The sequence below is a fragment of the Cryptomeria japonica genome, chromosome 2, assembly GCF_030272615.1.
Source record: "Cryptomeria japonica chromosome 2, Sugi_1.0, whole genome shotgun sequence".
Classification (NCBI taxonomy): domain Eukaryota; kingdom Viridiplantae; phylum Streptophyta; class Pinopsida; order Cupressales; family Cupressaceae; genus Cryptomeria; species Cryptomeria japonica.
In genome coordinates, this window is record NC_081406.1 from 372,779,150 (window position 1) to 372,923,328 (window position 144,179).

At 37.2% G+C, this 144,179-nt stretch overlaps 1 protein-coding gene across 1 annotated transcript; it reads right to left on the reverse strand.

Annotated features, from left to right (window-relative positions):
- Positions 1 to 6,044: 6,044 nt before the first annotated feature.
- LOC131050531 (uncharacterized) lies at positions 6,045 to 102,617 on the reverse strand. Its single transcript, XM_059214817.1, has 8 exons — positions 102,517 to 102,617; positions 68,207 to 68,669; positions 7,759 to 7,947; positions 7,360 to 7,433; positions 7,109 to 7,185; positions 6,894 to 6,965; positions 6,558 to 6,719; positions 6,045 to 6,056 (listed from the first exon to the last, which is right to left on the reverse strand). The coding sequence occupies exons 2-8, from the start codon at positions 68,563 to 68,565 to the stop codon at positions 6,045 to 6,047; spliced, it is 945 nt and encodes a 314-aa protein (XP_059070800.1). The 5' UTR covers positions 68,566 to 68,669; positions 102,517 to 102,617.
- Between the last annotated feature and the right edge of the window lie 41,562 nt (positions 102,618 to 144,179).

Genomic DNA, 144,179 nt, shown 5'->3' on the forward strand with positions numbered 1-144,179 from the left:
ACGTCTAGCCGTCCCCGGGATGGCTGGGACGTCCCCCAGCCGTCCCCAGCCGTCCCCGGGACGTACGGACGTCCCCCACAGCTAGGGCAGCCGTCCCCCCGTTTCGGGGACGTCCCCTAAAAAATCTGGCAATTTGGGGACGGCGGGGGGACGTCCCCTAGCCGTCCCCAAGTCCCCGAAACGTCCCCGGGACTGGGACGGGGGTTTTCAAGTAGGGGACGCGTCCCCGGGTTTCCCAGGTAAATATCTCTTCTTGTGTAGACTTGTGGAACCGAAGGGTATTCTACACACAATCATTTGGGAACGAAAACTCCCGAGGGTTAGCATAACTGAGGAGGTGAGAGATCTTTTGTAAGATTCCCAACTGGATTTCTAAGATAAATTTCTGACTTTTGGTTTTGTGGATTAACTTTGACAAACGAATTCAACAAGGAACCCAATTTTTTTTGGATTTTTGCAATATATGATTTAATTTATTGTTTTTGTGAATGTGATATATGCAAGACTGAAATTTATCCTAATAATAGAGATGAATAAACTTTGACCATTCACGCTAACAATGAACAAGTTCTGATCTAAATTCACAATCTCTGATTTTTTTATTTCCCCAAACCAAAGTCTACGTACCCGTACTATGCTTGTACAGCTCTGGAGAATATTCTAAATCTGTATGGACTGCTGCTATATTGCTGATGATGCCCAGATCTTCCTGATTTTAATGTTGTTTGCTGGAAATACACTATTATGTCCAAACTACGCGTCCTGATTTAATATTTGAATTCTGATCTACTGGCAATGGCTTCTCCAAACCCTACATCCAACTTGGAATATGCTATAAGGGTTGATGGCAGGCTGCATTTGAAGTATTTTCCCTTCTAAAAATCTTCAACACTGGAACAGAACTTGAAATATTGAATATCGCCGCCCTCTATAACCTGTAACAAATGATGGCTGGCTGGGGCTACTCCAGGCAGCAAGCATAGGGGTTTCGTCCTGTGTCTAAGGTAAACTTCCAGAGAACTCAGAAACAATAAGAGAAAATAATGATAGTCAATAGTCTCCAATAAAGCATCGATCCTCCTTTTATAATTGATTGCCAGCCTTAGATACATTGCATCTAGACACTTCCATACTTAGGCAATAATTAATATAAAGTTTACTATAATTATTAAATATCACCCCATGAAGACATCGCCTAGTCATTAAATGTTAAGTCTTAAATAGCCCCCTTTTAATGACTTACTGAACAATCATAATTATTCCCTTTTAATTATTTATTAACTCTAGCTAAGGGAATTAAGAAGCTAGAGTTTGACTGCCATTTGCCTGTCAAAATGATGGGGACATTACATCTTCCGAGGGGTTGCTGTTGAGAGAGGGAAACATATCAGTCTTCCTTGGTGTGCCTATTGAGTTTGCTATACGCCATGGTGGATGAGTTCGTTGAATTTTCAGATTGGCAGATTTAGTGTCCATTGCATATTGATTTTTGATTAAGAAAGGATAGTCGATCTCATTCGAGGAGCATTAGGGGTGAATTGTGAGCTTGTTGATCATATCTCAGGTCTGAAGTAAAATCGAGCTGCTAACCCCAAACCCACGATTTTATTCATTCCTCTTCATTGAAGCATCAAATTCCATTTTTTGAGGTCAGCGATATTTTTGGAGGGATTAGGCGATTCAACTTGAGGCAATTTGGAAGTGTTTTTGTGGAGAAATCAGTGGCATTTCAGTCTGAGGCAAAATCGTACCAATCAGCCCCCATATTTCAATTTTGTTCATATCTCCAATTCGGCATCAAAACTCATCAATAAGGATAGCGCTGTACTTAAGGAGGAAGGGCAATCATTTTGGGAGAAGTTTGAAGTACTTGCAGCTGACTGACATGAATATATCAGAGCACATTAACAGCAGCAGGGGCGATTCGTGAAGGAGAATGAATTGGCTCATTGGAGGCACCATAGATCATGATATTGCTTGCTTCTTCAAGGCGCTAAACTCCAGGTTCTTTTGGCTTTATTAGTTCATTGTAATCTCAGTCTGAAAGTATAAGTTAGTGGATGTCATTTGTCTTCAGAAAGTCTGAAAGGGTCCTTGATAGCAGTCTATGTATTTGATCATTTTGCTGCCAATGTAATGTCTCATTTGATCATCATATGAATAAAGAAGGAAGGAGTATTGATTGCATCTTCATTCGTGATTTTTCTGAGGGTGTATGACAACTGTTTGTTAAAATGTCAGCCTGCTGTTAGTTCATGATTTTTGGGCCTAATCCTATATAATACATCATGAGATAGTTGTATATGCATCCCTAGTTAACTATCAGTCAAGAAGAGTCATTAGAAGTTGTTTATTCAAGAGTTATACATGTGTGATGATTTTCAAATCAAACTGAAAACTCTGTCAGCATAACACACAAATCTCAGAACAGCATAACACGCAGTTTGGACAGTTAAATATTCCTTGTTCTCAGTCATTTCAGTACAGGGGATATTTCACATTGCTTCAAAGTCATTCATCAACACTAGTTTGAATTAACATTTGTTACGACAGTGTATATTTATTCTGAGTTAAAAATTGCCTGAAAATAGCTGTGAAACCTCAAATAATTCATTGGAAATGAGCCAAAAAAACCTCAAATCGCTATTTAAGATGAAAACAATTGCCAAGTAGAGAAAAAATCGGGTAACCCCATCCTTGTCATGTTTCAAGGACATGATGCCTCAAAATCATCCTGATGCTCTCCCCAAGATGGCAGAGTCATCTCTGGATGTCCCTTGCCCTCCTAAGGATGCCTAGGAGTCTCCTAACATCTTTCCCATTCAAAACCCCCTCTCCCAAAAAAAAATAGAAACTAGGGTAAAGTTAGGCACAATAGACCTAAATAATTTATTTTGACGAATAGAAAGGAGACAATATAGTTTAGGGAAACACATATTGATATACTTGCCTCTCTATGCATGCAATTAATGTAATTGACTCTTCCTTCAACCTAAGATATGCGGTATTCCATAATATTCATTATGGATACCTCAAGTACTTTGAAATGATTTAATATCCTATTCTTGACTAATAAATGAACGCCTAATTAAGAAGATTCAAAGATTAGAGGATGTGGCATAGTAATTTAATGAAGTTTGGAATTTATAAATAGGGCAAACCATGTTGCAAGGTACAATTACTGGTATTTCCACTCAGTGCTGATAGGATAGCTTAAATGGCCATTTCACATTCCCAGTTTATGGTCCAACCAACACCAACAAATATTAAAGCATGCGCTTCATCAAGAAATTTCAAAAGTGACCACAATGTCTTCCCGTATCCTTTCATTCATATTACTATTCTCACTCAGTCCCCCATTGAATATAATACACTTCTAGAATATTATTAATTGAAGTATATATTTTAATGGACAAAAATCGAAACTCATATCCAAATTCAAGTTTGCAAATCTTATATCCTCAATTGATTTCAATTTATTAAAAATTTGTAATACATATAGCAAGAGAGAAAATATTATTTACATGATGCAAGACACAAAAGGTTAAGGTTTGCCTGCATAACTTGTGCACATCCTTAACGTAAGTCATCAGTTTGCTAGCCTAAAGCCCTAGGTCCCTATCCAATTCATGCAAAATACGGGTTTGCAGTTCAGTTTCTTGTGGGTGTGAGCAGGGAATGTGTTTGCAGCCTGGATTTATCTAGGTGTGTCCGTGAACATACCCTGTGTAAATCCAGGCTGTACAACATGAAATCAGACAGAAGTTTTGATTTCTTTTATTGGCAGTCTATAATGTGATGATTGTACTGGAAAACCAGACATCCTTGTCATTCTATAGTGTGTCCAAGCTTGTGCTGCTACTTTTGCTTGGCTACTTGCTGAACCAGCTGAATGAGGCCATCAGATCCAGAGCAGAGGCCATAATCATCATCAATGAGCATATTCCCCAACCCTTAGTGAGCACCTATAATCAGCTCACCAGGCACCCTGCTGTTCAAGGTTGCATTTGAAGACCATTTGAAGCAAATAACTTGTTATAGGTTTTTGAAAAGTTTTTTATTAGAATTTATATAATTGAATAAGTCTATGAAGCTTTTTAAGAGTTTTCACTATAGCTTAATTTGTTATAGTGGTTTCAAACGTGTCATTGGAATGGTATCTTAATTTATATTTAATTTTGCTTGCATAATAGGTCTTTACGAAGAGTAATATGATGATTGCTAGTCTTATTGTTTTTAATTTTTATATCTATCATGACATACAAGTCTTACAAATTAATGTTGAAGTAGTATTTTTATGGTTGTTTTGTTAATTTATATTATACACATGTTGAGTGGTTGTCCAAACTTTGTTTCTGCTTTTAGCCTTTTAGGCTAGAATATCTATTGTTGTCAAAATAGGTCTTTCTATGAAGAGTAATACAATGATTGCTGGTCTTCTTATTTTTTAGTTTTATATTGAACAGTGATTATCTATCATGACATCCAATTTTGACAAATTAATGCCGAAGTAGTATTTTTATATTTGTTTTGTTAATTTAGATTATATGCATGTCAGAGTTCCGTGACTCGCGGTGAGTCACGCAAGTCAGTGGGCCGGGTGACCCCTGCCGGGTCACAGTGACCCTGACCCGGGCTTGGACGGGTCAGGGGGTGTGACTCGCCTGACCCGCCGAGTCAGCGAGTCACTCCCTGACTCGCCGAGGCCGAGGGTCGTGACCCGGCCGGTGTCACTTAAAAAAGTGCAGTCAAAAAAACATAACATTTTTTAATGATTTTTTTTTGCCATTTCCCTTTCTTATAACCCTAAAAGGGATTGGCATTCACTTTTATGATTGGAAGAGAGGAAAAAAGAGAGGAAGAGAGAAAAATAGGAAGCCATAGTTTTGCAACCAGCTAAGAGGAAGAGGTGAAAAGCTTGCACAAATCACACTGGGGCAGCACTACAGTTGCTCTCTGAGTCCACCGATCCAGTCTTCACTGATGAGGACCTTGAGTGGGTTGACCAGGCAGACAAAGAGGCTGAGGCTGTGGCTATGGCAGAGGAGGAGGATAGAGCACGATTATGCACAACACCTATGGCTACTCAGTCATCCAGGACCTACCTTAGATGCCTTTCTAGGAGGCAAATAGATGAGGCTGAGCCAAAGCCTGAGCCATAGATTTGTTTTTGTTTACACTTTACAGTTACATATATGTTTGGGAACATTTGAAGTCATGGATTTTATATACATTGGACAACATTTATAACTCTATATATCTATGTTTTCTAATTCCTTCAACTACAATTTACATTTCTATGCATGTGATGGATGTATGTTTATGTATGTGATCAAATTAGCTTCTATTTGATGATGTTATAGTGTCTTTAAGCTTAATTCAATAAAGGGTGTATGAAACAAGTTTTAAATCGTTAAAAATCTCTAAATTTCAAGGGTTTTCTTATTTTGCCGAGTCATTGCCGAGTCCGAGCCGAGTCACGAGCCGAGTCAGCCTTGCCAAGTCAAAGCCGAGTCCGAGTCTGGGAACTTTGATGCATGTTAAGTGGTTATCTGAACTTTATTTCTGTTTTAAGCCTTTTAGGCTAAAATATGTATTAATGTCAAAGTACTATTTTTATGGTTGTTTTGTTGATTTAGATTCTATGCATGTTAAGTGGTTATCTGAACTTTATTCCTGTTAGGCTAAAATATGTATATGTTCATGATTTTTAAATGTTCTTTGGAAAGACAACCCAAAAAAAAATTGTGGTATGCACAAACCTAAACCCAAACCAGTAACTTAGTCCTTAACTAAAGATGCAATTAACATCATACATACCCCATTACAGTTATGAAAAAAAAATGTTTAGACCTGTTGTATTAAGGTTATTCCTCAACAATGGTTAAGGGTGTCTGCAGCCTTAAAACAAGCAACATCCAATACATTGTCATTTTGACCGTAAAAAATGCAAAATTTTGAACAGTAATTATAGACATATCAATTGGAAAAAATAAGGATCCTGGGAATGCGATACATTGTGCATTCTCCCTTTCTTTTCTCTGTCACATATCATGCTGTAACATGAATAAGATAAAAGTAACATCTTCACAGCATGATGTCATTCAGAAGGGAAATTTTGATAGTGTTAACTGTTAAATAAGTCATTAATGATTTCATGCTATCAATACTGAAATTGCCAACCTTTTGACAACTGCTAAGACTTTTTCTCTAATAAAGGACTAGCAAAATGACAAGACTGCCAAATTTATGAGAAACTCAACAAAAAACAAGAAACACTAACCAAATCATTTTCATAGAAAAAAAGTGCATCCCCATCAAAATGTTGATGTTTTTATTACATTCTTCAGCAACAGCATATTGTAAAAATCAGTTCTCTTCTATTTTCAGTTGGTCATACCCAATAAAGCTCTAGCTACAAAAAAAATGTGCCATGTCTTTACAAGTGCTAAGGATATATGTCTAAATGGGCATTTCATATTGAGCTACTGAAAATATCCTGAACTGCAATTTTATTGAATTTTTTTATTGCTACAACCATCAGATTAACCTCTTACATGCCAGATCATCCTTGGCTGTTCATATTGGGAATATAAACTTAACAATAATATATTTCTGCTCAATTTTAAAATCAAGTAGCCAAGACATACCTCTAAAGCCATGAATGCATCTTCCATGGCACGCCGCCGTGCACGCAAATCAGCTCGCCGTAAATCAGCCTGAGAAGCGGACCTAGGTATAAGTTTATAACAATACATGATAGAGCATGATGTGAACTATAGTTTCATATTTTTACAAAATTTATCATACAGGATTTTAAAAAGTCACTGTAGAAAGAGTTAATGATTAATCATTTCACACTATGTACTCTGATGATTGGTCAAGTAGATTACTTCTAGAGCCCCATCATTCCAGTGTTTAGCAGCTGCAGTCTTCAATTTAATTTGAGCTTGATCTGTCAGACCCTTTATATGTGACAATCAACCTCATGAGTATAATTCCTATCCTCTTGATTAGAAAAGAAAGCCACAGAAAAAACAATAATATATATGTTTCTCCATTAGAATCATATATTCAGCTACATTATCGGGGGGAAAAGATGCTTAACCTCTGCTATTCGCTGAAGGTATGCAGCCTTTTGCTTTACATTGCTGTCAATCTTTCCTGTATCTTCTCTTGCTCGTGCTGGATGAAATCAATTTTGTTAGAATTACAAGAATAAATCATCAAATTTGATAAAAATATGTTTAATACTGTGCATGGGATGAGCAATCAATCAGCCATCACCTGCATGCTCCAGAATCTGCAATTACATAGTAGTTTCCAAATATGAAATTAAAATTGCAATTTAATAATCACCATCAAGTTTGAGAAATTCCAAACCAAGAATAGCTACATCCTGGCGTGCACGGTCATTCAACCTTGTGATCCCTCTGTGACAAGATACAAAATGGAACATAAAAACTAGACAAGAGAAACTCAACAAACATTTGTAAAGATGTTCCTCCAGAAAGAAACTCTAATATTCAATGTACATTTTCTCTAATGCTAAACACTGGTAGCAGTATTTCCACATCCCATTTGATATTTGCAGTAATCTCCAAGCGCCAGATTTTATACCCAAGAAAAAACATGGTGACTTACCAATTTGACTTGATACCATGCACTAGATTCCAGTATGTCATACAATCAATTAATTATTATGATTGTGCCTTCACCAGAAATCATGCATGAATCAACAATGAACTAATAAATTACCGTGAGAGTAAGACAATGTCATTTCGTGCCCGTTCATTCATAAATTTGGCATCATTACAAGCATATTTGGCAGCTTTAGCTAAACCTCGACAAGAACCACAAGCTGGGTGTAAGAATAAAGAAGGGCAGCAACGTGAACAGACAGGATCTAAATTATTTTCATCTTCCTTGCCCGAACACAAAGCATCCCTGGAAAACTATCCAACACATTAGAAAATATCTTTGAAATGAGTGTACACATACAAAATACATCTTGAAATAGCTATGAAATAATACCCTAGGAGCCTCTAGTAATATACGTCTTCAAATAGTTTGTGAACAAGTAAGACATATAGCAGACAAAAAATAGCATGCCATGAATAGGATCTTGATCAGCATTTCAGATACAGTTGCCTCCCATAATTCCACTTGTGTCGGGGGGGTATCATTAAACATATTTTATTCAAAAAATAAAAGATAGTTCTATAAATTTTATGTTAGATTGCCTCTAGTTGATGTGTGTTTTCCTTTCATTTAGTACAGGCAAGTGGTAAAAAGATTGCGCAATAACCACGGACAAATTAATATTGATATTAATGTCCAACTATAATGAAAATTTATAGAATATTACTTTCAGTACATATTTTGCACCATATTGTAACCTTGTCTAGTCAGGTTCCTTGATGCTAAGCTTGGATTTGTTAACCTCCTCAGACACTATTATTACTTCCTAGTCCTTGGATATATTATAGTAGTACCCCTCATGTACAACATTTCTATGCCTTGGTATTCACAATTAGAGGGCCTACTTATGGCACGATACATTCATGGAGACCTACCTTAGTATATAAACATGAGAACATTTTAAAATTGTCACTCAAAATTAAGGCACTCATGTGGTATTAATACATAGGATATTGCCCTATCATTCATTGTCTATTTATGTGCTACTATGAAATTTAATGTGAGGCCATCTTAATATTGCCACTCAAGATTAAGGCACTCATATCATATTAAGATATGGGATATTGCCCTATCATTCATTGTCTAGTTATGTGCTAATATAAAATTTGGAAAACTTTTCATACAATCAATATTGTCCTAGGTTAAATAATGCTTATTGATGTGCATGCTTACCATGGAATACCAATAGAAGAGATTATTCGTTGAATCTAATCCCAATAGTTTTGGGAAGGATTAAATAGATCTTACTGAAAAAAAGAAGCATTTCTAGCCAGTACCAAGTTGATGGATTTGACCTCCAAGGCTCTGAGAGGTGTAGGTGCAGATAGTGAAGCCAAAATGTGTAACAGAATCATCCTTTTAGGGTTCAAAGACAATTAACAAAATCAAGAGCTACAGGAATAATTTTTCAGATTTGTTCCAGCTAAGGTAGATCAAGTCAAAAGATGTTTGTAATTCAAATGGGGCTCTTAACTTCATAGTTTGCAAGTAAATGAAGATTAGATTTTTTAAAAACAAAACAATGATAAATGTTTACTGGGGAAATTTTGTAAAACTGATTGTATATATGGAGAAGTCCATAAAAAATCTCAGAGGATTTCATTATACACTTTTTCAAATTTGTTATTATGTCCCTCAAAACCCTTGTGATAAATTCCTTGATTTCCTTTCTAAATGAAATATTCCTCTTTTAGCACTGACACAGATTGGGTGGAACACACTCACAAGGAAACAACTTGCAAGGGCCAAAATGGGGCAACATAAAGGAGCAGGTTTTAACATAGGGCCAACAATATGAGTGATGGCAATAAAAGCAGGGCCAGTGAGCAGCAACACAGCTAACTCACTAAAGGAACCTGCCCTATATAAAAAGGTTGGCAAAACCCTTTGAGGTGTAGCACAGGCTAGGCAAGCTGAATCTCCTGCAAGTGCCATGGAGCTCAAGCCTAGAGGACTAGAATTTGATTTCCCTTAAACCCCCCTTATCACTTGGACCACTGGGACTGCACATGCAGCCAACACATGGCATCTACAATTTGCTGAAAATTTATCAAAACTGGGCCTGGCACGTAGCACCTTGTTATTGATTGGAAACAATTTAATACATGAGACCGTTAAGCAGCCAGAGTCCAGACATCAAAGTTCAACATACCTGACAATAGATCAAAAGACAACGCTTAGTGCACTTATTTCAAAATATTTTTTTTTATTTTTTATGATTTTTGCAAATTATTATCATTTAATTTTCTTTGAAGATTTTGAAGAGAAGTCTTCCAAAGAGCATAATTTTTGCACAGGAACTCTACTTTTTGGCCCATTGGAAGTTACATCTTTTGCAGCCAATTCATGCTCCAACTTGATACAATTCTGCAACTGTAAAAGTAACATGTGGAGATGCACAAAAAAAATCCATTCGGTTTTTGGTGTTACCTATGCTTTCCCCCTAGCTTTTGCTCCCCAATCTCTAACCATCTTCCTTCCAAATGCAGCAAGAGGTAGATAGGACTCCTTGAAGGCCAAAACTTCATTTTGTTTCCTTTTTCTCCTAGACAATCCTGCAATAACTTCAAACAGCCCAATTTTTCACTCACCACCGGTAAATTCAACAAATATTCTCCTCCTCCAATTTCTTCTCTATCGTCTTTTTTCTCTTTTTTTTTAGTTTAGGGAAGAAGGAACTCAAAGACTGGCAACCAGTGGCATTCAAAAAGTTCTTTCAAACTTCTATTTGGACAAGCTCTTTCAATGAAAGACAAAAAAAAAATGTATGGACCCAATAGGCCATTAACAGAACCAAAGTATGAGTCCTTGTACCAATGCTCAAGAGAATAATATGTAGCAAAATCTACAAGTCCATATCAGTACTTCAATAATTTCACAACCATTCAAAAACTAAGAAGACAACCATGTAGGGAATTCAAAAAGGAAAAGAGGGGAAAAAGCATAGGGTTATCTAGGTGGCAACCTTTGATTTTCTTTCTATCTCCAGCAATTACCATGCAGAATTACAAAGTGATAAATAGTAGAGAAAGAAAGCTTTTACTGTCTGTTGTGCGAATCGCACACCCATCCCCGTCTTGGACAGGGACCCCCCAATTTGTGTCTTTCTGTCCTTGCGGAAGAGGAAGGGGATATGAAGGGTCAAGTGCCGCTAAAACCAAATTCGGCCTCTAGGGCCATATTGCGAACTTAAAACTCCCAAATTCTCGCAAAGTCGCCTAAATGTGAAGAAAGAGTTAAGGCCTGCAATGACGTTGAAATGCCGATTTTTGCCAAGGGATACAAAGGAGATAAAGTTGGCAAAAGTGCCCAAAGGGCCGAATTTGGACCTTTAAGTGAAAATCTGAAAAGTAAAAAGTTACCAAAAATGCCCCAAATGGCCAAATTCGGACCTTTTAGCCAAAGTGTTAAAAACTAAAAGTTGGCAAAAGTGCCCAAAGGGCCGAATTTGGACCTTTAAGTGAAAATCTGAACAGTGAAAAGTTGGCAAAAATGCCCCAAATGGCCAAATTCGGACCTTTTAGCCAAAATGTTAAAAAGTGAAAGTTGGCAAAAGTGCCCAAAGGGCCGAATTTGGACCTTTAAGTGAAAATCTGAAAAGTGAAAAGTTGGCAAAAATGCTGCAAATGGCCAAATTCGGACCTTTTAGCCAAAATGTTAAAAAGTGAAAGTTCGCAAAAGTGCCCAAAGGGCCGAATTTGGACCTTTAAGTGAAAATCTGAAAAGCCAAAAGTTGGCAAAAATGCTGCAAATGGCCAAATTCGGACCTTTTAGCCAAAATGTTAAAAAGTGAAAGTTGGCAAAAGTGCCCAAAGGGCCGAATTTGGACCTTTAACTGAAAATCTGAAAAAGTGAAAAGTTGCCAAAAATGCCCCAAATGGCCAAATTCGGATCTTTTAGCCAAAATATTAAAAAGTGAAAGTTGGCAAAAGTGCCCAAAGGGCCGAATTTGGACCTTTAAGTGAAAATGTCAAAGTTTTTAAAACTTTTTGAACGACCCTCTTGCCTGAAATTGCCAGGAACAACTAAATTCGCGGAAGGAGTTAAAGCGTTAAAACTTGGGAAATTTTCAAATGACCCTCCAAGCATTAAATTTTAATATTTGTTAAATTAAATTAACTAATTTTTCAAATTGATTTATTGAAATGAAATTGATCGTTCGCAGGTCGCAGGACGTCATTAGAGAACCAGGAGAAAGACCTGGAAGGCAAATCGAAGAAGGATTGCAATCAAGGCCAGGCGCTGCGGGAAAAGAAAAAAGATGTGGGAATGAGCTGCAGGAGCACGAGAGAAACCAAACATTGGGAACCGTGCCACTGAACAAAGATGAAGCCCACAATCGAGACCAAAGACCAAAGAACACTCTGAATGCTGCAAGTTTATGCCTTCTCGAGAAAAGGCACAGAGCTAGATTTAATTCCAGGAATTCAATTTCTAAAAAGCTGAAATTGTTTTATTGTAAAACTGCTTGTAGGTCCCACTCAGATATTTTGAAAGAAAGGGAAAACAAGTCAGTTGTGGACAGTTATGTCCAACTATCGGATAGACTCAAATTGAAGCCAAATAGTGGCAGGTAGTTGAAATTATGGTTGAATGGATGAGTGAGAATTTAATGGGCATGGGTTAAGGCTGCTAGTTTCTGGAAGGCAGATCAGGACCCTTGGATGCAGTCCATCCAGGCCTCTGATTCAAAATTGTAAAAGCTATAAAAGGCAGAGGCCTTTCTTTTGTAAAGGTTAGATAGTTAGAGATTTTTATTAAATAGTTAGACTCTGGTGAGAGAGTTAGATTTTAGAGTTAGAATAGGTTAGATTTTAAGCAGTAGCATAGAGATGCTGCAGAAATTGTTGTAATAGGCAGTTGAAATCAATATATAAACATTGATTTGGTGTTTATTGTCTTGTTTTCATCCTGTTTGCATGGTTTCTTTCAGCATTTTAGATAGATCTTTCTATTTTGGGCGTGCAGGTATTTGATAGATTCAGGCTCATACCACTGAGGATATACTGATTGTGTATCCTTTTGTGTGGTTAACCTGAGCCTTCGATTGTGCTTAGTTCAATTGCAGGTGTCTGTCTGAGCTGCGCCAGAGTTGGGTGCTTAGCCGTGCGTCTCTAGTCTGAAAATCTTCCAAGTCCCTTTGAAGATTGCACCGTTCCTGCAAGGTTGTGAGCTATTCTGGCCAAGCAGGAATTGGTTATGTTGAATCCGTCTACCCGCATACCCATGTTGTTAGTTTCAGATCTCCTAACCCTTTCCTTTTGCTCTTTATTATGTAATTCGAGAATCGCAGCAAACCAGCTTGTTGCAAATCGTAAGTCCCCTTGTGCTCCCAGCAAATCATATCGACCACTGAGTAATCCCGCAATCAAGACCTGACAATCAAAACCTTGAGGTCGTCCCCTTTGATCAAACAAAAAAACAGCATTAGGGATTTCCTTATCTCAAGAGAGGATAGGATACTCAGCGAGTTTATTCTATTCTGCGTTGGCTGGATGAAGTCGCAAGTTCAGCGATTTTAGACACGTCAACAGAATTGGCGCTAGAAGGAGGGCCGGTATGATGAAATGTGTAGACAGCTAGTTCAAGATCATATCAATCCATATTTTTGAGGAGTAACCTTATAGTTTTTTTAACCTCCTCCGCATCAACAGAATTGGCGCTAGAGGGAGGGCCGGTATGATGAAATGTGTAGACAGCTAATTCAAGATCATATCAATCCATATTTGTGAGGAGTAAACTTATAGATTTTTTAACCTTCTCCGCGAACAACAAAATTGGCACTAGGGGGGGCCTTTGTCAGGATCCAGGCAGCAAGTTGAGTTTATTGAGACCTTTTAAATGCTATACTTGGGATATGTAAGATCCCTGTTAACCCAGAAAAGCCAAAAATCAAAAAACCAGAAAATACCAAAAATATTTCTGAGTCAGTATGTTGAGTCAGTCGCTTCATGAAGGTTGTTCGCAGTCCGAAATTTTTCAGATCCAGCAGAGGTTGAGTTTGCAGCTATATCCCAAGTGGTTGTTCGAATTTGCATCTGCAACTCACTGCAGAATTCACGACACCACAACACACAATGAACTGAATTGCTTGACATTTTTGTCAAGGGTTGAGATCGCATTACAGGGGCAGATATTCTTTTGGGATGTCCCCAAACCAGAGGCGATCATACAGCCAGATATCCCCAGTCCTTCGTCCAGCATCGAAGAGTTTACACGATTTAAGAATTTGATTGAGAACCAATTTGGTCTCGAAGAGGAATTACGCTTGGAGAGCGTGTTGTCACCTTGGTGGTGCAGAATTCACCGCACCCCACATTCAGAGTTCACTTGCTCGCTATGCATAGAAGCAGTCAGTCAAGTCAAAGCCCAATTTGGACTGCCGAAAGAACCAGGGGAGAGCATCACCAGCAAAGTGTGGAGCGCCTACCTTGCTGCAGACGAGTATAGACGAACGCAAAATCAATGCAGCGCCGCACTCCCTGATGATGAAAAGATGGAGTTGCTAATTGCTAAGCAAGATGAACCGGTCAATCAGACCAAGGCAGCAGATGAATTTATTATCCCTGCAACTGATGAGGACAGTGTTCAGGAGGACGATCAAGGGAGCTTTGTGGATCAGCCACAGGTTGAAGAGCAGTTTGCAGCAGCCCCACAAATGGACGATGGAGTCCAAGAGTCTGTTGAGGATGTTTTTGAGAGCCAATCAATCAAAGAGTCTCTGCTGTTTGAGGAAATACTGATACAAGTGCATAAGGCCGCATTGTCCATACAGCCCAAGGATTCACTGACAAATGATGCGCCTTTCTTTCCTGAGTTCGAGTTCGGTTTCAAGACTAATTTTCAGCCTACGCAACCTAATGTGGAATGTGATGCTGATTTGCATACACCAGACACTGTCGAGATGTTGCACCACCAATGGCGACCTCCTGATACAACTGTTGAAGCCTTCCCACTGCACAACCCACCGTACAAAACTCTGCATGACTCAGAAACCTGCCAGGTTGTTTCTTTCCCTCCTGCTGTTAATTCTGAAAATTTTCCGTTTAATTTTTTAATATTCTAGAAAAACAACTTGTAAATGGATTAACCACGGACCTAATGAACTCCCTCAATTAATAATTTTGCCCGACGTCCTGGTTAAACCTGAGAGTGGTCAACTGAAAATTTTCTTTTCAGAATACAAAGACAAACCAGTCAAACTGAGAACTATTCCCACTGCCCTGTTACTGCTGCATATACTGAAAAATCACCCTGGGTCGGGAACGCAGGCACAGAGTCCACCTTTTGTACAATCGGTCTCTTCTTGTACATAGTTAGTTTAGGTTTTTGTTCGTTTTTTGTTCTTTTAGCTTAGATTTCTTGTTTTCTGCTTTAGTTTAGTTTGCTTTCCGTAGTGTAGGTGTCCTTTCGGAAGGGGTTGTCTCCCTGTCAGTTTTTGAAGGGGTTTGTTTGCTTTTCCCAGCTCTGGTGTACGAAGTCAGAAATTTTTTTCCGGCTCATTTCTTGGATGTCGACTTTGATAGAGCACCTAATTGACGGTTGCCCCTATAGTCAGTCCATTTTGGTTTAAGGCTTAGTCAGTCTAAAAATTAAGTTGCTTACTGCGTCTTGTCGCCAATGTTCTGATCACTGCACTTTCAAACGCTTAAAAACGCTTGTTTTATCAAAGGAAGGTCACTGCAAGTGAAAAAAATTCCGAAGCTCTGCTTCCGCGACCACTGTAACGCTCAATCCCACGTAGGCTTCACTGCTTACCAGCCAAGGTGGAAAAGTGAAAATAAAAGAGAAAAATCAAAACAAAAGAAATTGAAAAGCAAAGAAATATCAAGTTGCTTGGCATTGGGAATGCAGACGCCTCTGCTGATTTTCAACAAGAAAATTTATCGGAAACAGAGCAATCTCTGTGAGCTTACAGGCGATAACTCTACCGGGGCTATAGACGCTTGCTGGCAGCGGGGCTCTATCCAGGTTGCTTTTGGAGTTAGAGTCAGTCTACGTAACTTGCATTAACTAAACAATGATATCTCAACCTTCTTTAGGCTTGAATGAACTTCACTGCACACACTCGATTTCTCAAGGCTAGTGACTTGATTCAGTTTGCGACCTCATTTTTACTTTGAATCTGTCTTCTGTCATTTGGGTTGTTTTGTGGGGTATATACCAAAGATTCTCAGTTTCAATTCGAATAGTCATCCTTGAAATGTTCAGGAACATTTCCCAGCCGAGTCGCCATTTGTTGTGCGAATCGCACACCCATCCCCGTCTTGGACAGGGACCCCCTAGTTTGTGCCTTTATGTCCTTGCGGAAGAGGAAGGGGATATAAAGGGTCAAGTGCCGCTAAAACCAAATTCGGCCTCTAAGGCCATATTGCGAACTTAAAACTCCCCAATTCTCGCAAAGTCGCCTAAATGTGAAGAAAGAGTTAAGCCCTGCAATGACATTGAAATGTCGATTTTCGCCAAGGGATACAAAGGAGATAAAGTTGGCAAAAGTGCCCAAAGGGCCGAATTTGGACCTTTAAGTGAAAATCTAAAAAAGTGAAAAGTTGGCAAAAATGCCCCAAATGGCCAAATTCAAACCTTTTAGCCAAAATGTTAAAAAGTGAGAGTTGGCAAAAGTGCCCAAAGGGCCGAATTTGGACCTTTAAGTGAAAATGTCAAAGTTTTTAAAACTTTTTGAACGCCCCTCTTGCCTGAAATTGCCAGGAACAACTAAATTCGTGGAAGGAGTAAAAGCGTTAAAACTTGGGAAATTTTCAAATGACCCTCCAGGCGTTAAATCTTAATATTTGTTAAATTAAATTAATTAATTTTTCAAATTGATTTATTGAAATGAAATTGATCGTTCGCAAGTCGCAAGACGTCATTAGAGAACCAGGAGAAAGACCTGGAAGGCAAATCGAAGAAGGATCACAATCAAGGCCAGGCGCTGAAGACGGGAAAAGAAAAAAGATGTGGGAACGCACTGCAAGAGCGCGACAGCAACCAAACATTGGGAACCGTGCCGCTGAACAAAGATGAAGTCCACAACCAGGACAAAGACCAAAGAACACTCTGAATGCTGCAAGTTTATGCCTTCTCGAGAAAAAGCACACAGCTGGATTTAATTCCAGGAATTCAATTTCTAAAAAGCTGAAATTGTTTTATTGTAAAATTTCTTGTAGGTCCCACTCAGATATTTTGAAAGAAAGGGGAAACAAGTCAGTTGTGGACAGTTATGTCCAACTACCGGATAGACTCAAATTGAAGCCAAATAGTGGCAGGTAGTTGAAATTATGGTTGAATGGATGAGTGAGAATTTAATGGGCATGGGTTAAGGCTGCTAGTTTCTGGAAGGCAGATCAGGACCCTTGGATGCAGTCCATCCTGGCCTCTGATTCAAAATTGTAAAAGCTATAAAAGGCAGAGGCCTTTCTTTTGTAAAGGGTTAGATAGTTAGAGATTTTTGTTAAATAGTTAGACTCTGGTGAGAGAGTTAGATTTTAGAGTTAGAATAGGTTAGATTTTAAGCAGTAGCATAGAGATGCTGCAGAAATTGTTGTAATAGGCAGTTGAAATCAATATATAAACATTGATTTGGTGTTTATTGTCTTGTTTTCATCCTGTTTGCATGGTTTCTTTCAGCATTTTAGATAGATCTTTCTATTTTGGGCGTGCAGGTATTTGATAGATTCAGGCTCATACCACTGAGGATATACTGATTGTGTATCCTTTTGTGTGGTTAACCTGAGCCTTCGATTGTGCTTAGTTCAATTGCAGGTGTCTGTCTGAGCTGCGCCAGAGTTGGGTGCTTAGCCGTGCGTCTCTAGTCTGAAAATCTTCCAAGTCCCTTTGAAGATTGCATCGTTCCTGCAAGGTTGTGAGCTATTCTGGCCAAGCAGGAATTGGTTATGTTGAATCCGTCTACCCGCATACCCGTGTTGTTAGTTTCAGATCTCCTAACCCTTTCCTTTTGCTCTTTATTACGTAATTTGAGAATCACAGCAGACCAGTTTGTTGCAAATCGTAAGTCCCCTTGTGCTCGCAGCAAATCACATCAACCACTGAGTAATCCCGCAGTCAAGACCTGACAATCAAAACCTTGAGGTCGTCCCCTTTGATCAAACAAAAAAACAGCATTAGGGATTTCCTTATCTCAAGAGAGGATAGGATACTCAGCGAGTTTATTCTATTCTGCGTTGGCCGGATGAAGTCACAAGTTCAGCGATTTTAGACACGTCAACACTGTCCTGTAATGAATTTAATAACCCAAGCTACGTATCCCATGTTGAATATCCGAGCAACTGAGAAGGGGGGGTGAATTAATTGACAATAAAATACTCTTTTAAACTTTATTCACAAATCCAGAACAACTAGCAGAATTAATAAAACATATGCACATAACAAATCAGACACAAGAAACACCAAAATTTACATGGAAAACCCAAGAAGGGAAAAAACCACGGAGAATGTTAATTCTCAATATATAAACACCGGTTAAGGTGATTTTTACAAAGGATGGCTTACTGTCGGGATGCTCACTACAGGAGGGCTCACTCCCCAAAAAGGCTCATTGCCCAGAAAGGTTCACTGCTGAAGAGAGAAAGATACAAGAGAATCCACCACTGAAAGTCTGAAATACAATCTACGTAGTCGGAACTGCTTCTGGTATCAATCCGCAACACAACTCAACACAACAACTGGATTCTTTCAATCTCACATATCTTCAACACAAAAAGCCACACACAAACTCATCCAAATCAAACTCTTTTATACACTGTCTCCGGAAAAACATAATCCTCAATGTTGGCCAAGACAGAGATCTAAAATAGGTCTCTACTAAACATTCTAGTGGTAGGAAGGAATGAGAAGTAGACCTCATTACAACATTCCTCATCGACCATATCAACACGCTGCGAACATCGCCAAAACCGGACTCAAAATATTATCCACAGGCTATACAACTGTCGTTACACATCTTCAACGTCCAAACCAAAAACCTCGACTTCCAGACTAATCCAAACCCAAGAATAACACTAAGCAACACATCTTCCTAAAAGCCAAAACATCCGAAAAATCCAAGAAACCTTGTAACACTCAATACCATCTCATACATACGTTGTTGCTCAACATACTACAACTAAACCTAATCCAAACCACAGGATTCGACATCAATGACAACATATAACATAATGCTAACAATCTTTCCCTTTGTCGTTGATGGTAACATACATCAACAACAATCATATCAAGACAACAAACATAAACATTATACTCTCTTTCCCCCTTTGACAACAATGAATAAAGCGGGCAAAACTCCCCCTAAGAAACTCACTCCTGCTCCCCCTGAGAGGAAGCACTCATGCATCAGTCCAAAAAAGAACATGCAAGTTGTTCACTGGACCAATGCACATCAAAATGCACATTAGTTCAAACTAGAAAGGGGTAATACCCCTAACTTTTGTTGAAGATGCTCAAAAGTATTCTTTGCACAATGCCTTAGTAAAGATATTTGCAATCTGCTCGTTTGTAGGTACATACTCAAGTCTGACTTCATTGTCCAACACTTTTTCCCTCAAGAAATGGTACCTGATAGATATATGCTTTGTTCTGGAATGTTGTACCGGATTCTTTCAAATATTTATTGCACAGTATTATCACACATGATTGAGATAGGATCATCAAACTTTACACCAATGTCCTTCAAAGTCTGCTTCATTCATAAGATCTGTGTGCAACATGAGGATGTTGCAATGTATTCTGCTTTTGTTGTAGATAGAGACACAAAGTCTTGCTTCTTACTCGACCAAGCAACCAACCAAAAGCCAAGGAAGAATGCTCCTTCACTTGTACTTTTTTTGTCATCAACACTTTCGGCCCAATCTGCATTTGTATAAGCTATCAAGGTAAAATCTGAGCTCCTGGGATACCACAAACCAAACCCTTCTATGCCTTTAAGAAATTTGAAAATCCTCTTCACTACCACAACATGTGATTCTTTTGGCTCTTGCTGAAATTTGGCTACCAAACATACTACATACATGATATCTGGTCTAGTAGCACTCAAATATAATAGTCCTCCAATCATTGATATGTACTAACTTGTATCTGCCTTAGGAGATTTGTCATCCTTGGTTAACTTACATCCAGTGGTCATAGGTGTACACACCGGTTTGGAATTCTCCAACCCAAACTTTTTTACAACTCTTTGATGTACTTATACTGAGAAATGAAAATTCCTTTATCATTCTGATTAACTTGCAAACCAAGAAAGAAATTCAACTCACCAATCATGGACATCTCAAATTCTTTCTACATCTCACTAGCAAATCTTCTCCACATATCTTCATTTCCTCCAAATATTATGTCATCAACATAGACCACAACAATTAAGATTTTACCTGAATCAGTCTTGAAATACAAATTGTTGTCAGCGGAACCTTTCTGAAATCCTTGAACAATTAGATGCTTGTCTAATCTTCCGTACTAGGCTCTAGGGGCTTGTTTCAGTCCATACAAAGCCTTTTTCAATCTACAAACAATGTTTGGATCATCTCTCAACCTGAAACCTTCTGATTGTTCAATGTAAACTTCTTCTTTCAATTCTCCATTTAAGAATGTTGATTTTACATTGATCTAATAGACCTTGAAGTCCTTGATTGCTGCAAATGCCAAGAACATCCTGATTGTCTCCATCCAAGCAACTGGGGCATAAGTTTCATCAAAGGCAATGCCTTCAATCTGAGTATATCCTTTGCAAACCAACCTTGTCTTGTTTATTACAACCTTTTCGTCTTCATCCAATTTGTTCTAGAATACCCATTTAGTTTTGATCACATTCTTGTCTTCCAATCTATTGACTAATTCCCATGTCTGATTTTTCTCAATCTGATTCAATTCCTCTTTCATTGCTTTCATCCAATTCTCATCATTACAAGCTTCTTCTACTGTCTTTGGCTCAGTTTTAGATAGTAAACATAAAAAGACTTGTTCTTGAGCTACTTTATTTCTTGTGATGATACCTTTTCTCTTATCTCCAATAATCTGATCTTCTAAATGATTCCTCTAAACATACCTTGGAGTCTTGGATGTAGATGCCGAAGCATTCTGATCATACTTTTCTTCGTTTTTGTTTTCTTCCTTTTTTTTTCTCCGGACTCGTCAAATTCATATCCTGCTACTATTTTTGAGTCTTTTGTAGTGTTTTCATCAATTCTCATATTTGCACTTTCAACTATCTTGTTCAGTCTCTTGTTGTAACACCGGTATGCCTTGCTCTTTGTTGAATAACCCAAGAATATGCCTTCATCTGCTTTGCTTTCAAACTTTCCAAGATTATCCTCATCTCTCTGGATATAAAATTTGCTTCCAAATACTTTGACAAATTTCACTATCAGAGTTATACAATACCAAAGTTCATAAGATGTCTTCCCAAATTTCCACCAATATAAAATCTTGTTAACAATGTTGGTGTTGGAAATAAGCCACACCCGAACCGACAATGGACTGGTCCAAGAGGGGCCAGTAGCTTAGTGGTAGAGAACTCCAACATCGTATGGAAGGTCCTAGGTTCGAGTCCTAGCTAGTCCATGTTTCAACATGGTATCAGAGCCAGGTCCAAGCTAGGAGCCCCAAGCACACGAGAGGTGTGGCTTAAGGGGGGGTGTTGGTGTTGGAAATAAGCCACACCCGGACTGACGATGGACTGGTCCAAGAGGGGTCGGTAGCTCAGTGGTAGAGCACTCTAGCAGCATATGGAAGGTCCTAGGTTCGAGTACTAGCTGGTCCATGTTTCAACAAACAATGTATATCGTTGTATGAATTGCTTCTCTTCAGTAGACTTCTAGTAGTTCCACTCCTTTTATCATAGTTCTAGCTACTTCTTGTATAGTTCAATTCATCCTTTCCAGTACATTGTACTGTGGAGTCCGAGGGACAGATAATTATCTTCTAATGCCATGCTTCTCACAGAAGTCATTAAACTCATCAGAAATAAATTCTCCACCTCTATCAAATCTTAAACACTTGATTTTCCTATCAACCTCATCCTCAACTTTTGCCTTGAATATCTTGAACTTCTCTGATGCCTCAGACTTCTCTCTTAAAAATGCAACCCAAGTCATCCTAGAATAATCATCAATCAGTAACATGAAATACCTCTCACCTTGCAAACTCTTTGGTCGGATCGGACCACATAGATCTGTATGAACCAAATCCAGTAATCTGGTGGGCAAGTATTCTTTTCCTCTCAATGTGCTCCTTGTTTCTTTCCTATTTGACATTCTTTCAAAATGTTGTTTTCCGGTTTAGTCAATCTCGGTAGATCTCTCACAGCACTCCTTGAACTGATATGTACCAGGTTGTCAAAGTTGATATGACACATCCATCGGTGCCATAGCTAGCTGTCATCAAGTTGGGATATTAAACAATGTCTTGTAGCTCCTTCCAACTGATACATGTTTCCGTTTGTCATCCTTCCTGCTACAATAACCATTTCGGACTCCTTCTGGATCTCACATCCATTGTCCTGAAAAACAACATTATATCCATTTTCCCACATTTGTCCAACACTCAAAAGATTATGATGCAAACCTTTCACATAGTAAACATTGTCAATCTTATGTTTTCCATCAAAAGTAATTGAACCAATTCCAACAATCTATGTTGTCTAATCATCTCCAAACCTAACAGAACCTCCATCATATTTTTCAAGCTTTATAAACTTACTTTTCTCACCAGCCATATGATTTGAACATCCACTATCAATCAACCATTCATTCTTATCTCTTCTAGCATGAAACGCCTTAGTAACAATCTTAGAAATATCAAACTTACGAACATCCTTTTCTATCAGAAATAAACAATCACCTTCCTCATAGTCTGATTCATCATCTAAAATGCCAGCATCATCCTTGACATAATAGACTTTCTTATTGAATTGTCCTTTGTTTTCCCTCAACTTTCGTCTAGCTCCCTTTTCCAAACATCTAGTAGCTATATGACCAATCTTTCCACATCTAGAACATTTAAAGGGTAACATACCTTTGTATTTGTCGATGCCTTTCTTTGGTTTTTTCACAAACTTTGCTTCCAACTCATCCGGACTCTCATCATCATTCGGACCATCTTATGATGCTTTCTGCTAACTACATTTTTGGAAAGCTAGCTGCATCCAATCTTGTTCTTACCTCCCTCCAAGCACTGGCAAACTATTGTACTACGCTGGAAATGAACTTCTTCATGCATAAGGAATGCCACGAATTACCTTATTGTCTTCCACGACTGCCTCAACATTTCCTAGACTCCAACTAGTGTATGCTGCTAGTTCAAACTGAATCGCACCAAAGAATTAAGCGCTGGAAAGTATTCATTTACCAACAAAACGATCGAACACACCCAGCTGTATATTTCGATTGTTTGTCGCTGCCATTGTACCAATCCAATCTTCACCAAAAAAACAAATTTCCCAAATTTGGTCTTCCACAAAAGTAGGAAATGTTGTCAATGAGGGTGTACCTCCGCAAAAGCCAAGATTGATTTTTCAGATTTTGTCCAGAATCGCAATTTACAAGAAACACCCAACATTAAATAACCTTATTTAAGACCTTGTTTGGGCTCCAAACCCAATGCACCAAGAATGTGAGATAAATAACTTCCTTTTAAAAATATCACTTCTCACTTAAGTGAATAAAATGTACCTTCTAAAAAATAAAGTGACTTTACAAATAACTGTACTTTAATTTAATAGTTGCTTTATTAATTTAAACTCCTTTTTTCCTCTAAAAATGCCTCTTTCAATAATATAATAATATTTTGACATTTAAGGTCACTGTTTTATGTGCCCAAGATTTAAAACCTTTCGCCCTGGTTCCAACAAGCTATAACACTAAGGTTGGAATTAAATATTTTAATTAAATTTAAGCAACCTTAGTAAAATAACTAAAATAACTCATTAATGCACCAAATTTGCGAAACCTTGTCAGAAAACATTGGAATCAAGTTCCGATCGCACCAGAGTGATCCTGATGACGAATAATAGCAAACGAGGCCGATCGGGTGACTTACTAAAAAATTAAAAATAGACAGCTTCTCCAAGATTCTTGGAGACAATTCAAGAGGCCAGAAATCACTTTGGAAAGTGGCGTATAACTCCAATAAACCAACTGAGCTCATCAGACACATCAGATTACTCATCTAACAAGTTAACATGAACCCCGAGTGTCAGCTACTAAAGCTTGCTAGAGAACTTGAAAATTTGGGGACATTACAGCCCACCCTGCCCAAAGATTGCTTGTCCTCAAGCAATGCCAATACAACCCTACAATCTTCAAACTGATCCAACTCAAACTAAGAATAATCCCAAGGTCCCAAATCAATCTAAGAAATCTGCAGCACCATTTACTAGAAGCATTGTCTTGCAAAGTGCCCCAATCAGAGACCTCCAGAAAACTTCCAACAAGAAGAGCAAAAACATACTGTGTAAACTCATTCATCTCCTCAAAAAACTGCTCTCCCAAAGAATCAAACTGCAAAACCATAGGAATAGGCTCCAGAATGTCCACAAAGGCTCTTACACTCCTGTCAACTACAGAGCTTCTAATCAAAGCGGATTTAGGTTTCCAAATCGAACTCAAAATGGGACCACTATGCTGGCATTGTGTTCCTTTGATCAAAACTGACAAACCTTCATCCTCAAACTGCACCATCTCTCTTGGTTTCCCATCAACGAATTATCATCAAAACCAATACTTGAAAATCCTGAGTAAATTGAGATCTATCCCATGCAATATATCCTACCAAGGTTCCTCAGGGAGATCCATATCTGAAACCCCATTGCCTAACTCGATCCTGGGCAACAGGAAATGAAATTTGCTCCACCTCAAAGGATGACCCTCCACATCTCTCAACAGAATGTCCCAGAAGTGATGTCAATCAAAACCCGACTGGAAACAAGTAATCATAGAGTCAACCTCGAAATCATACATCATGACAATGACATTTCGATCATAGACTATGATTCCCTCACCGTCACCTAATCTCCAAGTGTCCCAGAAAGAAACTCGAGAGCACCAACCAACTTAGCTCAATGCAATCAACCAATCTCCATCTAGGGGCATGCATACTGACATCATGTGACGACTGTAATGTCTAATGCTCCCACAAGTAGAGATGGAAGGTAACAAAGCTATACCCAAGAAATCCTTCCCAACTGTCTACACAGATGACTGTAAGTGCTCAAAAAAGTAAGCAAGCAAGACTGAAACTACAAACTCCAACATCAAATTGACCAAAAGTCAAATCCTAGCCAAAAGTTCCCTCCAATCCACCTGCAACAACTGTAACGGTCTCCTATATATACTGAAATAGGGCATCACAACAGCATTACTACTACATTCTGAGTCACCGCCACAAAGAAAACATCCACAACGCTGACGCTACATTACATTATCACCCTCTACAGTCCAATCAAACCAAATCTCAAACACCGGATTCTATAGGCAACTAGCTGGTGAAAACAAGGTGTGAGATTTGCCAAACTTGGTCTCATCACTTGTCATCAAAAACATATCATACCAGGATGTCCCCCATAGCTCCATACTCAAATCACCTTTCCATGCCATCAGTGACATAGTCAAATTCTGAACATGTGAGCTAAAGGTAAACTGGTGAACACACCTTGTTGTCCTCATTTTTTAATTTTCAAATATGTGACAATCCTGACAAACTTTTTGCCTGAATTGAGTCATTTTTGTCTCCAATTCATGTTTTATGAGGTGCAAAATTCACATTTGTTAGTGTCAAATCATAGGGGGTGTCTTTGCCATCATTGTCCAAGTTTTGATGAGTTTTGGTCTTCCTTTTCCTAGCTTGTTGTGCAATTTCGGGTTTCAGATGCAATCACTGCAGGTTGAAGATTTTACTCTATGGCACGCTTCCCAAGGCAAAATTTTGCTTTGCTCTTGGACTGGATTAATACAGTCCATCCTCTGTAATGTCCCTTTCTCCATAGTGATTAGTTCAGTGGTCCATTGGCCTATTGCGGAGACCCGTAGGCTATTTGGAAAGGAGAATTAGGGTTTCCAACTTTTGTGGAGTTCTACTCGAGCTTCTTAGGGTTTACCAGGATGGAATTCTTCAATTTTGTCTATGGTTTCCTTCTGGATTTTTCATTAGCTCTAGGGTGGCATAACATGCATTTGATTATTTGGTGAAGTGAGAACTTACTATTTTTAATTAGGGTTTGGTTGTTTGGATGATGTTGTCTACTGAGCTTTCCAAGCTCTTTCTCTGGGTGTGAAGATCATGTTTTTCGGAGGAGTATTCCATGACTTACGATTTTTAGTAAGTGGCAATATTGAGCAATTCTATTTTTAGCAGTTTGAACAGGGTCCTGTTCCTGTAGCAGTTCAATTGTCTTCATTGCTCAGCTTCATCCTGGATTTTGTTGATAATCAGTATTGGAGTCATAAGTGATCTAATTAAATTTATTTCCTTATCCTGAGGTTTAATATTTAATTATTTTATTACTGATTAATGATATATTGGGCGACTTAGGAAAAGACATACTTATATCTAATATCAATGTTATATTTTCCTAAGTTAGGCGTTGAAATTTGAAGAATGCATTAAGTTATTGTTGAAGACTTAGGCAAGTTCGAACTTGCTTAATTATTGGTTAAAATGCAACTTGGGCGCCCACATTGGGAAATGAAATGAAATATCATTTGGACGCCATGTGATAGTGAAATGAAATGCAAATTGGTGAGGTGAATTTGGGAGCATTTACATTTGAATTTCAGAGGGAAAAAACTATAAATACAGGTGCTTGGCCTCCGATTTTGATATCTTGAAAATTGCATTGTTATGCATTGTTATGCTACCGGTTTGGCAATAGAAATCTGAGCTTCGAAGTGAGCCTTCCTAGCTAACTGTAGGTTCGTACTTGCAAGACAGCACCTAGCTGTTTTCCGTGTTCTCTAAGTGTTCTTGGTGAGTTTGTTGAAGTGTGGGATTGCTGGATTTGCTGTGGTTAATTTCAGTGTGTTTCCAGGCTGTTGGGAAGGTCATGGCTGAAGCATACTTTCATTCATAAGTCTTTGATTGATTGCCTGCTGCTTCTAGGTATTGGCTCTTTGATTTTCTATGTCCCAGGTGAAGGAATTTGTAAGTTTCCAGCACTAATCTCCGAGTATTCAATTTAATAATGCAAATCGAAATTCCCAGCTATGGCGTTTTTCTTTGTGTGGGCATTTGGGAGTAAGTTGAGTTAAGTGGGTTGTTTGGTGGTCATTTTATTGGTTGTTCTTGGTTAGTATTGATATATTTGCAGTTTGGGTTTGGTTTGGAGTGATTTGGGCGAGTTGTGAGAATGTTTTATGCATTTTAGTGTGTCTTGGTGTTGCTGGTTATGCGTTTCCAGCTTGCTGTCAAAAATTACAGATTTCCAGAAGTTAGTGTTTGGGTGTGCATTTAGGAGTGTGAGTAGATTAGTTTATTTGGGAGTGATTTGGAGAGATTTGGGTGAGTTTGGAGAGAGATATGAGTGTGCCATAGCTTTTTGAAGTTGTTGGTCTGCGTGTCATTGCTCCTAGAAATTCATAATTTCATGTTGAAGGGCTTTTGGGGAGTTAGCACTTGCTTGGGAATATTTATCAGCTTGGACAGAATTACTCCTCTATTCAATCTCTCTAATTCCTATATTGTAAGGTTATGTAGTAGTACTACTAACCATTTCTGATGTGTTGCTTGCCCACTGCATAAGTGGAAGAGGCTGGCTTAGCCGCCTTCTTGCTTTGTAATTCATTTTATGTACTCAATCCTCCCACTAGATAAGTGGTCGAGTGATAGCTTAATGTAATGTCCTCCCGCTGAAATATGCGGTAGAGTGTTTCAGTTTCAGTTTCTTGTTATTTCCCTTGGCTGGTTTACCACCAAAAGATTAGTTTCTATCCTGTTGGATAAGCAGAAGGGGCTGGCTTGCCGCCCGTGCATTGTAATTTCAGTTTGATTTATGGTGCTAACGATCCCCAGAACACCGTATTCTCTCACCCTCCCAGATTGGGCTCTCGGTGAACAAAAAGTGGAAGGGTTCCCTTTCAGCAGTTTGCATTATTTCTCTAACCTTAACGGGTTATGGTGTTTGCTTTTAACTCTTATAATTTATTGCTAAAAAAACAAAAAATCATTAAGAGGAATATTAAATCGTCGATTCACATTTCAAGTTTCATTGCGTTTCGAGTTCGTTTGTTGTGTCTTTCCTTCAATTTCGGGATTTTTCTTCCTGACTGCAGATGGGAAATTTTCCTTTGATTGCAAGTTTTATTTTTCTCTTGTTTTATTAGTGTTGTAGGGAAATTTTAAAACAATTACAAGTGCACTTTATTTAAAACTTGTCACTTGTAACTTACCTTTTATTTCCCCCTCGCTTTTTATGTCTTTTAAGTTTTAAGTCATTGTAGGAACTTTTTGGAAAAATTGCAAGTGAATTTAATATTATAAGTTTAAAAAGAACTTGTAATTTTTTTTAAAAGTTCCTACTTAAGTGATTTTAAGTTATGGTAGGGATTCTTTTTCTCTATTACAAGTTTTAATGCTCTTTTTACTTGAAATAGGGTTTTTATTTCCCTAATACATGTTTTATGTCCTTTAAGTCATTTTTAACTTGTAAAGGGGATTTTATTTCCCTATTGCAAGTCTTTTTGTTGTTTCTTTTTGCTCTTCTTCCTCTAAAACCCGAATTTGCCTTTGAAGTGAAAAATGATGCAATTAAAACTTGTATTAGGGTTTTTAAAACCCAATTATACGTCTTTGCAAAGCATTTAAACTTGTTAACTTTTGCTCAAGAACCCGATTTGCATATTTGCTCCATCTAATCCGTTTTTGCTGGTGTTTGTTTTTCCCAAAATCCGTCTAAGATGCTTGTGAAATCATGGTAAATTAATGAATCTTGCCACATTTTTCTCCAAAATCGGGTAGGGTAAACACGTTTTGCATTTTGTAAGGCGTTTTTTAAGGCATCAATAGAAGACGTCAACGTTGGTTGTTACCACGTTTTGGGGCATGGAAATCTCTCTCTTGCCATGTTTGCAACACATTCCCTATTGCTGTTGGCATATGTGCAGAATATGTTGACATGATGATATTGTGTTGTCATTGATGTCAATATGCTTAAAGAATGAACCGGTAATATGCTCAAGAGAGAACCGGTAATATGTTGAAAGAGAACCGGTAATATGCTGAAGAGTGAACCGGTAATATGATGAAGAGTGAACAGGTTTATTGAAGTTAAGCAACTGGCAAAGTGAACCGGTATAATGATGAGAACCAATATATGTGCTAAAGGTGAAGCGGTTTAATATGGTATGACTACCGGTTGGTAGTCTCAGCTTCAAGGTTTCCAGTTGAAGTGTTTCGAGCCTGTGTGATTCAACCGATGCCATTGTGTGTTGAGTTAGCATTGTAATGGAGATCAGATCGTGTTGCCACGTCAGTCTCGTGCACATGAAGGATCTTGCATGAAGGAGATTGATCCTATCCACCTCAGGAATGTGCGAAGTCTCTGCAAACGGTGGAGAACGTGTGATGGGTTATCGCCTCCAAAAAGCGGTGAAGAACGAACGATGGAGAATGTCTTGAGATCTGTTCAAGACCGATGTATTCAAATGCAAAGTGTTCAATGGTCAGGATTGAACCGACTGAATTGCTCAAACTAAATGTTTAGGGTTTAGGGTTTATGTTACCGACCTATCTGTTTCCTATAAGGTCGATGTTGTGTTTCATGTTGAAGTTGTTGGCAAATGTTGTGTGTGTATCTAAGTGCAAAGATACGTGATTCTTGCCAGACCAGATAAGAGGGTTGATACCTGCAGAGTGTGTATGCAGAAGAAAGGAACTAAAGCGGGTCTGCATTGGCATTGAGTGCTATTACCAGATTACCTGTTGATATCTAATCACTTCAACAGTTGGAAAATCCCTTAACAGGGTAGCTTTAACCAGCTTGCTGTAAATCCTTTAACAGGGTGACTCAAAGCCATTGAGTTCATAAAATCCTCTAACAAGGTAACCCTTAACAGGGTTTAACCCTTAACCGGGTATTCTAGCCATCCCTTAACCGGGTGATCCCTAACAGGATCGGTTCCTAACAGAACCTGTTGTAACAGTCTTTAACCGAACTAGGCTTCTAACAAAGCGGACTTCTAAAGAGTTCAAAACCAGCTTGTGGGTATTCATCCCCACCGTGGTTTTTCCCAGTTGGGTTTCCACGTGAAAAATATGTGTCATATGTGATGTCTTTTTCATGTGATGCTATGTTGTTTTCTGTCAAGCGGTGAATCATGATGATCTAGCAAGTTATTATATTTTTGATGATAGATTACCTGTTTATGCACAAGGATAATGTGGAAATGAGGGTGTAGGTTGTGTGCTAAGATAAGTGTTTCTAGTTTATATCTTTCACAGTCTCATTGTGCTTAACCAGTAGTATTTTGGTTTATGACTGGTGTTAGTGATTGCCAGTCAAGTTCACTGTTTGTAGTCAAACCGGATCAGTAAAAAATTTTGTACCTGTACTGATTCACCCCCCCCCCCTCTCAGTACTAGTTTGGTACTCACTGCTCATCATTGTGTTATCAATTGCTAAGTGTTTGAAGTCAAACGTTTTCCTTCCTCCAAGCTGTTTTTTGTGGGAGAGTTTGAAGATAAAAACATTTTGATTCGCTGATTGCGATCATAACGTGGTGGCTTCCTGTTGTGACCATTTCACACATCGCCCCATTAGAATGGGGACCCCCTCTTTTCGCTTCGTTTTTGGCTTTCTCTCTGCTTGTTCTTCTCTCTGTTTTTTAGGGTTTTGAGTGAGTGAATTGTCTGTCTGGACTAGGGCTAAACCTTAGGGGTTCTTTTGGATGTCATTCAAGCTGAGTCCAGTCAAATTTTGGAGAATTGTGAAGTGTCCTCTCGAAGAATTGAGATGATTGAAATAAGGTAAGTCTTTCAGGAGGAGTCAGATAGATCTTAGGTTAGGTCTAATAAAGGTTTTTGGGGTAAAATCCAATTTTGACTAAGTGTTAGCATTTTGATGGAGAAATTGTGTGTTCTTGCCTGGGTAAGTTTTGATCCATTTTTTGAAGTGAGATGATGCCTGAAACAGAGAAATCGCTCCTGACCCTCAGAGAGGGCCCAAGGCGAATTTTATCCTGAGTGCAATTTCTTGTTTTTGATGGACTTGCTAACTGGTTCCTGGCCTTGAAAATGACCTGACTTTGCCTTGTGAAGTGATTTGAGACTTAAATTTGAAGCAGTTTGGCCATGAAGGGGTAAAATCGCTCCTGACCCTTGCTGAGGGTCCAAGGCGAAAATATTGTTTAAGTCATATTTGTCACTGACTTTTCTATTTTGTTTTGTGCAGGGTCTCCCGGAAGGATGATTGAACGTCACTAAAGGCGATTGAAGTTTTGAAGACAGGAAAAGTGATGTATTTTGGAGATTGAGGGAAAAATCGCTCCTGACCCTCAAAGAGGGCCCAGGGCGAGATTTTGATTTTCTTCATTTTGAAATAGAAAGAGACCAAGTTTTGAGCATGAAGGGGAAATGAATGACTTTCTCCACCCGCCTAAAGAAATTTTGACTTGAAATAATGAAGGACCTTGTTGAAAACAGGAAAATCACTCCTAACCCTCAGAGAGGGCCCAGAGCGAAAAATCTTATAGAGGTCATTTCTAGCCTTATTTGGTCGATTTGAGATGTCAAAGGCATGGTGGTGGATGAAGTGAGCATGATAAACTATCCAGACTTGATTGAAGATGATGAATTGAAGGAGTTTTGCCCAGGAAAGGTAAAATCGCTCCTGACCCTTGCTAAGGGTCCAGCGATTTTCTTTGTGTACACATTTTTGGACCTTTCTTGGACATGAATTATTATTCATAGCAAAGAACAAGATGACATCTTCCTTGGCAAAGTGATTTTGAGATGAAAACTGAAGCATTTTGGTCCAGGTAGCAAAAATCGCTCCTGACCCTCAGAGAGGGTCCAGAGAGAGATTTTCAAATATGCATTATTCTTACAAGATCAAAGTATGTTTTATGATTGGAAGGGATGAAGGAAAGCATGTTCTATCCGTTGAATATAATTTGGATGATCAACAAAAGAGGAAATCAAACCAAAATCAAAAAATCGCTCCTGACCCTCAGAGAGGGCCCAGGGCGAAAAACCTAATATGGGAACTTTTCATCCAAGTTTGAGGTAAGCCAAGGTTAGGCATGGGTTTGAAACGATGTCTGAAAGGCCTTGAAGTGAAAAGAGATTGTTGAGAATCAATATTTTGAAGGCAATTACAAAAATCGCTACTGACCCTCAGAGAGGGCCCATAGCGATTTTCCAGGATTCTCTCCTTTGTTTGAGGAATTGAGACAAAATCTTGTGTGGATGGGAAGAAGATGTGATTTTTTATACCTTAGAGGCGATTTGGAATCCAAAAGATGAAGGAATTTGCCTAGAATGAAAAAATCGCTCCTGACCCTCAGAGAGGCCCCAGAGCGAAAATGTTGGAAATCCTCATTTTTTCTTGCAACAACGATGCAAATTTGGATGGAGTGGATAAAGGAAGGATGTTGCTTAATGACGAATGAAGTTTCAATGAAAAATGATAGAGAATCAAGCCCAAAATCAAAAAGTCGCTCCTGACCCTCAGAGAGGGCCCAGGGCGAAAAACCTCAAAATCACACCTTTTTTTTTTAAATTTGATAAAGCTAAGTTTGCAAGTCGGTGAGAAGGCCTAATTGAAATGTCTTGAAGAGTTTTTGACGTTGAAAAATGCTAATTTTGAGCAAAAATGAAAAAAATCGCACCCGACCCTTGTTGAGGGTCCAAGGCAAGATTGCCTTTAAGGACACTTTTTCCTCCAAAATTGTTGATGAATTAACTCTACAGTGCAAGAAAATGGATTTTGGGAGTGACATTGAAGGGTCAACAATCAAGTTGAGGTGGATTTTAGCTAGAAAATGAAAAATCGCTCCTGACCCTTGCTGAGGGTCCAGAGCGAAATTTACACTTCCACCTATTTTTCCTCACGCAGAGTGTCAAATTTGAAATGCAACACATTATCTGGATATCAATTTACCCTCCAAAAGATTTTCAAGTCAAGATGCGAAGTATTCAAGGCTAAAATTGAAAAATCGCTCCTGACCCTCAGAGAGGGTCCAAGGCGAAATCATCATGGAGTTTAATCAAGCCTTGTTTTAAAAATTAATATTCTCCAAATTGCACTTGATCGCCAACATTGCTAATTTTGAGGCATTTGAAAAATTAAGATTAAATTAGCATTAAATTAAAAGCATTTTTGGCATTTAATAAATTAATTTTAAGCCTTAAAAAAATCGAAATTCTATTTTGGAGGCATTTAAAATTAATTTTTATTAAATTAAAATTAAATATAAAGCGCTCAAGGCCTTATTTTGATTTATTTTGCCAAGTCGGCCCCCTTTTTTGGAATTTTATTTATTTTTTAACCTCTTTTTTGCCAAGTCGACCTAGAGGGAGCAAAAGGGTGAGCGCTCTATATATTGGAGGAGTTTTTTCACATTTCAAATCATTCAATCATTGCCTTAAGTGCAAATTTGGGGAGCTAATTGGAGGTGCGAAATCTGGTGTACTTGGAGCGAATTTCTTTCAAGTGTTGAAGACTAGAAGGAGGTGGAGTCTTTATCTTTTCCAAAGCTAGAGGAGGCGCAATTCATTCAAGAGAAGGCTTTGATCTACATTTTGCCTAGCGAAATTCATCTATTTTTGCATCATTTCTTAGAGTTTAATACTCAAGAGGAGGTATGGCGAAATCATCTTGACACCCTTGTTGAAGATTTAATTTTTGAACATTTGTTTTGGAAAAATCCAAGTATCGCATGGTTAATTAGGAAATGATAACTCAAGATTTATCATGAAGTTTCCTAATTAAAATCTTAAATCTTCCTTTTAAGTATATATTTCCATACTTCAAGATATATTACTAATTGTGAAATGTTGTGTAGGTGTCAAGATGGCGACTCCAAAGGCAGGAGCATCTACTAGTCGTCCGGCTCTCATCAAAGAAGATCAGAAGAATGACGAATTGGAGACCAGGATCGTGTCCAAATGGAGTAATATCGGAGATACCAACTTGGGAAACTTCAATGTGAAGAAGTTTCGAGAAGTCCCCTACATTGGCAAGCCATCACCCGTTGCGAAGAGGATAATTGAAAGTGGCATCATCAAGGCGGCAGGTTTCCCTCCGGCAGTCCAGTGTCATGAGCTGATGATCGAATGTGCCCGCCATTATGACTCACAATCAAGATCGATCGTATCCAAGGAAGGGAACACCTTAGCTTACCTTTCAGAGGAGGCTATAAGTGAGGCTCTCCATCTTCCAGAGCATAAAGATATGATTTACAAAAGTTTAGAAGGAGCCAAGTCAATGTATGAAGATGATCCTGACACCTGTTTGAACCTCATCAACAAGAATTGGTTGCTCAAAAGTCGTCCTCGCCTGAATAAGATTCCCAACACACCGCATAGGATCGACTTCCAGGAGGAGTACAGAGATTTGATAACTTTGCTCAATCGAGTTACAGGGGCTCCTCAGGCCTTCTACTTCGAAAAGTGGATGTTCTTCTTTATTCAAGTGATAGTCCAAGGAAAAGGAACACTTCATTGGGCAAGAATTATTAGCAATAGCCTGGACGTGCAGTTGAGAAGACTAAGGCCTACCAAGTCGTTCCACATGAGCTCATATGTCATATATGCCTTGATCAGGAGTTTCGAGTATGCAGGGCTACCTCACAGAGGAGTGATCGGAAGAGGACCCGGAGAAGTGAGAGTTTGTGACTCTTACGTTCATCTGCATCATCCACCTGGAAGTGACTACAAGTTAGCCAATGATACCTTCACGATGAACATCACTAGGATATTGCAAGGTGGGATTCACAATCGACTATCTCTGGATGCACAAGAGCTTGCGAAGAGGTATGGTGCATGGTTCATCCAGTTTCAAAAGTTTACATACATCAGAGTTCATGGGTGTCCTTCACCTCCCTACATGTTGCCGAGATATCCGACAGACAGAATAGTGTTACTTGAGGTAACCAGACAATTGGCAGCTTGTGCAAAGGTATCCAGACACAAGCATGGAAATGGAGTTCCCGTACCTATCATATTGGGGAATTCAGTTGAGGTCTGTCCTAATACTCAAGCTTCGGAGGATGTAGAGAAGGAATTAGCCCTGTATTCATTCACCTTCTTTGCCCCACGGGATAATTTTGATCCTTATGGTTATATGGAGGAGACAGTTGCTAGGAAGTACGGACATGAGTTTCAGGTGGAAGACTTTTGGATGAATCTCTCAAGTGATTTAGAAGTTAAAAGGAAGATGCATTCCAGATTGCCTTTAGATTTCATCAGAAAATGCAAGGTTTACAGAGTAGCCGATCAGGCCCAGGACAATGGCAGATACCTCCAGTCATCCTATGACAAGGAAGATAAAGGAGTGAAGATAGATTGGAACGAGCCTGAGATTTTGGACTTGAGAGCTTTGATGGCTCCATTTTTATCATGTACTCGCAGATGGGTGGATGTACAACATCAAAAGTTAAGAGAGCAGAACGTACCAATGACTTTTACTTTGGAAGAAAGACCAGAAGAAGGAGGAGCAAGCGTGAGTGAAGACACTTCTCATCCTAGAGGCGCAAAGAGGAAAGAAAGACCTGAGAAAAGAGAATCCTCCAAGAAGAAGCAAGAGGCCAATCGAGATCGCCCATCAGGCACATCTTCTCGACATGGAAAGAAGGCAAGTCAAGCTGAAGGTCAAGAGAAGATGGTACCTGAGATTGATGAATCTATGGAGTCCATGGTACAGAATGATAAGCCAGAGAAGGGACAAACACCTCAACATTCATCAAGTCAACCTCTACAAATTGATGAGCTGCAGGAAGATCAGGGAAATGATGATGAAGCGACATCTCCTCTCCGAGAAGATGAACCACTACTTAAAGAAATACAGGTTAGAGAGACAAGATCCGCCATCCCAGATTGGCTGAAGGAGAGACTGACAAGGGTGATCGTGATTGAGGAGGAAGAAAATGTGATTGATTTGGAGAGCCTTATAGGAAATTCTCAAGAAGTAACGGAAAAGAAGAAGGCCACCAAGATGTCCAAGGTGATCAGAGATGAGGCAGGATCCAAGAAATTGCAAATAGCTACACCAGTAGTGGATAAGTATGAAGATGAAATTCTTGTAGATGAGTATGATGTGGAAACATTTGAGCTTGGTCCACTCACTACTGAACAGGCAATGGATGAGGCAACCGATTCATTTGAGGCACTTAAAGACAAACTCAAGGAAGAAGTGGAAAAGAATAAGAGGCTTGAGAGAGAGGTCGGTGCTTGGAGAGGCTACTTTAGTCATCTCAATCAGCCCTTGAGACGTCAGGATCCAGCAGTATCTCCTGTGCAAGCACTTCTTTTTGAATCAGTTGGAGAAGCAGAAAGGGTCAAAAGCTTGGTTCAGCTTATGAGTTCTTGGATTGATAAATCCCACACGGTAGCCGTCGAGTTTGCAACAAGGATGATGAAGACAATCCATCGAGCTATCCAGGTCCTTGAGATTATTCATAATTTATTGATAACTGTAGCTGCTTTTGCTCATACTAGAGATGTTATCATTCCTGTCCTGCAAGTAATAAGGCAAACACCAAGACGGATACTGGCACAAGAAAAGATAATGGATGGAGGAACTCATAACCTACTACAGTGGTCAGCTCTGCTCCAGATAAAAGAGGTCCTTTTTGAAGACATCAGCTCCAAATGCGGTCAAGTTGAAGGTGTCATCCATCCAATTCAGGATAAAGTGTTTGAAGTGTTATGTACCATCCTCGGCCGACGAATCGAGATTGAGACAGATGTGGACATCCAAGAGTTGGAGGATAGAGTCAAGATCATCTTTTGCAAAGAGGAAAATGTCATCACAGATGAGCAACGAGACTTGATGTTCACTACCATGCTCCTGAATGAGAAGATCAAAGAACTCGAACCTGGATGGGAAACCGCTCTTCTCACTGCCTTCATTCAGGTCATTCACTTGGAGGAACGAATAAAGAATCTTCCTGAGATTCCTATTGCTAAGATTGAAGGAATTGTGTCCAGATTCGTTGGATATGCTAAGAAAGAGCATAGGAAAGGGAACAAGGTTCTAGAAGAAAGGTTGTTATAGGATGATGTGGCATCTTAATTATCATTGGTCTATGTTTCCTCGACTTTTGTGCCAATTAAATATTTGGCTATGCATTTAATAATGTTCATCTAAAAAGGGAACTTTTTGTAATAAACCCTAATTAGGGTTTAGGTGTCAAAATCTCAGCCATTGATCTTCTTTCGATCTAGGCCGTTCATTGTAATTGAGGATGCTATATATACCCTCACTCATTTTCATTTTGTAATTAGAAGATTAGAAATTAGATGATCAGATATTAGAGAGAGAGATTAGAAGAGCTTAGAGAGAAAGTTATTGTGTAGCAAGATTGAGTAATGAAGAAGGAATTTTGAGCAATTGTTGTCCATTTGGCTTTGAGATCAATAAAATATTGAAGTTATGGTGTTTTATTGCAATACTTGTGGCTATCTTCATGGTTGTTTATCTTCTTGAATCATTCTCAGTCGAAGTAGTATTTAAGTTTGAAGGACTAAGTGTTGTGTTTGATCTTTGGTGAGATTCATATCCAAACCACTAGCTTCTTACTAATTGTAAGGACGCCTTGTGTGGTCAACTGGAGATATTGAGATTGCTTAAACATTCGATCATTGTTGAAATATTGATATGTATCTTTATGATAGTATCTGTAATCCTTAATGATTTGAAAATCACTAATCACCTTAGAAGCTCGCATCAATTCCAGTAGAGTTGTAATTCCTTGGCAATACTGAAATTGGTAGAATCTTACCAAGTCTAGCCTACATTGAGTCATTCTTAGAATTAGAGTAGAATTCATCTCTTGAAAACCCTATCTTTTGATCTTTTTTGAGAATTTGTTAGTATTAGGAAGAATCCTGTTCCTGCAGTCGAGTGAGAGCAACACGGACCAGCTTTCGAAGTGCGTAAGACCCCTTGAAGAAACAACATTCACAATGACCACTAGTGCTTATCCACACGTAGAGATCCTATAGCGAAGAACCTTGAAGTCACCCTGATTGATCCTTTTCGCGATATCTTCAGCATTCAGAGGCTTTACTCAAGAGAGGATAAGGTACCCTTGGGTATTTTATTCTGTGTTTGATGGTGTACAAAATACACGTCAACACTTCCGTAGCGCTATTTATAGAGCATTTCAGTTCTTTCCAAGCAAGAATTTGAGTTTCTAAGTGATCTTCCCAAATGGATAAGTTCTTTGAATGCAATTTGTAAATTTGCATGATTTTCACCTCTTTTAGATTTTTCCCATTCATTTGATTTCAGGTTTTACAAATCTGATTGCAAATAAGAATTTTTCCCATTTTCCAAGTTTGCCATTACCGGTTGGTATCATTCTTTCCATTTTCCCCTCATGTCAAAACCCCATTTCATCCATTCATTTTTCCCACTTAAAGTCAACTTGCAGTCGGAATTTTAAAACCCAATTGCAGTTGTGTCTTCACTTGCAGTCAGCCTTCTAGAACCCGAAATTGGTCCAAAATGCACTCTAAAACACTTGAAAATGAGTCTTAAAGGTCCAATTACAAGTGCAAACTTGTGTTTACCCATTACAAATATGAAGTTGCATGTTTGTTCTCCAAAATTGCAAGTTAATGTTCATGGTTTTCCCACACATGTAATGCAGCTTCCAGAACCCGAAATTCACTTGTGAGCCCATTTTTGCATCAGTTTATCTCTTCCCTTGTCAATTCGGTTTGCACACACCATCTACCAAATCAATGGATTAAGGCATGGACCTTATTTTGCAAGCAGATTTCAAGATTGGAGGATGATACAAAGAAGAGATACAACAACAATTCATGGTTGAGAGCATAGAATGCTTTCAAGACAGAGATGGTCATGACATGAAAAGAGGAAGGCAGCCCTTTCCCTCCTGAAAAGTCAGTACTACCCCAAGCAAGAAGATAAGGTTCAAGTTCGTTGGCCAAGGACACAAAGATCATTAAGGATGCAAATTCTCGTTCCAGTTCAAGATGTCTTTACCAATCCAGAATACTTCAAATTCTAGCATCCTGAAGCAACATGAAGATCATTACAAACAAAGGATGATGTAGTTAGAGTCATGTCTTTGGACACATAGAATAGTTTTATGCATTTGTGATTTTGTTTTGACAAATTACATGTAAAAAATAACTTTGTAATTGCAAATTAACTCATCACTTGCACTTTTGTAATTACATGTAAAGCAACTACAAGTTGAGTTCAATTAGGACTGTAGTTGGAATAAGTCATGGTGGTTGAAAGAATTTCTCAAGTTAGATAGGATCCTCCCACCTTTTTATCAAGGCTCATCTCCTACAAATACTTGAGGCGATCAATTGTAATTTTTATCTTTTGGCAATGCAACAAAATTCTGCCAGTTTGTATGTGCACTCTAAGACTTTGAGCTTAGATGTAAATCAAATTGCTTTCAATAAAAGAGGCAAGTTGTGTTGAGCCTTTGTGCCAATTCAAGTTGTTATGTGACGACATTTTCTGGAGTTGATTGTGATTTTTGTTCTATTGTTCAAGAGAGAATTAAATTCAATCTTGCAGACTTTGAGCTGCTAATTGTATTTAGAGTTATATGTTTGGTTTTCAGATTTGGTCTTGCAGACTTTGAGCTACTTATCATATTTAAAGCTAGTGTGGAAAGCTCAAGAGGGAAGATAGCTTGTAGACTTTGTGTTGCTTCTATTTTTGAGACTTGTGCATGTAAGGTGAAGTGCATCATGTAGTTAGACTTTGAGCTACTACATATTGTGCTTGGTTACTAGAAAATCATCTAAAAAGGTTGATAGGAGAATAGATTGTTGAAGACTTTGAATTTCTTTCTGTTTTCCCATCCCGGGGAAGTGACGGAGGTCTTTGTGCCTTCATGGAAACTTTGCCTCCCTTTATGTTCCAAAAATCCTACAAAAAAGTCTCATTTCTATATTTGTTGTTATTTATTTTCAATTCCTATTACTTTTCTGTGAAGAGAAAAGAGTATAGTTTTTCTTGAGAGAAGAAGAAAGACTATTGTCCCACCCATATTATAGATTAGTTTAGTTTGTAGATAGGGAGAGCCTTCCCTAAATTAGGAGAGCATCATAGTCACACACTATGGCTGAAACCACAATTTTGCATATCCCCCAGGTGTACAAAATTTTCAACCAACACACCTCAATATGCAGTCGAGATGAAACACTCCTGTCTGCCCCAATGAAATGTCAGAGTGACCCTGTGTAATTCCCTTCATGTTGGCAACAACAAAAAACAGCTCACAAATGAATGCAGAAAGATCTACTCCATCAACAATATCAACATGAGAACCATCCAAACCTCCAAAGATGCCTGAGTCTGTGACCAAGTCCGTAATGTCTGAGTCATCAACAGACCATTCCACCCATAGTGGCCTCCTGCAAACATGGACGACACCCAACCTAGATGCATAAAAACACATTCCAACTCTTGTCAAACTGCTGGTATAGATCAGAACAGCACCATGTAACCAGTAAACCAAATCCATGATAGAGTACGAAGTGTCTCTACTGCCCAAGGAGGGTAAGAACTCATCATTCCACCATTCACCAACTCCAAAGTGACAATCCCAACCTCTCCTACCCATATCCATAGTCGTTGCCCTCAAAGTGTAACGTGATAGAATTATGATCAGCAATGTAGGAAAACCATCAATCAATGAAATAGGAGGTAAAGCCCCTGAGGTAGTGCTGGAAAACTGTAACCAACATGCTCCTCTCCAAACTATAAACTGAAATCAACTGGAAAGGTGCAAAAGTCATGTTGTGTCATTTCTTTCTTACAGATTTCCTCAATCCCCTCAATCATTTGTTTGACCTCCACGGTTCTTGCATCATACTCCTAGAACACCGAAGGACCAGCAATAGATTTCTCGAGGCTTTCTATAAGGGAGAATGGGCCATGCTCAACTGTAGACAAAGTTCATCAGTTTCTTCCTCTTTCCTTCTCAAAGCATCTGAATAGATCTCAACTAAATTGAGACGGTGATCTTGATCTAAAAGAAGCTGCAAATAATTTGTCTCTATTGTTCCCATACCCTCTCTGATCTTCTGCAAACTACCAAGAGAAAACTGTGTTTCAGTTCCCTTTTTTCTTCTTTCTAATTGAATCATCCATAAGTAATTTTCAACCAACTTGTGCATCTCATCATGATGGGATAAGGCTTCCACAATCCCATCCTCATTCACCTTCAGCTGATTCCACAAAATTTGTGGCTATGAGAAGCATCTGATTGTGACTGTAACTCTTCTTCTACAAAGTCCTATATGCACACACTATGCTCTGGTATTAGATCAGCACTAATTCCACCTGAAGAACAACCTCAATGCCTTGATTGTCTCTGTACAAGTGGGTTTAGTTTGCTCCATGGTCTCATCTTCCAACTTAGCTGTTTGACTGGTAGATGGCATGTACTCATCTTGTAGTTCTACTAGAGCAATAATATGAACATTAGTGGCCTCCTCAAAGGAATTTCCCTCTTCCCTTGTTTTTTCAATAAAAATCTACACATCACCAATAAAGAGTTTTCAAAACCCCACACCTAAAGTGTTTGACTCAAACTCCATTAATTCCTCCTCAACTGAATGGCAGTCATTATCCTTTTTACTTTCCTCAAGCAAGGTAATAGGTGTAATCATAGCTGAAACGTTCCCAACAACATCTGGTTTATCTCTCTCCTGAAGAGGAGGTGATACCTGTAAACCCCACATGGTCAATTCTTCTGGAGTCAGCTATTCCCTGAACTTCTCAATCTACAGCTCAATCAAACTTCTTGAGAGGTCATAGGCTGTAGCTGAAACATGCAACTCAATTCTCCAAATGTCTAGCAAATCAGACCTCAACTGCTCACAAACAGTTCTTTCTCGTCCAGGATCATAGACAAGATGTCGAACATATCTATCTTCACCTTGTCAGGATGTCATTTCCTAATTTCAGCAATGAAACAATTAAATATTTGCAGAATAAACTTATCACATTGGAGATCCAACATAATGACAAATGATCTGGACTTTGGCTTAATTTCTAAAATTTTAGCCCTCTTACCAAAAGTAGGGGCTTTGACATCATGTAACCCCTGAAGACTTTTAACAATCAGCTGTAGAACCTTCTTCAGTATGTCATCATTATAGGGTGCTATCGGAGCTGTTATTCTTGTAATCTCACTGAGACAAAAGGCAACTACAAGTCTCACATCTTCACAAGGATGAGTCAATAACCTGTGCTGGAGCAAAGCAAGCATTGATGGCTTCAAAGCCCAATTTAAAATCCTCCAATCTGATTGATCCACCCGAGACAAATATGAGTCTAATTCCTCTAACTTAGAGAGAACACCATCAAGGAATTTCATGGACTCCAATTGTAATCCAATCACATAGAGCCCATTTCCTATTTCCTTTTCTTTCTGCAAATCCCTTAGTTGTTCGCCATTAAATGTGTCATTGAATTCTTTTGAAAAAAAATCATTTTTATTATCTGCCATTGTCTTCATTTTGTTTTGTCCAAACTGAATGTCCAATCAGAAATGAATAGCGGAAAACAAACCAACTCTACCTTACAGGCTGGCAGAATCTTTAGGTCCGATACCACTGTAATAGGCTGCCCAGTTGTTATAATTTTCCTTATCAAGCTTGCTAATGGTATTCTGTCAAACAGTTGGTAAACATAACATTAAGTTTTGAGTTTTTTTTTTTCTTGATTGTGACTGTGGTTTAGTCGAACCCTGGTGCATTTTGTAGTTTTTAAAGCTTTTTTTTCAAACATAAACAGCATTCATGATATGTAAACCATTAACCATTATTTCAAAATTACACAGACACCATACTGAAACTTTCTTCATGGACTGTCTGAAATCTTTTCCAGCGAACCATACTTAAACACTTCAAGCATACATGGATACTACAAGTATTACATCAAATACTTCTTTCGATTCTAGAACAAGATTGGAGATATCAACGATATCAACCTATAGAAGTCACGTTTCTACTCACTTAACATTACATTGCCAATATCTAAACACATTCATGAATTAACAGTGACCAGCGAATGATGAAGAACCTGATTTTTTGATGTCGTTGCAAACACAGAATGGTCACCACGCCCCAGCAGCAATTTCTCCTGGACAACCGTTACACTTTCCTAGGCTTCCCAAGAAACCCGATTGGTCTCTACAACTGGCCACGCTCAGACTGGAAGTCACGCAACAGGAGCTGTAGTACGTTATGACTGCACTCAGCAAATACGTCTTTCACATCTGCAACTGGGTGTTACATTGGCTGAGCATTTTCGGAAAGCTAACTACATCCAATCCCGTTCTTTCCGACCTCCAAGCACTGACAGACTGTTGTACTGTGTTGGAAATAAACTTCTACATGCACAGGGAATGCCACGAATTACCTTATTGTCTTCCAGGGCTGGCTAAATATTTGCTACAGTCCAACTAGTGTATGCTGCTAGTTCAAACTGAATCCCACCAATGAATTAAGCGCTGGAACATATTCATTTACCAACAAAACTATCAAACTCACCCAGCTGTATATTTCCACTGTTTGTCGCTGCCCTTGTACCAATCCAATCTTCACCAAAAGAACATATTTCCCAAATTTGGTCTTCCACAAACGTAGGAAATGTTGCCAATGAGGGTGTACGTCCCCAAAAGCCAAGATTGATTTTCCAGATTTTCTCCAGAAACTCAGTTTACAAGAAACACCATTCCCAAGATGTCTTTTCCAGCATTAAATGCCCTTATTTAAGACCTCGGTTGGGCTCCAATCCCAATGCACCAAGAATGTGGGATAAATAACTTCCTTTTAAAAATATCACTTCTCACTTAAGTGAATAAAATGTACCTTTTAAAAAATAAAGTGACTTTATAAATAAATGTACTTTAATTTAATAATGTCACTTTATTAATTTAAACTCCCTTTTTCCTCTGAAAATGCCTCTTTCAATAATATAATAACATTTTGACACTTAAGGTCAATGTTTTATGTGCCCAAGATTTAAAACCTTTCGCCCCGGTTCCAACGTGCTATAACACTAACGTTGGAATTAGATATTTTAATTAAATTTAAACATCAGAATCAAGTTCCGATCGCACCGGAGTGATCCTGGTGACGAATAATAGCAAACAAGGCTGATTGAGCGACTTACTAAAAATAGACGGCTTCTCCAAGATTCTTGCAAACCAATCCAGAGGCCAGAAATCACTTCAGAAAGCGGCATTTAACTCCAATAAACCAACTGAGCTCATCGAACACATCAAATTACTCATTTGACAAGCTGACGTGAACCCAGAGTGTCAACTACTAAAGCTTGCTAGAGAACCTGAAAAATTGGGGACATTACAGGATGCTCACAGCTGAAGAGACAAAGATACAAGAGAATCCACCACTGAAATACAGTCTACATAGCCAAAACTGCTTCCGGTATCAATCCGCAACACAACTCAACACAACAACTGGATTCTTTCAATCTCTGATATCTTCAACACAAAAAGCCACACACAAACTCATCCAGATCAAACTCTTTTATACATTGTCTCCGAAAAAACATAATCCTCAATGTTGAACAAGATAGAGATCTAAAATAGGTCTCTAGTAAACATTCTGGTGGTGGGAAGGAATGAGAAGTAGACATCATTACAACGTTCCTCATCAACCATATCAACACACTACGAACATTGCCAAATCTGGACTCAAAATATTATCCACACGCTATACAATTGTTATTACACATCTTCAACATTCGAACCAAAAATCTCAACTTCCGAAATAATCCAGACCCAAGTATAGCATTGAGCAACACATCTTCCGAAAAGCCAAAACATTCGAAAAAATTTGGGAAACGTTCAAACGCTCAATACCATCTCATACATGCGTTGCTGCTCAACATACCACATCCGGACCTAATCCAGACCATAAGATTTGACATCAATTGTCCAACATATAACATAATGCTAACATCCCCATCCAACTCATAATTGAAATGAGTGTCACCGTTGAGTGACAACTAATGATTGTTGTTGGCATCATTATTTAACTGCACCTTTTGTTTTAAGTTTACTTGGGTGATTAGTTTTATTTACTTAGGTAGATGTAATATCCCAGTTTTTTTTTTTTGTTTTTTTTTAGGCCAATAATAATCATCCACAAACAGATAACCCGTTAAGGTTAGAAAGCATAAACTGAAAAACTTGCTGGAAGTGCAACCCTTCCACTTTTTGATCACCAAGTGCCCAATGTGGGAAGGTGAGCGCATACGATGTTGAGGGAATCGTTAGCTTCAAATAACTGGAAACAAAACAATGCTTGAGCGGCAAGCCAGCCCCTTCCGCTTATCCAGCAGGAATGCAAGAAACTTGGCGGTGAACCAGCCAAGAGAAACATACAAAGGCACAAATCACTCAACTACGATATTCCAGCGGGAGGACTGAAATTATAAAACAATCTCAACTCAACCGCTTATGCAACAAGAGGACCATTACACTCTGACATCACTCGACCACTTATGCAGTGGGAGGACTGAATTACAATTTACTTGAAAATAGGCGGCAAGCCAGCCTCTTCCACTTTTCAGCGGGGTGAGAGTTACAAGACAGAATTGGTTAGTAGTACTACTACTTAACCTTACAATAATCAAGATAATGTGAGAAGAGAATACTGCTGAATACCCAAATAAGAACATGAAATTTCTGCTAACATCAAAATCTGCAGGCTGGAATTGCAAAACCAATAGCCTATGGATTCACTAAAACGCTCATAACTCTCTCATTACTCACCCAATTCACCCAAAATCTGTTCTAAACAATTGCTATACCTACTACAATGAAAACAAACCCAAGGAAAGCCATCGAAACACCCATATTTATTTTTGCACACTCTACAATGAAAACAAACCCAAGGAAAGCCATCGAAACACCCATATTTATTTTTGCACACTTCCCAATGCATTCACAAAGCCCGACGCCTAACCTGGGAAGTTCGATTTTCAATATAAAAATCCACACTCAAAATAAGATGCTAAAAACTTACAATATGCATCGCCAATGGTAGGAAGGAAGGATGAGCCGGTACCCAGAATGATGGAATCGCCTGGCCAAGTGGTGTGAGCAAAATACACTTTCAGCAATCCCGCGACCAGCAACCAGAAAACACTCCAATCTCAAATAAAACATTCCACAATCTACAACTCACTCACCAACAGCACTCGGAATACATGGACACAGCTAGGTACTATCTTGCAAGTACGAAACTGAGACTTAGCTAGGAAGCCACACTTCGAAGCTCAAATTTTCAATCGCCAATTCGGCAGCATAACGATGCAAATTCATTTGATACCAAATGAGAGGCCAAGCACCTGTATTTATAGATTTTTCCCTCTGAAATTCAAATGCAAATGGTGCCCAAAAACATTGAAATTCAATTTCATTTCATGTCATAGCCTCCCCTAGACATGGCATTAATTTTCCCAAATTCCCTAGGCAAAGTTCGAACTTTTTCCTAGGTGACAACTTTGCAATATAAAATAATAAAAACATGAAATATTTCATCTTTCTAAACGCCACCTTTTTTAATGCCATTCACTTAGGAAAATAACAATATTGCTGACAGATAGATATTTTTCCTAAGTTGCCCCACAACACAATTAATCAGTAATAAAAATAATTAAATATCAAACCTTAGGATAAGGAATTAATATTTAATTAAATAACTTATAACTCCAATACTGATTAATACCAAAATCAAGGATGAAGTTGTGCGATAAAGATTACTAAACTGTGCTGAGTCAAGACCCTATCCGAGACTGCTAAAAATAGAAATGCTCAACACAGCCACTTACTAAAAATAGTAAGTCGAGAAATATTGCTCTGAAAAACATAATCTTCACACCCAGAGAAAGAGCTTGGAAAGCTCAGTAGAACTGCATCAACCAAACAGCCAAACCCTAACTTACTAAAAATAGTAAGTTCTGACTTCACCAAAGAATCAAATGCATGTTATGCCACCCTGGAGTTCATGGAAAACCCAGAAGGAAACCATAAGCAGAACTGAAGAATTCCCTCCTGACAAACCCTAAAAAGCTCATGTAGAACTCCACAAAGGTTGGAAACCCTAATTCTCTTTCCAAATAGCCTACGGGTCTCCGGAATAGGCCAATGGACCACTGAACTAATCACTGCGGAGAAGGGGACATTACAGTAGATTCAAAAATAATGAGCACTTCACATTAAGTTGAGCTCACTTGACTTTACTATGCTTCATGTTGAGTCCACTACTTGTTCACTTGTGACTAGTTCAACTTCTTTGGTAAAATTGCCTTTCCAACTAGTTCTCCCAAAGTCTACAAATTGTATGTAGTTTCCTTTATTAATCAATCAAATTCATTTTAGTCTTTCCACATTCTCAATACTGGATTGTAGTTGTTATTTGGATTCTACACTATATTTATGTTAGCATTTAACTTTCATAAGCTTCTGCAATCACCTACATCTAGGCTTGTAATAGATTCCCATCGAATCATACAATTGAGTCATATTTCCTAAAAATCATTAATCATAAAACATTCCTTTCATCCTTAAAAGAGATAACTAATGTCAATGCGAGATATTTGACAAAAGGGGAAATAGGGGATCATGGGGAGGTGTAGGAATTAAGGGGGATTTAGCATTGTCGATGACTAATTTGTCAAGGCTATCAAAGAACTTCACTTCCCAAAATTTGTAAGGCACACCAGTCTTTTGCATTAGTTCAATTCAAATGCTAGTTACCGTATCAAATCTTTATTACCAACCCTTTTAAAATGGGAGAAGATGACATATTCCAATTTCTTTGATAGCCATATGGATTCATCCATGATACCTTGGGCTTCCAAGATGAGATGCTTCCAATTGTCTTGGCATTTATCAAGATTTAAGAACACCCTTGACCATCAATCTCTTCCATCCCCTAAACCATTTGAACACCTTTCAACAAAGGCATTGCCTCTGCCACATTGTTAGTTTCAATTCCCACATCAATCAAAATAATGAGTAATGGTTGTATTTGTCATTTCTGAAAACATGTCCTACTTTAAAAGACCTAGGACTACCTTTGGCTAGACCATCAATATTGAACTTAATAATTCTGCCAAGGGGAGCGGGGAACTACTATGATGTAATCACGCATCGCCCCATTGCAAATGGGGACCCCTTGTTTTTGCTTTATAGGGTAGTGTTTTGGCGTCTTAGGTTTTGTCTCCAGTCTCTTGCCTTCGCAAGTGAGTCAAGTTTTTTCAAATTTAAAAGATTCATCAAATCAATAAGAAGAAAGAATGATCAAAAGAAAGTTCTATTGCTACAAATGTGCTCAAACAAGTCTAAGGAGTAAAAACACAATTTTCTCGAGTCAATTCTGACAACTTCCTATTTTTTTGGAAAGTTGTTTTTTTCTACTTTTTGTTTTTTCATTTTTGGCATTTTGGGGCCAATCCAGGAACTTGCTTTTTTGTTTTGCTTTTTCTAAAAATAGAAAGTTGTTTTTTTGCTTTTACCGAGATCACAAGTAGTTACAAAGTTAGAGGATGTGTCAAGCCAAGAAAATTCATCTAGCACGAACCAGATATGGAACCACCTTCAAATCCAGAGGATAATGTCAGGAATGCTAATGAAAGATCACAGGAAAATGGCTAAGTATGGAGTTTCTACCAAGAATGCTCAATTCCAAGCAAAGTCTGCTCCAACTTAGGGAAAATTCGTTGACCTCAAGGCAAGTCTGCCCTAGGCATGGGAAATTCCTTGTTCACATGAAGTTCGTCGTATGCATGGAGGAATTCCTTGTTTCCAAGCCAAGTCCTCCCTATGCATGGAAGAATTCCGTGTTGTGATACCAAGTCTGCCCTCCATGCATCAAGAAAAATTCCCATCCAAGTGCCACGTCCACCCTAGTGAGGAATATCCCCAACCAAGAGCAAAGTCTGCCTAGACATGAAAAAATTCCTTGATCCAGAGAAAAGTCCACCTAGACATTAAGAAAATCCACAAGTTCACATGATGTTCGCCCCTAGCATCAAGGATATCCTTGAACAAGCATGAAGTCCACCCTCTATACATAGGAAAAATTCCTCAAACAAGCATGAAGTCCGCCCAAGGTGGATAAAAGATTGGTCGTGTGTTAATAAATGTGAAAAATTTGAATCAAGATAAAGTTTGCCACAAAGAGAAGGTTCTAGAAGAAAGCACAAGAGATCGCCATTGAGATCATGAAAACAAGAAAGCAAGAGAAGGTTTGACTTGGTGTTCAAAACAAGAATAGATTCGTTTCCAAAAACAAAAAAATAAAACAAAGCAAGAGTTCGACATCTTTATAAATATGAGCATTGGCATTTCATTTACTCACAAGTCAATTCTCAAGGTTGAAAGTTGAAGCTTAGGAAAAAAAAATTTCTAATTTTCAAGGCAAATTTGGAAGTAAATTGCAGGTACAAGACAACTTCTAGGAGAATTTTAGGCCAATTTCTACACTTGGAGACAAAGTTGAAAGCAATTCCTTAAAGAAATTTAAGGAATTTCATCAAAATTCACAAGTTTATTAAGGATTGAAGTCAGATTTTCATTCAAAATTCCCAATTCTTTCAAACTTCAAGACAACTTTCACTCTGAATTTCTAATTTTCCAAATTTGCAAGAGAACTTTCATTTCAGATTCTTCAGATTTTTACTCAAGATCATCTTGCTTTTTACATTTTATGCGGATTTGGAGGCAGAAATCTCACAGACTTAATTTATATTTCCAAAATTGACTTAATTTAAATTTCCAAAATTTCACTAAGTCTGATTTTTAGTTACAATTTCTAAAATTTCATTAGTTAAATCAGAATTATCCTTTGAAATTCCATCAAACTTTGCACTCCAGGCTGGAAACAAACATCCAACCCCCCTATTTTTTTTAACTTAGAAATTTTTCATGTTTTTTAGGTGGTAGATGTCAACTCAAGGAGGAATTTACAGAAAAGTGCAAATGAAGTTCAATAACAAAGGACCACAACTGGAGTCCACGATTGTGACAAAATGGAAGAAGGTTGGAGATACCAACCTTGGCAATGTTGACCTCAATGACTTCAAGAAAAGAATGTACAGGCTCGATGTATGCTTTCCTTTACCCTTAGCACACAAAATAATGCGAAATGGTATTGTCCAAGCAACTGGATTTCCACCAACTATGCAATGCAATGAGTTGATAGTAGAATGTGCCAAACATTACAACATCCAGGAGAGACAAGTTGTGGCACCTAATGGCAAAGTGTTGGCCTACCTTGGAGAAATGGCCATCAAAGAAGCATTTGGCATTCCAGCTTACCATTCCACCATATACAAAACCAAAGAGGAGACCTTAAGAATTTTTTAAGCGAAACCTAACTCTTGTGCTTAAATAATCAACAAGCAGTGGTTGCAAAAGCCAAGGGCTCGTTATACCAAAATGCCTAAGAAACCTTTCTGAACAAATTTCAAAGAAGACTATGGAGACCACATCCTATTGCTAAACAGAGTCACGATAAGCCCTCAAGCCTCCCCATTCGAGCCTTGGATGTTCTACTTCATCCATGAGGTCACTTTCGGTGTCAAGATGATAAATTGGAAGCAAATAATTAGTAATAGCATAGGTGAGCAGCTAAGAACATAGAGCACACATTGTCTTTTTACTTGAGTTCCTACATAATTTACATGCTGCCAAGATGTTACAAATATAAGGGATTGGTTTGCAAAGGCGTTGAGGGAAACAAGGATGGTCAATTCAAAGCATATGATTGTTATCCGCAATTGCATATACAAGAGAAATCCCATTTCAAAAGAATCACCGATGCATTCCTAATATACATCACCAGGATATATCGAGGCACTCATCAATGATTGACATAGGAGGCCAAGGAATTAATAGGCAAGTTTGGATCTTGGTATATTCAATTCCCCAGATTCACATACCTGAGGGTCCAAGGATTTACAGGATGCCCATACAAACTTCCAAGATATCCTACAAATAAGATGATACTGCTAGAAGTCATCAAACAACTCAACACATATGAAAAAATCCAAAGAGGCAAGAAAAAGGTTCGAATTGTTTTTCCCCTTTTCGTTGGAAAGATGTTAGAATCATGTACATTAGCACATGCAACTAATAAGACAAATGTGGAAATGCAATGGTACCCATTCTCCTTCTATTGATCAAGGTACAACTTTGATCCCCATCACCATATTGGGATGGTAAACAAAAAAAGTATAAACACAAAGTTCATCTTGAGGATTACCGGGCTAATGTGGCTAATGAGTATGAAACAAGAAGGAGATTGTGGTCCAGGATATTAGTGGGTATGATCAAAGCAATTGAGCTTTTCCCCATACCTGATCAACTGGAAGATGGTGGAGATTTTACCCAGCCACAATATGAAGAAGAAAAAGATAAACCTCTTCCTGCAACAGATTGGTCTGAACCTGAGTTTTCAGATTTGGATACATTAATGAGCCTAGTCATGAAATACACTAAGTGGTGGGCGGATCAACAAACTCACAAATTGAAGGAGAAGACTACTGCCTTCACCTATAATTTAATAGGAAGCATGGATTCTTGTTCTTCTGATGAGGATGAAATGACTCACGATGCTGAGAAACCAGAAAGTGGAAATTCTAGGAAAAGGAAGGATACAACAAAGAGTTCACTAAGGCCAAGAAGAAAGAGGACTTCAAATGAGGAAATTATACACAAGTAGAGAACAAACAATGCATCTGCCTCTACCAACACTTCTATGGTTGAAAAGTTGGCTCATCCACAGATAGGAACAAAGCTCCAGTTGCAGACAATCTACAAATTGAGATGGGAATTCCTCCTCCAATATGTGAAGAACCAAAATGAAAAACTAATCCAGCAGCAAGTTGTTCTTGATAGCCTTGATAATCTAGTGACAATAATGGATGAGGAATTGGAAAATATTAAAGTTGATATCTTGGAAGGAGATTTTCCGGAAGGAATGATTTCTACTCTCAGGGGAAATGAAGAAGATGAAGGAAATGAAGGAAATGAAGAAGGTGATAGCATTGAACAGCCAACGGTAATAAATTGGTTAATAGAAAGAATGTAAAAGAAAGATAATATAGAAGTCCAACCAGTGGACGATTTAGCAAAGTTCTTAGGCAAATTGAACCGACCCGTGGAAAAGAAGAAGGCCAAGAAATATTCCTTAATCCATTAAGATGGCACAGGATCTCGTGTAGTACAATTGAAGGATTATATCTGACATTTGATAAACCCTATTAGAAGAGAAGAGGCAACAGTCACTCCACCTTTGGCTCTTCCACAAGAATCAGTTGAGAGCTTTGAAGGAATGAAGATAGCAGCCAAAGAAGCCAAGGATTGGATTGCAGAAGTTGCAGACAAAGCCATCAAATTTGTGGAAGAATTGGCACAAATCTATGGTCCGTTCTCTTCATTCATATATGAAATCCAGAGCATAGTTGAGTTCTGGGAAGATTTTCAAATTGTTCAAGAGAAGACAATCACATGTTTAAAGGTGCTGAAAGGAATCCTTAGACCAAACTTAGTCAATAGAAATGTAATTGATGCTAGGACATCATATGACTTCAACACATGGTATCACGTCTTGGTGGCCAGAGGACAAGTCGTGGAGAAGATGAAGATTGATGGTGTCAAAATAGAAGAAACAATCAAAGTTATCCAAGACAAGGTCTTCGTCACAGTCTCCGATGTGCTTGAGCAGGAAATAGTTTGAGACAAGGACTTGGATGTGTAAGTTTTAATCAAATTTACACAGTATAATTGTATCAGATTTATACAAAAGGTATTTTTTACAAATTTAAAGATGGAACATAGCATAACATAGATTTAATATGAATTGTCTTGATACAAGTTCAATTAATATATATATGTATTGTATTTGGACTGCTGTTAGTATCTGACAACTTTAGACTGCTGTATATTTCTTCTAATAATCTGAGTCTGACAATCTCCAGTATGTATAGATATCAATCTTTATGTATTATGTATGAGCCTGACTGAAGGAGACAATCGACTTCTTATATATAAGATTATTCAGGGACGGATTCACTGAACTTCGGTCAGCAAATGATTCGATGATTATATCTTCAATATCAAAGTTCAATTGATCTGGGAACTGTCTGATCTGCACACAATATCACTGTCTTATTAATCTGAGAAGTACGTGTTGATATACATGATATTTTGATAGTCTTCCAGATGTGCAGCCTTAAATTAAAATCATCTACAGCCGCAATGAGATAAATATAATAGTGATGGGAAGACGTGACTTCTCCAAAGGTTGCAATCCCAACCGACTCATAAATAAATCGGGTTTACATAAACCGATTCATTTATGAATCATTTTAATTAAACTCCGCTAGTTATATAAATGAAACTAGATAAATATAGATAGACAATTTAAATAATTACTAATATGAATTAGATAAATAAACAATAGTCATTTGTTAAGTTAATAGCTGATTTAAACAATAAAGTATATAAGAAATTAAGTAATTATAAACTACAAATGTCAAAGGCCGATTAGGCCAATTTGACATTTGTTTTATCTTCATAAGATAATTTAGGAATTAACACTCCCTCTTTATCTATGTAGATAAAAGTAAGGCAACACTTCATATTCATGATTTACCATGGAATCACTCAACATGGTGAAATCAAGATTAGACTCTGATTCATCAAGGACTCACTCAACATGATGTTCATCATGGAATCACTCAATATGATGTAATGCTTAAGTGCTCAATTGCGGAATCTCTCAACACAATGAGTTTAGCCAAGGAATCTCTCAACATGGCTTGTCATGGACTCTCTCAACATGACCTTAACTATGACATGTCATGGACTCTCTCAACATGACTTTTGCAACCAGGGTTGTCATGGACTCACTCAACATGACAAGGAAGAAGGAAAGAAACATGTTCATACCTCGAGGATTTACAGATGAGAGAACTCCCTCTCAGCAATAGCTTCATTCTCCACAACCCCAAGCTTGTCTCGAAAGTACACAAATTTTTCTCTAGAAAGAGGCTTGGTGAGAATGTTGACTATCTGTTCATCAGTTCTAATGTACTTGAGTTGAATAGCATTCCTTTGAACCATGTCTCTTATGTAGTGATACTGGATTTCAACATGTTTTGTCCTGTCATGGAACACAGGATTTATAGAAAGCTTTACACAGCTTTGATTGTCACAGTGGATAGTTGTAGGACTTACAGGTTCACCAAATAATCCAGCTAGAAGCTTTCTTAGCCACACTGCTTCTCGAGCTGCCATACATGCTGCTATATACTCTGCTTCAGTTGTGCTAAGTGCTACAGAGGATTGTTTCCTACTACACCAGGAGACAACAACAGATCCTAAATTGAAGCAACAACTGGAAGTGCTTTTCCGGTCAATTACACTTCCAGCCCAATCTGAGTCGGAGAAACCTTGCAGATTTAGATCCACATTGCGTGAATACTTCAATCCATAACCAATTAAACCTCGCAGATATCTTAATATGTGTTTGGCTGCAACTAGGTGTATACACCTTGGTTCATTCATGAATTGACTGAGTGCACTTACAACATAACACATGTCAGGCCTTGTGTTTACAAGATACATCAAGGATCCAATTAATTGTCTGTACAAAGTAGGGTCTACAAGATCTGAATTAGGTGTTGATTCTCTTAACTTCCTTAGATTGGTCTCCATGGGAGTTGACATAGATTTGCAATCTAGCATGTCGAATCTTTTCAAGATGTCGATAGTGTACTTTCCTTGACTGAGAAGAATTTCATTAGACTTTTTCCATATCTCCAATCCTAGAAAGTAATGCATAGCACCTACATCCTTCATTTCGAATTCTGATGCTAATTCTTTCTTACATTTGATGATCGATGCTCTTCACCGATAAGGAATAAATCATCCACATAGAGAACTAGAATCGGAGCTTCACCATTAACTATTTTAAGATATAGATTTGAATCAGCATCACTTTTACTAAATCCTAAGCTTAATAGATAACGATCAATTCTCTCATACCAGGCTCGGGGAGCTTGTTTAAGACCGTAGAGAGATTTCTTTAGCCTGCATACATGTGTATCATTTTCATAAACTATAAAACCTTCAGGTTGTTCGATATAAACTTCTTCTTCAATCATTCCATTTAAGAATGCAGTTTTTACATCCATTTGATGTAATTTCCATTTCTTAGCTGCAGCAATTGCAATGATGGTTCGAATAGATGTATAACAGGCTACAAGTGCAAATGTTTCCTCATAGTCAATGCCCTCCTTTTGTGAGAATCCTCTGGCTACGAATCTGGCTTTGTATTTTTCAATGCTACCATCTGCTGCATGTTTTATTTTGAATAACCATTTTGAAGAAACAACTAAATTCTCCTTGGGTCTTGGTACAATGTCCCAAACGCCATTTTTCATGATGGATTGGTATTCTTCAATCATTGCATCCTTCCATACTTGTTGTTTTTCTGCTTCTTCAACTGTAGTAGGTTCTGAATCAATAATGTTGCTCATTAATGCCACGTAGTTAGAGAATTTGTGTGGTCTTTTGCTTTCTCTAAAGGTACCTTTGGGAGCAGCAAATTTTTCAACTTCTTCCATTGTTTTTCTTTGACCATAGTGGCCTCTTTCGGTTCACTATAATATCTCTAGGACCATCGGTGGGGTCCAATGGTTCAGTTGGTTCATTGTCTTCTTGTATCTCAATAATCTCCCTCTAAGACTCAGGGTAGGGATCAACTTCCATGTCTTGAGGAGGTTCTCATTTTCATCTTCAACTTCCATATGATATTATCAACTTGGATGACATCGATACATATCCAAATTCAATTGCTGAAGATGTGGATATTATATTCAATGTAATGTCCCCACTTTGAAATAAAATTCAATAATAAATGATAATAATAAAATTAAAATATTTAAAATTAAATTAAAATATAAAGTAAAATAATTAAATATAATTAACTATGATTAATTAAAAATTAATTAAGCTAATGAAAAGTCAAAAGAAATGAAAGGAAAGGTTGTGACTCCCTCAACAATGAGATATAAAAGGGAGAAGAGAACCTCATTTGAGAGGGGGAATAATTTGGAAATGAGAAGTGCAGATCTGATTTAAATGATAAGTGCAGATCTGATTATGAGAGGTTGTGTCCCTTTCAAAGGGCAGAAACAATGAAGAGTTACACTCTTTCAAAGGGTGCTAATGGTGAAAGGGTGTATCTCTTGCCAAAGGATATACATGATGAAGAGGAGTGACCTCTCCCTCACATTGAGAGATATAAAGGAAAGGAATCAAAAGCATCTAGTAAGATCACCATGGATCAAATCAGATCAGAACTGTTATTAAGTTACAGGCAGTAACATCCTTGTTCTTGGTGGTATGCATGGGGATGTGTTTAATAAGTATGCTTAATATATGAAGCCCAATAATGTTCTTATGCAGAATAAATAGTAATATTAATATGGACTGCAATATGTATGACAGTCATACTTAATTTCATATATATATTCATAATACATAAGCAATTAGTATACGTATAGTCTAAAACATGTTATTACTATCAGTATTTAAGAAGTGGGGAAGGAGATGTCCCTAAACCCATAAGGGGACATTACATTCAATGACGAAGATCTTGCTAAATTGGAGAAAGAAGTAGCAACAATGGAAGCACTAGAAAATGACACACTAGAGGATTCAGTAACTCCTAAGGAGGATTTAGATTTGTTTTCTGATTTGAGGCTCAATAAAAGTAAGAGGGGGAAGAAGAATTGCAGATTGTAGCTGTACAATATTTGAAATTTTGATTTTTGAGCCTCCAACATGTATGACATATGTAATTTTTTGATTCATACAAATTGATAATCAAAGTGGACTTATGTAATCTCTAAAGTCATTCCTTATGCTTTCCATGCACTATTAAGTTTATTTTATGTATTTATCTCAGATGTTTGGACTGCCAAGTTTTTGTCAAATCTGAGTTTTTGAACTATGCTTCTAATAATTGCCTAAATTTATATTTGTAATGAAAAGAAAATTCCAAAAAGAGGCTTAATTGCACCCAAAAGGGAAAATGCAACATTCCACAACTGCACAAGCCATCCATTTAGGCATGTCTATACTCTTATGGAACACATGGGTTTTTCGGCTAACCCTTACCACGCTCAAATGGATGCTCACATGATTGCAATGAGGCAAACACTACAGAGATTCAAGACTCAGTTTGCAAAGTGAAAATTAATTTACTAAGATTGAGGTGCAATGGTTAAACCTCCCCATGCAGGAAGAGCATTGATTTTTTTGGGATTCCATTACCTCTAAGGTCAAGCATTTGACTGTTGAAATTAAAGCTTCGATTAATTTCCTCTCTATTGATATTTACTTTCTGGAGAGAAAGGTGAACAATTGACTTTACAACTATTGTGTTCTTTGTTACAAGAACAGAATGATTTAATGATTACTTGGATGAGTCATCTTACAAACCACATTAATGGCTGGACCAATTCCTAGTGGAAATTGAAAGGTTGATGAAGAATTTTCTTGAGTTCTTAAGTCAATGGCTGTTTATGTTCACTGTATTATAGTTGATGTGATGAGTTACAAGTCTTTGTTAAGGTTAGTGATTACACGGTTGGTTGTGCTTCCTTCACTTCTAATTATCATTTAGGGGTTTAAGTTATATAATTGCTACCTAATCACCTAAAAAACATCACTAATTTTCAAGAAATTTGTTGATGTATCTTGGTTTGTCTCTTTAAGTCTCAAGCTAATTGTTTTTATATTTATCTACTTGCCCAGTCCCTGGGAAACATTTAGTAAACTATTCTTATTTCCCTAAAAACAAAAATGTCTTTATATTCTCTTGAGATTGGAAGGGCATTACTTTTTAGGTTTTTGTGTGATTCTTGTATATCTCATTAACTTAGACAATTCTGTAACTTGTGTAACTGAACGATTGTCTCAAATTTATATAACGTTCTTAGATTTATGAAAGACTGAAAAACTATATCGTATATAAGATGATATGACACATGAAATTTTAATCTTTAGCTATGCATTACTAGAATAAGAGTTCGGCATGATATCCTTGATGAGCAGCAAAGAAAATCGAATCTCATTGTTCCCTTGGTATGCCAAAATTAGCATAAACACAATTCATTAGAGACTTGAACTAAGATACATATTAGTTAGATTGTTGAGTATACACTATTGTTTAAAGTTTTTCCAGCCAAACACAGCAATATTACATTGAGAGTAAAAATATTCTTTTTAATGCTGCTAGAAGATTTTCCTATGAAAGGCACATTGGTAGTCAATTTTTTTAACCCTTCCATTAAAACAAGTCTTTCAGTAGGCTTTTATTCTAGAATAGAAAGGTATCTACAACAAAAAGATGTAAAGCAAAAGATGAGAATTATCATTACAAATAGGAAGATGTGATATCCCTACCTCACCACATGATATAAGCCCTTTTAACACAAATAATAATAAAATCAATTATTAAATGAGGTAATAGTGTTAATACACTATTGAGGAAATAATACTAATAAATCATTAGAAAAGAATTAATTAATTATATTTATATTCAATTGATTTAATATAGTTAATATGTTTAAAGTATATTGATATTTAATAATTAATAGTTAATGTAATTTATTAAATAATAAATATACTTACATTGAACTAGGAATCGTTTTTTTTAATAAATTAATAATTAATGTATTTTTTACATTAAAAATAAGTAAATAGAATTAGGAGGGACCCCCCCCCCGGGGGGAAGTGGTGGGACGGGAAGCCGCAGCCCAGGCTGCGACTACCATCACACCCCTTCCTTCGGAAGGGAAGTGGTGTGACGGTAGTCGCAGCTTAGGCTGCGGGCCATCACATCCCTTCCCACGGAAGGGTGCCCGTGGAGGAACACGACCACTCCCCTCCACAGGTATTAAACCCAGACAATCCGCAGGGGTCAGGGGAAGGAAGGAGGTAAAAGGAGAAAAGTGGAAAGAAGGCGGAGGCACTACAGACCAGATTGCAGGCAAACAGGTAAGAAGTCTTAGATGTATGTATAAAAATAAGCAATGATATTTAATATATATATATTAATAAATATAGGAATAGTTTAATATATATATATATTAATAAATATAAATAAAGAACTTGCTGAATGCATATGTAATGAAGGGTTCTTAAATGTTAAGGAATGCGTATAAACACAAATAGTAAATACATATCAGGATAGTAGGAATGTATGTTAAGAAATACATGTGAATATTGGTTAATGATCATTTTTATGAGTATATGTAATGAATACATGTTAATTCAGGACTATGTACATGTGGGTTATGGAATAGGGAAATAGTAATAAGAATGCAAAAAAAATGTATTATAAATGTAATCACATGATGGAGGTTATAGGGAGGAAACTCCCTTAGTCTAAGGGAGGGATTATGATAATCCCTAGGGCAGTATATAACGAACATTGATATGCATATGTATGGCTTGGTTGAGTAAGTTCAACCAAGAAGAGACGGATCTGGCCGGTCCCCTCTGAGGACTTGGATGATGGGATGCATCACCCAAGGCAAGGAATGGACATAGGGTCTTCCTTAGATGGCTTGGGTGTAAGAGGTTACACCCAAGACAGGAATCGAATTCACCTTCGACTTCCTAGAGGGCTTGGAACCAAGATGGGTTCCAAGAAGGCGAGCTTCACGGCTGCCTAAGGACATACTTTCATATGGCATTCGTATCCTTTTTATTAGATAAAAATTATGATTATGTTAATTAAGTATTTTAAAGTTAGATTGCAATTTAGACTAGTTATATATATATATATATGTCTGTTGTATTCTAACAAACTATTTTGCAAGACAGTGATCTCTAACTAGTAGGGAAATTACAGAAGACTACAAGAATGTACCTGTCTTAATTAAGTCCCTACCTTCACATTCATATGGGACCCTAAGCAAAAGAAGCAAAATGCTTGTAATGCCTCACTAGTCTACTACCCACTATAGTATACCCTTTTCGTGAACAGTTCCGAATTTTCATTATAATGTGATGATCTCCTATTGATACTCTTATATTTTTCACTTTAAATCTAAGTTATCAAACCAGAATTGGGGACAGGAATGGGTATGGGTGCATTGGTATAATATGCCAGTCCAGCAAAAAAAATTATGGGGGACTAGATATGTCCATACAAAAAACAAATAAAAATCTATATATCCACAAAAAATTGCATCTGGTAAACAGAACTCCTATAAATATTAAAAGTTTGAAATATAATATACTAATTAATATATTTAAAATATTTAATATCTATACATAAAACTAAAACGTTATAATATATATAAAAATTATAAATATTTGCACATAATTTTAAAGTACTATATATTACATATAGTACTTTAACATTATGTATTAAAAGTTTAAAATATATAAGGTTATTCCATAGAACTAATATTATAGCAAACACGGGTAAAGGAAAGTTGTTATTAAGAGGGCAACATAAAATAAGTTAATATTTTACTGATTCATGTTATAAAAAGGGTTTATGCTAATTGTTCTCCGTTATAAATGTTTTCCAGTTTTCATTTTTCCTTAACTTATACGGCAAGACTCATAAAGACTGAATATAATATGCAGACTTCCCACTCAGACTCTCAGTGCCCTCATGACTCTGAAATAAATCTGCCAATCCCAATAGAGAATAAAATATTCAAATGCAATGAGATCAGGTGAGTTTTCAACCTCAAAATGCCCTCGCTCAGACATGCATGACTGATAACTGACCTTTCCACTTAAATACAAACAATATACACATGAAATATGTGAAATCCACAAAATACATATAAAATAAACGAAATAGGTAAATGTGCACGTAAAATTGATGAGTTTAGTGTTTAGCGTTCCTGCAATAGTCATATAGGGTTTTGTGGTCAAAAAGTTTTTAAAAAAAACACTTTGAATCCTTCGCTGACTTTTGGAATCATTTTGATTCATTTTGGATTCACCAAATCAAGTTTCAACATCGAAATCCCCTGGCTTTGAGCTGCAACATTTCCAGGAAAATCCAACCTCTCCAAACCAAACGCTATGTGAACCCACATCCGATTCCAGTTTGACTCACCCAATAATGCCCAACTTCCAGGCCCTTTCAGTAACATAGCTTTAAATTGAAATCAACTTTACATTGAGTTAAATAAGGCATTGGTAATTAAAGCTAAATGTGAATGTGCATGTGAATACAGTAACATCAACTCAAAAAATTACAAACCCAAACAACAGCTCCACTGAAAAATGTATGAGAACTAGACAAGATAATAATAAAAAAATCAAAATAGAACCAAGTTCTAAACTTGAAATGGCCGATTTGTTTAGAATAAAGGCATATAATTGCAGAGGTAGGGGAAAGCAATTTCAAGTTCGCATAATGGTTGTTTTTTAAATAAAAGCGTGTGACTTCAGAGGAAGGGGAAAGCACTTAGAAAATTTATGCTGCAATCAGTCACAACCTATGATTGATGCAGAGACCATTGAAAGCAAATAAATAGAACCCTATAACTAGAACCTAAGTCACAAGGTTCGAATTCGAATTCGAATTCGACAGCCATGAAATTCGGATGAAATTCGACCTGGAAGAATTCGAAAAAAAAAAATTGGATTAAATTCGTCTTATATAAATTACTATTATTTTTAAATATTTAATATTTTTATTCAATATAAATAAAAATGATAAAACAATAAATAAATCTAAATCTATTTAATAATAATGAGTAAATTAAAATAACATATATATAATATGAAATCTTTAATCTATTTAATATTAATAAGTAAATTAAAATAAAATACATTTAATGTGAAATATTAACTTAAATATATAATATTTTTATTTAAAATAAAAATGCTAATATAATCGATAAATCTAAATCTATTTAATAATAATAAGAAAATTAAAATGACATAAATTTAATATGAAAATTTAATCTATTTAATATTAATAATTAAAATGACATACATTTAATATGAAATCTTAAGAACCAAAATCACAAAAGTAAATTTAATATGCCTTCTTGCGTTGAAAGCATTACCAGTCAAGTCTGCGAGGGACAAAGAGCTTCGATGGCGGCACTGCGTGGGAAACAGCGGTGACGGGGTAGGGGTTCACACTCACAAAGCACGAAAAAATAGCTTCAATGGTAGGCATGAACATATACCTTCAGTCACGCGACAAACAAAAAGAGCAAAAAACCCTCAAAACGGACAGACGTGGCTGAGCGGGGGGAATATTCGGCGACCTTCAAACCTCTGAGAAATCCGTCAAAACCTCGACAGATATACCCTAAAAAATGCTAACATTTCTGCCATACGAATTTTACACGAACGTTTCTGCAGACACCCGTGACCCAGCAGTTGCCGAATTTACGGACAAATTTAAACGATTTTTTTATAAAAGTTTGAAATTCGATTAAATTCGAACGTCACCCATGAAAATCACCATATTTTGTGACTTAGACTAGAACATAGTGCCAGATTAAAAAAGCACATTCTAAAGTACAACTTTTGGCATTTGATTTTTAAGTTTTGAAACAATATTTATAGTGCACATAATGTAAATCAAGAAAACATTCATTTTGACTATTGTTCTATTTATCCCAAAATACTCCACCAAAAGAATAATTGAAATGTCTCACTTTGCTCCTCTATGCGCATCTTCTAAATCTACCAGGACTAATGTGTGATCACGTCTCTATTGGTTTGTGTGAGGGTAATGGTGTTTTCGTCTCATCCACTTCTTCATTCAAGGTGTCTATGCTAAGTAATGGCAATATGTGTGTGGCTATTGTGGATCAAAATGCATCTAGAGTTCGTCGCTTCCCCCTCACGTCGTGAGCAGAGTTCTACCCTGCAATCGCCTAATTGCACTTAAAGTCCCGATCCGGATTTGAGGGTTTCCTCACCTGCCTACATGCAGGTTTCTCCACATAAGCATGTCAAGACATGTTGCAATGCTAGGCCAATTATAGAGAATTCTTTGACATCATTTAGGCAGGAGCCCTCTGCCACGCACTCCAAAAATGTTAGGAAGTTTAAGCAAATGTCACCTCCTGCTTCGAATCCATGCCATCAAGTTGGAAGCCCTAACTCAAAACCTAGTCCAAAGAGAGTGTTGTTGCCTTTTCTCACAAGCAGTCGTCCAAAAGCCATTTAGATTTTCAGGCGGCTCTATGCCAAGGTGTTCACAAGGAGGGCAAACCTACCCATCCACCCAACTTGCCTCATAGTTTTTCTCCAAAAGGGCATTCTTCCCCATGCACATCTAGAAATCTAAACCCCCCTATTTAAGTTCTACTTTCAGATTCAGTTCCAAAGGTAAATGTTGGCAGTTTTATCATCAGTAGAGAAGAATTTCTACAAAATAATGCCCTGATATGTAGATTTATGAGAACTTGGCCAAGTTTGCGTGATCTCCATAACTAGATCAATGATACGTGGAAAGAATATATGATGGATGAAATTAGCATCTACCCCTATGCCAGGGGGTTTTTCATCTTGGAATTTGAGTCTAAGGAAGACAAGGATCTGGTTCTCAATGCAAGACCCTAGTTTTTCTGCAAGGACTTTCTATGCATTAAGTCATGATTCCCATCTTTCGACCCTCAAACTAAGATATTCTCCTTTGGATTTCTCTGGGTACATCTACCTATCTCCCCTTACAATTTTGGGAGATCGAGTGTTTGGAAGCCATTGGCAATAGTCTAGGGAAGTATCAAAGCATATGAGAAGAAACTATCAATTACGAATGTTCCATTTGTACACGTCTTTGCGTTGAAATGGATCTATCAAAAGGCCTTCCTACCGAGACTTCGCTGAAGGTTGGTAATAGGTACTGGAGGCAGCCAATAGACTATGATAAAAATTCCATCCAGGTGCAGGTTTTGTTTATCAACAGATCACCTTACTTCCCGATGCAACAGTAAGCATTCCTATGTACAAGCACAACTTACTTGGTGGAATGGGGCTGAATCCCACCACTATATTATTCTTCCAAATGAGAAGTTTGCCACTGCTATTCCAACTACTCTCTGTTGTCTCAATTTTTGAATTTTCAAAAATAGACAACCCCTACAAATTTTTACTCAATTCGTATTTTTCTTCTCTAAGACATGTTTTACGAGGTTTAAAACTCATATTTGTTAATGTCAAATCATCAGTGGGTGTGCTTTTCATCGTTGTCCTAGTTTTAGTTGGTTTTTGCTTTCATTGTCGTAGCATTTTGTTCAATTTCGGGTTTTGAGTTCCTCATTGCAAGTAGGAACTTTTTGTTGTCATTGTAAGTAGGAACTTTTTAAAATCATTGCAAGTTAACTTTACTTGCAGTAGGGTCTTAGAAACCCAATTACAACTTGCACTAGGGTCCTAGAAACCTGATTACAAGTAAACTTGTTTTTATAAAGTATTTGTGCACTTGCAATCGAGTTCCCAAAACCCGATTACAAGTGAAGTTCGCTTTACAAGGACATGAAATAAAGTTACTTGCAGTAGGGTCTTAGAAACTTGATTGCAAGTATGAAGGTATTTATATTTCTCTTGCAAGTTGTGATTACTTGCAATCAGGTTTTAACCTGATTGCAAGCCCTTGTTTTGCCTTTGCATTTTACTTGCAATCGGGTCTTGATTGCAAGTATGAAGGTATTTATCTTTCTCTTGCAAGTTGTGATTACTTGCCCTTGTTTTGCCTTTGCATTTTACTTGCAATCGAGTCTTGAAACCCCAATTGCAAGCATGGTCTTCCTTCATGATTTTTCTCATTGCCTTTCACTTACAATCGAGATTTCAAGACCCACTTGCAAGCCCATATTGCATAAGCATTTTGAAGTGTATCCACTTGCAGTCGGGTCCTAGAGACCCAATTGCAAGCTTATATTCACCTTGCAATCTTGTTTCATTTCACACTTGCAGATCACCTTCCAAAAACCGATTGCAAGGGGTCTTAATGTATGTAAAGATAGTGAGCAAAAGCCAGTGTTGTCATATGTTGATGACAATAATAATGTAAACTGGTAAGAGTACAATGTCATATGCACAAAGAGGATCGAAATGGCATGAACCATGAAGCAAAGAAAAGTGGTTAAGTCAAGTCCTATCTAAAATCAAGGATGACAGTTCTAGTCTCACCATTGAGAATATTTTCTTTCCTTTACTAAATATAGAGGTCAATGTCGTGATGAGAGAGAACTTGACAAATGGAGTAATGCAAGAGAGGAATGCATTGTTACAAAGCATTGTAGTAGTGTTAGGTGCTAAAAAGAAGTGACTTTCACTATCACAATGGCCAATAAAGAATCTTCATTATCTTCAAGTTCAATGGTTGATCCTCATAAAGTCACTGTCATTACCATTCATGGTCAAATGATGCAAGTTGATGTTCCTGAACAAATACCTTCACTGATCTCAAATACTTCAATTTCTAGCATCTTGTAGCAGCATGAAGACCTCTTAGACAGAGGATGATGTAAATAGAGTCGTGTCTCGGACACTTAGATTAGTTTCAATTATGCATTTGTAATTTCCCTTTGACAAATTACATGTAATGTCAAAAATTGTAATTGCAAGTAGTCACATTACTTGCATTCTTGTAACTTGTAATTACATGTAAACAAATTACAAGTTGAAAGACAACAGGACTGTAATTTGGAATAAGTCATAGTTAGTTATAGTGGTTGTGGAAAAAGTCTTAGTTGGTTGGACTTCTCTCACTTTTTGCTCTCAGCCCCTCTCCTATATATATATATGAGGGTGCTCTATGTAATTTCTCTCTTTTTAGCAAGCAAGAAAACTCTGCAGAAATTTACAGCAATAAAAACTTTGTGTTTTATACTTGTAAATTGAAGTTTCAATTATATGCATTTGTAATTTCCCTTTGACAAATTACATGTAATATGAAAAATTGTAATTGCAAGTAGTCACATTACTTGCATTCTTGTAACTTGTAATTACATGTAAACAAATTACAAGTTGAAAGAAAATAGGACTGTAATTTGGAATAAGTCATAGTTAGTTATAGTGGTTGTGGAAAAGTCTTGGTTGGACTTCTCTCACTTTTTGCTCTCAGCCCCTCTCCTATATATATATATATGAGGGTGCTCTATGTAATTTATCTCTTTTTAGCAAGCAAGAAAACTCTGCAGAAATTTACAGCAATAAAGACTTTGTGTTTTATACTTGTAAATTGAATTCTCAAACAATACAAAGAAGGCATTTGGGTTAGACTTTGTGTTGAGGCCTTGTTCATATATCTATTGTGTTTTATGTCACAATGATATACTTGTTTGTATGTATTTGAGATTCTAGTGAAGTTGTTGAAAAGAGCTTTAATCTGATTTCTTGTAGACTTTGTGCTACAAATATTGAGCTATTGTGTTTTATGTCACAATGATATACTTGTTTGTATGTATTTGAGATTCTAGTGAAGTTGTTGAAAAGAGCTTTAATCTGATTTCTTGTAGACTTTGTGCTACAAATATTGAGGATAAAATTATCGTAGCTAAGTGTTCATAATAGAGAGAGATTATAAGACTTTGTGCTTGTGGTTACTCCTAGTTATAGTAATTTAGAGGTGCACCATATCAACAGACTTTGAGTTGTTGGAAGTTGTACATTGTTATCATATTATTCATTCTAGAAAGTAGATAGGACAATAGACAAATGAAGACTTTGAGCTTTGCTTCTATATTCCCGTCCCGAGGAAGTGATGGAAGACTTTGCGCTTTCATGAAAACTTTGCTTCCTTTCATATAAGCATCTTTGTAGTTCTTGAAATTTCTTAAATTTCTAGATTTGTTACTTTAGTTGCAGTTTCTTTTCTGAAAAGAGAAAAGGATGTTGTTCCACCCAAGTTAGATTAGTGTTTATATGTTATAGTTAGTTTGTAATAGTAGGAAAGGGGGAGCCTTCCCTTAAAATTAGGAGAGTTTTTAACTCATGTTGTGGCTAGGTAAATTTCAGCGCGATGACTGACATACGATCAAAAAATTGTTTTTCCTCAATTGTGCCTGTTGGGTCTCCTACTGCCATTGGTTGAGGTGAAATTTTGAAAAGGGATCAATGCTCTGGCATGGATTCCTCATCTAATTCTGAACACAAATGGACGGAGGTCAAAAGGAAGAAAACTCCATTAAAAGAAATGCATAATATGACCTTAAGATCATCAAAGAAATGAGGAGAATGATGAATATGTAATTTTGATGCACACCCATTTGAATTATTCTTGATCTGTTTTTTGGATTCTTAAAATAAGGGAGTGGACCCCCTGTCCACAATTTGCCAAAAGAAAAATCAAGCAGACATTCAATTTTGACATGTTTTGACATGTGAAATTGGGCAATCACACATCCTTCTGGTGATTTGATTAGAAATTTGGGGACACATTTCTGTTTTGGAAGAATTTCAAATTCTATCTCAAGCATCTGTCCACTCCTTTGCTCAATTGACATTTTATATTTCAGTTTTAATGCTAGGTTTTTTTAATGGCATCAAATTTAGGATTAAAATGCATTTATGAACCCATAAATGCCCATATTTTCACTTGTGAAGCAACTTTTGACTAAATTTATTCATATAATTGAAGTCCTCCATTCTCAGCCAGACAAAGCTAGCCAAGTAAAGAAAGAGAGATGAAAAGGGCAACAATATTAGTTGCCACTCTATCTGTATGTTTAAACACTGTACTTATAAACAAAATTTCAATCATTAAGCTATAGTAAGAAAAGTGGGACAAGAAAGCTAAAAAGTTTTCATAGAGAGACTGTACAATAACGCCTCAGCTTGCATTTCAATGTTGTTGGAAAAATGACAGTTTGAATTCTATTCAATTCCCATTCCTACATAATGACCTTCATAAGTAGATTTTTGAAGAAAAGCAAATCAAGTAATTGTACACTTCCTCTCCACCTATGTGACAAAAAAGGAATAGTGGATAAAATTTGAGTGCAATTATGCTGTGTAAATCAAATCAAACAGACCAACTTAAGGAGCTTCAAGCCCCTCTATGAACATGAATGAAAGGCATAGAACAGTACTTCAAACATACTATACAATATAGGAGTTACATCCACCAGCTCTAAATACACAAAAATAAACCATAAACAGCAGATTTCTACTGCCTCAACCAGCAACAGATTTAGAATGTCTACTCAAGAATCAGCACATAATCTAATCAATAATTAAAATAACCAAATCACACTAAGTTGTTAGGAACTTACCTTCTTGCCTCTGGATAGCCTTCACAAAGTGGCGTTGAAGGATCTGATAGGCCTTCTTTATGATCAGCAGGACACTCTTGAACTTCACTTTTACTAGCTCGCGAGATGGGACACAAAGAGACAAATTTTCCATTCTGGAAACAATTTCGATTATTCATTCCATAAATTTTCCAGTTACCTTTTGAAACTGAGTCTCTTGTATTCACAAGAAACTGTCCTCTGTATTTTAGCCTTGCAGATACCCATGTGTATTGTAATGTGTTTGTACCATTGCAATTCGTGCCATAAGAAATTTCCAAGGGACCATTGAGATTCTTGCATGCAGAAAAGGCCATTTCCAGTATCACCTCAGAAAGCATAAAAGTGGTGACAGCAAGAGCTTATTTGCAAAACGACAGCTAAGGTGTCTCCGCTTCAATATGAACACAAAATAAACCAACTTTTTGTGGCTTATGTAAAATTCCTGAAATAGAGGAAAAGTTAAAAATTATATTTGTATTTATGTTTTCAATGTCAACCATGACTTTGAAGCAAATTACAAACATCAAACAAAAACCAGGTTTGAGGAAAACAAGGAACGCATAAATATAATACATGTTTCAACCTTATGTATGGAACTTCCTGGATGGACAAAAACCTCATAAAATTGATGAAAACATCACCAGATCCATAAACTAGAACAAGCAAAAAAGAAAACAGGAGGAAGCAGATAAGAAAGCAAAACTCACCAATTCCATAAACTAGAAAAAATAAAGAAAACAAGTGTCAGCAAAGAAGGAAGCAAGGAAGACGCTTTACAGTTGCAATCTACAAAACAAAAATCAGAAAACATTAACTAGGTACATGAGAGCTCTCTCAGACTAAAATGCTTTATACTTCCATTCCACAAGGTTTTTAGATTAGGAAAACATTATGCTTTAAACATGCACTCTATAAGGGAAAACATTAAAAAATGAAAAAGTATGAAAAACTGGTTATTAAAACACTTGTTTGTTTAAGATGTTTTACACAGTTGCTTTTTTGTGCTTCTAAAAGTTTTTGGAGCTGCTGCATAAGGCACAATTACTTGGTTAGAGAAATTGTTTTGCTATGCAAGGTATTAGCTTTGTTTTTCTATGCAAGGATTTGTCCTTTGATGTGCAATCCTGTTGTGCGTTGCACACGCCCCCTGTCGCCGACAGGGTCCCCCCCTTTCCAGTTTTGAGTTTTTTGATCGTCGTCCCGAGAATCGAAACAGAGTTTCTCGTGTCTCCTCGAGCGAGTTCGTGATCAGTCCGTAAGCTGATCGACGTTGGAGTAACGAACCAATGAGTCCTCTTGACTGATCTGGCTTTCGGGCGTAAATGCCGAAAGTTTGTTCCAAAATTTCAAAACTTAACGCAATGCAAGCATTTTTTTTCGGACTCCAGGTCCGAACTTGGCGAAAGTCAAGTTGAGCTGTTAAGTTTAAAACGTTGTGCGCTCCCCCCCTTTTGGATGTAAGCGTCCGAAGGTGAAAATTCAAAATTTGAAAGCATAAGGTGGCAATCGCATTCCGGACCCTAGGTCCGAAATTTCCAAAAAGTTAAAGTTTCAAAACATAACACTGCCCAACAACGTTTTCGGACCTTAGGTCCGAACTTTAGTGAAGGTTAAGTTTAAAACACAGTGCAATAGCATACTTCGGACCCCCGTGTCCGAATAACACAAGCTGTTAAGTTTAAAACGTAGCGCAAAATGCATACTTCGGACCCCCGTGTCCGAATAACACAAGCTGTTAAGTTTAAAACGTAGCGCAAAATGCATACTTCGGACCCTAAGCTCCGAAAAGGGCGAAGTTAAAGTTTTAAAAACATATCAAATGCATACTTCGGACCCTAAGCTCCGAAAAGGGCGAAGTTAAAGTTTTAAAAACATATCAAATGCATACTTCGGACCCTAAGCTCCGAAAAGGGCGAAGTTAAAGTTTTAAAAACATATCAAATGCATACTTCGGACCCTAAGCTCCGAAAAGGGCGGAGTTAAAGTTTTAAAAACATATCAAATGCATACTTCGGACCCTAAGCTCCGAAAAGGGCGAAGTTAAAGTTTTAAAAACATATCGAATGCATACTTCGGACCCTAAGCTCCGAAAAGGGCGAAGTTAAAGTTTTTAAAACATATCAAAAACAACGTTTCGGACCCCCGCGTCCGAATGACCAAGGGCGAAGGGTTGTGTTTTAAAAGCAACATCAAAAACAACGTTTCGGACCCCCGTGTCCGAATGACCAAGGGCGAAGGGTTGTGTTTTAAAAGCAACATCAACAACGTTTCGGACCCCCGCGTCCGAATGACCAAGGGCGAAAGGTAAGTTTTTAAAAAACGCATATCAAACACACTTCGGACCCTAAGCTCCGAATGAAAAGGGACAAAGTTAAAGTTTTTTAAAACATATCAAAAACGACGTTTCGGACCCCCGCGTCCGAATGACCAAGGGTGAAGTGTAGGTTTTAAAAACACATCGAAATGCATGCTTCGGACCCCAAGCTCCGAATGAAAAGGGCGAAGTAAGGTTTCAAAAGCAAACACATTACAAAACGCACTTCGAGCCCCTGCGTTCGAGCTTCAACAAGGTCGGGCAAGCAGCGTTTTCGGACCCGAAGCATCCGAAATTCCAAGGTGAAAGTAAAAACGAAGTCCAAAAAGCAAGCAAAACATTAAACGCAGAAGACACAGTGTGTAACGCGGAGGTCAGGACGAGCACACCCGCGAAGGTTAGATTCGAAAACCTCCAATTCAAAATTCGAAAGGAACTCTTAAATCCGAAAATAAGGAGGTAAGACACTGCATCATCCTCCCATCAACCATTTAAAATTCAGGTTGCTAGGCACAGAACCATGTGAAATTGACAAATCCTCTTTCATCTTCCAAACTGCGAAAATTTAAACAGGAAGGATAACCGTTGGGATTCAAATTTTGCAGGATCATCCGCTCGCCCCGCCGCAAGGTCGAGCAATCACCCATCATTCGCTCCGATCAGGTAAGTACGCCTTATCACGTACGGTCATTTAAAATGTGTGGATCAAATAGGCAAATACGCAAAATTTGAAATGCTTAGAGTCTGCATCTCCATCATTCGAGCATCCAAAATTTAGGACTCATTCCCGAAGTTTGGCCGAAAACTGCATCTCTTTTCAAAATTCTCATGTTTTGTCTTTGTTAAAATTAATCAAAAAATTCGAAAGTGAGAACGCTTAGTCATAAATCTTCAGGAATATGATGCTGTTGAAGTTAATCAGATTGTTAGCCCAGAATGATATTTAAACTAATCTCGGTCTATTGAAACACTTTTGTTATTATCTAACCCGCATCGTCATTCTCGTATCACCTTGTAATCAGTGTCTCGCTGTGTAGGATAAATGCCTAAATCAGCGGCAAAATCATCAAGAACACCCGCTGCAGCAGAAACCTCACGAGCATCCAAATCAGACGTCCCACGGAAAGTTGAAAGAATGAAGTATCAGTATCAGAGAGGAGGGTTAAGAGAGTCAAAGGTCCAGAGCATCTGGGACAACATTGGTGACACCGACCTTGGCCATATTGATATTCAGGATTTCAGGGATCGGGTCTTCTCACCCAATGCATATGGCAGGCCTAGGCAAATGCTAGAAAGTGGCATCGCCCAAGCAGCAGGTTTTCCTCCAGCAATCCAGAACTATGAATTAGTAGTGGAAGTTGCTCGGCATTATGAGCCAAAGTCCAGATTAGTGCTTCTGGAAGATATCACTATTGCCGACTTCTCCCCTGAGGCTATCGGTGATGCATTTGATATCCCCTTTCCAAATAATCCCATAGCTACAACAATGGACGAGGCACAGGGGGCGTATGATATGAACCCAGCCCGATGCAGGGCATTGATTAACGAAGAATGGTTCAAAGAGAAAAGGCCTTCAAGCACCAGGATTGTGAAAAAGACCCCCAGAAGTGACTTTCATAATGAACATGGCGATATGGTCACCTTACTTAGCCGAGTCATGGGACTTCCTAAGTCCAACTACTTTGAAGAATGGATGTTCTATTTTACAGAACAGGTCTTTGCCGGAAAGTCTAAGTTTGACTGGGCCCAGATCATAAGTGATAACATCCACGCTCAGCTGATTGAGCTTGAGACAAAGAAGTATTTCACCATGACCTCCTATTTGGTCTATGTGTTCGCAAAGAACCAGCCACTGCCAGGATTAATAATGAAAGGTGAGATCGGGAATGGGCCTGGTCAGGTAAAAGTTTATGATTGCTACCCGCAGCTGCACTACCAGGATATAGCTCAAAGGGAAAAGAGCAGCCCGGCTTACGCGGTTGGACAATACGAACGCGTCAACGACGCCTTCACAATGCGCCTAGTCAGGCTAATGCAGGGAGGGTTACACATAAGGCTCTCAGAGCAAGCTACCATTTTAGTGCAGAGGTATGGGGCCTGGTTTATTCAGTTCCCAAGATTCTCCTACCTCCGAATTGCTGGCTTTGAAGGTGCCCCCCTTCGACTTCCGCGGTATCCAACCGATAAAGTAGTCCTCATGGAGGTGGCGAGACAATCACGCCCTGCCGGCATATTGTTACGAGAGAGCAAGCAAGCTGGATTCGCATTTCCAATGATCATAGGCAACCATGATGTCCAATTGAGAACTCCCACCCTAGCAGAAGAATCCCTTGCAGAGCTAGCCTCCTATGGCCTACAGGAACATTTTCTGAGAAAATGTTTTGATCATGACAATTTGGCAAAGAGAGCTTACGGTAGGCGCTACAGAGCAAAGGAGTCAATTGAAGATTACTGGAAAAATTGCTCCGATGACTACGAAGTCAGGCGACGGGAATATTCTAGATTGAGTGTGCAGCAAATGCGACTCTTTGAGTACCGTCGGGTCCCGGATCAGCTCACAGACTCGGGGAACTGTCTCCAAGTCCGGGAATTCGAAGCAGTAAGGCATCTCTTGCCAGGCGTTGATTGGTCTCAAGACCCAATCACGGATTTCGAAGCAGTCATGGCAGCCCCGGCAAGATACACAGATCAGTGGTTACAACACCAGATCGAGAGGCTAGTCCATGAAGGGGTCCAGTTTACTTACCATCTGATGGGCAATTTCGACTCTCGGTCTTCCGAAGATGAAAGGACATCAGCTGAAAAACCAGAGAAAAGGAAGAAAACTAAGGCTTGCAGAGGGACTCGGACGTCCAAAAGAACAAGAAGGGAGAAGATTCCCATAAGAAGGCCAGAGACCACTTCATCTTCAAAGGACCCCAGTTCATCCGACGACGCCATAGATTTGGATTGCATACCTGCTCCGCCTTCCCAGAGTGACATAGAGGCATTCCAAGCCAATGATCCTCCTGCTCCAGATATGCCGGACACCGAGCAAAAGGGCCCCAATCCGACTAAGCCGGGTGACCAGATAGAGGAAGGAGAAATCCCATCCACCCAGGGGATCGAAGTGCATGAACCTACCCAGCAGAGCCGCCATGAATTACTACTCCTCCATGCAGCCAAGGACGACTCAACTGTCGAAGGGGAACAAAGAGCAGACGAGATCCATGAGCTCGAGGGAACCAAGGAGCCACCATCACAGGAAGATGTCAGACAATTATTCAGTGAGATAGGGGAGAACTCAGATGCAAACAAAGAGCTTCCTCCTTCTTCCACCCCTCCGATGGCGGGACAGCTGTTAATTTGTGATCAGCCAGTTGGAAGCATGGGAGCACAAGGTGCTAACTTAACCCTATCCTCAACCCAGACAGTGCCTCAAGAGTGGCTGATCGCCAGAGCTCAGCGCAGGGCCGCCACCAAGGCGCCCATCGACCTTGAAGACATCTTCTCACGAATGGATCAAACAAAAGCAAAAGGGAAGAAGAAACCGAGAACATACTCTAAGATAACCAAGGATGGGCAAAGGAACCGCACTCTTCATATTGCTACCCCGCCCGTAAACAAGCCAGCAGATCAAATAACCCTGGCAGATTATAGCATTACGACTGTCCCCATCGGACGAGCTACAAAAGAGCAAGAAAAGGAGGAATTTAAGGACTCAGTGCAGAACATACTCAGACAGCTCGAGGAGGTCACGGCTGAAAAGGACATGTATCGGGCCCGTGCTGAACAAGCCGAGGGATACATCGATAAGCTCCTACGGCCACTGCACAACCCCTCTGAATCCCATATCCCCCCAATGGCATTGGCGCAGAGGACCACAACTGAATTTGAAGGAATCCGGGATACCGCAAAGGCCGTTAAGGAATGGGTGCAAGACATCAAGAAAAAGGGAGAACAGATCCTCAAAGAAGTAAAGGAAATGGCTCTCCATCGAGAGCTCACTCTCGTCAGGCTGTTGGAAGTAAAGAGAGAATCCCTTCACATGCATGAAGTAGCGGCCTCTACCCTTCCCCTCCTAAGAGCTCTTTTCTGGACACATACACAAATTCCCACACTGCCTGACATCTTGAATCCCCATAGCATCAGTGTTCTCAAGGAATGGTATTGGACCGTCACCATGAAGAACGACGCCCAGGAAATTATTGACAAAGAAAATGACGCATGTGAGGCAATTCTGGGGAACATGCAAGAACTAGGCAAGACCATCCTCCGATCAATGGTTTCGGGGTGGATAAATGACCTGTCCGACAGTGTAATCCGGCCTGATTGGGAGGAAAGATTGGGAGTAGATAAGGTTTCTTATTCCATTGAAGACTTGAGTTTTGCTGGTCAGTTCCATTCAGACATATTGTGCTTCGAGCGTAATCGCTCCAGCTGGAAGGACGGTTTAAGGCACGTGAACCAGTATCTCGAAGGCATGCAATACAAAATTCGCCACCCTCCCATGCCGCCTTTTAATCCCCTCTTCCAATTATGCATCAAGTTTCAGGAATATGTCCGCGAGGAACGAGCAGCAGGTCGTGATTTATGGCGAGAGTACCTGCATGGCGAAGACCAGTTTCTGCAAAAGGAATGTGAAACCAGGATAGAGAAAGTAGTTTCTCAAAAATGCCTTTTTCCCTCCAAGTCTTAAAAAGTGCACTTTTGTTCCAAAAAGGTGACAGTTGACTTTTGGTCAACATATTGTAAAGTTTTTTGGTGCACCTCCCTTTTTTGGATTATTTCAAAAGTTGTAATTATCCTTTGGTAGTTATTGCTCCTTTTGGGGTAGTTGTAGATATTTATCCCCCTATTTATGAGTGTGGGTCCCTCTTTTTGTAAGGATGAATCTGGGCCACTTGTTTAGATTAGATCTTGGCCATTCATCCATTTTTGGAAACCTATTTAAGGGGATTGGTTTTCCCTCATTTTGAGAGGAAGTTCTTGAATTGTTGCGAAAGCTCTGAAGAAATTTTGCAGGAATTAATACAATGGATTGAAATTACCTTCAAATTTCCTTGTGAGTGCATGGTCTCCTTCTTCATTTAAATTAGAAAGCTTTTAAATTATGTCTGTTCATTTTACACAGCAGTTCTTACCAAGCATCTGATAGAATCTTCACAGTCCATACCATTAGAGGATAGCTGATTGCTTTTTTCCTTTCTGCATGGTTAATCTGGGCTATTTTATGATTCAGTTCGATTATCAAATGTACACATATCATGAATGTAGAAGTTCTAATATTGTATTTGATAATATGAAAATCTGGTTTCTCCTTTGAAGATTGCACTGAGTTTATGCAAACATTGTGTCTGAATGACTGATGATGCTTAATTTGGTTTCCCGGAGGTGTCTGTCTGCTTGGGTAAATCTGTTGTCCTAGTTAACATTTACCATTCTCTTTCTCCCTACCCTTCCTTTCTTTCCTCCCAATTTTATCCCCCTTTTTTAGAAATCTGCAGTCTTGCTAAATCAGCTTCAAATTAACCAACATCACCTGAAAGAAAACCAAAAGAGGTCCCTGGGAATTCGTATATGAAATTACTAATCAAACGTAAGCCCCCTTGTGTTTCCAGCAAAAACACATCAAGCCATTGAGAGATCCCGCAGTCAAGACCTGACAAAAGAAACCTTGAGGTAGTCTCCTTTGATCAAACTTAGAAAACAGCATTAGAGACTTCCTTATCTCAAGAGAGAGTAGGATAATCAGTCGGCTATTCTATTCTGCGTTGGCCGTATGAAGTTTGCAGCAATGCGATTTCAGACACGTCAACAAATCCATATTGTCCTCATTTTTGTTTTCAAAAATGAAGGACAATTACATGAAATTTTTGTCAAAAAATGAAAATTTTACTCTATGGCACGCTTCCCGAGGTGGAATTTCGCCTGATCCTTGGACTGGCTTAATCCTCAATCCATCCTCGAACCACGTTTCAAAGTTCGTCGCATTCTGGGTTTGTTTGCTATGTCTTTCCTTCAATTTTGGGTTTTTTCTCCTTGACTGCAGGTGGGAAATTTTCCTTGAATTGCAAGTTTTAATGATTTTCTTTGTTTTAGTCTTTGTAGGGAAATTTTTGGCTAATTACAAGTGCACTTTATTGAAAAAAAAGAACTTGTAACTTGCTTTTTATTTCCCCCTTGATGCTTTTTGGCTTTTTTTAAGTTATAATAGGGATTTTTTGGATAAGTTACAAGTTAACTTGTATTTCTTTTATAAAACCCCTATTTTAATGTCTTTTGCTTGTAATAGGGATTTTAAACCCCTATTACATATGTGCAAGTTATTAAAACTTGTTAGAGGGATTTTATTTTCCCTTTACAAGTAATTTGTAACTTGCACATCTCTCTCCAGAACCTGATTTTGCCTCGAAATGAAATAAAGTGACATTTAAAACTCTTGCTATTTTGCCCAAAAAACCCGATTTTCTCCATAAAGTGCAAATTAAAAAATTTTGAACTTGTAATTTCATTTCCAAAACCCGATTTTGCCTTGTTGAGGGAAAAGTGACAATTAAAACTTGTTAAATGGGAAATAAAACCCAATTTTCTCTATTGCATGTGAATACATGAATTAAAACTTGTATTTCCTTCCCAAAAACCCGATTTTCTTCTCCTAAGCCAATTTTTCCACAAATTCTTCCCAATTTTTTTGTGGAGAAATTCAAGGAGTAAGGAGGCGATATTGTTGCAAGGCGATTTATGTCAGTTGAAGAACACGTTGCTGTTGTTTTAGTGATGATTTACCCTTCTTTTCTGCAAAAACGGTTTACCACGTGGTTCCTTGAATCCACATTTTGGGGGATTTTAACTCCATGAAGTTGCAATCTCGTAAGGCGTTTTTGCCTTTCATGCCTAGGCGTTGAAGTTGGAAGGAGATTTGACCATTTCTTTGGGCCATTTAATTTGCATATGGTGCCACGTTTTTCTGCCTTAGGCATTTTGGTAAAACGTGGCAAGGGTTTTCGGATTGCGGTTAATCTTTATTTAAGAGCTATTCTTCCTTCTTTCAAAGATTGATCATCTTTTGAAGAGGCATTTTTTAAATTGGAACAAGGTATGATTTATTTTCTTTTCTTGTTTCATTTTCTTGTTTTTTTGTTTTCTTATTTTCCTTTCTAGTTGTAGATTTGTATATATGTTGATTTTGCCCCAAAAATCGGTTTTGTGAGAGAAATTTTCCCCTTAAAAAGCAATTTTTGAATTGCATTGTTCTTCCCCATTTTCCCTCTTTATTTGTATTCGGGATTTTAAATCCCAATTACAAGTTGGATGAAAATCATTGTTCTTCCCTTATGGTTAAAAAAGTTTTAACCATCTTTTGTTCAAATTCCAAGTTGCAAAGATGAAAAATACCCATCCTTCCAAAATCGGGTTTTTTGAACCGGATTGCATGTTCAAATTTCTTCCCATTTTCATTAAAATGTCATTCCCAAAATCTTTCTATTTTTATCCATCCATATCGCCTATATCCATACTTTTTGTTCACATCATTTCCCACAAGTCTAATTCTCATTTTTCACTCATTTCTCCATTTTCCATTTTACAAGTATACTTGCATTCGGGTTTTAAAAATCCGATTGCATGTGCATTCATTCCAAACTTGTATACTTGTAAAATTTTCCCCAAGATCCGAAATTGGTCAAAGTCAAGATTCCTAACATTTCCGATTTATTTCCTCTCTTTCTCTCACAAAATCCTGAAGTGCAAGGGTTGTAGTTCTTCCCATTTGAAGAAGGAAAAATGTTAGTTGCAGCTGATTATGATGTTGCTTTAACACTTTTAAGTCTTCATCTGAGTATACCAGGTTGTCCTTCAATGTCAAATTTGTTGTCATCTCCAATTTCAAAGAAGATGAAGTATAAATATGATAAGTACCAAAATGAGGTTTCACCTTCTCAAGTCTCTTCTCCTTTGGATCGCATAAAAGATACAGAGATTGGGCATGTGGACATGTCAGAATTTGTCAAGAGGGTAGAGGATCCGTAGGATAGCAATATACAGCAGCTATTGGACAGCCATATCCATCACGCGTCTTCTTTTCCAATGGCTGCCCTAAAACCTGAATTTGTTCTCGCTTGCGCCCATCACTTTGATAAGGAGACAAGAACCATTGAAAATGATGATGGTGAAGCAATAATCCGCCTTGACGCAGACACAATTGAGAAAGTCTTCAGAATACCACCGGCACCTATTAATATGGAAATCTCCAAAGATAGTGCAGCTAAGTACTATGTAAAAAGGGAAAAGGATTGCAAACGTCATATTAACAGGTAGATTCATGAGCCACGAGCCGCCTTCTCAAGGTGGGCTAAGTTGTACCGCTGTGACTTCAAATGGGAAATTGGAGACATCATAACTCTCCTCAGCAGGATGATGGGTCTTGAACATTCTAATGTTTTTGAGCCCTGGATGTACCAGTTCGTCATGTTCATAAGGCAGTCCCATCATATATCATGGGGAGAAGTCATCAATGATACCTTGTGCGAGCAACTTGCGGCAGTCCCTTCCACCATGACTTTCTATATGAATTCATACTTAGTGTATTCGGCAGCGTCACTCAGACATTTCCCTGGTTTTTCTACTAAGGGTGACCGCTCGTTTATACCGGCATGGGAATACTATGATCAGCTCCCTTTGAGACCCAGCAGATTGCATTTCAGAAGAGTTCAAGATGCATTCTTCGGTTACTTCATGTGCCAGTTTGACAGAACTCTAAAGAACAGAAGGGTGTTAGATGAGGCATGGGAAAGAGTGAATGAGTATGGGTGCTTGTTTCTTCAATTCCCGACCTTTACCTATATGAGAGTCGGATGCTATAGTGGGCAGCCATACATGCTCCCTAGATACCCGACTGATAAGATCATGCTTATGGAGTTGGGAAGACAAATCATGGCTGTGCATGCCCATCAGTCTGTCAGACATAAGGTCGGAATGGGGATTTCTACAACAAACCCATTGCAAATTGGCCGGTATTCTCTTGTCACATCCGTCAAAGCCAAGGCTATGGAGACTGAGATGCAGGAAATTAAGCTCAAAAGGTTTAAGTCCAGAGCTGATTTTGATTACCGGGGTATGAAGGAAAAGATCAAAAAGTCCTTCGTGCACATGCATCGTATTGAGGATATCTGGGTAGATCTTCGTACAGAAGTGGAAATTCTGAAGATGGATTGCTGCAGGCTTACTGCTAAGCAAGTTGTTGATTTGAACTTGGTGGATATTCCACAAGGGATGATTGATGATCGGCATGTGCTTGATCCTGAATATATTTCATGAAGGGTTGAGTAAGCTCCACTTCCTTTAATCCAATGGTCACACAAGGAGTGCACATCCATTCTTGAGACATTTCAGCCTATCTTGGCTAACACCAACGCTTGGCTGAAAAGTAATGGTGTTAGACTCATCAAAATCGAGGTTGGAAAAGAAGATGATTCTACGGGGCCTCTTGGACGTAAGTCTAAGATTTAGGTTGACAACAAGGAAGGTGCATCATCTTCTGGCACGAGGATCAAATTGCGAGTTCGTCGGGCAGTAGTGCTTCCTCTTAAGGAGGCGACAGTTCGTGGAAAGGAAAAGTCACAGTTTCATGTTCAAGTGATCGATCTTGATAATCCATAAGAAGGGCAGAAATCTGATGATGCTCCTAAGTCTCCAGCTTCGGACTCACCTTATCAAATCCCTTCCTCAGTTTCCATTGAGACGCCCCTTTCTCCTCCTGACATAATGATGGAAGAGTCTCCTCAGAATGTCGTTCCTATTTCAGCATACAAGCCGCCTCCTGATCATCAACAAGAGAGTGTTGGAAGTTCCTGAAGATACTCCTGCATGTATCCAGCTGTCAGAGATTGATACCTCCACTTTTGGTTTTGAAGAATTTATGAGGCACTCTTCATGCCCATTGGTTACTGAGCATACCATGGTCGCCATCCAAACAGATACTCCTCCCAGGATGACCACAGTTGTTCAAATAGAAATTGCTTCTCCTTTGCTCGCAACTGCTACTGAAGGAGAGTTGATGGCTTTACCTCCATGGCTTAGTTCTTTTACTCCAGAGAGAAAGAAGCAAGAAATCTCACCCGATGCCTTTGATTATCAGCAACTTAAACAGTCTAGACCCAAGGTTGCTAAAAAGGCCAAGACAATCTCCAAAGTAACTGTTGATAGCAACAAGATGAAAGTGGCTGAAATTGTTGAGCCTCTAGCAGATAAGCCACTTGAAGAGATGTCAGCTGCTGATTACAAAGTCACAAGGGTAGAATTGGGCAAGCAAATGCATGAAGTGGTTAAACATGATGCCCAGTATTCTGTAGCCTCACTAGTGCAGTGATATGATGAACTTCTAGCTAAGAAAGATAAGCTAGAAGAGAACAACCGGCAACTTGTTGCAGCTATTCGTAAAATCACAAAACCGACTAGTGAAGTGAGTAATCCTACGAGTTCTTCTGAGGCACGAGAATCAATCCAGGGAGTTGAGAGAGCTGCTCAAAAGGTACAAGCACTGAAATCTTGGGTTGACCAGCTTCATAATCTATCTGCACAAGTCTTGAAGGAGGTTTTCCAAATAATGGCCAAGTTGAAAACCATTGAAGAACAATTGAACCAAGTTTCTGATAACTTCAAACGGAACTTGGAAAAGGTAGAAGACATCTTGACTATTTGGTTTAAAATTCCTCAGCAAAAGTTAAGCATTCTCCTAAAACGTCAGGTAATTCCTTCAAGAGTTGTATACTTGGAATATCAGGAACTCTTGGAGAACAAAGCCCTTGTTCTTAAGTCACTTATTGAAGACATTGATGATGCTATGAGGCTGCGAATGGAAGTTTTTTAGGATATGGTCTCGCATTGTCACAAAGCTTCTTGCACCATCATGGGTCATGATGGAGAATTGTTGATAGAAGAAAAGGTTATTTCTGATCTACAGTTGAAGATCCGTCAAGAGTGGAAAAGCTAACCATTTTCAGCAGCATCCATTCAAGCCTTAGTGACTTATCAAGGTTGCTTGCGGGAAATTCAATCTTCCTTTGAGAGAAATAATGCCACAATCCTTCGTTGCAGCGATGTTGTCGTGAAAACCATGATCGTGGCCAAGAACACCCATGAACCGGATCCTAATGAGCTGCAAATGATCATCCAAAAGTTCGAAGGGTTCATGTCTTCACATACTGCAGCTTAAGTGTTTTTCAACACTTAGTTGTATTTTTCCAAATTTGTAATTTTTTTGTTGTAGTTTTTTTTTTGACATGTTACATGTAAAAGCTTTTTTGTAAATTGCAAGATAAGTCATTACTTGCACTTTTGTAATTACATGTAAGGCAACTACAGTTTGAGTTCAGTTAGGACTGTAGTTGGAATAAGTCATAGTTAGTTATTGAATTAGTCTTGGTGGTTGAGAGAATCTCTCAAGTTAATTAGGATCCTCCCACCTTTTTCTCAAGACTCCTCTCCTATAAATACTTGAGGGGTCTATTGTAATCTTTATCTTTTAGAAAGCAAGCAAAAACTCTGCCAAATTTGCAGCAAAGAAGTCTTTGAGCTTTTATGTGTAAATCGAAGAATTGAAAGGAATAGAAGAAAATTGCTCAAGCTTTGAGTCTTTGTGCTACATTCTTGGGTTTGTGTTCCATATTTCCTTTTTTGCAAATGTTTCTTTGAGAGCTTAATCGAATTTGATTTGCAGTCTTTGAGCAACAAGTATTGAAGATTAATTTAGTTAAAGTAGAAGTTCTATTGGAAAAAGTTGTAAGACTTTGTTCTTACACTTGTTCTTAACAGAATTTAAAAATAGATTTTGTGAGAAATAGCTGAGAGTCTTTGAGCTTATACTACTTCCCATTGTTTTATGTAGAAAGGATAAGATATAATTTGTTCTTAATTAAATTAGTATAGAAAAGGGTAGATAGGACTTCACATAATCAAGTCTTTGAGTTTGATATTGTTGTCCCGTCCCGAAGGAAGTGACAGAAGTCTTTGAGCTTTCAGGAAACTTCATTTCCTTTTCCTCATTTCATTTCAAAAGTTGTTACTGCTGTTTTATATCAAATCGCTATCACTTTTCTATGAAGAGAAAAGGATATTGTCTTTCTTGAAAGAAGAAGAAAGATTGCTGTCCCATCCTATTTTATTTTTAAAGTTGTAGTTAGATAGGGGGAGCCTTCCCTTAATTAGGAGAGTTTTACTCACACACTGTGGTTGAAACCACAATTTTGTATACTTACCCAAGTGTACAAAATTTTCAACCAACAATCCAATACATTTCCTGCATAAGTCCGCACTTCTTCTGTGCAAGACAAAACTGCAATATAATTGTTGCATAAGATAAATCTACTGTGGAAAGTGGTTGCTGAGCTGTCCAAACACAACCATTTGGTTGCACTAGGTAACAACTTTGTTTAGAAATATGTCAAACAAGCTGTCTATAACAGCAGCATTCCAAAATGAGTATTCTCCAAAGTAAGATTTAAAGGAGGTTACACTTGTTGCATGATATTCTAAGCAGTTGTGAGGATGTTTGTTTGGTAGCCACCAAGGAAAAGAACCGCCTGAACTGAAGATATACAAGATACAAATCTGTTGTAACATGTTGTTATTAGGATGTTTAGGAGTTGTTTGTCTCTTAGTAAATGTGGAATTACTGTTTTAGCTGTTATAACTAAATGCCACAGCTAGTATCTACATAAAACCCTAGTCATACATAACTAGTAAGCTAGTCACATTTCAAATAAGTATTTCTGCAGTTATTTAGCAATTCATGTGTTCCATAAAAACTTATTTATTTATATTAAATATAAAGGAGTTGTTTGAGAGATGAGTTTGTGTTCTGCACATCAATCTAGTCAGGAAGCGCCTGCTCATGAGGATTGAAAACAGTTAAATTTGCTTTCTCATTTATGCATATGTTGTTTATGAATTCATTTCTTATTTAGTTAATAAGTTATTGAAATTGTTGCAATTTTGTTTTTTATTTCATTTATGATATAATTAATTGTGAGATTGTTGCTATTATCATTATTCTGATTTAATTTATGAATGTATTACAATTTAACTCGAAGCAATTTCCCTCATTGGTTCACAAGTAAATTAGGGTTTCTTTGATTGTATCATTGTCTTCTAGTCTATCTAAGATCCTCAAATTAGACCAAATCTACATTTCATGTAGAAAATTCAATTTGAAGACAGAGTTGCAGCCAAGCATAAACTTTGCACACACCTGATCAAAACAAATATCCCTTGATCAAAATGATATCAAGTGTGCTTGACACTTTTTGGCATCGTTACCAGGGGCAGGTGTCAAAAGACAGCAGTAGCTTTCCCTTAACCTGAGTTAGGGTTCAAGATTATATGGTTTGAATAGAAGGAAAGTTCTTACCCCTCATTTGCGCCTATGTTTTGTGCACCAGGACCCCTAAATCTCACCCTTACACTAAGTTGTGCATGTACACATGAAGAATGTGCTCTAGTGTGTGCAATTATACCCCTCAAAACCAGCCTCATGATCAGAATCATCATTCAAAATAATTGTCTAAGCGTTGCCTTAAGGGGCCCTTCACCTACATTTTGTGCAAGCAAACCCCTAGAATGCGCCCAAGGTTGAACTTGTGCATGCACGCATCTCATTTGCGCCCAAGGTCAAGATTGTGCAAGCACACTATAAGCTCCGCCCACCTACAATTTGTGCATGCACATACATGAAACCCGCCAATGCAAGCCACCATCTAAATCCCACCCAAGCAAGGGCACCATTTCCTTTCAACCATGCAATCCCACCAAGCATGAGCACAATTGCACCTCTACTTTTCAATCCCAACCTTAAAACATGAAAATTTCCTTTCCACATGGGATGTGCACTAAAGGTTTGCAATAAAAATTGTTTAAGTTCAAATCAAAATAAGGCAGAATACTTTCAGTACCTTGCAATTGCGCTCCAAGAGAGTGATAGGTTGACCCCCTCCAAGATGCCACCCCTTAATGAAAAAATATTTAATTTCAATCAATCAAGTTGTCCTTGGGAGGAATTAAAACGATTTAAGTATAATGCAATAGAGCCAACCTCACCCAAAAGTGTAAACAACAAGGTATAAATGAACAATCAAACCTTCCCAATTGCATCATTCACAAATTCGATTCAAACACTAAATCAAGGAGCAAAGATAAAGTACGAATTGCAAACCTGAGACAATTTTATTTGCAGGCCAATCTATAAGGCAAATTTCATCAGCATTCATCAATTTGCAAGGGTTTTGAATGATGGGATTTGTGAAAAGACTGATGGTATTTTCATTCATTTCATATATGTTTGATTAAATATTTGTTTGTTTTGCAGGTCTGATATAAGTAAGGGAAGAATGAAAATCAAAAGCTTGCAGTGGAGGAGGATGCAGCTTGCAAGAATACCAAGAGCTCAATACTTCAAAATATTGCATCTATACCTTGCAATCAGGCCTTAGTTCAAGGAATCGTGACAAGGAGAAAGCAGATGAAGAATGTACAACATGAAGGACTTCACCACTCATAAGAAGGTTCAAGACATTACAACAAGAGCAAGATTCGACATTGCAATGATAAAGGAGATTTTATGACAATCTTGAATTTCTTTCAGAAATACAAGATCCTAAAGTCAAAGTCAAGACAAAGAATTCCCGAACTTGAAGATGGAAAAGTGAAATGCACAAGGATGATCAAGCATTGTGCATCATGAAGGCAATGAGAGATGAAGATGAATAGCAAGGAATGCATCTCTCAAACAGATAGTTTTGAAAGAGTTAAGCAAAGTTAGAGACTTGATCATAAAGATGATGCAATTTGGGAATATGACCCATCGCCATCACATCAAGCAATTGGAAATGTTGAGTATCAAGAGATATTGCTCAAGATGAAAGAACTTCCTTTGTGATGATCTACGAAGTGTAAGTTGATGTGGTGACTAATAACATTCAACCAATCAAATAATTCAAAGTCAAGGCATCCAGGTTCAATGAACCTGACTCATCTTACAAGGGGGACAACTATACATGTGACATGTGGCACTTCATCAAATATTAATCAATGTACCTAACCCCATTTTTCATTGGTCAAAGAGGAGTTAATTGTAACTAACCCTAATTAGGGTTTCATCATGTAATCTCGACCATTGATTCCAAATCAATCCCGGCCACTCATTTGTAAGACTCAACCTCTATATAAGACTCAACCTTCTCATTTGTAAAGGTTAATAGTAAACAGTCAATGTATAGTAAATAGTTAGTAGCCTTAGAAAGTTAGCAGTAGAGTAGGAGGAGAAGAAATTGTTGCCAAGACTTGATGGAATAAAAATACTACTTTCGTTGAAGATATGTTGGATTTTGTGTGTTATTTCAACATGTTGCATGGTTTCTACTTCTCAAAGTATTAAGATTTGTTGATTAGTTGAATGGGATATCTTTTTGTTGATTAATGGTGAACCCTAATGTTCATACCATTTGGAATTTGTTGATTACAAGTTGCAATGTATGGTTAGACAGACCTCAATTAAAGTTTAACTTCAAATGCTCTATGCTCATTGATCATGGTGTTGGTGTGCATAAGAAATATGAAAATCATTCGCTTATCCTTAGGAGATTGCACCATCTTTGTGTAGTTGTTTCCTCATGGCGAAGCAAAGCTTGGTTTGGTTTCATCAAGTTAGCAATCATTTCTTACATTGTTAGGTGTTAGCTTAGATTTCCTACCCCTTTATTCCTCTTATCTTTTATTTTCTGAGTTCAAGTATTCCAAATTCCAGTTTTTTTTGCAAAACGTAAGTCCCTTTGTGATTACCAACTTTATCACATCAATTCACTAAGTCTATCCAAAATATAAAATCGGTTGTTTGCATTGTAAACCTTAGAGTTGCCTTATTTGATCACGTTATTTAGCATATGAGGCTAATTTGTTCGAGAGAGGATAGAATACTTAGTATTTTATTATGTGTTCAAGGTGTCCGAAAAAACACATCAACGCAAGGTATGTCCAATGATGGGCAGTTTTTTAATCCTTTTGGACTAATCAAATGTACCCTCCTTGTAGTACCCCTCCTCATTCAGACTCTTTTTGTATATTTTTGATTGACTTCAGTGGATCATGATTGTATATTGAAAAAGATTTAATGCGATGTTATTTCATGCTTTATCTGGATTTGTGGTGTATGATTTTATGCAGTATCTCAGTGCTTATAATTTATGTTATTTTATGAATCATTATCATGGACTGACACTTTTACCTTATATGTGCGATGCGTTATTTATATGTTGCGTGTTTGCATGTGTATGGGATGTGAGGGGATGATTTTCCTTCACTCACTCCGGTGAGACAGGGAACGTCACGATTCTCCTTTATCGGTGTGCGTGTCGTGTCTGTATATATATATTTGTCTATATGCATGTGTGGTTCTTTGGTGCAGGACATTGCAGGTACAAGTACCGGGTAGGTATGGGGTATCGACTCCACCTGGTTTCACAGGTCTGTGCGTGCCTTATATGTCCGATGGGAGTGGAGGAGATAGTTGTTGGACCCTAACTTGACCAGCAGTTACACTCGTGTCAGTGTTGTCAGTCGGTTGTCTTTCCCGTCTGGCTGGTATGCGAGTCATAGTGCTTTGGTTTGGTCATTTGTGAGTCGTCATTTGATCATTCTTCGTTTTGCGTGTTTTCGTTCATCTGTATGGTTATTTAATTGAATGGATAATGCTATCTTATGTTGGCGTAATTAGTTAATTATTATGCTCTGAGATTATTGATTTAATTAAATTAATGATTTGCTAGATTAAATGGTTAAATGGCTTATTTCATTGTGTAAAGTTGCATTAATATATTTTGTGGAAGGAAATAAATAATTGCCTAGCCATTTAAATGATAAATGATTATGTTGGAAGAAAGTATTTTGGAAAATAGGAAATAAAATAAAAGCTTTTCCTTTTTACCTTTCCATTTTGACTTTGGAATTTTAATTGCTGAAAAAGAATTGTTTTTGGAAATAGGAGTAAATCTGATTGCTTTTTACTTTAAAAATATTTAAATCTGATTGGATGGAAAAACTTTAAACCTAGAAAGTTTAGGTTAAAATATGTTTTTTTTCCATATATGCCTGGAAAAATTCACGGGAAGGGGGGCAAGAATTTCTAGAGAGAAATTTGGTAAAACATTCTGGAAGGAGGAGCTGGAATTCGATTTGGGTTGCAAGGATTGGGATTCTTCCATCATTTTGCTTGCTAGTTTGCTTCAAGGTTGGATAATCTCTTCTTGTTTTAAATTTAAATTTGAATTTTTTCAGTTTGCTTCCTGTGTGTTGAAATTATGCAAATCTCCTTGTAAATTCTTGTGGAATGATTGGAATGGAAGGAAGAGTGTTTATTATTGTTGGTTTTGTGAAATTTATATCATATGTTTGCATTTAGGAAAGAAATGGTTCATTTCTCTAGTTGTTGTGTGCTATTTGTTCATGGAAATCAATTTCTGGAATTACCTCTTCTATTTGGAATAAAAGGAATTAGATTAGGTTTGTTGTGTGCTTCCTAGTTTCTAATTGCCCAAGATTTGGGGTTCTTGTAGGATTTTATTTCACCATTTACCTTATTGGTAAATATCCCTTTGTAACTTTGGATCTTGGCACTGTGTGTGTGCCCATGAAAAGATCCGGAAAAGAATCGTTTTCATGTTAAAACGATTTTGTGGCATATTGTTTTTCCATGCTATGGAAGTATGAAATTAATTTTATTGTGGACCTTACCTTACCCCGTGGCAGGCTAGTCCCACCACGTGGGTCGGTAGTGTCTACTGCCCGCAGGTAGCAGTACTACCGGTCGGTAGGACTACTACCGAAGGTAGCAACACTACCGGTCGGTAGGCCTGCTACCGGTCGGCAACAGTACTACCGGCAGGTAGTGTCTGTTGCCTCAACAGCAGCACTACCGCGGGTTGGCCTCAACCCCCACGTAACCTTGTACCCTTAGCGGTACAAATTCCTTTATGCTATGAATTTAATTTTTATTAAATGAAATATTTTAAAGTGATTTTTAATGCTAAATATAAATAGTAATTTCCTAATGATTTTTATTATGTAGTTTAATAAATTTATCAATGGAAATCAAGGCATGAATTAGTAATGCAAATTGGTTAATTTGGATATATTTTGGAAATGAATTAAATGCCTGTTAGGAGTTCATGGTTTTTATTCGGTTGAGTATTTGACGTGAATTTTATCCTTGATGGAATGTTGATTTGGAAATTGAATAGATGTGAATGGTAAAAGAGTGTTTTATTTAATTTTCAATCAATGATGTTGCAAGTGCTTATGATGCTGATTTTCTCAAAGATTGTTTGAGTGCGGACTTAGTGAAATTAGCTTTCCTTGCAAGAGTTATATTGTGTCATTTCTGGTCTATGGTTTAGTCGTCCTGTGGTGGCGTATTTGGTACCTTTGACCAAGTGATATATGATGGCTTCGTTGTCTTAACCATGTAGTGTCTTTGCCTTATGGTTAACCAAGAGTCAGTATGTCCTTGTTTGACCACTTGTTTTTGGATAGTGGTGTTATGGTTGTCTGCTTCACCATAGGGTCCTCGTGGAGTGACCATGTTTGTTTAGTGTCCTTTGAGAGAGTGGCTTTTGAAAGGGGGTTGCGCCCAAAGAGGTTGGCAGGATGACCCTTCAAAAGTAAGATAAAAAGTGATAATCTAATTAATTGATTAGGTGGGTAGTTCTCAAACATTAATAAAGATATTGTACCTCGCGCATAGGTGAGTGCTTGTACTAAGGCTCATAATGTAGTGAGAAGGCCTGGAATGACAAACCGACCACCTTGTCTTCACGAAAGGTTGGAAGGGTTCACATGAGACTTAGTTGGAACCGAAGGTTCGGGAGAGGTTACCAGGACAGTGAGTCGGGACCTATGGAGGTTGTACCATGGTATCCATCTTAAGCTATGCGATGACACTCTCTCTTTAGGGTCACTTGTGTTTTGTGATGTCAAGTCACTTGTGTGTGTGATGCCTGTTCACTTGTGTTTTGTGATATCGAGTCACTTGTGTATTTGTGATGTTGAGTCACCTGGATTATTGTGGAGTCTCTTTGTGTTGTCATGGAGTCGTATTATTTTGTCGACCATGTCATCTTTTGCTTGCTTGAGGGTCCTCAGCTATCTCCTAGCACGGTGGGGTGATTCCATTTTAGGAATTACATGGTCGGGTGGTAGTGCCACTTCCCATTGGATGTTCTTGTTCGTACCTTCATGCGAGGATTGGCTTCGCAGGTGTTTCTGTGAATCGTGGCTCATGCTTATCTCATGTTTGGAGATTACTGTTATTTGGAGACCTATGTGGTCATTTTATCGTGATCTTTTGTAACCTTGTAATTGGTTAAGTTGTATCTTTATATGTATATTGAGAAGCCATGTATTGGAAGAGCAATGTAATTCTAAGATTGGGATGTTATTTATCAGTTTCCTTTATGTTATGTGTACATGCTTATTGAAGAGAAATTATATTGTATCCTTTCAATCTTTCAATGGTGTAATCTGTTATTGCATATGGCTTCTTGTGATCATTGAGTTAATGATGGATTATTGGATTAACCTTATTGTGGAATTTATCTTTTGGTTTTAATTCTTCGTAGGTAACCCTTAAGGAATTCTGGTGTAAGTCTTCCGCTTGTGTTATCGTGCATGTTGTGTGTTATGCACTTATTATGTTTATACTTTAAAAAAAAAAATTGTTTCACCCTTGTTGTGGGTTTTCCTTCGGGGTTCCTGGCAGGGCATTACGTGTTCAAGGTGTCCTAAAAAACACATCAACGCAAGGTATGTCCAATGATGGGCAGTTTTTTAATCCTTTTGGACTAATCAAATGTACCCTCCTTCACACACATGGCTGCCTCAAGGAAGACACTCACCAATGCCACAGCCATTGGTAAACAATTTTCAGCCACATAATCAGCCTTCATCAAGCCAACAATGGAAAAGTCCTAGTCATCCATGGTAATAGTCTTGCCAAGAACAAGAGCAAGGTTGGCAGCCTCAACACTCCATCCTAATCTTTCCTCAACAAAGCCTTCTGCCTAATCCTCCCAACAATCTAAGTTCACAGTCCCCACAAGCACAACAAATACTTGCTCAAAAGCGCAACAAATACTTGCTCAACTTGTGCCAAACCCTTACAACAACGAATCTTAGCAAGTCAATAATAATGAGGTGTCAAGGTATCCCAGATATTCAATGGATTTGAGTGGGAGACACCTTTGTTTTGATAGGGTGCTTGAAATCACACACCCCTCATACTAACAAAAGCCAGGGAAGAACCCAAACATGTAAACCTTCAACCCATCTAGGGCACCTCACAACTCATTCAAATCCATTATCAAAAGAAAGCTTCCTTTCCCACAGCTCCCTTCCCTAAAAAGTTAAATCATACAACGGAATACCCACTTTGATTGGAGCACGAGGAAAGTGATAATACCCTTGTCTAGCACAATCTAACCATATTTACAGGAGTCTTTCTTTGTGCTCAATTGATGAAGACACGAATTGCTAACTTCATACAAAAGTTACACCATTTGTACATAGATTCTTCTAAATTGATGGGGATTTACATATTGAGTACCCTTTAAGCCAAATTATGCCAACTAAGGGGTCTTTTCTTATGCCTCCGTTAATTCTCCCCTCATCCTTGTTATTATAATGAATTGTTTAAAGTTTCTAGATTGTTTGCACCACAAAGTCAACCCATTAATAACTCTTTGGGGAAAATCTTGAACATCAACACTCAATTGCAAGATGAGCAAAAGAAGTGACTTATTGCCATTTTATAATGGTGTAGTACTCTTTTTGCATGGGATTATCAAGATAAAGGGAATCAAAGCAAATTCAGGACTTAACAGTACCTCAGAAACAAAATATGTCTATAGTTTTTTTTCATCACCTCGGTTGTTAGAGATTTGTCCAAAATTTCAGCAAAATTACAGCCCCATTGTCTGCTCTGAAAGGAAGCCGAGTTTAACTGAACACTTGCATCCCAATCAGCTTTTAAATTTCTGAAAGAAAAATTGATCACTACACTAGTTCTCCACAGACCTGATTGGAATCTGCCATTCCACATGTATAATGATGTTTTTGGCACTGCATAAGATGTAGTATTTGATCAAAAGGATGCTCAAATTGCCTATGTCATTTATTTCATTAGCAAAAATCTTTTAGGTGCTGAACCTAATGACACAATTATTGGAAAGCAATTTCTTATTATAATTTAAGCAATCAATAAGTATTGTCACTACATCACAGCTTACCCTGTCTTTATACATAGTGATCATTCTACCATTAAAAATGTCATGAATAAACCTGTTCCACAAATAAAGACCCATTTTTGGCCATATGATGAGTACATCAATAATTGACTTGCATTTAGAAGTATGCACATGCAAAGATTCAAAGGTAAGGGCTACAAAGCACTATCCTTATTGTTACCCCCACATCTTCTTTATGCAAGTGTTCTCCTTATGTCCCCAACTTGCTGCAATAGTAACAGCCCTTCTTGCCATCCTTCCCCACTTAGCCTTGCCATTATAACCACCTTTTCCTTGGTTGTCATTGCTTCCATCAAATACCCTCTTTTACCCATCATCAATTCCTTTTTAGTCTTCCCTTAGACATCCATTCTTATCACATATCCTTAGAATTTTGCTTCAGTTTCCCCTTAGTCAAAGTAGGTTGCTGCTAACACTCTAATTGAAACAATTCTACTGCTACATCTAGTTGAGCAAGTTCTATATATGGTCTGAATATTTCAACCAAATTTTGAAAAATTGGACTCAGCGCAGACTAGGCAGCCCAAAATAGGACTCGGACTCGGGAATCGGCAGCGACTCGGCAAAAAAGAAAACAGTTGTTTTACCATTAAAAAAAAGAAATTAATTCATTTAGTGAACATGAAAGCCTAACTTGACTATCAATTTGTCATAATTCAAACATTACACATGTCATATGATCTTCAAACACTCAATATTTGAAATTTCATAATTTAAACGCATAGTTTACAACTTTCAAATGTATAACAGCATCATAAATTTATAAATGGTTGCATATAATGGTACGTCAAAATGAGAAAAACAACCAAATACAATCTACATCTTCCTCTTTCCCCTTCTGACGTAAATCAATTTGTCAGGTGTCAAACTAAAAGATGCTATAGTATAAAAATGATGATGAATGTTTCTTCAACATTTGTCTTTTTTGATCTTAAATGCTCCTCTTCTCCTCTCCTTTCCTATTTTGGTGTTCAGCCTTGTTTTGGTCAAGATTGGACTAAAAAAAAGTGAAGGAAAAGTCTCTTTTTTATGTTTTTTTTTACATCCTTAGCGGCACCCAAGTGGACTTGAGAGTCCATGCCCAAAACTCAAGAATCTGAATTTGGGACTCGAAGAGTCTTGTGGGGAGACTCAAACAAGTACTCCCCATAACTCTTCTGGACTCGCCTCGAGAGTCAATGGCAAGTGGACTCGGCTAGGGATAGAACTTAGGAGTCTGGAGATTCCTAGGAGAGTCCTCAAACTATGATTTCAACCTTCTCCAAGCAAGTTAACAGATTTGAGATCTGATAAAAGAAAACCTTCAACAAAAAAATGAAATTTCATTTTAATTTTTATGCAATCTGACCTCCTAAATAAATTGTCCCTTATTGGTGACCAAATCTTATACATATAAATCCTACAAAAGCTTTATAGAAATGCTTGAGACAATCAAACAATCCAATAATTTGACAGGTTTTGTTCCTATTTCTCTGGTTGTTAGTGTTTCTAGAATAAAGGCATTTGTTATAAGAGATGATGTCTATGAAAAACATTCACTACACAAGTCATTCCTTTATCATTCCTATTATATGATCAAAAACTTAGGTAGAAATTGTGGTCACTTATTGACATTGGCTACAAATTTGTTTTAAACAAGAAATAGGACCCCTAAAACCACATTCCAAAAGCTTATTTTTTATTTTTTAAATAGTGTGCTTTTGGTCATGAGAGATCGAGAAGGGAAAAAAGCATAAAGGTCAAATGCAAGTAATCGAAGTGGTGGTTAAGTACTTTGAAAAAATCTCCTCAAAGATCATCTTTGCATAAATTTGACTTGTTTTTGGATTCTCACTCCTGCTTCTATCACTTGAATATGTCTTTCCTTTTTTGGTAAAATTTCTCAATGTTCTTTGATATTGGCTCTTGGGGATTCACCATTGAGGAAATAAATTCCCAACTCCTCCCCTATTAGTCATATGAGATACATCTGTTGCAGAATGGATCATAAACTGTCTATGGCCTGCAACTTTGCTTTTTTTGTTGTAGAATAGGATGGTCTTGGGCTGAGTTATTGGGTTCGTGCTCTAAGCCCATCGTGCCCAAACCCAATTCGTCTAGGTTCAAGTATGTGTTTGGGTATGCACAAGTGCGGCCCAAGTGCACCCCAAGGGACTTAGGTTCATTGTGGGTCCATGAATACAAACCCACAGTGAACATGAGGCCCCTAGGGCGCACCCGTTTGCCGCTAGTAATCACTTAACAAGTGACTTAAAAATTAAAAGATACTTTTTTTACCTTTTTTTTCACTAAAACCCTAATCCACCCCTTATTTCATCATTTCAACCTCACATTTGCTCATTTGCTCATTTCATTCTCTATTTTTTTCAATGTGGTATTTTGAAGGGCGAATGATTATTTTTGAAGGATATCGTTTGTGGAGTGCTTGAGGAAGGAGGAGAGCTTGCACAAAGGAGATTCAATCATCTAAGGTAAGCACTTAACCATATTCTTTGGTATTTTAACAAAAAAATTCAAGTGTTTGAAGAATTTTTTCAAGTTTTTTTTTCTTTTTTCATTTTTTTAGAAAAAGAGAAACAAGTTCTATTTATTACAATGTTTTTTCATACTTACATTAGCTTTTACATTGTGTAAGCTTGCATTTATTTTTATTTTTTTTCTAATTTAAAAATGTGTAATTTCTTATAAGAGCAAAAAAATGGCAACAAGATCAAGTTCAGTGGATGGGGGTTACAAGACTCAAAATCAAAAATTTAAAGTTGATAGACGATCTCCTTTATGGAATTATACCACAATGCTTCAACAACTTCTAGGAGGTGGGGGATATGAATGGAATTGTAATTTTTGTAAAACCAATTATAGATGCTTGTAATGTGTGAAAGGCCAAATAAGCAAGGGTTGACGGCCATACAAATGGTGGGATTCATTTGAGAACAAGAAGAAGTTGATCAAGCTCTAAAAAGAGAAAAACTAAGAGCTAATCCATCCGCAAGCAAAAAAACCAATGACTTTAACCAAAGATCATCAACCACTACCAGTAAAGGCCTCCCATCATCCTTTCTTGGAGATACCCTCTATGCCAGATGAAGTTGAAATTCCCAATCTTTCCCACAAGAGGCCCATTGGACAAGCCATTCAAAATGGAAGCAAGAAATATTGCTGAGCAAAATATTGCATGTTGCATCTATGCCAATTGTCTTCCTTTCAACTTGGGGAGATCACCATATTGGCATGAGATGGTGGTGGCAATCAATAGTGCACCTTCAACTTTCACAAGTATTGGGTATGAAAAGGTGTGCACCACCTTATTGGCAAGAGAGAGGAATTTTGTAGAGATTTCACTCAAACCGATTAGAGATTCTTGGGTTGACTCTAGTGTTTCAATTGTTTCTGATAGATGGAAAGATTGCAAGAACCGTACATTAATAAATGTTATTGCAATGTCCCCCAAAGGGGCAATGTTTTTGAGGGCAGTTGATTGTGAGTGGCAACTTAAAGATACAAAGCTCATTTCCAAAATCCTCATTGATTCCATAGAGATGGTGGGTCATGAAAATGTTGTCTAAGTCATTATGATGCAAAGGTTTGCAGGGCTGCAGGTGCTTTGGTTGAGCAGAGATATGAGCACATTTTTTGGACACCATGCACTGTACACTCCGTTAACTTGGTGATGCAAGCAATTGGCACTCAAATAGAGTGCGTGAAGGAAAGATACCAAGCGGGTGAGGAAATCCAAATGTTTGTGACAATCCACAATATGTCACAAATAATTTTTAGGAGTTTCTCGAAATTGGAATTGCTAAAGGTAAATATAATTTATCTATTAAATTTTATTTATGCCATGTTTGATATGTATATAATATTTTTTTACTGTGTTATTGACATTTTTTTACATGATCCTAGGTTGTTGAGACCCGATTTGCATCACATGCCATAGTGATGAGACAAATTTTGAAGGTGAAACAGGCATTGAGTGCCATGCTTATTAGTAACCAATGGGGTGTTTGGAAGCAATCAAATTCAAAAAGTGCCCAAAAGGTTAAGTCATTGATCCTGGATGACAATTGGTGGGATCATGTGGAATATGTCCTGAATTTCACCAAGTGTAATGTCCCCTAATGGGACCCTCTTATATTCTGGCTTAGAATCACAATTTTAGAGCATAGTAAATACATTAGAGGGACACTATTGTCAACTAAAGCTTGGTTTGGAACCTACACAACTGGTTAGTCAACATTTTCATTATGCTATGATAGATCATGTATTCAACATTCTTTATATATTGCCCAGTTTATATGAAGGATTCAACAACCCTTTCTCTCCCTACACCTGTCCCCATTATGGAGCTCAAGGAGAATCACACAAGGCACCTCAAGCCTATCCCTCTACAATAAGCCCAAGAGCTCCAAGGACCTCATCAACTTGGCCTCTTGGCCCACACTCACGGTTGGCATACCTGCTGGAGTCTAGTGCTCTTGCTTCCTTGTATTCTCCCTCCATAATTCAATAGTGAGATTGAAAGGTATTATAGACTCCATCATATAATTTACTTAATCATCATATGAACAGTTAGTGAAAGAAGGCATTTATTACACTGTCATTCCTATCTTATATTATCCATAGGAAAGTATAAAGATGAACAATAATTATATTTGTACAGTCATAAACCAGATTCATTATGCTATGTATATCACAAGAGACTCATACCAAAATTACAATATATGGTTGAACCGTTGTATGCCTCAGTTTATTATCAATATCAAATTTGGTCTTCTTCCCTCTTTCGATCCTTTGGTCTGAGTGAATGCTTGATGATTCTCTCATTCCTTGCTCCCCTAAGTGATGTAATGGTTGAAAATATATATGTTTACACAACCGATTCATTGTATCTCTTGGAGTATAGAGACATGTTTATTGGTTAAGTCCTAAACGCATCACTTCAATATATTAACCAATTATTGTTGTAAGTTAATGTGATCCTTAATGAATTGGTTTACTTCCTTAATCATGATTGATGTCTTTCTTATATCGATATTGTATGGAGATCAATAATTAATAGTTTGATGGTATTAATGTTATTGGATTTTCCTTAATCACCTTAATCCACATCATGGTAGATTCCATTCCATCGGATTTCTTGATCATATGGTTGGAATAACTTCAATTTGAATTGTATAAGGAGTTGGATGTTCATATGGAAGTTTTATCACAGTCTGATTATTAAACAGTAATAAGAATTTCACAGACTCATATATGTATAGTTATCAGCTTCATCGTACACAGTAGGAAATGTGGATGGATTGGATATGAGATATCATAGATCTGATTAAAGAGGTTCATTCATATGAATAATAAATAATTGGCACCTAAATATATTCAGATATAGGGCATGACCATTAATGAATATTATTATATTGTCATTGTGACATGATTAGTATAGGATGCTGTCTCTTAGACATGCTGTAATGGACACCCTAGAATGCCCAAAAACTAAACCAACTACTGATAGGAATTTAGTCAAACAGTTTGCATCCAACTCCTTATTTCTCCGTTTAATGTTTAAACCTCTTATGGCTTCGGAAATGAAATGTTTGTTTGTTTTTAAGTCTTTGCATAGGTTTAAAATCACATAACATGAACTAGAAGGAAATTACAATAATATGCAGCATGAAGATTGAACTACTGCTGATATGATATTATTTCCAGAATTAATAAAATCAAATACATAGCAGATTTTTCAACTCACTAAATACTCCAACATTTTTGACATAATGTTCCAACAATGACTTCCCATCTTGCTGCTACAATAACATGAATAGTGACGTGCTACAGTAACGTGAATAGTGCCACGCTACAGTAGCATGAATAGTGCCGTGCTACAATAACCTGAATAGTGTTGCGCTACAGTGCTGCTACAGTATTAATTAGTCTTCAATCAGTCCAATATCTTCATAAGATTATCCCTTCAGAATGGCATAAGCATTGGTCAAGAAGTGAAGAAGGTATGAGCAAAACACCAAATCTGCCTGTAGCTGGAGATGCACCCAATCTGCCTATTAATGAAGCTGATAGCAATGGATTCCAAAGGCCAAACCTCGAAGGAATGGCGTCTAGAATGTCACAAGAGAGGATAGACGTCCCCTAATGCCAAGAACGGATCTGCAACTCACACATCAATTTCTTCTCATATTCAACATGCTGAATGAAGCCACAAAAGCGTCCTTTTATTCTTTCTCCAAGGGTCGACCCAACTCACTTGAGCAATGTGGGATAAAAGATGTTCCATATAAAACATATTAAAATATTCACTTATGTCTCCCTTGGGTGCCCCTTTGATTTGCACACATCCCCATAAAATAAATATTAAAGTAACACTCTAATATTTTACAATTAAATTAAATGTTACTTTAATAACACTTCAGGCATTAAAATATATTAGCAATCGGGCTCCGAATAGCGCGAGTGATAGCTCGTCGGAAAGCTCTCGTCGAGGAGTATCGAATCCAATCACCAAAGCTAGCCTCCGTTGTGTCCTGCTGACTTACTAAAAATAGTAAGTATGCCTGAAACTAAGTAAATCAACTCCGTTTTAGCCCAAACCGGAAATGACTAGGCCAGAACACTCCAGGATCCCCTTAAACCCTTCGTTAGCCCTCGGGACCATGTGGAGCTAGGCTAACGCACATACACTTGGTCAACTGCTAAAGTGGGGACATTACACATGCCGGATCATGGATAGTGTTATTGTGGATAGACATTTTAATCCGATTCTTGGGTTAAGGATGGGAACATGACACCAAGCCTATCATGTTGGTATTTTGGATATGTTGATATGGTTTTGTCATTGATGTCAACACTTGTCAACACTTATCAGCACTTGGAGATCTTTGGTTATGTTCACCGGCATGTTCAGTGACTTATGCACAGTCACCGGTATCTAGTTCACCGACAGGTTACATTGTTCACCGGCACTTGGAATGACTTGGAGATTACTTGATTATGTCGAAGACATTGTTTGGACACTTGGTTTTGGTGATTTGTTCATTGGTTTATTCAGGTTTGCATATTTGTTGTTACCGGCAAATAGGTCCAGGTTATGCACCGGCAAGCATATCTATTCCAGATCAACATGGCACGTCATGAAGATGATTTGTTATTTTTGTAAATGCATTGAGCCGACATGATGCATCGGTTATTGATTCAATTGTAATTGATTTTATTGTAATATCTTAGTGAGCCAACCTACTCATTTGGTCCTAGGTTTTGGTATAAATGTAAGATATCATTTTGTGAGATTATAATAGGATTGGGAAAAGGATTGTAATAAGGTATATGCGAATATAAGCAGAGCTATACACGCAAACATCATTCAAGATTGAAGGAAGGTTTGAAGAAGGCATATCAGAGCTTAACCGATACTGAATCCAGCATATGAAGATGCTATTCTAAGCAGTACATTATCATTGGATTTAACCATCCAATTGTAGTCATTGTGACTCCCATTTTGTGATTGAGCAGTGTGCTCTAGGTAGTTGGCCTTTCTGCATGTGCAGACTCCATATTGTACACACATACTATCTGCAGTAGTATCATCTGATTGTGGGTAAAGCTTCCCACCGTGGTTTTTCCCCTTACAGGGTTTCCATGTACAAATAACTGTGTTATGTGTTGTGTATGTTATTTGTCTTTCTATTTCATACATTAAACTTTATCGGTACTGCAATTAACTGTTAAACTGTCTACTGGCATTAAAGTTTGGTTTACCAGCATTAAACATTAAGTTTGGCTAAGTACCCAAACCCAAGCCCAAACTCGAACCGGTAACTTAGGTCTTGGGTGAAGACATCCTTCAACTTTTGGCGGTGACTACTAGTCTGCTCTATGTGACCATGCTTTATTAACAACAAAGTCTAGGGGTTTTGGAGCGCTGAAAGTAAATAACTAATATGTTGTTCTGATATGCAAGTAAAACTCCTGTTGCAACTCATATCAGTGAGCAGGAAATTAAAATATATTAATAGAAGCAGAATTCTTAACAAATTGGACAAACACTCTTATTTCTGAGCTTGATAGCAAAAATTCTCTTCAATAACTATCCTAGCCTGTCCCTAAAACTCTTCCCTTTCATCTCAACAATACATCCCCTAAGAAAAAAAATTTACATTCTAAAAAACTTTAAAAAAGAGAAGATCCTAGACCAACTAAATCAGCCATTTAGTTACAACAAAATCTCCAAAAATATCTAAGCACAAAAAGAAACTAACAGGTTGCGGGAGACATGGCATTAAAGGCACTTCACATCACCCTCCCCATCTTTTAGAAATTTTGAACCCCATAGTTCCAAGTACTCAAGAACCCAACTGTCATAGCCTGCCCTTCCACAATGTTAGGTACTCCTGCAATTTTTCACATAATGTCTGCCTCTGCTTCTAGCTTCTTGTTCGACCATAAATTGTCATCCTTTACCAATCTGTTCTCTTTCTATTTTCCAAACTTCTTGCAGGACCCACCTCCAGTGGTCTTCCTCTACAAAAAGCAATTATGGCTCTTCTCGTTGCTTGTCCAGCATATTATTGCACTTGCACATAAACCATTGAAAACAGAAATCAAGTTAAGGGAATCAAAATTCCTATAGGTGTTTCTTCCTTCTCTGCATTATGCCATTTAAGCATGCTTTCCAATTCTTCAATGCAGCTTGTATATTCTCCACTGTTTGTTGCACTATCATAGACTGTCAAGAGTCCATTTTTCTTTTCATCTATTTTTGCTAGCATATAAGCTTCTGGCATGCCACAACAACATGCCCTTCACATCCATCATTGACAATGTCATCCTCTTGTGGGATGACTTCTTCTCTACTATCAAATACGGAGCCTCCCAAGATCTTCATCTCCATTGCCGCTTCATCTCTAACGTGGATTGCTTCCACAACATATTGGACCACCTCTAGTGATAGGTTGCATTCCACTTCACTGTAGCCTTCAAACTCTTCTCCTCTCCCATTGTCATGATTAATATTTTCCCCTTCTTCGGGATGACACAGTTCAACATCTTCACCCCACTCGTCATCTTCATCTTCATCACATTCACCTATCTCCTCTCTATAAAAATTTTTGCAAAGCACATTTAAAAATTCAAAGGCCTAATAGTAATTCCTCCAACTCCTTGAGGGATTTAATATTTCCCTGTTCTAGTAGTTCTATCCGAGCCAATCTTAGACTCTATGGCTTTCCTCTCTGAATACAGCTCTTGTTCACTAGGTGAGTATTAATTTCTATCAATCCTTTTTCAGCTTCTCATAACCCTTGAATGCCTTTGCTTCAGCTTTTTCTTCTTTGCTTTCCTATTATTAATTACCTCATGCTGCTCCAACATCCACCATAACTCCTCCATCTCAAACTCCAATTTTTGTAACCTGTTTTGCTTGTTTTTTGTTAGCTTCTGCCTGTTTCTTACTCTGATTTCTCTTCCAGCTTACTATCCTCTTTTTCACATCATAAAGCAACTCCATCTCTACATCGATAGCCATCGCCACAACTATCCTCTAAACTATTCAGAACTGTTCTGATGAATTCTCTACTCCCAGCACATTTAAATTCTCTGATACCAAAACAGATGCAATTTCACGATTCTGCAAAAGAAACTCCAGTTGCTGCTCATATTAGCGATCAGAAAATTTAAATAGACTGATAAAAGAAACAGAATTCGTAACAAATTGGACAAACACTCATTTCTGAGCTTGATTACAGCACAAATTCCCTTCAGTGGCTATCCAAGCCCTGTCCCTAAAGCTCTCCCCTTTCATCCCAGCAACACACCCCACAATAAACAACAATGATTCTAAAAAATGCAAAGCTCCTAATTGACCTACTACGACAGCCACCAACAGCGGTTACAACAAATTTCCAAAATATCTAAGCACAAAAAGAAACTGACGTATAGTGGGAGAAATGGCATAAAAAGTGTTCCACATAAAAGGTCCTCCCCGTACCTAAACAGACACAATGTGCTGCCTGTTTGGACTCTTCCCTATTGGAGCTAGTACTACATCATCACCTGGTAGCCATCAAGGATGATGACTTATCCTAGAAAGTCCTGCCACGCCATGGTTGTACTTGGAGAGTGCTATTTTAAGAGGATTCATCTGAGAGAGATGTTTCCTTGTTGATGTAAATTCTGAACATGAGATTTCATGGTCCGGGAAAATTATGAAAAAAGCTTATGGGAAAAACTGTGCTTAATTCAATCAACCTTTGGATCATTCTTATTTCAATGAGAAATTAAAGATAGGTAGATTGCAAAATTCTCCAAAGGGTGTCATACCTCAACAAATAATAACAAATGTTTCGTGTTCTATTGATGTGCTCTAGAGTCTATACTGTTTTGGCAACCTGCACGAGCTTCGCCTTCACGTTAAGCTACTACTTAAACAACATCCCATTTGTCTCCTTGAATAACAGGATTCTTCTATATTGTACACATTAACAAGATAGAACAAATTTCATCCATACATTGCAGTCCTAAATATTACATATGCCATTCCCTCGAGTTTATTCATAGCGTTGATCGGAAGCAGAGAAGACGTGGCTTTAAGTATGTGGCAATTATTTAAAAAATAAGAGATTAAACACCAGAACTAGTATGAATACCAGATGAAATCAGTAATTTGCTTGTTAGATATTTAGATAAATAAGAAATGCTCTTTTGTTCATCCATACTGTAAACCAGATAAAATGAAAAGCTTTCTTACTGATCCCTGAAATAAACTCCTCGGAATGCTGCAAACATCCCTGAAGTCGCGTGAAGGGCTAATTGTGTGGCCGGGGGTACTCCACATACATAAACCTTATGTTTGTGGCATCCAAGCCACCAGCTGTACCATCATCTTGCTCAACCAGCGGTTCACAAAAAATAAATAAATGTAATGGATTTATGATTGGAGGGTACCTTTCCATGGAAGCCACAATATTGCATGAATAAAAGCAAGCTTTTAAATGTGCATGAAATGACATTAGGCAATCTATGGGGATGTAATAGCACGATAACCATCAAAGAAACGACCTTTTTTTTCTATTTTTCTATTGATCATTTTTTATGTTAAGGATTTTAGTCAAGTAATATGTTATTTTTGCAATTTGTTTATGTTAAATAAAGTTGTTAAAGATTCAATTTTTATAGTATTAGTATAATTGATTTAAATGTTTTCATATGTCAAACAATGCATAATCTGATTTCACTGTACTTCCACCAAACCTCATGTATAGAGACAACAAACCCTATCAACCCACTCCTTTTTTGGTGTTTTCCACTTTCTTGTTTTCAACCTAAGATGGTGCAAGCTAGTTCCTTTTAGCTTTCCATTTTATATATGCCTCTATAAAGTGTTTTTGCCCATAGTCATATGTGGGATTGAAATTCTTGACAAATTATTACCTTTTTCACTCACATATTTTATCTATGTCATCACTTTGACTTTCTCTCTCACATACTTTGACTTTTTTGCATTTACATTTGGGCATTCTTGCATACTAATTCTCCATTTATTCATCTATTTGATATTTTGTTTCATTTATGTGTTTTTTCTTTTATTTAGCTTTTTGTCTATCATAATTTTAGGCCAATAGTCTACTTCCATGTTCTCTATTGTCTTCAAATATTCTAATACCCAAATCATCATAGCCTCTTCAACTAGAAAGGATCCAACCTTAACTAAGATGATATTGTATGGAACCAAGGCTTTAATTTTGAAATTGCTTGTGATTAAATATTTTGTAATCTTTATATTTACCTTCATCTTGATATTGATGTGTCACTAGCCAAAGCTTCACAATCATAAACACCATTGGTGCAACAAGTAGCTCAAATAATGTCTTATTTATCTTCCAGTCACATAGCTTAGCTTATCTACATCTATTTTCAAGCATGATAAAGCTTCCCAACCACCTTGCATCTATTTTGTCTACGAACCTCTCAACTAATTAGTTTAGAGGAGTTTAGAATAGAAATAATCATGTTTCGTCTCTAAATAGTTTAATATGTACTTGTTTCGTTATATATGATTGGAAAAAAATTTGTGTCTAATTTTAGATTTTTTGTTATGAATTTTGGTCAAAAAAATTGAACTAGTACTAATCTTTTAATAAATCAGTTAGGGAGTTAGTGAACAAGTTATTGCAATGAGAAATTGTTAAGGAGAAAAAAAATGAACATACTTTGTTAATTTATCTCATACGCATTTTAGATGTGTTTTCACATTTATCATTTACCATTTCATTTGGGTCAATTAGGCACAGTTAGTTTACAGAACTTGGAAGCCACCATTCCATCTTATTAGTATAGCTCTTATTCATCACATCTTAAACGTGATTGTGTCCCCCAAATTTAAATTCTTTCTTACTAAATCCCAGTCAAAAAATATGCCCATTATCTATCAACTTATGCACGAAATCTATCAAAATTGAGGTCAAAGTTATTATACTAAAAGACATGTCCTAAAACCCTAGTTTCACATGAATATAACAACACACCATATAGTCAAAAGAGAAAGGATAACAAACCATTTTGGATCCTAAGTTTGCATCCATGTGCATCAAAGACTAAATATTGCATTGATCTTTATATGATCATTTTGTGTCAATAATATCACCAATCTTGTAAATAACAACAATAAGGATTTTATAACTAATGTGTAAAAAAGTTAAACCCTTCAACACTTACCCAACAAAATCATAAAGGTGTTCATCAAGATTACATTCCTCATTTTAGATATCTATTGCTAGTAAACCAAAATTTATAAGTTTTGAGTATTTAGGATGCAACTAAAAATAAGTTGTGAGTGTGACAAAGAATAATAGCATAGTTGTCACGATTATGTCCAAAAACATAAAAGTAACGGATTAGTTAAATGACATAGTTGTTTATACACTTCACCAAACTCCAATCTAGTACATATACAACATATACATCAAAATATAATGAGATAGATATTAATTTATAAATTGGATTGAACTACATTGAACTATACGAGTCATGGTGGATGTCATTATTCAATGTTTGACTTGGGAGAACTCTTTTTAACCAAATCAAATGATACAAAGTGCATGTTAGTTGGAAAAGTGGTTTAGAAAGTGTAAGGGATGGTCTAGAATATCTCTAAAGGCTTCAATTCAATTTGTTAATGTTGGAGGTAATAGGAAAAATGAGAATGGTAAGTGTATCACTTATATAGGTGACAAACATAATGCTCACCATGACAAAATCTTCATGAGAAACATTCTAGTAAAACAACAAACTTATTTCATATAGACAGAGGCTACAATTTGTAGATTTAACGTTTAAATAATTTAAATGGATCTCTTTTAATTTTTTTATGGCTATGGGAGATTGAGATATTTCTATATGAAATTATTTCATGAATGTGCAAGCGTTTGCTCTTTGAAAACATATCTAGCTATGCTCATGGAATGGATTTTCTTAGAAATTGACAAGGAACTTTCTCATAGTTCGTGGAAAAAAAAGTGAGGAGGGGCTACATATTTGTGTTTTGTAAGTTTCAATATAATGATGGGTGATGTAACACTTGTAAATACATCTGTATAGTGGCACAAGAGATGAGAATGCACTCTTTCTAGATTTTTCTCCCCTTTAAGGGTCTATACAAATATACAAGTGTGGTGTCTTTTATTTTCTTGGTGGTTTGAATCATGTTTTTACATGTTTCTATTGTGCTACTTCATCTTAAGTATGATTAGTTCATTATATGTGTTTTTACAACTTGAAATGAAAATATTGAGTGTTTTCTTCTGTTAAGAAGGGCACGGTGACATGAATTATTTAAGAGATTTGATGGATAGCTTTAACAACTCTTCATAGATAAAATGGGATTAAATAAAAAATGATCAATGAAAAGAGGATTATGACTATGTTTTTATTCACTAGATGAAGTGCAAATGACAAACTTGAACCTTATGAAATAGAAATTGGATTTAGAACTTCGATAAGGAAAAGAATAGCTATGGCAAGAAAGGAGAAGGATAATGAAGTGATATTCAAGAATATTAAAGATGAAGTAGCACGAATATGCAATGCAATGAGAACAAATAGACTAGAATCCTTATTTCTTTCCATAATGGAGAGGTTGGGTATAGAAAAAACTCATAAAGAGGAAATAAAGCTATAAATATTTGAACTAAAATAGAGAGAGACGCATCAAAAGGTAGCTTCGTTTAGACTCGAGAAAATATTCACATTCGTCCATATGATAGAGAAATAAATGAGGATAATCTAGATGAATGGAGATTACATATTGAGGTATATTCCTTCATTCGCATCAAAAAATGTCATTTTCAATGCTCAAACTTGTTGATCGCATGTTAACATAGAATGAAAGTTTTGTATTATCCTTAAAACATATTAAATTTGTACCAATTTCCAAATGGGGTGACCTTAAATCATTTATCAAGAAGCAATTCGATCACATTCACCACAAGGAGTGTGTGATTTAGTAGTAATGCATCTAGAAAAGTGTAGCATTGTAAATTGTATTTGCATACAATTTCATTCTCACCTAGACCTCGCCATGGAATTCCATCTTTTGATGCCCGATGCCTACTTTGATTCTTCTCACACCCTTCACAAATTTGCATTTTCACCTTCTCTCCTATCTCTACCCCAAATTTGATTCCTAATTCTCAAGACCATGACACCATGATGTAATGCCCACTTTTACACAAGTGAACATCACTAAAAAGTGATTTTTTTTTTTTAAACATTCACATATTGTAACATTACTAAAAGATTATGACCATACACACAGTAACATAATGAATTCTGAATTAAGCAACACTTCAACTAACAAACTTGTCACCTCATACCTGAGATTTCTCTTCCCGACACAACCCATGTTATGTCCTACCGCACATTCCTGCATACAAACCTACACCACTAGATGCACACATTAGATCTATCAAATGTTAGATATATGTTTAACAGGATAAAGCAAACAAGGACTTAAATTGGATCAAACATCTACCATTGAACTCACAGGGGTAGACATATAACCTAGGAAGAGTAACAAGACTAGACAACTCGGAAGAGATAGACCTAAGGGCTAGACATACAGTCTTGGGGGCTCATCACAGATGGTCTTGCCTACGTGAATATGCAAAGACTTCTTAGATCGACTTAAAAAGACATAACAAAAGCGGGTACACAACCCTTTCTAAGGTCTCCTACCCCAGACAGTTCTCTCGTCGATTGCCACCCACTTAGGTGAAACAGAGACAAAGTCCTAGATAACCTGATATAAAGGTTATTTTATAACAGTTTCCCTACAACACTACACCAAGGATCCCAAAACACTGACTTCGACACCAATATAGACCAATATGATACCTTGGAGCATTAAGAATATTTAAAGTGCTAGTTATAATTTACATCTGGCATTTTGAACTAGATTAAAACCAAATAAATGCATCACTAAAATACTCACACCTAATTCCACATAAATGAATCTAAATTCAATATAATATTTTTATATAAGAATATATTTGGGATAGCTATTGCTTTTAAAGGATAACCACTAACATATAGAATTACAACTCTTCCTCTTGTTTCCTATCCACTCTTTGCCTCTTAAGGACAAGCATTACTTAATGCTAAACTAAAGGTAGCATGTCTATAATTAAAAGGTTTACATACTCAACTAACTACCTCAACCCAAATGGAATTCAAGTACAAGATTCACCTAATACAAAACACACTTTACTCGCTACTAACACACAATAAATCAACAAGGATTCTTCTAGATCAATTTCTAAATTTAACATCCACCCATTTAATGAGATTAACCAGATATACACATTTTCCCTAACATTGAAAGTCCTTAACTGCAATTTACTCTTCTACAAACAAGAGAACCATAACAACTATAAATGAAACTAACAAAACCTCATCTATAGACATAGAATTTCTATTATCTAAAGGTATTATTAAGTTTAGTAATAATAAAATCAATCTATTAATAATCCAACTAATCAATGCATAAGGATAACAAAAATTCTCTACCGAGTAAATACATACACACTTCCACACTGGTCTCGGTTAGGAGAAGGAAATAAACTCTAAATACTAATCCAAGCACCATAATCTAAAATTATGAATTATGCATCACCAATATACTCCTCAAGAATTTATTATTTTATTTTATTTAAAAATCCTAAATAATTTAATTTCATTTATTCCAAATCTAATATAATATAATTTCATTTTATTAATCCAAATTAAACATATATATATATATATTTCATTAAAACTAAATTAAATATAAAATAATTTAATTTCAAGAATCCAATTACATATATCTAAATTTCTTAAAACCAAATAATTAATTTTGATTAATCCCAAATAGTTAAAAATAAACATTAAAATAATATTAGAATAAATATTTATTACCGCTTATCCTATGAAATTGTTTGCAAGTGAAATTCATTTCATATATTACAATGTGATTTTTTGCTTCAAAATAGTAGAATGAATATTTATTTTATTTTATAATATAACCATGAAGTGACAATAGAATTATTTCTATATTTGATGTGATTTTTATTTTATAAAATTAGAATAAAAAAATTCAATTCATCTTATCATAAGAAATAGTTAACAAATGAAAATAAAATCTTTCTATTTTTTTTAATTTTTTTTTTTAATATAAGATAGCCTTGTTTGAAAATTTATATATAGAAAGGAGATGTAATCAAAATTTATATTATAAAATAATTTAAAAATGACATGGAATCACATCCATATTATAGGATGATTTTGCTCCATAAAAATAGAATAAAAATTATTTGTTTAAACTTATTCATTAAATTAATTAAGAAATGATTCCATTATTAAATAACTATTTATTCCACTTATTTTCAATGTAATTATTTTGGATAACACGGTTAATATAATCCATTGAATTCATAATTTTAAAGGAAATTCGTTGAAGTAAATAGGAGTATAATTAATTTAATAAATTCTATAGTTTAAATTTATTAAATATGAAATTATCATTCATAAACAAAAAAAATTACCAACAACAAATTGAGAAATTAATTAAAAAATTTAAAAGAACTTCCTTCCAAAGATAACAATTCATATAGAGAACCCCATTGCCAGATTCAAAACAAAATTTCATAATAAAATTACTTCTGAACCAATTTAAATTCAAAATTTAATTTTATTTAAATGTAACCCAAAAGACTCCACTCAAAACATTTATTACTTATTGTAACCAAATTCATAGGTACTCATTCAAATTATTGAATGGATCCATGCATGCGAATCCACATGATGGGTTCATTTGATAATCCGAACATAAACAATAAAAATGCTAACTCACTCAAAATCTAAAAAAAAAACAATTTAATTTATTTACTTTCTTTTCTTTTAACAGAAGATTTTCAGAGAAACAAATTAACCAAATTAAAATTCCATGTATTCTTTACAGAAATTTACAAACACGGGTATTTAAATCCCTACCTTAATTCGCATTCCTAGATATGAATCTCCAAAAGAAGCCTCCAAATTCCAAACACACAGCAATCAAAACTCCAACTCCAAAATCCCATCCTTTATGAAAATTTTCTTTCGAGAACTCTTCCCAAAATCCAAACAAAAGAAACAACAAAGAGCCAACCCTTCATTCTAGAAATTTTCAGAATATAAAGGGTTTTTCCAAAACTCATCAAGGAAATGAAAATTTTCTAATTCACTCTCACACACAGAAGACCAAAACACAACTTCCTCAATAACGTTTAATTAAAAAAATTTAATATGAAACTAAAAATCATTTAATTTATTAAATAATAAAATATGATTCTAATTAATAAATCAAGTTTTTTATTTACTTTAATAATACAAGCACGTTTTATTTATTAATTAATTTTCAACTTTAGTATTAATTTATTAATAATTTAACAAGGTATTATTACCACTTAATATCTTAGTTCTTATACATATAAATCAATTATTTATTAGCAACAAGTGATAATAATTAATTAAATAAATCTCAACACTAAACAAAGCTTATAAAGAATTAATAATTAAATTCCACCAACATATTAAAATATAACTCAATTAATTAATAATAAAGCTTTTATTTAATTCAATTAAAAAAGCATTATTATTAATTAATTAATTTGTCACTTAATATTAATGTATTAACCAAATGATTATGTATTAATCTACCCCCCTTAATATCTTTATACATAGAGACATAGACATCAAGTATTAATTACGCATAAGTAATAATTAATTTAAATTAAACTCAATTATTCATGTTCCTGACTATGTAGATTAACATTAGATATCAAATATATCTATTGATAACATTATTGGAAAGATATAAGACACAATACCTCCTTATTTGTAGCCGGCCTAGAGGTGCATTACACACAGCACCTTGGTCCTCTCAATTAGGATCCAAATTTGGTCATCATAATGGTTATATCAAGTAAGCAGGAATTTAGATCCTGTGTTGGCCTACCCCAAAAAATCAAATAGTTTTCAAACAATTAGGTATAAGCAAAAGTATATCCCTCTCATTTGAAATCTAAGAACCTAAATCAAGATCCTAATTACACTCTAGCAAATTCAGCTCAAGTGAGCAAGCAATCAAGCATTCATCAAGCATGAGAGAAGTGAAGTCAAGTTCGAGCATTCAAGATAGCATCCATGATCAACCTTCTATGAAGACATTCTACAAGACATCCTAAAACCCTTGCATGAGGATTCAAGCAAGCTTCATCAAGGTATACTTTTCAATTACAAGCATTCAATTTCAAATCTAGCCTTTTCCTCAAAAGGAAAGTATCTTGCTACAATTTTCATTACAATTATCATTTCAATTTCAAGGTTAATTCCTAAAGTGGGGTTTGACCTAAGGCAAACCCCTATCCACAACCCCTTTTCTTTTGTTTATGTGTGTAGGGAGTTGACTCGGGAGTTGTGTTGAAGATTTTGATAGAGTTGATGATGACAAATAGGTTCGGATTTTGACGGAGCAGAAAGTGAAGGGCCAGGGCGACCGCTCTTCTTGAGCTTTCGATATTGGATTCAATGCATCTCCCTGATCCGAAAAAGACCCTGCTTGCTTGTCTCAAAATTACAAGACTAGGGTGACCTACCATCCCGATATCAACAATTCAACCCAAACTTTTAGGAACCAGCTCTAATCTTATTCCTCTGCAGAGATCCCTATCTATGGCTTTGTTTGTCGCTCTATCAGATATCTATAGCAGTTTGTTATTATTGTTTCATTTCAATAGTCCATTGTTTTACCCTAATTTCATTATTTACATCCAAACTTCAACTCAAAACAGGGAGACAACAAATTGGTGAATTTAATTAGTGTTTTAGTCCCCTTGATTGAATTGTGACTATATCTATTGAATTCACACCCCTCTTTTAATGTGTTGGTCCCTTGGTAAGATTAGTGGTTTTATTATCTTAATTGATAAAACCCTAATTTTCCCACCATCATATTTTTGTGATCCCAACTTGCTTCATGCTTATTTCTGATTTAATGTCTCTAATTTAATTTGTATGCACTTTAACATTCAAATTTGCACTCATAGATCATTGAATTGCATAAATTTAGAGGTTAATTTCATAAAAACCCTAATTTATTCTTCTAAATTTGACTTGTGGGTTGCATAATTATTCAATTGTATTTTTTAATCTAATTGTTATAACATGTCATGTTCATATTTAGATGCATCTAGTGTTCAAATTTAGAATTCACATTGTTTAATTTGTTGACTAAACAATCATTTTATAAAGAAATTGCATTGTTTAATCATAGTTGACAATCTTTGCCTTCAATTAATCTCCTTTGTGCACGAGTTTCAGTACCCTTAGTCCTACATACAATATTCAATGAGAAGAAGTTATAGACTTGGGACTTCCCAAAGTTTAAATACTAAGGATATGGAGCCTCATTTGGATAACTTATTCCATGTAAATGTTGGGGCTTCCTCTAATCCAACAAATGACATCACATATCCCCATTCACCTCATACTTCTCATGATGTGGATGAATCACTAAGTAAGGTTACTATTGACCATTTGGAGAAGATTGATAATGAGTTTGAAAATCTTTAATAATGGATGGGTCAACAATACCCAGATAGTGAGACAATCCCCTTGATTGAAGGATTCAAAAGAATGGTGCAAAGTGATAAGATAGGTGTGGATTTGTTGTGTGGTCTTTCTCATATTGTTGATACTAATATCATGCCAATAAAAAATTATGTTGAAGTCCTTGATTACTATCAAGTCCTATTCAATTTAATCATTCCATTCATATGCCTACATATTTCCCTGGTGTGCTTACATTCACATCTTCTACCATGAATACTTCAACACAAATTGTTAATCTTACATATGTTAGTCATGGGGGAATTCCTATTAAACAATATTCTTATATACCTCCTTTTGTGAGTCTTCCATTTCTTTCACAACCATCTCCCAAAACCAACATACCATGTTATTCCCCCTCCTTACTCTCAACCTCCACCTACCTACAACAATGTTACTCCTCCATCGCAATCCAATATGTCCAATTTCAATCCATCCACAGAAGAAAATATCAATAACTTAGCTCAAACTATTACATCCTTACAACAGCAATTAGATTCCATAACTCAATCCAAGTTCAATATTCTTACATTTGATATAATGAGGTCATTATCCGACAATATTGTTTATTTAGTTCCTCCTAAGCATATTAAAATTCCACAATTGGAGTTATACAATGAAAAAGGTGACCCCTTGACTCACGTGAAGACATTTCAAAACTTTGTGTGGTGATTTATTTCATGATCAAAGACATGACAAAACTATTTACTCAAACCTTTAGAGATAAAGCCTTGCAATGGTATTTCTCTTTGTCTCCTTAGTCTATTACTCCTTTTCAGCAATTGGCTAATGCTTTCATTCAACAATTTCAAAATAACATTGGTCTTAAGATTACTTCTACTGGTTTGATTTATTGTATGCAAGGAGTTAAAGAAAAAGTGACTAATTTTATTGGTATATACAAACATATCCATACACAAATTGCTTATCCTATGCTTGATCATGTTCAAATAATTTTTATTCCTAATTTATAAAAATATATTTAAAAAAAACTCTATTTTCTAAGTTTACTTCTTTTACGCAATTACTGCATCATAATTATCAGCTTCAAGTGAGTCGATTTGAATCATCCACTTCAATAGCTCTAGTTGATAAGAATGAGAGTGCACAACAGTCATTTATGAAGTTCAAACAAAATAAAGGTTTCATCAAAATAAATTACAACACCAACACTCAAGTGGCACCCACAACATCAAGTGTGGCCCCTTTATCCAAATACTTTAGAAAATAATTAACTCCTCTTTTTGAGTCTTTGTATAGTTTAACATTAAAGTTGATGAATGCTAATGTGTTGCAACTTCATCACAACAAACCAATTGACCATTCTATACCATTTCTAGTTTCCCATGATCCTAAAGCTTTTTGTCAATATCACAGTCAACCAGGTCACGATACTAAGAAATGTTACCAATTGAGAAACAAGATTCAATACTTTATTGATAACAATACTATATATTTAGCTAGTATGAATGACAAAGGAAATAAGTTCGTATCTCCTCCTAACCAAAACCTCCAAGTTTTCACTAATTTGTTGCCTTCCCATTTCTATGTTGTTGAGTTTGAGCCACTTACCTTTTCTCCTAATGACCTTGGTATAAAATTTAATAATGTTGTGAAACTTGTTGACAAACCTCAACCTACAAAATACTTGTGCATTACATTTCATCCTAGTGAAGCTATTGCTGTACCTAATGGCTTATTATATATTACTATGAAGATCAAAGACAAACTCTTATGAGGGGTGCTCATTGATCCAATATGTATGGTAAATTTGATTACTAAAGAACATCTTTCTATACAGCAATTATTTCAAGTAACTTATGATAAATCTGATGTTATGGTTAAGGTGTATGATGGTTTCTCTTGCCCTACTATTGGTTCCATTACTCCTCTCGTTGAGGTTGTTACTAAGTGCTTAGATGCCACCTTTGCTATTATTCCTACATTAGATCAATTTCATGTGAATTTGGGACATCCTTGGCTCTCTTACTTGAAAGCCATCCCTTTTCCAATTCATTTAAAAAAAAAATTCCCTCATAATGGCATTATTATAATTGTAAATGATAGCCTTTACCAACCCACACTAAAGTGTGGAAATTTCACTCTTCATTACTTTTGGCCTAAACAACCTAAGCTCTGAAAGAATTGAATTGGTCACATAGTTTTCATTTCTTTTCAAAAATGTAAAAACGAGATGTTAAAGGCCTTAAGTAAACCTAGAGACCCTATACCCATGGATGTTCCTCCTCCTCTGAATGGACCTGACATTCTTCCTACTCCTATTCCTCCTCTAAATGCCTCAACCCACCTACTAGGTTCTATGAAGGAAATCATTCAACATCATCCTCTATCTCTCAACCTATTCTTACCAAACCATTTCCTCCCTGAAGACACCAAATGTTGACCTGGTCCCATTTGTCCAACCTTTGCCTGACCCTAGGGAGGAAGTTCAACTGAAATCACCTAAGTTAAAAATGATGGTTCAACTTATTTTCATGTTAAAAGATCCTATTTTTATTAATTTAGATGATTATAATGATGTTGTTCATGCTAACATTTATGATCCTAATGACTCCGATGATATGTATGAGTTTGTTGAGATAATAATGAGTTATCTTCACAGTTTTGAAAAGCATTAACCCTAGCTCCTAGTGACAAACAAAGTGATTCTTCATTAGAGCATGGTCCTTGTATGGAAGTTACAGTAGCTCCATATACTATGATCGATGTGGCTCCTCTTGCATCTTTTCCATCATCCATAAATGATGCTAAGAAAGATTGGGAGGTGGATGTTTTACTTGACTAGCTTCATTCATGTTGTGGGTTCTCTTTTGTGAGTTTTCTCGTTTGTAATGTGCTTCCCCCATAATGTGTTGCTTGATATGTTTTTGTTTTACATTAGGTTATCTTTGGATGACCCTTGTTACTCTGTTAGTGCAAGGTAATGAGGAGGTTGAATCAATTGTGGCATTTCTCTATTTGTATTCCAATGCTTCTATATGTTGTATATATGTAGGTCATACATTTGCTATTGTCCGTAAATGTGCTCTTGTGTTGTCTACTTGGGGACAATGCAAAGCATTGAGATCTCTTTTTGGTCTCTTTCATGTTGACTCAAAAATACATTTGTTTGTTATCTCTTGTTCTCTTCTTCCATTGTGTTTGTAATTCCACCACCTTTGGGGGTTGAGGTCAATTCAATACAATTATTTTTTATATATATTATTTATCATAAATGCATACTAACCCCAGAGTTAGTGGATCCTTTATGTGTTTTTTCCTATATGTTTTGTGACCATCATCCTTTGATTTGTCCTTTCTTGGGGACATCTCATTGTGGTAACATGCTTTTTTTTGGATGCATGCTACCTAAAAGTTATTGCTCTCTATAAGGTGTATGCAATAACTTTAATGTGGGGGAATATGCTCCACTTAGTGTTACACTTTATACACACACCATGATGTGTTTTCAATATTCAAGTTACTTTGGAAACTGAGCCTTTTTCTTTATAATTTGATATTTTCTTTTCATGACTCATAGTAAGCAAATCTTACTAGGCTAGTATAGTCATGCTCTCTTTGTCCCTTTCATGTGTTGTCCCTTTTGTATTGACATTAGAGTAATGTGATTCTAAATTCCTTGGGGGCTTGGTGTGTCTTGTCTCTTTGGTATCTTGGTGAAAGTTTTTCAATGTGACTTTGTACTTTACCATGAGTATGGGTTTGGTCTCATACTCCCGCTAAAGTGGGGGATAAATGTAGTGTCAGAAATTGTATTCGCGTATAATTTTGGCTTCACTTAGACCTCACTGTGGCATTTTATCTTTTGATATTCTATGCTTGGTTTGATTTTTATCATGCCCTTCACAAATCTACATTTTCACCTTCTCTCTTGTCTCTGCTCCAAAACCGAGTCTTGATTCTTAGGCCCATGGCGCCACAACACCCTAGTGTCCTCAATCAGGACCCAAATTTGTTCCTCACAAAGGTCACATCAAGTGAAAAATAATTTGGATCGCGTGTTGGCCTACTCCAAAATTCAAATAGTTTTCAAACAATTAGGTATAAAAGGAGGTCTACCCCTCTCATTTGAATTCCAAGAACCTAAATCAAGATCTTGATTGCAATCTAGCAAATTCAATTAAAGTGAGCAATCAATCAAGCATTGGAGAACAAGTGAAGTCAAGGTCAAGCATTCAAGATGGCATGTATGATCAACCTTCTATGGAGACATTCTACAAGACATCCTAAAATCCTTGCATGAGGATTCAAGCAAGCTTCATCAAGGTATATTTTTCAATTACAAGCATTCAATTTCAAATATAGTCTTTCCCTCAAAAGGAAAGTATCTTGCTGCAATTCCCATTAAAATTATCATTTCAATTTCAAGAAAATTCTTAAATCATGATTTGACCTAAGGCAAACCCCTATCGACAACCCATTGTTTTCTCTTTACGTGTGCAAGGAGTTGAGTCAAGAGCTATAGCTGAAGATTTTGATAGAATTTATGATGATGAACATGTTCAGATTTTGATGGAGGAAAAAATGGAGGAACATGGCGACCTACCATCCCGATTTGCACAAATTTGCTTGAGCTTTCAATAGTGGATTCATTGTGTTTGCTTGATCCAGAAAAGACCCTACTTTCTTATCTCAGAGTTACAAGACTAGGGTGATCTACCATCCTGATCCCAACAATCTAATCTGAACTTTCAAGAATAGGTTATAATCTTATTCCTCTGCTCAAATCCATGTTTGTGGCTCCATTTGATATCTATAGCAGTCTATTATTACTATTTCATTTCAATTGTCCATTGTTTTACCCTAATTTCACAATTTACATCCAAACTTCAACTCAAAAGAGGGAGACAACAATTTGGTGAATTTACTTAAGGTTTCAACCCTCTTCTTAATTAAATTATGGCTAGATCTATTGAAATCACCTCCCTCTTTTAATGTTTTGGTCCCTTGGCAAGATTTGTGGTTATATTATCTTAATTGGTGAAACCCTAATTTTCCCACTATCACACAAAGGTAACAAAAAATGTACAAGAATACACAAGCACATTTTAGAAGTATATTATTCATGAGGGAAGGATGTCTTGGATATAAAAGTGTTGATAAAGTACATTAAATGATTGTTTAGGCACCTCAAGGGGTTGCAAAATGGAAAATCTCCTATATATTGGTGGGGCATGGACCAAGCACATATCTTGAGATAGAAAAGATTAAATCTCATTTAAATAAGAAGCAAGGAAAATTAGGGATAACAAGGTGAAAGCGAAAACAATTACAAGGATCATGGAAAGTCCTAAAAGAAGGCTAAAATTTTAGTCCAAAAGAAGGATATGGGAAAAGATGAAGGTGAGTTCAATTGTTTACATAATGATAAGGATGGTCACTTGAAAGAGATGTATTAGAATTTGTTCTGGGATCTTGCACCTTCATGGATGAAGGATACTAATCCAACCTTTGTGAACAAAGGCAAGGAAATTACTGGTGATTATGATTTTGATGATAAAATCTCATGTGGTAAACAAAAAATTAATTTATTGTTGGTGAGATTTCTAATTTCAACGAGGAGGCAAAGCTTATGAAGCTATTTTGTATTAAAATTAAAATCAAGAAAAGGGTAAGTGCACAAAGTTATGTCCACTTAGTGTGGAAGTTTTACACTTGGAAAAAAATGGCAAATCTCACGGAGCGCATGAGAAACGAAATGGGATCCCGTTTCACATCGGGATCCCGAGCCAAAATTTGAAACGGGATCCCGTTTAGCTTCGGGATCCCGAGCCTAGATCTAAGAAACGAGATCCCGTTTCAAAAACAAAACAGGATCTCCTTCTAAAACGAGATCCCGTTTCAAAAACAAAATGGGATCCCGCCCCCTAATTTTTTTCTAATTTTTAATTTTTTTTATTTATAGAAATTACAAGTTATATATACATGAAATATAAAATTTATATATAAGTCACATTTCTCTTTGTCTTTTTTTCCCTTTCTATCTCACTTTGTCCCCTCTCTCCCAAAATCTAAAACTATGTCTCTACCTCTCTTTCACGTCCTTAACTCTTTACTCTTTATCTTAGCTATCTCTATACACCTCCCCTTACCCCCTACCTACCTATATTTCTCTAAATACACATCTCTACCTCTCTCTTAACGTACCATCTCTCTCTCCCAACCAACTTATCTTTCTCTACATATGTCATAATAGGTCCTACTAAGGGGTCTTATGTCATAATCGGTCCTAGTAAGAGGTATAATGTCTTAATAGATCCTCTTAAGGGATCTTATGACATAAGAGGACCTATTATGTCATAATAGGTCGTATTATGTCATAATAGGTCGTATTATGTCATAATAGGTCGTATTATGTCATAATAGGACCTATTATGTCACAATGGGACCTATTATGATATAATAGGCCGCATTATGACATTATAGGTCCTATTATGTCACAATAGGTCTTATTATGACATAATACCCCTTAACAAGTCCTATTAAGGGGTATAAAGTCATAATAGGTCTTCTTAAGGGGTTTTATGACATAATATGACCTATGATGTCATAATAGGACCTATGATGACATAATAGGACCTATGATGTCATAATAGGACCTATTACACCATCATAGATCTTATTATGTCATTATTAGTCCTATTATGACATAATACCCTTTAACAGGTCCTACTAAGGGGTACAATGTCATAATAGGTCCTCTTAAGGGGTCTTATGACATTATAGGACCTATTATGTCCAATAAGAGGACCTATTATGTCATAATAGGTCGTATTATGTCATAATAGGACCTATTATGTCATAATAGGTCGTATTATGTCATAATAGGACCTATTATGTCATAATAGGTCGTATTATGTCATAATAGGACCTATTATGTCATAATGGGTCGTATTATGTCATAATAGGACCTATTATGTCACAATGGGACCTATTATGATATAATAGGTCGCATTATGACATTATAGGTCCTATTATGTCACAATAGGTCTTATTATGACATAATACCCCTTAACAAGTCCTATTAAGGGGTATAAAGTCATAATAGGTCTTCTTAAGGGGTTTTATGACATAATATGACCTATGATGTCATAATAGGACCTATGATGACATAATAGGACCTATGATGTCATAATAGGACCTATGATGACATAATAGGACCTATTACACCATCATAGATCTTATTATGTTATTATTAGTCCTATTATGACATAATACCCTTTAACAGGTCCTACTAAGGGGTACAATGTCATAATAGGTCCTCTTAAGGGGTCTTATGACATTATAGGACCTATTATGTCCTATTATGTGATAATCGATCTTATTATGTCATAATAGATCCTACTAAGGGGTCTTATGTCATAACAGGTACTCTTAAGGGGTCTTATGACATAATAGGACACTATTGTGACATAATAGGTCGTATTATGTCACAATAGGACTTATTATGACACAATAGGACCTATTATGACACAATAGGACCTATTATGTCACAATAGGTCCTATTATGTCACAATGTGATCTATTATGCCATAATAGGTCGTATTATGACATTATAGGTCCTATTATGTCATAATGTGACCTATTATGACATAATAGGTCGTATTATGACATTATAGGTCCTATTATGTCACAATAAGTCATGTTATGACATAATACCCCTCAACTCTCTCTAAAAGTACCATCGCTCTCTCTCGACCAACATATCTTTCTCTACATATGTCATAATAGGTCCTACTAAGGGGTCTTATGTCATAATAGGTCCTAGTAAGAGGTATAATGTCATAATAGGTCCTCTTAAGGGGTCTTGTGACATAATAGGTCATATTATGTCATAATAGGACCTATTATGTCACAATGGGATGTATTATGTCACAAGACCCCTTAAGAGGACCTATTATGACATTATACCTCTTACTAGGACCTATTATGACATAAGACCCCTTAGTAGGACCTATTATGACATATGTAGAGAAAGATAAGTTGGTTGAGAAATAGAGATGGTACTTTTAGATAGAGTTAAGGGGTATTATGTCATAACAAGACCTATTGTGACATAAGAGGACCTATAATGTCATAATACAACCTATTATGTCATAATAGGTCACATTGTGACATAATAGGACCTATAATGTCATAATAGGTCACATTGTGACATTATAGGTCCTCTTATGTCACAATAGGTCTTATTATGACATAATACCCTTAACAAGTCCTAGTAAGGGGTATAAAGTCATAATAGGTCCTCTTAAGGGGTTTTATGACATAATATGACCTATGATGACATAATAGGACCTATTACATCATCATAGATCCTATTATGTCATTATTAGTCCTATTATGACATAATACCCTTTAACAGGTCCTAGTAAGGGGTATAATGTCATAATAGGTCCTCTTAAGGGGTCTTATGACATAATAGGACCTATTATGACATGATAGGTCCTCTTAAGGGGTCTTACGACATTATAGGACCTATTATGACATAATAGGTCCTATTATGTGATAATCAACCCTATTATATCATAATAGGTCCTACTAAGGTTTGTCTTATTTCATAATAGGTCCTAGTAAGAGGTATAATGTCATAATAGGTCCTCTTAAGGGGTCTTATGACATAATAGGTCCTATTATGTGGGTCTTATGACATTATAGGATCTATTATGACATAATAGGTCTTATTATGTGATAATCAACCATATTATATCACAATAAGTCCTACTAAGGTTCGTCTTATTTCATAATAGGTCCTAGTAAGAGGTATAATGTCATAATAGATCCTCTTATGGGGTCTTATGACATAATAGGACATATTATGACATAATAGGTCCTATTATGTGATAATCGATCATATTATGACATAATAGGTCCTATTATGTGATAATCAATCATATTATGACATAATAGGTCCTATTATGTGATGATCGATCATATTATGTCATAATAGGTCCTACTAAGGGGTCTTATGTCATAATAGGTCCTAGTAAGAGGTATAATGCCATAATAGGTCCTCTTAAGGGATCTTATGACATAATAGGTCGTATTATGTCACAATAAGACCTATTATGACATAACATGACCTATTAAATGTAATAGATCATATTATGACATTATAGGTCCTATTATGTCACAATAGGTCCTGTTATGACATAATACCCCTCAACTCTCTCTAAACATACCATCTCTCTCTTCCAACCAACTTATCTTTCTCTACATATGTCATAATAAGTCCTACTAAGGGGTCTTATGTCATAATAGGTCCTCTTAAGGGGTCTTATGACATAATAGGTCATATTATGACATAATAGGTCGTATTATGTCATAATAGGACCTATTATGTCACAATGGGACCTATTATGACATAATAGGTCGTATTATGACATTATAGGTCGTATTATGACATTATAGGTCATATTATGACATTATAGGTCTCATTATGTCGCAATAGGTCCTATTATGACATAATACCCCTTAACATGTCCCAGTAAGGGGTATAAAGTCATAATAGGTCCTCTTAAGGGGTTTTATGACATAATATGACCTATGATGTCATAATAGGACCTACGATGACATAATAGGACCTATTACATCATCATAGATCCTATTATGTCATAATTGGTCCTTTTATGACATAATACCTTTTAACAAGTCCTACTAAGGGGAATAATGTTATAATAGGTCCTCTTAAGGGGTCTTATAACATAATAGGACCAATTATGACATGACAGGTTATCTTAAGGGGTCTTATGACATTATAGGACCCATATGACATAATAGGTCCTATTATATGATAATCGATCCTATTATGTCATAATAGGTCCTACTAAGGGGTCTTATGTCACAATAGGTCCTAGTAAGAGGTATAATGTCATAATAGGTCCTCTTAAGGGGTATTATGACATAATAGGACCTATTATGACACAAAGGGACCTATTATGTCACAATGAGACCTATTATGACATAATAGGTCGTATTATGACATTATAGGTCCTATTATGTCACAATAGGTCTTGTTATGATATAATACCCCTTAACAAGTCCTACTAAGGGGTATAAAGTCATAATAGGTCCTCTTAAGGGATTTTATGACATAATATGACCTATGATGTCATAATAGGACCTATGATGACATAATATGACCTATTATGTCATCATAGGTCCCATTATGTCACAGTCAGTCTTATTATGACATAATACCCTTCAATAGGTTCTAGTAAGGGGTATAATGTCATAACACATCCTCTTAAGGGGTCTTATGACATAATAGGACCTATTATGACATGGAATGTCCTCTTAAGGGGTCTTATGACATTATAGGACCTATTATGACATAATAAGTCCTACCAAGGGGTCTTAAGTCATAATAGTTCCTATTAAGAGGTATAATGTCATAATAGGTCCTTTTGAGGGGTCTTATGACATAATAGGACCTATTATGACTTAATAGGTCATATTATGTCATAATAGGACCTATTATGACTTAATAGGTCGTATTATGTCACAATGGGACTCATTATGACTTAATAGGTTGTATTATGACATTATAAGTCCTATTACGTCACAATTTATAAGAACTTCTAAAATCTAGAATCTGTATTATAACTCCTAGAGATCTGAAACCACTCTCAAACATCCTGCCAATATATACATGAAATATAACTTAAAGCATAAGAAAGGAAAAAGACAAATGGAAATGTGACTTAAAATTAAATGTTATATTTCATGTATATATAGTTTGTTTTTTTTTCAAAAAAAAAATTTAAAAATGTATATATAGTTTATTTAAAAAAAAAATTAAAAAAAAGGGAAACGGGATCCCGTTTTGTTTTTGAAATGGGATCCCGTTTTTCCGTTTGCTAAATGTTTTTTTAAATTATTTAATAAAACGAAACGGGATCTCGTTTTTAAAAATTTCAAACTTTGGTTCAGTTGTAGCTTCAGTTTTGGCTTGGGAAATGGCTTGGAGAGCCGACCCTTTGGCTTGGACCTGGTTTGACCCGCAACTTGAAGGCCAAATAATCAATCTTCATATAAAATAATGACTGTCTAGATTCAAAATATATAATTTTTTTAAAAAATTGATCAATATTTTTATTTTTAAAATAATTACTAGTGAAAGAGGTCTATAAACTCGAAATAACATGGTTTTTTAGTTTTTTAATAACTTTTTTGAAAAAAATTATATGGCATCAAACTAGAGACAATTCTATACAGTTTAAAAAAAAAAAAAAAACCAAAAAATGTTAAGTTTAGGTCAAATTATGCTTGTCATACACAAGAATTTTTCAAAACAATGATTATGCCCAATAAAAAATTAACAAAAAACAAAATATGCAGAAAAAAATTACAAAAAAAAATTCTCATCAAAGGTGAGTGAGTTATAGATCTTTTCCCAAAAGGATTTATAAAAATAATTTCATTTAGGTCAAATTATGATTGCCGTACACGGGCATGGTATGGTCCTGAAAAGTGACTTTTAAACTATAGGTTTTAGTAATGCCTATTCAAACTTCATTTTAAAGATTTGGGTATTAAAATAAATTACATATTTGGAAAGTAGACTTCAAGCACTACATTTTCTATTAGTGAATTTTTTCAATATTCATTCTTTAAGTGCCTCAAATATTTAGGTCAAATGGAATGAAATCGAAAAAAAGGGGAAAAAACTTCCACTTTTTGACCAAAAAGTGGACACAACTTCTTGCACTTACCCAACTGTAAGAATGTGGCTCCATACTTCTGAACCAGGGCCCTAGCTTGTGGTGAGACCCTTGTGTGCAATTCTTTTTGTATAAGTCTTTTTAGGTACATAGTGAAGGTGATGTTCGCCAACTTGTAAGAACTAACATTGTGAAGATGAAGTTGAAGATAACACGTGCACTTTCATTTATGTTGGTCCGCAACCCATGATTCCATTTGTTGGCAGACCATCAAATCCTTCCCTTATTGCAAGAATATAAATCACGTAGGAGCTCATCATGAAGGATTGGGACTTCCTTTCTTTCAAATCCCTCAGTTGTTTGTGCAAGTAATGGCTGATCAATCTAGCCCAATCTACTAACTCATTTGCATTCATGATCTTGTCGATGTAGAAGAGCATCCATGTTTCAAAATTCACAGTATGTGAACATCCCATTATCTTGCTCAACATCTTTATCAGGTCCATGTATTCTTATTTGAATTTGAAGATAGTAAGAGTCTTTGGCATTTTGGAGATATATGGCCTAGAATTTAGTAACCACTGTTTGTTGATTATATCCGCACACCTGGTAGGACCCACATCATACACTGTTTGAGCTCCGCTAATGGTCTTGTATGTCATGGAATAGTGAGAAGGAATTCTGAAGGCCTCGGTGATTTCCTTTGGAGTCAAAGTCGCCAGTAGTTTTCCATGTCATATGACGTTGAAATTGTCTTCCTCTCTGGATTGTAATTCTTTGCACATTCCAGAATCAAATCCGGACATTGAATAGCAGGAGGAAAACTAGTTGTCGCAACAATTCCGCTTTTGACAAACATGACAGATGTTGGGGATGGATTATGACCTGTTGTTCCAAACATTCTGATCTTGAAGGCAGCTAGGTTGAATGTGCCCAAATTTGTATCGTTGATCTCCTTCCACCTGTAATTTATCTAGGAAACCAGAAGAAATCCCTTCATCTATGCTTTTATCTGTGCATGCTCGGTGATGGTAGCCGCCTTGTTTGATTCCGCCATCCTGAAAAGCTTCTTGAAAATGATGAAAAATTCACTAAGTATGACTTTTACTTCTTCTCCAACTCTTCTTGCTTGAAACTCGCACGTGAGAAATGAAATGTATCTCCATGCTTATATAGAATTTCTCAAATCATGATGTTGCTAAGTTAGGATGCATCAATTTTGGTAATTGCATTCATTATGCATCATACTTTCCATTTATCTCGGCATGCACATGGAAACTTCCTTGTTGTTGTGTTCAAATTTGGAAAATTCTCTTAATGCACTAAGTCATGTGTCATACTTAGAATATTCCTTGCCAACTCACTAACTTTCCATTCTTTTCAAATTTTGGAGGGAAATTGAAATATTCTTCAAGATTCACCCGTTTTATTATCCCAGCTTGACTTTCCCGTTCCAGGGGGAGTTTTTCGCGCTTTTCCACCATCTCCTATTTTTTACAGATTTCTCTAAAATTTAGGACCTGGGTCTAGTAGAGAGAGAAATCTGTCACGATACCAAATCTACAAAAAAAATTGAATTCTGATAAGATTTGGTGTGTAAAAATGGAAATTTTAAAAATTTTCCCAACGAGATTTTTTTGTTTTTCCTTCCATTCCTGACCCCTGGATTTTCATGCCTTAGACAATTTTGTGAGTTTTCAAACCTGAGCATGGAATTCATTTCGTATGGTGGAATTTATCATTTCCAAACCTTGGAAGAATTTTCAATTTTCTTGACTGGGCATAGAATTTTGACTTTGACGAAGGAAATTCATTTTTTCCATGCTCTCCATGGATACCTCTGTTTGGTGCCCTCCTAACACTTTGGGCACTATCCTGCATTAAGGGAGGAATTCAAGATTTTTAACATTTTCCTTCATCATATCCCTTTGGTGCCTTCTTCTTTCCTAGGGCGTTATTTCCCTTTGGTCAAGGAATTCAATAATTTCCAAATTTTTCTTGCTACCTTACTTTGGGCGCCCTCCAAAGTGCTAGGGCGAATTTTTGCCTAAGTTAAGGAATTCCTAATTTTTAACATTCTCCATGCTCTACCCATTTTGGCGTCCTTCCTAAGGAGTAGGGAAGAATTTTACTAAGGCCAAAGAATTCACAATTTTCAAAGTTTTCCATGAGTAATCAAGTTTATCGCCTTGTCTCATCCTTGGGTGTCATTTTGCATTGGTGGAGGGATTTTAAATTTTTCTATGAATTCCAAGGCACCCTTGCTTTGGCACCTTCCTCCAACCTAGGGCGCATTTTAGCCTATGTCAAGGAATCTCAGAATTTTCACTCTCCTTGTTGAGTAGGTTTTGGCACTTTGACTAATGCTTGGGCGCAATTTACAAGTGGAGGAGGAATTTCACTTTCTTCATTCTTTCCATGCTACCCCCACTTTAGCGTCGTACTCAAGATCAGGGTCGAATTTTTATGGTGAAGAGGAATTTGGTAATTTGAATGTTTTCCAAAAATCCTTCATTTTGGCGACCTACCTGGGAGTAGGGTGCAATTTTGCCTTAGCCATGGAATTTTGCATTTTTCATGTTATCCGTGGAAACTCTATTTTGGCACCTTGTGACTTTCTAAGGTGGATTTTCAACATCGCCATGGATTCCTCAGTATTTTAGATTTTCCTCAGGATTTCCTTGACTCCTCCAATTTGATCATTTTTGAATGAACTGCTATTTGAAGTGGAATTGAAGAAATATTGCCTGACTTAGAACATTTTGAGCATTCCACTTTAGGAATGGATACAAACAAAGCCATTTTTGACCGATTATACCTGCTTTTTGACTTTCTGGAATTAGAAGTAGTTGTGAATTCTTTCTCGATCTTAATCACCTGCTTGAATGGTCCTATCAAAGCAAACTTTTCAGACGCCAGTGTTAGACCCCAAAACAGGATGTAGGATGACTTACTATAAATAGAAACTTACTAAAAATAGTAACTTTGATTTTTGGCAAAATGAATATTCCAAGATACAGTAAAATTACCAAAAAATAGGAACTTTCTCTCCAATTTCGCTCAAATTTCACGTGTTAGTTCCTTAAGGGGTCTTGACTCCAATGCAACTTTCAATTTTTTAAAACCCTAAAAGGAAACCCCTAAAATCTAGGATTGAAGGAAAAAATCCTAAAACTGACAAAACGAGCCCTAGACTTAGCCAAAATTACTCAAACGAAAAGCAGGCTTGATCAAACTAACCCCACTCACTTGCAAACTCAGAGAGACCAATGAGATTGTCACAAAAAGACCCGAAAAACCAAGACCGAAAGACCAAGAGGGCCTAAAAGTAGGGGGTCCCCATCTGGGATGGGGTGATGTGTGATTAGGTCACAACAGGGCTCAGGAGTAGGTGAAGGCTCAAGTTGCAGAGCATTCTGAAGAGAAGAAGGAATCAACCTTCTATGCTTTTTGATTTTGTCATCAGTTGGGTTTTCTGATTTTTCTGCAAAAAAAAACATGGGTGGGTTTTGCTTGATTTTTTCTTGAAAAATCAAAGTTTTGCCAGATGATTTCTGGTGTTTTACCACATGATGTCTCATGTTTTACCGCATGATGTCTGATGTTTTACCATGTGAAGTCTAATGTTTTACTGCATGATGTCTAACGTTTTACCACATGATGTATGATATTTTACCATGTGATATTTTGGGTTTTGTCACGCTACGTTTCAGGGTTTTGTTCGATTTTTTCCTCAAAAATTGATTCAGGGTTTTATTCATATTTAGGGTTTTTAGCCTTTTTTTTTCCACAAAAAATGATGATTTGTATCTTCGGTTTTGGAGGGTTTACCGATTTTTCCCCACAAATGTGATTGAGAAATCATTTCTTACCACTGCAAATGCTTGCTGACTTCAAATCAAGAACTAGTTTCATTGGACGAGTTTGCACCATAAGACAACAATGGCATTCAGTTCTTGCAATGTTCACACACAGATTTGCCAAGACTACTCACACTTCATGTGCAATCTTCATACAGTTGTTCACATGCAGATGTGCAATCTTCACTCAACTATTGCACGCATGCAATTTTTAATGATACTGAAATTTGATGTTCAATTGTATTGAACTTGTTTTTCATCTATGATGTGTATATTAAGAAAATTAGTAATATGTTCCACAAATACCAGTGTTCCACGAAAACGTGTTTCCCCTCCTTTTGGGCCGCGTTTTGGAGACGAGAATATTTCTGGGATGGGGAAATGGGGACCTGACATCTCCCGTCGTCCCGCCACTGCCACCGGTGCTCCGTCAGAGATGGGGAAACATCTCCACATTTCCCAAGGAGACATGGAGACGTCCCCAAGTCTCCTTGGGAGACGTCTCCACACCTCCACATCTCCTTGGGAGACACCTAGGTGTTTCTCGAAGGGCTGGGAGATGTCTAGACGTTTCCCATTGCCCCACGCCAAATGCCAAAAAAAATTAAAATTTAAAAAAAGAGTTTGATTATTGGGGGTTGGAGGGTAACCCTAATTTGATGTGGGCCCCACCCTTCCCCCAAAACAACACAAAACTATCATATTTGATGATTTCACTCACATTTTGAAAGACTAATTTTCTTTCCAGCAAGCTAAAGAGAAGGAAAAACTTGTAGAAGTCTAATTGAAGGAGTGAAAAGTGTGATTGCAAGTGTGATAGGAGTGAGAAGAAGCAAGAAGAGGAGGAAGAGTAGTCTACCACATTTTGGAGATATTTTCAAGCACAAGGTAGGGTTTTTCTTGTTTTTTTTGTTTTATTTTCTGATTTTCATTTTTCTTGTTTGTTTAAACTTGTTTTTTTTTTCTTATTCATCTCAAATTTTTATTTTTATTTTTATTTTTAAATAATATAAAATTATAATTGTAAATTTTGTTTTCAAAATTGAAATTTCAGATTTGTATTTCAATTTGCTAAACTAGGCTGATTTTATTTTTATTTTTATTTTGTGAAATGCAACGTCACTTTCACAACGAGCTCCCAAGACATGAGTGAGGATGAGATGGAAATCCATTCTCATAGTGAACATGATTCAAAATTTGAACCTAAGGATGAGGGGGGTGACCATGGGGCTGATCTTGGAGCCCAATCTAGTTCCATGGCAAGTGCACCAACTAGTACAGGTTGCCCTTCAGAGTTGTTGGCACAATATGCTATGGGTGCTTATGATCCTAAATCTCCTCTCACACAGTTTGCTTCAAGAGTGAAAAGCACATCACGTTCAAGTGGGGGAACAAAGAAGTGGAAGTGCAACATTTGTGGGGTAGCATCACTAGAGTGAATGCACACTTTTTTGCATAGGAAAAGGTGTGGATCATTGTAATTTTTTTAAGGAAGCTAAAAATATACAGTATTGAATTGAGTTTAACAAGCTTTGGGGCATTCCAGACGACACAAATATTTTAGTCCCTACTACTTTGTCAGCTAGGGCAGCCCTTCAGCAAAGCCAGCATGCCCCACATACTTCTCCTCATGCCTCACAAATGAGAGGAATGATGTTTGGATCTCCATCCACTTCCACTTCTAGTGCCATGCCCCAATCATGATAGGATAGGGGATAGGGAAATGCAAGTTGCAGACATCGCAAAGTAACCCCATAGCTGATATGTTTAATGTGCAACTAAGAGATGAGATAGATGAGTCTGTTGGTAGGTTCTTCTTTGGCAATGGCATCCCATTTCATGTTGCACGATCTCCTTATTATAGGGAGATGATGTCTATGATGGCGAAGGGAGGACCATCATATGTGCTAGCAAGTGAGATGAAATTGAGGACGTCGATCTTGAATAAGAGCTATTCCAAGATCAATATTTTGATGGAGAAGATGAAGACATGTTGAGTGGCATCTAAGTGCAACATAGTTATGGCTGGGTGGACAGAGATTAGCCATCGTCCACTCATCAACATCATGGTCACATGTGCAAAGGGCCCATACTTCCTTAGAGCAGTTGATTGTATAGGGCATCACAAAGATGATGATTTTCAGTTTCAGGTCCTCAAGGAGGCTATTGAGGAGGTTGGGGCACAAAATGTGGACCATGTAGCGATAGATGCAACCCATGTGTGTAGAGCAATAGGGAAACTCATTGAGGCAACCTATAGACATATTAGGTGGACCCCATATTGTGTGCATGCCATGAACAATGCACTCAAGAACACAGGGAAGGCTGACTAGATTAGACTTCATCATTGAGGCAGTCTATAGACATTTTTGATGGACCCCATGTTATACTCAATGTACTATATGTATATGTATATGTATACATATATGTATATGCATATGTATATGTATATGTGTAAGATAGCTGAAAATTGAATATGTGTCTAAACTTGGTTGTATCTATAAATACAGTTAGAGTTTGCTATGTAAGGATTATTCTCCTCAATAAGATGATAGTTGATGATGCAATGATGCTCACTAAGCAATAATGCAATGAAAAGAACTATAGACGCTAAATGGATCTTGAATCTTGGTTGTTAAAAAGTGAATTAGTTTTAATATCCTAGCATGCAAATTACACATTTTGTACTAAGTCAACAAGTAAGAGCTAGTAGGAAGGGAGTTGGCATGAGCATTTTAAATATTGAATTTAATAATCTAAGGGTCAAATCTGCGTCTACCAATCCAGACCAGGTTTGGCACTTGAATAATTGAGCTTGGTCAGGGAATGGACAATATGTAGATCCAAAATGGATCCTTGGGATGAATGGAGTAAAGCTTAGGCAAGGCTGTAGTTAATTGACAATTTTACACAGAAATGTACCCCGTATACACTACTCATTGCACTTAGGACAAGTAGAACAAGGAAATCTTAGAACAAATGGGGAAATTACAGGTATCCATTTTTCACCATTGCAGAAACTATCATTCATAATATTAAAATCAAGACAAATAATTTTGAGATCTAATATGACAGACCTGACATCCAATCGGAGGCGTAAAAGTTTGACAGAATATTTTCTGTTCATTTTTTCTCTTCTATGACTCAAAAACTAATTTCAGAAGACTGCAACAAAGCAAAAGGTTCTGCTTTGAACTAAAAACTATAAAATTTAGGATCCAAAGACAGATCATTTTTCTGTCAATTAAAAAAACAACTTTCAGAAGTAATTTTTAATAATCAAATCAAACGAAATTGAATGAGAAAAGTGTTGGAAGTGAAGTCCAACGAACTTCTTCATGTTGCCGCCAAAACTCTTGGCTCTTCAACTTCTCCTTGCAAGCTCTTTAAGAGTTGATTGTATTTCATTTGTAGAGTGATTTTCTGGAGCTTCTTGCAGGTGTGTATGTGTGTAAACCAGATTGCTTATTAATCTGTTGATTCCCATGCTTCAAGTGTGGACGTAGGCAATTGCTGAACCGTGATAAATCTGTGTGTCTCATTTGTCTGTGTTGTGTGTTTGTAATTTTGTTTTCTCTGTTGTTTAAATTCGTTTCTTCTTCCTAATAATTGGTATCAGAGCGAGGTTAGATCGCTGTTAAGATTTTGGTGGTTGAAATTCCAGAATCATGGAAGAAGCAAAGATAGAGAAGTTCTCTGGCCGGAGCTTCGGGTTATGGAAGGTGCAAATGGAGTCTTTGCTAATAAAGCAAGACCTTCCACTCGCGCTTGAAGGGAAAGCAAAGAAGCGAGCTGGGATGGCTGATGAAGAATGGGAAAAATTAGACATGAAGGCAAGAGCGACAATTTTTCTCTCGCTGTCTAACAATGTTCTCTTCAATGTCACGAGTGATGCAACAACAAAAGATGTATAGGATAGACTCACAACCATGTATGAAATGGCATCAACTGAAAATAAAGTGTTTATCATGAAGCACTTGTACAAACTGAAAATGAAAGAAGGTTGTGCTATGGAAAACCATATTAATGAATTTAATACATTGATTACTCAAGCGACTTCGGTGGGGATGATACAAGATGATGAGAGCAAGGCTATTCTTTTATTATGTTCTTTGCCAAGCAGCTGGGATGGCGTTGTAAAAACAGTTAGCAAATCTATATCCGGTAAAAATAAGTTGGTTTTTAATGATGTAGCAACTACTCTTCTCAGTGAGGATTTGAGAAGAAAGAATGATGAACCTTCATTCGGTGAAACCTTAACAGTGGTCAGCACCGAAAATAGAGGTAGAAGTCATAATAGAGGCAAAAATAATTACCATAGACTTTCGAAATCAGCAAGGAGATCGAAGTCTAGAAACAAAAATGATGAATGTTGGTTTTGTGGCAAAGCTGGTCATGTGAAGAAGGATTGTAGAAACTTCAAAAGGGTGCAAGAGAGGGTGCGGGACAGCGAAGTAAATACAGTCTACGATAAAGATGATAGTGTACTAATCCTTTCAACAACCAACACTACTCCGGATTCATGAGTGCTTGATTTCGGTGCCTCCCATCATGCTACCTCATGTCTTGAAACGTTCATTAACTACCATGAAGGTCATTTTGGAAATGTTTTCTTAGGAGATAACAAAGCTTGTGAAATTACAGGCAAAGGGGATGTATTGCTGCCATTAGAAGGTGGTAAAACATGGTTGCTCAAAGATGTTCGCCATGTCCCAAAATTGAAGCGAAATTTGATATCCATTGGACAGCTCTTTGATCAAGGTCTTAATGTAAATTTTCTTCCTGATTCATGCAAGGTAACTCATGGTACCATGCTGATTGAAAATGGTAATAAAGTGGGTAGTCTATACATATTTAAGACTCATGGTGAAGTGGGAGCTGCAATGGTGATTGAGGACAACAAAGTGGATCTTTGGCATCAAAGACTTGGGCACATTAGCAAGAAAGGTCTCCATGTTATGCATACAAGAAATCAATTTCCAAGCCTCAAACTTGCTGACTTAGCCTTTTGTGAACATTGCCTTTATGGCAAACAAAAGAGAGTCAGTTTTTTGAAAGGTGGGTGTGACACAAAGACAATACCGTTGGAGCTTGTATCCTCGGATGTTTTTGGGCCTACCGAGGTAACCTCCATTGGAGGAGCCAACTATTTTGTAACCTTTCTTGATGATTGTACAAGAAAAGTACAAATTTATATGCTTTCTAAGAAATCTGAAGTCTTTTCAAAATTTAAAATTTTCAAGGCTTTAGTTGAAAATCAAATTGGGCATAAGATTAAATGTTTACAAATCGATAATGGTGGAGAATTTTGTTCACGTGAATTTGATGATTTTTGTGTTGATAATGGGATTAGAAGAATCAAGGTTGTTCCTTTCACTCCTCAAGAAAACTGTGCAGCCAAGAGGATGAATAGAACAATTCTTGAAAAGGCACGATGTATGTTGTCAAATGCAGGTTTAGGCAAGGAATTTTGGACAAAAGCGTGTAGCACGATAGTGTATTTAATCAACCGAAGTCCCTCATCTAAATTGGATTTTGGTATTCCAGAAGAGGAATGGCAAGGGAAGAGGATTTCATACTCACATCTTCATGTGTTTGGATGTGAAGCCTTCTCACATATACCCAAGGAGAAGCGAACCAAATTGGATCCAAAGTTGTTGAAATGTATTTTTGTGGGGTATGGCGAAGAGCAATTTGGGTTCAGATTGTGGGATCCAGTTCACAAGAAGATTGTTCGCAGTAGGGATGTAATTTTCCATGAGACTTCCTTCCCCGTGCTACAAGATTCAAATAAATCAGAGAAAGAATATGTCCCTATGTCTTTGTTTCAAAATTTGACTACCAGCGCTCTGCTTCCAGTCTCTCATTCAGTGGGAGCCCCTATGACATCTACCACAGTTGAATACAATTCTCAGTCTGAGAATGATGAAGAAGAAAGTGTTTATCATGACTGTTCACAGCCATTCGAAATAGAACACCGTGGAACAGAGGGACTGGATAACACCTCTCAACCTTCCTCAGAACCATCATAAGCTTGCAGGAAGACTGTTAAAGATGTCTTCAACTAGGTAGTGTCGATGCCTACACATTACCATGTTGCCGCCCTCTCCAAGAACACCAACTCACATACTCCATGGCTCGGTGGTCTTTCACTGCAAGGAAGGCGGTTACATGAGGCTGGGCACTCACCACCGTTTGCTGAGCACTCTCCACAACTTGAAGATTGGTTGTCACGCCTGCCCCGAGATTCTTTTCCCACAGGTTCACTGCCACCACAGGCCTTTGCTGCTGATGGTGATGGTCTCGTGGAAGACCATTCATGTGATCTCTTCTCCCAGCAAAATTCACGTGGTCACGAGCTCAATCCTAGAGCGACCTCCTCTGCAAACCCACAACAGGGGCATCATCCTCCCGTGCAGACCATGGGGGACATTTCTGATCTGCCTTCACACAATATGGACAAAAATCCATAGGACTTCGAATACCCTGCAGATAGAAAAAAAAAACAGAGACATTACCAGGCACATTAACACTGGGAGTGATGTTTATTTGCATAAATCGAATGATTCTACTACTCAAACAGAGAATCAATTGAGGAAATCTACTAGACAGAGGCGACCTCCTACAAAGTTCTCTGACTATGATTTATTGTTTTGTGAAGAAGCTGAGCCTACTTTGCTAATTTCCGATCAAACAGAGCCTGCAACATACAAAGAAGCTTGTAAAATTGCAGATTGTGATAACTGGTACGCTGCAATGTGTGAAGAAATGGACGCACTATTGCGAAATCAGACATGGGATTTGGTGCCACTTCCACCTGACAGAAAGGCATTAAGAAATAAATGGGTTTATAAACTCAAAGATGAAGCCGGTGGTCGCAAAATATTTTGAGCAAGACTAGTTGTAAAGGGATACATTTAGCAGCAAGACCTCAATTTCAAAGAAATTTTCTCGCCAGTAGTCAAAATGACTACCATTCGAGTAGTATTGGGCTTGGTTGTAGCCTGGGATCTTGAACTTGAACAACTGGATGTGAAGATGCCATTTCTCCTTGGCGATCTTGATGAGGAACTATTTATGCATCGGCCAAAAGGGTTCATTAAAAAGGGGCAAGAACACCTCTATTGCAGATTGAAACACAGTTTGTATGGGCTTAAGCAAACCCCCCGCCAATGGTATCTTAAATTTGACAAATTCATGATTGATCACAAGTTTACTCGCAGCGAGTCTGATCCTTGTATCTACTTTAAAAGGCTTCCTAATGGTGAATTTGTCATACTTCTCCTTTATGTGGATGATATGCTAGTGGTCGGCACAAGCATGAGGATTGTGAGTGAACTTAAAACTCACTTAGCAAAGGAATTTGCCATGAAATATTTAGGGGCAGCAAAGAAGATTCTAGGAATGATTATTTTTTGGGATAGGAAAAAGAGAGAACTCAAATGATCTCAGCAAGATTACATTAAAAAATTATTGGAAAGATTTGGTATGGCGGATGCTAAGTCTGTTTGCGTACCCTTAGCCTCTCATTTTCAGTTATCTTCTCAATTGTGTCCAAAAACACAAGAAGATTAGGAGTTTATGGACAGAATTCCATACAAATATGCAATTGACAGTCTTATGTACGCTATGGTGTCTACTCGTCCAGACATTGCTCATGTCGTGGGAGTGGTGAGCAGATTTATGGCTAATCTGGGCAAATCACTTTGGGAGGCGATCAAGTATATCTTGTGATATCTCAAGAGTACTTTTGATTTTTGCTTATGGTTTGGGAATGACAATGCAGTTTTGCAAGGGTTTACTGATTCTGCTTTTGTCGAAGATTTAGAGAAAAGAAAGTATACTTCAGGTTATGCTCTCACATTCATCGGGGCAGCGATTAGTTGGGCTTCAAAATTGCAACATACAGTTGCTCAATCGACTGCGGAGGCTGAATACATAGCTCTTTCTGAGGGAGCAAAAGAGATGGTACGGTTGCAACTCTTGTTCAGCGAGTTGGGTTTGAAGCAATCAGATTTGGCTTATTATTGTGATAATAGCAGTGTCATCTTTATGACTAAACATCAGACATCTCAGCCTCGGTCAAAACATGTTGATGTTCACAGTCATTATGTTCGCCATATGGTCGAAGAAGGCAAGTTTCATGTAGATAAAATTCATACCGACAAGAATCCGGCTGATGTGCTGTAATATCCCAATATTTTATTTTATTTTAACAGTAAGAGTTACAAGCAAACACAACAACCCGTTAAGGTTAGAGAAATAATCCAAACTGCTGAAAGGTAACCCTTCCACCTTTTGTTCACCGAGAGCCCAATCTGGGAGGGTGAGAGCATATGGTGTTCTGGGGATCATTAGCACCATAAAAAAACCTGAAAATTACAATGGTCAGGCAGTAAGCCAGCCCCTTCTGCTTATCCAGCATGATAGAAACCAAACTCTTGGTGGTAAACCAGCCAAGGGAAAATAACAAGAAACTGAAACTCAATCACTCTACCGCATATTTCAGCGGGAGGACATTACATTAAGCTATCACTCTACCGCATATTTTAGCAGGAGGACCATTGTATTAAACTTATCACTCGACCACTTATTCAGTGGGAGGACTGAGTACATAAACTGAATTACAAAGCAAGAAGGCGGCAAGCCAGCCTCTTCCACTTATGCCGTGGGAATTACAAATAAGAACAACAAGAATGGTTGATCAGTACTACTGAAACAACCTTACAAAATAGAGATAAGATGAGAAGAGTAATACAAATTTCTACAGCAAGAATATAAATTTCTATTACAACCAATCTGCAGGCTAAAAGTACAAATCAGTAGCCTATGGAAACACCAAAATGCTCATAACTCCCTCATTTTTCACCTGAATCAACTCAAATCACTCCCAAACCCATAATATATCACTCACAACAACAACCAATCCAAACTACAACCCAAACAACCCAATATTTATTTGGCACGCATGCCAATGCAAGTACAAAAACCCACGCTATGTCTAGGAAGTTTGATTTTGTCTAAGAAATTCATTGCTTAATTAAAATTGCTAAAAACTCACACAACGTATCGCCATGGCTAGGAAGGAGGATAGAGCTAATACCCATAACCGTCAGTCACTCCAGCATAAAGGTGTGATCGAAAATGTGCTTCAGCCACAGGCAAAACCAACAAGTCTCCAGAATCACTTTCACCAAAAATGTCTATAGCAAACTCTAAGAATGTAGCAGAACACGATGCACAACTAGGTACTATATTTCAAGTATGAAACCGGGTAGCACTAGGGAGACGCACTCCGAAGCCTCATGTTCTGTCGCCAAACCGGCAACATAACATTACAATTTTTCAAGATCCTGCAAATGGGAGCCCAAGTCTCATATTTATAACTTCACACACCTCAAACCCAAATGCAAATTCCTTCAAATTCAACTCCTTTTATTTGCATTTCATTCCACTACATGTGGACCCCAAGTGTGGCACCATTTCCCACAAGTCAAACTCCACGCCCAAGACATGGACCCACGTTACACTTTGGCAAATATTAGAGAAGTCATAAAAATAATACCTCTCTCAAATATTTCGACATCTCTTTAATAAACATGAAATTCGCCAAAAACTGAGGAAAAATATAGACATTAATCCCAAATTTGATAATCAGTAGCAATTAAACATATTAATTAAATATTAAACCTTAGGATAAGGAAATAATATTTAATTATATCACATATGACTCCCGTACTGATTATTATCAAAACTAGGATGAAACTGAGCTAGGACGACCACAAAACTGCTGCAGAATAAGAACCTTGTCCACTGACAAAAATAGAATTATGCCACATTGCCACTTACTAAAAATAGTAAGTCAAGAATTAATGCTCCGAAAAACATGATCTTCACGTCTAGAGGCAAAGCATGGAGAGCTCAGTAGGACAGTATCACCAGAATGGCCATTCCCTGACTTACTAAAAATAGTAAGTCGTTGTTTCATCAATGCTGGACCCTCATTCTTCATTCCACCTAGCCTATAGGCCTCAGGAATAGGCTAATGGACCACTGGAAGGTCGTCAATGAGAAGGGGACATTACAGTCTGCCCTCCCCAAAATTGCTTGTCCTTAAGCAACTGTAAGGGTGGATGCAGTAAAATTTCCTCATTTTCCCACGTAGCATCCTCAGCTGGTAGATTTTTCCATTTGATCAAGTATTCCCTGATCACTCTTCTCCTCAAAGATCATTCCCTGAATTCAAGGATAGCTTCAGGAACCAAAACCAACTTTCCCTCCTCATCAAGCAGAGGTAACTCAGCTGAAGCAACAACATTATGTCCCAGAGCCTTTTTAAGGCGAGACACATGAAATACATTATGGATCCTGCTACTTGCTAGTAATTCCAACTCATAAGCCACTTCTCCAACCCTACTGCTGACTCTGAAAGGCCCATAGAATCATGGCTTCAATTTCTCAACCCCACTCTTCTTGAGAGTAGACTATCTGTAGGGTTGGAGCCTCAAATAAACCATGTCGCCCACCTCAAAGGTGCGCTCAATTCGGTGCTAATCAACATACAACTTTTGCTGATTCTGCGCATGCTGGAGATTGTCCCTCAAAATCCTCAGAATATCTTGACTTTGCTACACCATATCCTTTGCCTGAGGGGTTCTGCTATCACCTAATACCAAGTCTGCGAAGCTAGGAGCTTCATAACCATATAGTGCCATGAATGGTGACATCCGGATGGACATGTGATAGGAGGAATTGTAACAATATTCCCCTAGGTGAAGCCATCTCACCCATGTATTCTGCTGCTCTGAGACATAGTTTCTAAGATAACCTTCCAACCACTTATTCGCTATCTCATTCTGCCCATCAGTTTGAGGGTGATAACTGGTGCTTGAAGTGAGCACAGTACCACACAATCTGAAAATCTTCTGCCAAAAAGCACTTAGGAACTTGTTGTCCCTATCACTCACAATGTTCTTCGGTAACCCATGTAATCTAAACACCTCCCAGAAGAACACTTCAACAACTTGTGCTGCTGTAAAAGAACTGGTGATGGTGAAGAAATGAGCAAACTTTATAAGTCTGTCCACCACCACATAGATACTATCCTTCCCTTGAGCCCGAGGCAGCCCCGTGATGAAATCCATGGAGATACTCTCCCATTTTTGACCGGAAATAGGCAAGGGTTGTAACAAACCAGCTGGTAGAGTGTGCTCATCCTTGTTCCTCTGACATGTATGACACTCCTTAATGTACTTCAAAACAGAATCTCTCCCGGATTTGCCTTTATGTTTTGAAATAACCTTAGTGACCAACAAGGGGGATGTCATGGAAAGTCTTCAAAATCTTCTCTTTTAACTTAGATTCAGCTACTATGAAGATTCTTCCCTTATACATGATCAATCCCTCAACCAATTTGTACCTTTCATCATGAAAAGTGTCTTCTATAAGGCTAGTTGCAAACTGATTTTTGGCATAATCAGGAAGCAACAACTCTCTCCAATCAGCAGTAAGCTTGCAAAGTGAGCTTAAATGGGGTCTTCTAGATAAGGCATCTGCCACAACATTGTTTTTACCCTTAACATATTCAATGTCGAAATCGTAAGCCTGCAGCTTACTCACCCATTTCTGTTGTCTCTCATTCAAATCTTTTTGATGCATGAAGTGTTTAAGACTATTGTGATCAGCCTTAACAATGAATTTACTCCCCACCAGATACTGCCTGAACTTTGCAAGGGCATGCATTATGGCAAGCATTTCCTTGTCATAAATGGAGTACAGTCTCCCAAGACCTCTCAACTTTCTGCTCTCAAAGACTATAGGATTCTTATCCTACATGAGGACTGCACCAACACCTTCTCCAGAGGCATCACACTGTAGCTCAAATGGCTTGGTGAAGTCAAGCAATGCTAAAACAGGGCAGGAACTCATGATCCTTTTAAACTGCTCAAATACTGTCTGTGCCTTTTCAAACCATTCGAAAGCTCCTTTCTTTGTAAGATCTATAAGGGGGGCAACCAACTGAGAATATCCCTTCACAAACCTCTGATAGAATCCACACAACCCCAAAAATCTCCTCAAATGTGTTATGTTTTCTGGAGTAGGCCAATCAATGATGGCTCTAATCTTTTCAGGATCCACCTTCACACCACCTGCATTGATAATGTGACCAAGGTAGAGCAACTCTTCCATTCCAAACTCACATTTGGAGTCCTTGGCAAACAGGGATTCGGATTCCAATATGCTCAACACTTCATCCAACTGCTGTAAATGTTCTTTCCAAGATTTGTTGAATATAAGTATGTCATCAAATAATATCAAAACAAACTTCCTTAGTTGCTCTTGGAAGATTCTATTCATGCATGATTGAAATGTAGCGGGTGCATTAGTCAAGCCAAAGGGCATGACTAGGAACTCAAAATGCCCAAAGTGGCATCTATAAGCAGTCTTCTCCACATCTGATGCTCTCATTCTAATCTGATGGTACCCCGGCTTGAGGTCAATCTTGGAAAAGAACACTGCCCCATGTAGCTCGTCAATGAGCTCATCAATCCTCGGAATATGATACCGATTCTTGATGGTTTTCTAATTCAGGGCTCTGTAATCCACACACATGCGCATGGTTCCATCCTTCTTTCTCACCAAAACAACAGCCGAAGCAAAGGGGCTTTTGCTAGGCCGTATGTAACCCATGTCAAGCAATTCCTGAATTGCTTTCTCAATCTTATGTTTCTGCTTCTTAGGATATTGGTAAGGAGTAGTCATGACTGGCTTAGCTCCTTCTTCAAGCTCAATAATGTGTTCGACACCTCTTTCAGGAGGCTTGCCAGTAGGTGGATTTTCGAACACCTTGCTTCTCTTGGTTATCAAAGCTTGAATGTCTTCAGGATAATTTTTATGCTCCTTTTGTGGTTCTAAAGGCATGACCATGATCTTGCTTTTATCCTTGATCATTGCTGAAATATCTGAGGAATAGCTGCCCTTATCTACCAATGGATTGGAAGGCATTATCAAACACTCTGCTGCCCACTCCACCTGATTATGGCGGATCATCCTTTCCATTATTTTCAAGGACACCACTTGAAGTCCCCCATGCGACATTCCTCTCAACACTACCTTCTTCCCTTCAGACATGAATTTCAACTCCATGGTTTGTAGGTTTAGTGTGATCTCACCAAGAGATCTCAGCCATTGAATCCCGAGGACTGCATCATCAGTCCCTCCAATGCTCACCACAAAGAAATCATCTCTGATTTCATGATTCCCCAACTTTAGAGACATATTGGAAATCATTCGGTTACAGGATGTGGTGGAGCCATCTGCTACCATGACTTTGAAGCCCTCAACTTCCTCTGCCACTAGTCCCTTTTTTGCAACAATCCTCTCATCAATGAAGTTGTGTGTTGCCCCTGTGTCAATGAGAGCAATGACACAATGCTCTCCAATCACACCCCGAACTCTGAAGGATTCATTTTTGTGAATGCTCGAGAGTTGAGCACCCACTCCTCTATCTTCTGACCCAAATTCAGGCCCTTTAGGAGCCTCTTCATACTCGCTGTCCTTAACTTTAATTTGTTGTTCTGAAATTTCAGAATGTGATCCATCTTCTGAATAGCACTCCATCTGATGCAAATTCCCTTTTCCAAGGCACTTATGTCCAGGAACCCAAGGTTCTCTGTAAGAATAACAAAGATTCTTTCTTCGGAGCTCTTGATGGAGCCCATCATCCATACGTGGAGGGAACCTCTTGGTCTGATTTGTGAACTTCTTCTTATCCTTTCTGAAAGGGAAAGGCTTGGACTGAATTTTACTCTTTGGGGCAGCCAACTCCATACTTCTAGATTTTTTAATAGCTTCTGCCAGGGTGGGCGGATCAAAAGCTTTAACCCATCCTCTCAAAGGTTCTTCAAGTCCTTCAGTGAAAAGGACAACCAACCGCTTCTCTGAGATGCTACTCACCATGACTGATAGGTTTTGAAATTTAGTCACATAAGTGTCCAATGGACCTTTCTGCCTGAGTTGTGCAAGTTCTCTAAACTTCACCTCTGGATCCCTGGTGTCAAATCTCTCAATCATCTTGTTGGTGAAATCAGCATAGGTGGTGATTAAGTTATGACCAAGGGTGACCAACCCATGGTACCACCATTCGTGGGCCACTCCATCCAAGTGCAAGGTAGCAAACTTGATGGCATCCTCCTTCGACATAGGCCTCAAGGACAAGTAATTGTCCAACTTCTGTAACCACGCTCTAGCTGTACTCTTAGCGCTTCCATCAAAGTGTGCTAAGGTCACTCTTCCAAGAGCTTGTTGATAATCTCTTGGGGCAGCGGACTTATAGTTATTCCTCCTTCCTCTCTTCATTTTCTAATTCATAAACTGATCCAGAGTTAGGATATCTCGGATCTCACCAGGAAAAGAAGCATACTCCATTTAGTTGTTCCTTATTTCATCAGATGTGGGTATCTCTGTTTCAGCTTGTTGTACTTCTCTTGGCATAAATACAGGTTGTAAAGGCCTTGGGGCTGAACCTTCATTGTTACTCTCATTTCCATTGCCTACAAGAGCGTTAGAAGTGCTGGCTTCCGATCCATTGTTGGGTTGATTAGTGACCCCAACAACATTCTGGTTGAGCTTGGCCAACAGTAGAGACATCATGTCCATCATGGCATTGAATTGTCTATCTGCCTTCTTATCGGGTGCCTCATTTGGTTCTGTAGTCTTATCTGCCATTGAATCCACTGAATCTGAGGTATCTAGATCCTTCCCTCTATTTCTCAGTACTTCTGAAAATGTGTCCGCTTTGGGCACTATAGGAATCTGAAACTGCTGTCTCTTTTGCTCTCTGTTGTAGTATTTGACGTCTCTGTCACTCATGGAGACTTCTGAACCCACTGACTCTCATAGGCTGGTAGGAAAACCAACTCTGATACCACTATAATATCCCAGTAATTTTTTTAATTTTTTTTAACAGTAAGAGTTACAAGCAAACACAACAACCCGTTAAGGTTAAAGAAATAATCCAAACTGTTGAAAGGGAACCCTTCCACCTTTTGTTCACCGAGAGCCCAATCTGGGAGGGTGAGAGCATACGATGTTCCGAGGATTGTTAGCACCATAAAACAAACTGAAAATTACAATGCCTGTGCAGCAAGCCAACCCCTTCTACTTATCCAACAGGATAGAAACCAAAATCTTGGCGGTAAACCAGCGAAGGGAAAATAACAAGAAACTGAAACTCAATCACTCTACCACATATTTCAGCGGGAGGACATTACATTAAGCTATCACTCTACTGCATATTTCAGCGGGAGGACCATTGTATTAAGCTTATCACTCGACCACTTATTCAGTGGGAGGACCGAGTACATAAACTGAATTACAAAGCAAGAAGGCGACAAGCCAGCGTCTTCCACTTATGCAGTGGAGATTACAAATAAGAACAACAAGAATGGTTGATCAGTACTACTGAAACAAACTTACAAAATAGAGATAAGATGAGAAGAGTAATGCAGATTTCTACAACAAGAATATAAATTTCTATTACAACCAATATGCAGGCTAAAAGTACAAATCAATAGCCTATGGAAACACCAAAATGCTCATAACTCCCTCATTTTTCACCCGAATCAACTCAAATCAGTCCCAAACCCACAATATATCACTCACAACAACCACCAACCAAACTACAACCCAAACAACCCAATATTTATTTGGCACACATCCCAATGCAAGTAAAAAAACCCACGCTATGCCTAGGAAGTTCGATTTTGTCTAGGAAATTCATTGCTTAATTAAAATTGCTAAAAACTCACACAATGTATCGCCATGGCTAGGAAGGAGGATAGAGCTAATACCCATAACCGTCAGTCGCTCCAGCAGAAAGGTGTGATCGAAAATGTGCTTCAGCCACAGGCAAAACCAGCATGTCTCCAGAATCACTTCCACCAAAAATGTCTATAGCAAACTCTAAGAATGTAGGAGAACATGATGCACAACTAGGTACTGTATTTCAAGTACGAAATCGGGTAGCACTAGGGAGACGCACTCCGAAGCCTCAAGTTCTGTCGCCAAACTGGCAGCATAACATTACAATTTTTCAAGATCCTGCAAATGGGAGCCCAAGTCTCATATTTATAGCTTCACACACTTCAAACCCAAATGCAAATTCCTTCAAATTCAACGCCTTTCATTTGCATTTCATTCCACTACACGTGGACCCCAAGTGTGGCGCCATTTCCCACAAGTCAAACTCCACGCCCAAGGCATAGACCCACGTTACACTTTGGCAAATATTAGAGATAAGTCATAAAAATAATATCTCTCTCAAATATTTCGACATCTCTTTAATAAACATGAAATTCGCCAAAAACTTAGGAAAAATATAGACATTAATCTCAAATTCGATAATCAGTAGCAATTAAACATATTAATTAAATATTAAACCTTAAGATAAGGAAATAATATTTAATTATATCACATATGACTCCCGTACTAATTATTATCAAAACTAGGATGAAACTGAGCCAGGACGACCACATAACTGCTGTAGAATCAGAACCCTATCCACTACCAAAAATAGAATTATGCCAC

Excerpts from the sequence above, each read along its gene's own strand:
- LOC131050531 (XM_059214817.1), bottom strand. The coding sequence starts at position 68,565 with ATGCTTTCTGAGGTGATACTGGAAATGGCCTTTTCTGCATGCAAGAAT. Across the intron at positions 7,434-7,758 it reads GACATTGTCTTACTCTCACG|AGGGATCACAAGGTTGAATG; the intron begins GTAATTTATTAG and ends ATCTTGTCACAG. Across the intron at positions 6,720-6,893 it reads GGAATGATGGGGCTCTAGAA|GCTGATTTACGGCGAGCTGA; the intron begins GTAATCTACTTG and ends TCCGCTTCTCAG.